Source organism: Microtus pennsylvanicus, chromosome 7 (genome assembly GCF_037038515.1).
Source record: "Microtus pennsylvanicus isolate mMicPen1 chromosome 7, mMicPen1.hap1, whole genome shotgun sequence".
NCBI lineage: Eukaryota > Metazoa > Chordata > Mammalia > Rodentia > Cricetidae > Microtus > Microtus pennsylvanicus.
Genome location: NC_134585.1, coordinates 89,475,196 through 89,583,931, shown reverse-complemented (window position 1 = coordinate 89,583,931; position 108,736 = coordinate 89,475,196). Strand labels below are relative to the sequence as shown.

Sequence of the window (108,736 nt, the reverse complement as noted above, 5' to 3'; positions counted from 1 at the left end):
TAGCAGCACCTTCGCCGCTGAGCCATCTCACCAGCCCTCAAAACCTTTACTTGTTGCTCTCCCACGTGAAGACCTTTGAGTTGTTTTGGGGTCATCACTACAGATTATAGACTAAGTAGAAAAATACATAAGGCAAATTGTCCATAAATGCATCAGTGCTCTAACTTAGATGTTTGCCTTTCAAATGTTTAGTTATTATTGTCGATATTGGTGTATGATATGTCAAAGTTTTAAATTCTTGACAGTATGATGGAGGGGAAATACCTGCTTTTAAATTTTCTTACAAAACTTTTTCCTACCCTGTGAACCTTCAGAGGTCCCTGAAATCCATCAGGATTAACTTTTATGAACTGCAAACACACAAAGAGCCAGAGCCCCAGTATTCCTCAATAGATATAAAGGTAATTTTCTTGCCATGAGAAAATGAGGAATTTCTATTGGCATGGGGGAGAATGCACACTCTTCATTTCCAAGGTACCTTACAAATAAATTTAATTTCTCTACAAAATGAATTAGTCTGGTTTTAGAACCTAGAAAATTTATAAGAAAATAAATAACAATAAGGACAACCCACTTGTCACACCAGGTGGTTATGTGTGCCGACTTCTAAATATTCATCACAACAAAATATTAAGATATTTAATTCCTGCTGTAGAAAGCTAATACCTTTTTTATTCTAAATCGTTACTTTTAAATGTGCTTAAAAGCTTTGTTTTAAGAGCAATGTCATATAAAGTAGGCAAAATACTGCTTTGAACATGGAGTGTGAATTTCAGTGCTTTGTACTTATTTTCATTCAAGGAGACTTATCTCATTATACTTTAAGAAAATAGAATTTAAAATACAAAGTAAATAGCTTTTATTTCTCCTACTGTCTTAGTAAGTTATTCACAATATGAAAATAATTCATTGTTAAAGGCTTGTAGAATATTTTTTAATATCCCTAGATGTGAATATTCAGGGTCTGATAAAAATTTAATTAATCTCTAATTTGTGTCAACTGCAGTCCCAATATATCTTAGTCATGACTTTTCCTTTAATGTTCTATTTATATTTTTAGTCATAGAATAAAAAATTGCAAATGGTACCATCAATGCAATAAAAAAATATACATCTCACTGGGCAGTGGTGGCATATGCCTTTAATACTAATGCATAAGCATTAGAAAGGTGGATCTCTAGGTTTGAGGCCAACCTGTTCCACAGTGTGAGTTCCAGGACAGCCAGGGAAACCCTGTGTCAAAAAGAAAGAAAGAGAGAGAAGGAGGGAGGGAGGGAGGGAGGAAGGGAGGAAGGAAGGGAAGGAAGGAAAAGAAAAGAAAAGAAAAGAAAAGAAAAGAAAAGAAAAGAAAAGAAAAGAAGAGAAAAGAAAAGAAAAGAAAAGAAAGAAAAAGATACATCTCCATAATTTGGAATATTATTTCAGAGACTTTGCTGTATTTTTTGTTTTGTTTTGTTTTTTATTATTTTATTTTTATTGAGCTCTATATTTTTCTCTGCTCCCCTCCCTGCCTCTCCTCTTCTCCCTTCAGCCCTCCCCCAAGGTCCCCATGCTCCCAATTTACTCAGGAGACCTTGTCTTTTTCTACTTTCTACGTCCCATGTAGATTAGATCTGTGTAAGTCTCTCTTAGTGTCCGCATTGTTGTCTAAGTTCTCTAGGATTGTGGTTTGTAGGCTGGTTTTCTTTGCTTTATGTTTAAAAACCACCTATGAGTAAGTACATGTGATAATTGTCTTTCTGTATCTGGGTTACCTCACTCAAAATGATGTTTTCTAGCTCCATCCATTTTCCTGCAAAATTCAAGATGTCATTATTTTTTTTTCTGCTGTGTAGTACTTCATTGTGTAAATGTACCACATCTCCTTTATCCATTCTTTGGTCGAGGGGCATTAAGGTTGTTTCCAGGTTTTGGCTATGACAAATAATGCTACTATGAATACAGCTGAGCACATGTCCTTGTGGTATGATTAAGCATCCTTTGGGCATATATATATAGACCCAAAGTGGTATTGCTGGTCTTGAGGTAGGTTGTTTCCTAATCTTCTTAGAAATTACCATACTGATATTCAAAGGGGCTGTACCAGTTTGCACTCCCACCAGCAATGGAGGAATGTTCCCTTTACCCCACATCCTCTCCAGCATAAGTTGTGATCAGTGTTTTTGATCTTGGCCATTCTTACAGGTATAAGATGAATCTCAGAGTTGTTTTGATTTGCATTTCTCTGATGACTAAGGATGTTGAACATTTCCTTAAATGTCTTTCAGCCATTTTAGATTCCTCTGTTGAGAGTTCTCTGTTTGAGTCTGTACTCCATTTTTTTTTTTTTTTTGGATTACTTGTTCTTTTGATGACCAATTTCTTGAGTTCTTTGTATATGTCAGAGGTCAGACCTCCGTCTGATGTTGGGTTGGTGAAGATCTTTTCCATTTTGTAGGCTGTCGTTTTGTCTTGTTGACCGCGTACATTGTTTTACAGAAGCTGTATTTTTAAATGTCATGAACGTCTGTGCCTTGCTCAGTACACAGAACTACAGGACTGCATAGTATTTCACAAGTAGTGCGAAAAGGAGAGAGACTTAACGTGGATGTGCTCATGCCGAAGAATAGCTCTGTCAGCAGCAATCCTCGTTCTTCATTCAGAAGAACAAGATCAAAAACATCACTGCATCTGCACAAGTACTCCGATTGTTTTCTTACCCCAACCCACCCCGTGTGTGTGTGTTGGGGGAGGTGCACCCCCATGTGTGTTTAAAAAAGTTTAGTAACTTGTATGTGGTCCATTCACATATAAATAACCACTAGAAAAACTGACTCAGAACCGACAGATGTGGCAATTCAAATTCTAAACAATGCCTCATGGGTTGGAAGACGAACATTTTCCTTAAATTCCCAGCCTCTGTGGCAGTGGTGGGGATCCAGAAGACAGACCTGCTCCTGAGTTGTTTTCCAGCTCCTTTCTCCTCAGAGGGCTGGAGAAAAACTTACAAGGATGCTGGGAGTCATAACACAACTACACCGAGCTCTCGCTCATGGATCCTGCACATCTGTATTCTCGAATGATCTAAAATGTCTAGTAGATCTATTTTAGGGTTAAAAAGCATCAGAGCTGACACCAGTTTGCTAGAAAGAATCACTGCCTCCAGTGATCTCCCAGCGCGGCTTCGCTTGCTGGCCTATCTGCGTGGAGTCAATTGAATATGTTATATAAATGATGAGGATGATTATGTTGATGATAGTGGTCTGGCCTGCTTTCGCAATATTAAGTTTTAATGTTTTCTGTGCTTGAATATAGAAAAGTTTCTCAATGATTGATTAGAGCTGCTCGCTGGCGACTTTGGAACATTACTTTAAAAAGCCCTGTGTTGACAAAATAATTTATTACTAAAACTCTGGAGATTACTTTTGAAACACAATCAGTACCATGTGATTTTTGAGAGCTGTAGTCAGTGGATGTTAGTGAAGGGAAGAGGGGGAATTAAGGCAATTGTCTTAATGTTTAAAGTCTGTTCCTGTCCAGGAGCCAGAAAGGCTATGTAACCAAGAGCCGTGGTAAAATATTTGAAATTCTCGGCAGTTTTCCTTTCATTTCTGCTATAATACCTGAGAAGCAGGGCTTCTACGAAGGGAAGAAAATGATTTCCCCTCACTTTCTTAGTGCAGACTGAAAAATTTATTTCAAATAAATGGAAAGATAACATGAAAATAATCTGTTTATATAATTGATTAAACACGACGATTATTGTAATAATAGAGAACAGGGAAATTAAATCAATCAAGAGACTTTCCTTCAAAATAGGTTCTCATATTTTTTTCTGGGAATTTGAATTACCTGGGTAATTATTACTGAATTCTACCATTCAGCCTAAATAGGCAAAGCCCATTTCCAAGAGTAAATTCAGTTAATGTAGCAGATGGCACAGGGCTACCAGGCCCATCAAGTTATTGTTTTCTTGTATCAATAATAATAGAGTAATTTCATCATGTTTCATGTTGTTTTTAGTTCCAGGTACTCAACAAATATTTATCATTACAGCTCTCCTACCGAAGTGGGAAAAATTTTCAATAAACAAGATATAACAAAAAAAGAGATTAATTTATTTGAGAGTATCCGTGTAGCGCATGCCGAGGAATTAAAACTATTACATGTTTATATTAATTATAAAAATTGTATTATAAAAAGATTAATTATAAAAATTTGTAAAGAACCGTGGCGCTGTTTTATTGTTCACTCTCTGTGGAACAGAAGGATTTATTCGAAGGGTTTCAGTGGGCGAGGAGGAGGGCGAAAGAGGGCCATGGAGGGTTGCCAAAATAACCAAAGTTCACTCTATAAGTGTGTGAAGTTGTCGAACAAAAAGTAGGCATAACCGGGAAACTTCCCTGAGGTTGGTCCTTTCAAAAGAGTGTCGATGTGGCAAACAGACATTTTCTCAATCCACGCGCCTGCCTTTCTCATTCCTTCAATCTATCACCTCAAACCATGGCTTCTCACCAATTAAAAAACTGAAAATGAAGGAATAAATAAAATGTTCTTTCTCATCCTTCCATCTGGGTTGCTCGTGAGCTACCTCGGGAAGCTTGAGGATCACCGTCCAGACATTTGTTTCCATAAAGGATGATGCTGTGGAGCTGGAACCACCCTAGAAGACAGCAAGGTGTCTCTGGATCCGTAGCACCCAGGGCTGCATCCTTGGGGAAGACATGCGCAGCCGCAGTCCTCCGCCTCCCTGTGGTGGCCCCGGGCGCACTCTGGTCCCCCTCCGGGGGCCGCAGAACGCGGGCGCAGCGCCATCCCGGGTGCATTCTTTCCTAACCGGGCGTCTTTCCCGGGCTTGGGCCTGTGCAGTGTCCGCCCAGAGAGAGCGATGCAACGGAACCCCGAAAGAAGGTAGAAGGGGCCCCCGGGAGCACCAGTGGGCACCCGGACCTGAAGAATCTCTCTCTGCTGCCGGTTACTCCACTAGAGAGAGGCACAGCAAATACACTGCTGGCCCCTTCTTCCCACAGTCCCTCCTACAATAATTCCAAGGATTAAAAAAAAGACACTGGAGAAAAAGGCTTCATGTTGAAGGTGGTCAAGCCCATCTGTCTTCGTGTAGTCTTTGTTCCTTAAAGTAAAACCCTCGTCCATCGTACCCAGCACGCTTTGGCTCAGAGACCACAGGGTCCCCCTCCATCTGCAACGCATTGGGAGCTTTGGCACTATGCGCACAAACCCAAACAGAAGTAAGTATTAAGGACAGTTGGATGTGTAACTCTGCCAAGGCTGATTAGCTATTTTGGCTCAGCGCTTGCTAAGTAGTAAAAGAAATAGAAGGCATCTCGGTTTGGCAAGGTCACTGTAAAGTCCTTAATCTGCCGCTAGAGGCTGCTCTGAAGTCTTCCTACGTGAGGGCTAAAGAAGCGAGAGACCTTCCCTCCCCCGCAATCGTGAACTGGCAAAGTCTGGAGGTGGTCCTGGTTTGCAATTCATATTGCAATGTTTCGTCCCCACGGAGAGCCTTTTGCTTTTTCCTTTCTTTCTTCCCCTCCCTCCCTCCCTCCCTCCCTCCCTCCCTGCTTCCCTCCCTCCCTCCCTCCCTCCCTCTCTTTCTCCCTCCCTTCCTGTCTTTTCTTTGCTTCATACCAGTGTTTGATTTTTGTGGGCATCCAAGTAGAAGATAAAAAAAAAATTCTTACTTTTGCTTTAATGCATTTGTATTTCAAAGTAGTGTAGTATACATACCTGGAATGCTTGCGGCCTCTACAATTATTTTTTTTTAATTTTGTTCTTAGAAAGAAACCTTTTGCATAAAAGGCAGAGTTCATGGCCAAAATGCACTGTCTGCTTCTGTTCTTACAGCCCACTACAGTGGGTTAAATGGTTATTCTCTTTTCCTCGGTCCCGTTTGAACAATATAAAGGATACTCAGAAAGGACTTCCGGAGAGGCATGATATAATTAGATCTCAAATGAGCAAACACTGGATGACTCAAGGTGAAGATTTATGAACAGTTCCAGTAGCTGATGGAGGCTTCCTCTTCTTATTAGAAGCATATTGCATTCAGTTCTGACACGTGAGACCCACCCCTCCGTGTCAGATGGCAAACTACTAATTTAACGTCCACGAGTCTCACATGCACATCAAAGGGTGCAGTACATTAGTATGCTGGATGTGTTGTTTTACTTCGGTTATTTTAGAGCTTTTTTGAGGGGGAGACTTATTTATTTTACGTGTATGAATGTTTGCCTGCATATGTCTTGTGTACCTAGTGCCTGCAGAGGTCAGAAGGAGGCATCAGATTTCATGGAACTGTTGTGAGGTGCCATGTGTGTGCTAGGAACCAAATTCAAGACGGCTCTTAACCATTGAGCTATCTCAGCAATCCTAGTCTCAATGTTTTCTGTGCCTGTAGTTAACATTTTTATAAATGGTAATGTCTGATGAAGTGGTCTGATGAAGCAGATATTATAATCTGCATTTTTTTAAAAAAAAATGTGTGTATGTGTGTGTAGGGGGGCAGGCAGGATGTGCATAAGTCTAAAGAATGTGTAGTTTAGCTAGGCACAATGGGGCACATCTTTATTCCTGGCACGTGGTAAACAGAGGCAGGTGGATCTCTGTGAGCCTAGTCTGGTCTACATAGCAAGTTCCAGGACAACCCAAGACTATAAAGAGAAAGTTCCAAGACAAAAAAAACTACAGAGTTTCATGGATCACTCCCAGTCTCTTTAGTGTCCCGACCTTCTGGGCTTGGGCCCTGGAACACTGACCCAATGATGAGGGAATAAAGAAAGGACAGAAACATAGATCCTGGTACAATGAAGCTGGCATCAGGTGGCATTCTCTATGTGCCACCACTACAACTCGGAACTTCAGTGTGCTTATTATGTACAGTGTAGGGGAATGAGTAAGGTGGTCTTTGTAGGAGAGCTCTGTAAGCAGCAGTTTTAGGCTGCAAACATCTGGGAGGAGGTGTGTATCTCTGCTTACATGTGTCTGTGTGTGCACAGGGCCTAGAAGAGGGCACTGGGTGGACTTTTCTATTTCTCTGCTTATTCCTTTGAGGAGGGTCTCTCCCTAAATCTGAGGCTCATGTTGGTTAGCCTAGAGGCCAGCAAGTCTCAGCAATGCTCCTGCCTCGACTCCCTCCGAGCTGGGGTTATTGGCATGGATGGAATGCCCTGCTTGTAACGTGGGTGCTTGGATCTGAACTCCCGTCCTCATGGCTTCACAGCAAGAGCTGTTGACCAATGAGCTGTCTCTCCAGATCCAGGAGCCTCCATTTTTAAGGACACGGTTGGAATTAGGAATTACCTCATTACTTATACTTGGGGAGGAAAAAAAAATGGAAGAAGGATTTCTTCCAGAGAAGCTCCTAGGTACTCACAGCATTTTCCTCAATATTCTAGAGAACTTGAGCAAAAATCCCAATTTACTGTCTCTAAAGTCTGCCTGAATATCAGCCCAGTGTTGAGTTTTCTTTGTGGCTAGCTGCATCCTGCACTCATATTTTATAATTTCCCTTTCCTCTTAGCATCAGGCTCGTAAAAGACTGGAAGTTGACAAAACAAATGTTGCCATTTTGATGTGAAGAGTTTTCCCCCAAAGGCCCAAGGGTAAATGCTTGGCAACCAGATAGTAAACACTGGGAATTCCTGAGGGTTCTATCTTCCTCAGTGGATTCATCCATTAATTGATTCTTTATTTGATTGCTTTATTGGGAGATGAGGCCTAGATAGAGGAAGTCGGTCACAGTGGGGAAGACCTTTGAAGAATATCTTGTCCCTCACCACCCCCCACCTCCTGTCCACTAAGAGGTAAGTCACTTAACCACAGGTTATGCACATATTCAATCTCAACATGGATGAAACCACGGCCTGAAACCATAAGTCAAAATAAATATTTTCTCCTTTTGAGTTCTTCTTTTCGAGTATTTTGTCGTAGCCACAAAAGTCTGGCTAGCACAGAAAACTCGTAACATAAAGCGGGAACGCTGCTGTGGCCACACGATCATCAAGGGTTCAAAGTCTTTGCTACCGGTGTGTGGGGGATTTGGGAAAGTTTGGAGATGCGGAGTTGCAGAGCCCTGGGATGCTCAGAAGTAGAGCTCAGAAGACAGTTTTGATCCGTTTTCAGAAGACCAGAATGCCAATACGAATGGAGACAGTAAAGACGGTCCTCATGAAGTTTTGATGAGAACAAAGACTCCGTTGGGAGTTAGGTTAGAAGCCAGGTATGTTGTGTTGTATCAAAGAATTTGTTTACATTGTTTTGATGCTCTAAGACTGAGCTTAAAGATGTTTTCAGCAGCTGGGTGGGATGGTACATGCCTTTAATCCCAGCACTTGAAAGGCAGAGGCAGTGGCCCCCACCAGTTGCAACACTTGTGGGGAGCAAGCCCTGCACCTCACCAGGGCAGCATAATAGGGCCAACCCTGTTAGCAGAGGTGTAGGTGAGCCAGCCCTGGGGCTGTGAGCACGGGAGAGCTGTCCCCACTACTCATCTGTCACGTGAGTGGGGGAGAGATGCCCTCCATACCCCTCATTCTTTAACACCCCCTTCCCCACTCCACAACAGATGAGAGAGCGGACCTTCCCCTTTATCAGCTGCAGCACTCAGGAAAGTCAGCCCTCCCTGCTCCTCACCTAGGCAGCATAGCCCAGCTGACTCTGTTGTTGGAGGTGTGAGTGACCCAGCCAAGATGCTGTGAGCAGGGGAGGCGTCCCCATTACTCACCTGACATGTGGCAGCATGGCCAGAGGAGAGACATCTCCCACACCCACCCATCAACACCTGGGACAGGTGGAGGAGCTGGCTCTGGGGTCCTGGGGATGGAAGGCTGTCCTTGCCTCGCCCCAGCTAGGGTGCTCAGGACAGTGGCCCCTGTACCCTGCCTCAGCAACACAGCAGAGCTGGCTGGTCCTAATGGTGTAGGTGTGGGAAAGCAAACACTGAGTTCTTGAAGGCAAGCGAACTGGCCCTACCCTCATTGCTGCAAAGGGTAAATTAGCAGGAGGGGGAAAGGGAGGTTGGTAGGAGTGGGGGCACTGATGGAGAGCTCACCCTGGTGCTAAGGACAGCGGAGAACTGGCAGACTGACCAACCCTGCAGCTGCCGCGATCCAGAACAAGGTTACAACTTGGCCCTCCCCAACATCCACCCCATCTACGATCTGCTAGAGAATGCAAAGGTGCCTGACTCACAGTCTTCATGATCTCCACAGTCCAGGGCAACAACAGGACATCAAAGGGGAGTCCCATTGAGGGCCCAGCATCTATAATGTAGTAGAAACCAGAAGCCTTGAACCGGACCAATGACACTTACAAGTAAAGATATATGGACAAAGGGGTTATCTGTGTGACTCACTGAGTCACAGTGCAGCTTCTATGATGAGATTTTTATTTTTTTCTCTTAAACTTTTTTATAAGGGGGGGTTAGGGATATAGGGTAGATGTGAAGGGACAGGGGAATGAATGGGATCAAGATGCATGATGTGAAAGACACAGAATAAATTTTAAAAAAGGTAAATTTAAAAAAAAGGAAAAGAAAAGGCAGAGGCAGAACTCTGACTTCATGACTAGTCTAGTTTACATGATAAACTCTAGGACCACCAGGGCTATATAGAGAGACCCTGTCTCAAAGAAAGAAAGAAATGGGAGAGGGGAGGGGGACACTATCACTTGATTCATCTATGGAAGATATTTTGAGGAAGCCCAACATTCAAGCTGTGGCATGAGTATAGTTGCTCTTATCCAGCTTTAAGATGAGAATTAGGAGCTCAAATCAGAGCAGAAAAGCTTGAAATCCTTGGTGTTTCACCAGAAAATCTTGAGTAAAGTAGGAGCAAAAGAAGACATAGTTTCTAATGACATCATCACAAAACAACAACAAAAACCCAGGTCTTTTGCACAGGGGCAGTAGAAAAGTTTCTTTGAAGGCAGCCCCTTCAAAACTGGCCAGCCCCGACCCATTTTTTCAGCTCAAGGGTATTAAGGAGTAAAGTCTCTGAAAGACTTTCCCTTGAGAACAGCGCGTCTCTTGGGTACTCCGCTTGAATAGTCTCACCTGAAAAGTTGTTTCTTCAGGATTCATTTCACCACGTACAGCTGTCTGGGCATTCAGAGGTTACTAAAGCCACGATCCATATGAATCTACTTATTGCTGAGCTGATGATAGATCCTGTCATTGTTCGTGAGGTACTGACTTTGTTGTTATGAAGAACTCAAGAGTTGTGGGGTCATGGAGGCTTCCACCTAGTTTTCAAAGGAAGACCTAGGAGGCCAGGCAATGTGTATCAAGGAGAAGATTCCTTTAGGTAACCCCAAAGACATAGGAAGTGATTAGAATGAAGACAGAGATGTAATGGAGACCCCAGGGAGATAGAAATGCTAGGGATGTGGACTATCTGCTGAAGCAAGCATAGCCAGGGAGGAGAGTAGCTTAAGAGAAAACCTGTTGTGGTAGAAGGGTCAAGCCCGTTGGAACATTCGCTATGCTATCCTGTGTGTACCTTAGGTGCTAGACTATGATTTAATGTTTGTCCTTCGGGTTTTAGCTTTGCTTTGATCTCTTCTTTCCTATAACCCAGTTGCTCCCTTTTAGATGAGAACATTTTCTCTGTGACATTGTACTTCTGGCATATATAAATTGTTTAATTTCCCAGAGACTCACAGCTTAAAATTTGACTTGAGTCTTGGAAGAGATCTTGTACTTGGACATTCAAGCAATGTCAGAATTGTTTAGGGTTGGGACTCTTGGAGAAAGAATAAAGACATTTCTGCATCAAAATAGACATGGACCTTTGAGAGGAATTTTATGATTTGGATATGAAATGTTCCCCCCAAAGGCCCAAGTGCTCCAGGCTTGCATGCCAGCTGATAGGATTTGGGCAAGCATTTGGACCACATAGGCACCACCTTCATCAGCGTTTATCACAGAAATCTTCTTTATTATATATAATCAACTAAGAAATTCTGCCTTGCCATGTTTGGGGCCAGAAGCAATGGGGCCAAGTGATTGTAGACTGAGACCTATGAAGCCATGAGTCAAAAGAAATCTTTCTTACTGTTACATTATTTCCCTCAGCAATGTGACAAAATTATTTTTGTCCCACCAATATAGAAGGAGTAAACCGAAAAGGTCAAGTGGCATGTGAATCCAAAGCATACACATAAGGTCTTGTTATATTAAGTTGTGCACCTTAATACCCCTAAATAAGACACCTCTTCTCTCTAATACCAACACACACACACACACACACACACACACACACGCACAAAGGAAGTTTCTATGTAAAACTCTTAGCTTGTAAATCAAAACCAAGATGTAGGATATATTTTAGGGTAGAGTAACTTGAAGCATGAATTTAGGGTAAGTTCAAAGAGTTGATTCCGGCTGAACCGTAGGTCTCAGCCATATAAACAAGGCTAACTCTTCTAAATGTTGTAGGTCTTCTGCTTCTCTGTTCTGCTTTAATTTCATGAGTGCACGTTTGATTCTAACGTTGGAGCCAAACTTTGATATTTTATGTGTAATTATTGACTAATCTTGGTTGGATTTAGAGCATAGTTTATCATCTGCTTTTAAAAGAAAGACCAAAATCACAGCCTTTTCTTTACCCCCCAATTATGGCCCTGTTAGTCTATTTGATGCTTTGCCTAAACTTTTATGGCTTCCTTCTCGATAAGCCTCAAGTTTGGATGTTTTGAAAAGTTGGAACATCATTTCTCATTAGATTGCAAGTAAATATTTTACAAAAGCATACATTTATTTGATCCTTTATTGATATTTAGATCTGGACCTTTAATTCCTTGGGTGAGAATCAGTCATTCTGACTGCTCAGGCATAATCATTATTACAATTTTAACACATGATCCTCCAATTAGAGTACATATTCAATTGATCTAGAAGTGTCAGTTGCAAAGATGTATTGATGAAAGTTATAGATTACATATTACTTTATCAAGAGCTGTTTCATTTCTCTCTTCCAAGGGGAAATGACCAAGAAGAAAGCTTAATCATGTTTTGTATAGCTTTTTAAAAAATTGGAGTCCTCCTCTGTGTCCTGTAATTTGGGAAACTTTACTAATTGTTCTATGCATTAGAGCAAATGGATGGAGAATTATTTATGTGGATCACCCTTACCTTGGCACAACTCTCAGACTGATTTCTATCTTGACGGCTGCATTTGAGCTTTCATAAGTATTTGCCAACATGGTCTCTAGTTGATCATGTTCTTAAATAACAAGGAAGAATATCTATATTCAAAGCCATTCTGGTTTGATAACACTTACAAGATTGCCACTAAAATAATATTGGAGTCGGAGTTTTCTGAAGCATATACGTCATTCATTTTAATATTCTGAGTTTGGCTTTATATTAGCCAGTTGTCAGTTAACACTCTACTCGTACATTATAACTTGGACTTTCTGCACAATTGTCTCAACAATTCACGACTGACGTTAGATGGCTTACCTCAGCAAATATAGTTTTAGCAGATCACTGAGATCAAAGCCCTCATAGAATGGGCTCGGTGAGATCTCAGGTGAGTGTCAACAACTCATTAGAGAAATTTTGTGGTAAAGATACATCAAGACCTGGTAAAGATGCTATGAAAACTTTGTTGTTTTGTTCTCCCTTTTGGAAGAACAATGGTACATTTCCCTACTGATAGAGAGAGAAGAAAATCAAATACTGATAACAGAAGAGAAAGAATGCCTTGTGGAGTGGAATAATGATAGAGCCCAGCACACAAGTAGAAAGCATTGCCCATGCGCTTAAGCAGGCACTGACCTGTCGCTGGTGTAGTATTTTGCCCCTGACTGCTACTGACCTCCTCCTTCAGTGACTTTGCTTTTGATAGAGTAAAGAAAGCGGTCAAGTGAGGAAAACTGAAAGAGGCCACTCTGGTTGAGGGGTCACCGGTTAGATGACACATGCTTGGAAAACAAGAGCCATAACTATTTCCAAAAATCTATGTTGAACACATCTTTACCCCTGGACTTTGTGCCAGCTAAGAGCCGTAGAAGACCATGTTTGTGAACTTGGATGATTATGTACATTCCAGAAAAGTGTGTGGATTCGGGGATATACAATCCGGCTTTGCAACTGACAGTCTTTCTCTTTCTCATCGAAAAGTAATGTACTGTAGATTTAGAGAAAAAAAAATGGTACCTGTCATGGAAATAAAAATTCTCCCTGGGCATTTCAAAATACTTGATTTAATACGACACATGGTTAAATGGATCAGCCAGTCCTTCAGGCTATGTGCTGTCTTGCTTCATTGTGTTTCTTGGTCCTTCCTGTGCTCTGTTTACTAGTTTGGGGGAGGGAAGTTCCTTCATTAGTTTTTCCATGGAATTTCAGTGATTGATAGACTGTGCTTTAATGATAACAAAATAGCATTGTGCTCAGCTACCATCCCACCATCTGTTATGGTGGGAACCTTAAAATGTCCCCCACAAACTCATGTGTTGAAAGTTTGTTTCCCTACTTTTGGGAGTTTGTGGGAGCTTCCGGAGGTGGAACCCAGTTGGAGGACACAACTCATTGGGACATACCCTTAAAGTGGATCTTGGGATTCTGGCCATCTTCCCTGACCTCAACTGTCCTGTCCACAAGGAGGTAAGTAGCCCTCTCCACCAAGTCTTTCTGCCTTGTTTTTCTGCCTTACCACAGGTCCCAAAACAACCTGGCCGGATAACCAGGCACAGGAAGCTGAGACAAACCTCCTTTAAGTAGATTTTTTTCAACTATGCTGTCAAGCAGTGGAAAACAGATCAACAAACTATTTCACTTGGTTTTAAAATAGAGGGAAAAACAAATGACTGTGTTTTCCCTAACAGGAAATAAATTATTGGAAAACAAATGAAATGAGTCATCATATCTACACATAAATATATGCTGATAATTATAACAATACTTTCAGCTTTTTTCCACTCTCTCCCTTCCCTGCCACTGCTATTTTTCCTCCCTTTCATGCTTATTGGACCTTTCTTTTAGCCTTCAGGATTTCTTTAACATAGCACTTGTCATATAAATATATATGCACATATATGTGATATAGATAGATAGATAGATAGATAGATAGATAGATAGATAGATAGATAGATAAATGCTTTGCAGGGTCTTTTTTCACTAAAATTGAAAAAAATAACTCAATGTATTAAATGAGCTTTAATGTAGAGATTAATAGGCCTACATATTTCAAAGATCAACGGTATATCCATATGGCATATGGGCAGCTAGATCTAGATGCAGAATAATATGCTTAAATTGTAGCCCACTTTACAGTTATGCTGTGTTTTATTAATGGATGAATATTTGAACTAATATTCACTTTTTGGCTATTTTGAATAAAACTTCTATGAATATCCATTTATAAAGATTTGTGTGGAGATTGAACATTACCACCACCCCCCCCGGAAACATTCCTATAAATAGACTTCCCTCCATTTGGTGACCCTATGTTTAAGAGCTGCAGAGCTGGGGCAGTCAGGGTTGGAGGCATCTCAGGCAGGAATGCCTATCAATAAACAGACATATCGTGTTCTAGAAGTCAGATATTGCTCTAGTTCTTTTCCCCTTTACCACAGGGAACAATCTTTCCACCATATTTTGTAAATGTTCCTGTCTTCATTTCTTTTCTTTTGCTCTGATGAAGCACCATGACCAAGGCAACTTATAAACGAAAGAGTTTATTTGGGTTTTACTCTAACTCCAGGTGGTTAGAGTCCTTGATGGTCGAACAGAGGCAGCAGGTGGCACTTGTGGTGGCTGGAGCAGCTGAGGGCTCACATCTCAGACCACAAGAATGAAACAGAGAAAGGAAACTGAAGATGGCCTGAGACTTTCAACTCTTAAAACCTTCCTCCAGTGATACACCTCCTTCAACAAGGCCACACCTCCCAAGCCTTCCTAGACAGTGCCACCAACTGGAGACCAAGTGCGAGTGGGAGTGAGGAAGAAATGGGGGGTTAAGGGAACTGGGGGTGGGTGAGAAGTCAGAGTTGAGGGAACTGGGGCTGGGAGTGGGGGTGGCAGTGGGGGAGAACAGGGAGGTTTAAGGGACTAGGGGTGGAGGTAAGGAGAAGTGGGGGGAGGGGAGGGGACCGGGGGTTGAGGGGATTGGAGGTGAGGGTGGAGGGGTCAGAGTTCAGAGACTACCAACTCATGTTTTTCCTTGACACCCCTATCTCCCCACTGCCATGAAAAGAATGACCCCTTTGATTACTATCTACCAAACTCCACGCAGGTACACATCAGCTGTGGCACCTGAGCTGTGTGAAGACTAAGAAGTACAAGCCCAGCATCTCATCCCAGCTGTGCAGAGAAGGATAAAGTACTGCAGCGTTTGAAGGGTGACCCTGTGCGAATGAACACTGTTTAACCAATCTTGAGATCATATCGCCACGAGGGAATAAATGTTTTAGATTTATCTGTGGCAATTTAATACGTAAAGATGTTCCAAAGAAGTGTCAGGACAAAACAAGGGTTCTGAAGTCCATCCGCATCCGTTCCGCCCTGCTTTTCTCGTCCCCACGGCTATGCCACTTGTGGATCACAGGTAGCTATCAGCACAGCACTGGAGTATGGGCTTGGGGTATGTTGTGTAAATAAAGTGAAAGCCAATATTTTTTATTGTGCACATGTGCCTCCATTGTCATCAAACTAATCTTGAATTTTTTTAAAGGGTCAGGGCTTCTATTTTTTAATTTTTTTATTTATTATGTATACAATATTCTGTCTATGTGTATGCCTACAGGCCAGAAGAAGGCACCAGACCTCATTATAGATGGTTGTGAGCCACCATGTGGTTGCTGGGAATTGAACTCAGGACCTTTGGAAGAGCAGGCAATGCTCTTAACCGCTGAGCCATCTTTCCAGCCCCACCAATCTTGAATTTTCCAAGTAAACGTAGACTTTGTCTGAATGGAACAGATGGAAAGGAAGAAATTCGGTCTGTTCTGCCTCTTGGACTGCCATTGTGAGCTACTGGGCATCAAGGGCCACAGTCAATAGACCATGGCCACCAGCTTCTATGAAACTGATGTCTTTCTTTCAGTCACGCACATAAATTAAAATTTTTATCTTTTAATTTAGTATGTGTATGTGTACGCATGCTCGTGAGCACACACACACGCCACAGCACATGTCTGAAGGCCAGGGCATAAGCTGCAGGAGTTCCTTTACCCCGTGTGGATGGAATGCGGGCTGGCAGGCTGAGCCATCTCATTGGCCTACATGTAGAGATGTTACATGTAGTGGTGTTATATATGGGTTTGGATTTAAAGGTGTCTGGGTAAAATTTCCGTATAAGAAGACATGCTCTTATACATGCATCTGTGCTGGAGACAATCTCAAGTTTCTCTGTTTTCACACTTTTGTTGCTCGGGAGGGCAAAGCTAGATTTTAAGCCCTTTTGCTTTGGTAGAATAATCGGCCTTCTCTCCCTCCTGAACAGCTTCCAACTACTTTCCTTTCTCCCTATCAAATCTGCAGAGCACAGTTAAGCTCCCCATTCCCGCTAATTTCATAGCGCATTTGACAGAGCTTTGTATGCATCAAGAGAGATGAAAGAGCATCATGCGTGACCAAGGCCAGGTTCTCGATGCATACTTATAATGTGCTAAACTATTTGGGGAATGCCGCCATTATGTATACTTCAGAGCAAGGGGACACTGGGAAACAATTTTTTTCAAGGCAATAATTTAACTTTATTTTTTTAAAAAAGAATACAGCATCGTCTGATTGATTTAGTAAGAGCAAAGGCAACAGTCAATCATTTCTTTGGCTTGTTCATTCAATCCTTGAGCAAAAATTAAGCCAAGGTTACTTTGGTAGGATTTAAGGCAGTGAGACATATGTGAATAAAATGATATTAGGTCTATGTAATTCTGAATAATAAAATAAAGATTAAGATGGCAATATGTCCCGCAAGTACTGGTATTTAAACTTTAAAAATCAATCAAGAGAGAAGATTAAGTGGTGTTTCTTTGGTACTAAAAATGTAAAGCTAGGACCAAATTGTTCTATTTTCACAGATTTAAGATACAAGGAATGATATTTAAAGATATTAATGTGACTATTAAACCCTTCAGTTTGTAAAGACATCCCTGTGAAGTACACTTAGGAGAAATCCCTGAGTATATGAAATACTCTATTAGTATCTTCCTTCGAAAAACAAAGAGGAATAATTTAACAGATTTGCGAGACATAAACACAGTTCTTAGCACAAGCAGAACCCGTTTCGAAGGCTCCCTCTGCAGTCTGTAGACCAGGCCACCTCGGGCTCCATGGCACGGCTGATTCACAAGATGAAGTACCTTAGCCGTCCTTCGGCAGGTTGTTAAACCACTGGCTTATGGACTGTCTGTTTTCTTTTACCCACTCAATATTGTTTTTCACCGTCTCCAGCACTTGCTCTCTCGGCTGTGCTCCAGCTCCAGCATTTGGGTATTTTGCGAAGAAGCTCTGCATCTAGAAGAGAGAAGGAAATTATCAGGAGACCCAGCGGAAGGCCGCCTCTTCAGGAATTCCATTTAGAAACTGGCTTTGTTTCTTCCTATGGGGAATGGAGCCTGCCAGACACGTGAGCAATCGCTCCTCTTGGCTTTGGGCCCTGAGAACCTGTTTAGCCAGAAGAGGCTAAGATAGGGAAGGAGGGCATCATGCTGTGGTTACCATGGCCACCTCTGGGGATTTCTCTGTTGTCCGTGCCTTTCCCAAAGTGTCCCATGGACAATGTGGCCTGTAGCATGATGGATTTTTCTCCAGGGGTCTGGAGAATTTCCTATACTTTCAGTTTATTTCCTAAATGAATGTAGGGAAAGTCTGTCTTCACCATAGTTCTATACTTTTGCCTACTCTCCAAGCTCCACCCCCCCAAAAAACTGAACCAGAGTATTATCTGCCATTTTCAAAACTAAGAATTATTTTGTTTCTTACCATATGCAAGAAGCTAAACATCTCCTCTAATGCACAGACATGGAGACTTCAGGACATCTCTTTTTGTCCTGTGTTAATGGACATACTTTTTTCTTCACTGAGATGTCAGCGATTTAAGATTCCTTTCAAAATTCCCAAACTATCAATTCTGAGTGGACTCAAATCTCAACCAACTTATTCCAGAGTCACCAGCAGCTACCTGAATAGGAAGACCCACTCCACGCCCTTCTGTCATCCTGTCCCAGCCTTCCCCATCCTGTCCCAGATGCCCCAGCCTTCTCCAGCCTGTCCCAGCCTGTCCCAGCTGTCCCAGCCTGCCCCAGCCTGTCCCAGCCTTCCCCAGCCTGTCCCAGCTTCCCCAGCCTGACCCAATCTGTCCCAGCCTGTCCCAGCCTGCCCCAGCCTTCCCGGGCCTTCCATTTCTCATATTTTTTGTTTGTTTTGTTTTGTTTTCCTGTCTATTTGTTTTTTAGTTTTTTGGAAACAGGGTTTTTCTGTAGCTTTGAAGCCTATCCTGGAACTCGCTCTGTACACCAGGCTGGCCTCGAACTCACAGAGATCTGTCTGTCTCTGCCTTCTGAGCACTGGGATTAAAGGCGTGTGCCACCACCGCTTGGCTCCATTTCTCAGTTTTTAAAGTTGTTTGTCATTTGGATCACTTTGCAGGTTAGTAAAAAAGTGGCATATAATTGGTTCGATATGAGGGGTTTCTCTTTCTTCTTGTGTCTGGGATTTGATTGGAGAAATTACCACATCCCTGTGGGAGAAAAGCTTAAGCTTGTTCCTTCCTAGACAAGCAGAAGGGGATCTGCCCCCATACCTGCCAGAGCTGCAGCTCTGTGTTGAAGGGCTCAGCAATGGTGACGATCCGGCCAAGGTATCTGTCATTGATTGTGAATCTGTAGAAGAAACAGAATATTAGTGTCTGAGCCTGAAATCTCTTTTTTCTATATGAAAAAGGTTTAGGTGTGGGTGTGAAGTAGTTAAACACATTAATAAAATATGATAATGGCTCAGAGAAGAAAAGTGCCTGCCATGCGAGTCTGAGACCTGAGTTCAATCCTCAAATTTCACACTGGAAAGAAAAAAAAAAAACAACTCCTAAAAGACATCTTTTGACCAATGCACATATACAATCTATAAACATTTAAAAGCCAACACTTTTATAATCATATTCACGAGTGCTGTCCATAAAGTCCATACTTCGTCTTGCATATAGATTTCATACCATTTCTCAGACATGGTAGACTGCTTGTTGTATCCCCCAAATATTTTCATTCCTCCTGGATACGCAGATAACGACAGTGCTTCTCAGCCTACCTCAGAACTCGGTACAGATGTGCAACCTAATGCTTAGTAATAAAACGCAAACTAAGCGAGATGTCAAACTAGATCATAAAGTGACACTGTCTGCCTTCTTCACAAACACTTCCGCCCTTGGCAGGAAGTACAGCCTCTGGCTTCCGGAGTGCTTGCTTTCCAAACCTTTTCTCTGCCCCCACTCTATACATCTCTTCTCCTCCCGCTTACTTGCTTCCCTGTAAGGCACACAATGGCACCGATGTCTCTGCTAGTCTTTCTCTCTACTCCAAGCTGTGCCACCATGCTGAGTCATCCCCACATGATCCCTGCAATGTTATCTCCTTAGTGTTCTGAGCATATTTGCACTGATGGTTTCTAGGTTCCGCTTTAGGCATCCAATTCTCATAATGCCTTGAAGTCACTTTAAACCCACATCCGAAGTATCGATTCGTGTGCTGTCTACAACAAAATAGGCTTTTCAGTTTTCACCCTGACAATTCTAAGCCTAGCCTAGACTTCTGGTCCATTGACTCTCCAATGCCAGTTTCTACTGGACCACAAGACCTTCCTTTTACTCTCCAGGTATTTATTTATGTAGTTGAGATGTAATGGTTTCATGCTCAATCACATTTTTTAAATATTTATATTATTTATTTATTATGTATACAATATTCTGTCTGTGTGTATGCCTGCAGGCCGGAAGAGGGCACCAGACCGCTTTACAGATGGTTGTAAGCCACCATGTGGTTGCTAGGAATTGAACTCAGGACCTTTGGAAGAGCAGGCAATGCTCTTAACCTCTGAGCCATCTCTCCAGCCCCCTCAATCACATTTTTAATTAAACCCTAAGTTGCCTTGTATTGTAATAATTCTTGTCTAGCAAAACCATAACTTGGGATGAAATCAGCTGTTCATCTTCTCAGTTTCTCTCAGTTGGTCAGGTTCTGGCTTGAGGAGTCACCAGACTCGCCCAGTATTGTCTCGTTGAACATTCACGGATTTAAATTCAAACGGTAATCTCTTCATTAATAGTCCTTTTCCATTTCCCCAGGCACCACATTCATTGTCCATCAGTCTGCTCTTTCAAACACTCTCTCACTTCCAACCTCTAAACCTTGTTCCTCCCTTTCCCCTCCCCTAGAGATGTCTTTGCCTTCCACTGTAGAGACAAAACACAAAGTAACTCCTACATGCTCCCGTGTCCCTGAGCTTTGATTCTGGTTTTCCTACTTAAAAAACAACTCTACAAAAAAAAAAAAAAAAACCTAACAACTTTGTTTTCTTTCACATACCGGGACTTTTTCATCAGTATTTAAATATATTAGGTACACGAAAATACCGTCAATATACAAAAGAAGAAAGGGGGGCAGGAGAGATGGCTCAGCAGTGAAGAGCACTGGCTGCTCTTCCAGAGGACCGGGGTTTGTTTCCCAGCACCCACATGGCAGCTCACAACTGTCTGTGGCTCCAGTTACAGGGATCTTGACACCCTGACACAGACATACATGCAGGCAAAACACCAATACATGTAAAATAATAGCTAATAATAATAATAATAAAATTTTTAAAAAAGAAGAGAAGGAAGGCTCCTCCCTTTTAATCTGGCATTTCTCTGATTTGTCGCTCCTTCTGTATTTGTCAAACTTTTCCATCACATTTTGCTACAGACTCTTGTGGGCTCTGTTCACTTGGAGTCACCCCTCATCACTTCTCTAGAATACTCATTTTAATAAAGCTCCATTTTTACTATTGTTAATGATGTGTACATTGGGGGTGGTATTGCATGAGTGTAGGTGCCTATGGGGACCAGCCATTAGCTCCCTCTGGAGCTGGAATTATGGGTAATTGTGAGCTTCTTGAAGCGAGAGCTAGGAACTGAATTCAGCTCTTTGGCAAGAAGAGTTAAGTACTCTTAACTGCTGGACAGTTTCTCTAGCCCTAAACACTGCTTTCCGAGATCACTAATTTTATGTAAGTACATTGTTTTTATCAGTAAAACTAACTGACTTTTTATCTTCAATTTAGTTAAATTCTTTTTTTAAAAAATATTTATTTATTATGTATACAATATTCTGTCTGTGTGTATGCCTGCAGGCCAGAAGAGGGCACAAGATCTCATTACAGATGGTTGTGAGCCACCATGTGGTTGCTGGGAATTGAACTCAGGACCTTTGGAAGAGCAGTCAATGCTCTTAACCTCTGAGCCATCTCTCCAGCCCCCAATTTACTTGAATTCTAAGTGGCATCTGACAAGATACCTGTCTTGGAAAAAAAAAAAAAAACCTCCCCTCTTGCCCTTAAGAGAAAACCATAAACACATACATAGCAAGCTGAATCTTGCCAGAAACGGAAGCATCACCCTTATTCCCTCACTTCCTCTTTTGTTTTCCAACTCCCCGTATTCTGTGAGTCCTTCACCACCATCACTTTACGGGCCAGTTTATCACTGTCTTTTGCTGCCAGCTGACCACTGTCTTTGCTGGGACTGCTGCAGAAGTTAAGTGTGTTTCTCAACTCCACTCTGATCTCACCAGTGCCCATGCTTCCCCGTCACGGGTGGAAGCACTCAATCTCAACATGAAACCATTGTTTGACTTTCTTACAAACGTCTTGTCGTTGCTCTTAGAATAAAAGTCAGATTTTAACATGACTCTACTCCTTTTAATGGTTATCCCTTTCTTTCCTGGTAGTCTCAGCCAAGATACTTCTGCTTCTGTTTACCTAACTCATTCCTGCCCTTCCTTCAATTCAGTTAGTACTTCCTTAGGCAGACCTCACTTCCAACTTCTTTCAAGCTGGTTAGTTTCCTCTTTGCACTATTTTAGTGTACTCCGAATTTCTTTTCTGGGTAGTTGTGTGCATGTATTTGCGAAATTCTTGATCTAATCTTGCTAGTTTTAATAATTCTTGACTTAATATTGCTCTCACCAAAGACTGAGGTTCTGCGAGGTCCATTTCTTATTGCAGCCCAAATGCCAGTTATCGAATCTAACACAAAGCATGTGTGTTACATGACTTACTAACCAAAGAATTTAACTTAAAATGATATTTTAGGGGGCTGGATACATAGTTCAGTGGTTAAAAGCACTGGTTGCTCTTCCAGAAAGCCCCGTTCAATTCCCACTACTCACATGACAGCTCACAACTGTCTGGGGTTCCAATTCCAGGGAATCAGACAGCCTTACATAGACATTCAGGCAGGCAAAACATCAACACATATAAAATATAAATAAATAAATAAAATGATGTTTTAGGGGTGAGAGAAATGGTTCAGCAATTAAGAACACTTGCTGTTCTTCTAGAAGACCAAGGTATAATTCCTAACACCCTCATAGAGGTTCCATTTCCAGGGGCTCTGACACCACCTTCTGACCTTCCCAGGCACCAGACATTGCATGTGGTGCACATACATACACACAGTCAAAACACCAGTAAACATAAAATAGGAAAAAAATTTAAATTAAAAACATAGAAACAAAATGAGGTATTAATGAGGATATTTAAGAACAACACAGTATAGGAACATACGGGGAAAATGGGCAGTTACTCTAAAATGTCAGTTATCAGAAATCGCAATGTCCTTTCTTTCAGTAGCAATATATTATAAGAAGAATGAATCATAAAATCCTGTGGACGGCGTGACTCTGTGTATCAAGCCAGCAGCCATGGAGAAATGACTCAGGAGTGAACCCTGACGTGACAGCAGAAATTACTTATGGCTGATTCTATTATAGATTACTTATATATTCTTATTATTGCCTGCAGCTTCTGAAGAACCACACCTATCAGTTTTGTAAGGGGAAGACAGGAAGCAAAAAGAAGGAAATATGTGTTGTTGCAAAGAGGCTACGAATCCCAAGAACAGATGCTAACTGCAAGTCATTGTTCTTTGAATGGCCTCTACTTCCTGAATTATTGTTGTTTTACTCTTAGTAATTAAAAATTAGAAGAAATATTTGTGAAATAGCAACACATACATCAAATAAAAACTCCAAATACTTGTGTAAACACTACCTGCATAATGTGTTTATCTCAGGGGCCCAATGTAATATAAAGTGCAGAAAATAGGTGAAAACATACTGTGTCTTCATCAAAGTGGCTAAAACTATAAGAATTTAAAAAGTTACATGAGGTCATCTTCTTTGACTTCATTTTTATATACCCTAATATTACATCATACAGAAATTACTTTGATGTATTCAAAACTTATAATTGAGTTCTTATTAAGTTATTTTGAGATAATATTTAAATGTTTAAATCATCTTCATTATTTCAAAATTATTGATTTTTTTTCAATTGTAGCAAACTCAAATCAAATTTGGACAAACCCCACTACAGACCCATTGAGCTCATGGAGCTTCACAGTTTTCAGCTAAGGGTTTAGAAGACACCGGAACAAAGAGTCATCTCTCACAGATATTGGGCTTTGGGGTTAAGGCTAAAGCTGGAGGGCACAGTAGTGGTCTGGCAAACAGCAGTTATAAAGGTCACATGGAAAAAGCTCAATAGAAAAACAGATTATTTATTTGAGGGAAACAATAAATTTTTCAGAAATAGAGGCAGTAACACCACACAACTGAAAATTTGGAAATGATTCAAAAGTTTGGAAATATTTGAATAAAGCTTGGCTCATTTCAATTTGCTTGTCTTATTAATCTTTCACAGGAAAATTCTATTTCTTCAAACCAAACATAATTAATATTGCCTTTTGTGTAAAAGACATGTGGTTATTGTATGATCTGTGTGCTGGAGCCATCTGCAATAATATCTCATGAAAGTTAGAGCATCAGAAAATGAAGAAATATTAAAAGCCTTTTGGCAAGGCTTGTGAGTCTAGCTCTGACAATGGTTAATCAATTCATTGTCTTTGGAAAACAGTTTAGTTTATAAAATCTAATATGCTTATTTTAAAGTCAGATGTAGATGGTCTCCATAGCAAGGCAAAACCTATTTTTCTACTTATTAATTACTAAGACATATAATAAGCAAAAGCTATTTTTATCTTTTCACAAGAATTTAGAAGCAAACATTGCACTTCATTTATATAAATTTCATGCAGCATACATAGACATGTGGTCTTTCAGCTAACAAAAAATACACAATAGGTATTATTAGGCATCCATCTTTCTAAATGGAAAGTACTCCTTACACAAGAGGAATTGTATGCCCAGATAGCACGTTCTTGTTGAATAGATTTACTCAGTCCAAACCAAGCCTTTCACTGAAACAATTATAAACTGATAAACAACGGATATGAACTTCTATGTGCATATGTCCTCAGACTAGTATGTAGAAATGGATGAACATTGCTAGGCAGTGATGACACACATCTTTAACCCCAACACTTGGGAGGCAGAAGAAGCAGGCAGATCTCTGAGTTCAAGGCCAGCCTGGACAACATAGTGAGTTCCAGAACAACCAAGGCAGTTACACAGAGAAATTCTGTTTCGATAAAAGCAAAACAAAACAAGAAATGGAAGAACAGTTACTCTCACCAGTTACAAGAATAGAAACAGCAAAAATCTATCAGCAACAGACAAAAGCAATGTAGAAAACTTTAGTTGAGAGGGAGAGATACGCTGTGCATCTCAGAAAGAAAGGAAATATAGACACAAAGGCAGTGGGGAATTGCAGAAGAAAGAAGAGGGGGTTAAAAGTCATCCCTGTGGCTATGTTTCTCAGAGGACAGCAATTACCAACCACTGTTGACAGGAAAGATTAATACAGACAACAAAGAGATTTCCTAACATGAGGCTTACAGGTAGAATGATCTTTCGTTAATGTGTACACATTTATTAGGGAAATATATTTAGTCTCTCTTCGATTTTATATTCAGCCAAAGAAATGTCTTTTTAACAGAAATTGAGCAATGCGTTTAGAGGACCAGAGCCAAGAACGGCAGCACATCCTCTGCATGGGGGCCAAAGAAATAAGAAGCTTGGGGAAACATCTCTCGTCTGTTCTACTGTTTTCTTGTCATCCGTAGTTCCCATTTTCCAAGCTGCTATTACTAGGCATGAGGGTAGGTCAGTCATAGAGTGTGTGCTTTATGCTTTGCAGAGAGAAGGCACTGGATCCTCCAGTCCTCAGTACCAACAAACCACACACACACACACACACACACACACACACGAGAGAGAGAGAGAGAGAGAGAGAGAGAGAGAGGTGCACACGCAAAAATCTCCACTCACCCACCCCCAAAGTGCTATTGCCTAAGAAATGCGTTCTCTTTTAATACGCATTTGGAATATTTAGCTTATTATCTGGTTAATGGAGAAAATGGAGAAATGGAAAGTTGCTGTATGTATGAGTTCTGGAGACACAGGGTTCTCTTTGGAGCCCAGCTCCAGGATGTCTCTCCCTGTTCTCAGTGAACAGTACCTGAGAACTAAACATGTGTCTGACATTTTGCTGTGTATCCATCAGTACAGTGGGCAGAAATATGTCAAACAAAACCTAGCGCAGTTTAGTTCTCTCTCCAGATCTCAGAATCTTGCTGATAGCTAGGAACAGCAACTTTCATCAAAAAAAGAATGCTGCTTAAAATCAACAGACCTGGAAGGACAGTGCTCTGGTCCTTTACCTCTGACAATATGCCTTTTGGGTATGGTACAGAAGTCAAAGAAAGTACACGGAAGAGAAAAAGAAGGCACCTGCAGAGAGTGTCAAACAAAGAGAACAAGAAGCCATCATCCGCTTGTCCCACCTGTCGACCAGATAGTCCCAGTTGAGTTGTATCCAGTTCCAGGCCATGCTCTTCCCATAGGTGTTGTAGGAGATGTAGCGGATGACAGTAAACACATCCTGGGTTTTGATGATATCGGGGTCTTTGAGCATTTCCAGATACCTAAGTGAAGACAAGAAGAAAACTGCTTCAAAACGAACTTTGACTGTTAACCATCATGTAAGTTTCAGGACCACACTGCTTTCATCCCAGCAGCTCAATTCTCGAAGGATCTCCTGACAGAGTGAATTAAATATGACAAATGGGGGAACAGGCTTTTTAGAAAAAAAATTAGTGTATTCAGCTGTTTTTAAAGACTAACCTCTAATTTTGAGGAGCGCTAAAATATAAGCATTTAAATCTAATAATTTTAGCTAATTAACATTAAATATTACAGCTATTATTGAAAATTAAACTAATATGAAATGTGTATGGACATGCTTGCATGTGTGTCTGTGCATCACTTGAGGGCCTGGTGCCCATAGAAGCCAGAAGAGGGCATCAGTTCCCCTGAGACTCGAATTAGCAGGCAGTTGTGAGTCACTCTGTGGTTTCTGGGAATGGACTAGGGTCCCCTGAAAGAGCAGTCAGTGCCTCTAACTGCTGTGCCATCTCTCCAGTCCCCAAAATTGATTTTAAATTACACATTAAACATGGCAGTCCTGGTGGGAAGTAGAGGCAGTGAGATTGCCTCAATGTTAATCTACAGTGAGACCTTGCCTGAAAAACAAAATTAAAAAAGAGAAAATTAAAAATAAATTACACCTAGCCTGGGGAGTGGTGGCACACACCTTTAATCCCAGCACTCAAGAGGAAGAGGCAGCTGGATCTCATGAGTTTGAGACCAGCCTGGTCTACAGAGTGAGTTCCAGCACAGTCAAAGTTATACAGAGAAACCTTGTCTCAAAAATCAAACAAAAAAGGAATGATAAAATAAATTATACCTAAGTATACATGGTAACACTAGAAGACTTGCCTGGCATGGACAACGCTTTGGTTGGATTTAATCCCGAACACCACAAAGCAAGCAGAAGAACTTACCTTGCCAAAAGAGTAACATCCTTGACGGAAGCTAACCCATAGAGCAATTTTTCTTTTTCTTGGGCTAGGGAGGTTTTCTGGTATTGCTCTAGAGTATAGTTCCATGATCTCTCATTGCCAGAGTCCTGCATCCCGTAGCGGTACACCAGAAGCCGAAGATTTACAGGAATGCTACCAGAAGAAACAATGTTTCAGGAATTTCATGTGTTTACTCCCAACTCTATGGAAATCTTCTAGACAAGCAAACAACATGAGTAGTCACCTTTTTCCCTCTTGTACCCAGTCCTCAAATAACTTGGAGGCGTTGGCCAAGGCATCTCCGTCTCCCATCTTGCATGCAAATCCTAATACAGAGGAACGGAGTAACCTTAAAAAACAAACAAGCACAGAGCCAGGGCCTTAGCACATTTTCATCATAATTTAAAACACAAATACACAAATGTTAAGTAAAAATTAGTTTGTAAAAGGTAAGGAATAACTTTTGGATGTGGCTTCCAGTATCCTCCCATCCCAGAGAATCCGCAATGGGCTTCACTTGACTTTGGAAGTACGTCTGAAATAGAAGCAGAATATACCATGAGTAAGAACCTGCTTCCTATCTGCATTTTGTGTCACTTAGAATTCCCCACTGCAATCTCTGTCCTACTAGTTTTGAGAAGCTTGGGCCAGCACATAGAGAAAGAAGGTGTTCACATTTTACAGCGCTAAACTTTCCTTCTGTCCTAAACATAGACATCATCTCAATTTGTTCTAAAAATATTGACTGGGACTGCCTTTGATGCTTGATTGTCAACTTGACACAACCTCGAATCACCTGAGAAGGGAGATTCAGTGGGGGACTGTCTAGATCTGGTAAGTCTATGCGGATTTGTCTTGGTTCTATTATTTGATGTGGGAAGACCCAGCCCACCGTGCATGGCACCATTTTCTAGGAAGGGTATTCTAGGTTAAGAGTGGAGAAAGTAAACTGAGCAGTCACAAGCACGCGTTAGTTCTTTGCTCTCTGCTCTTAACTGTGGATGTAAAAGCTGCTTCAAGTCCCTGCCACCCTGACTTCCTGGCAATGGAGTGTGTGGCAGTTTAAACGTAGTTGCCCCCCATAATCTCATAAGGAATGGCATTAGTAGGAGGTGTGGCCTTGTTGGAGGAAATATTTCACTGTGGAGGCAGGGTTTGAGGTCTCATATATCCTCAAGATATCACCCAGTGCCACAGTCCACTTCCTGTTGCCTTCTGATCGAGATGTAGCCAGCACCATGTCTGCCTTACTCCCCACCATGATGATAATGAACTGAACCTCGAAACCAGGTGGCCACCTCAAGTAAATGTTTTCCTTTATAAGAGTTACCATGGTCATGGTGTCTCTTCACAGCAATAGAGACCCTATCTAAGACATACAGTAACCTGGAATTGGGAACCAAATAAACCCTCTCCCTTAAATTGATTTTATTGGGGTATTTTTCACAGCAACAGAAATAAAAACCCCAACTATTTCTTTATTATAGTAATAAGTAGAAACCACCTCACATGCTTTTGATACTAAGATGACTGTTTAAGCATTGATGAAATATTAAAAAGTGATTGCTATTTAGATTTACAAAGATAATTTAGGAGTCCTCACTATCCCATTACCACAGGCAGGCAAGTACTAATGGTTCCTAGTACACAAATGAAACCAATCCTCACAAATATCAAATCATTTTTTCAAAGATCTTTCATTTAATACACAAAATAGCCAGATTTGGATCCAGAATTTGTTTAAAATTGCAAGCAGCCTGCTGACGTGCTATTGAAATTAGAAAGAAAAGACAAACAGAAATGACAAACTTAAAATAAAATCCCAACGTGGAGATGAGAGTAAGAAAATACGATTTTCTTATTTTGTTAAATTTTGTCAAGAATACTAATTTAGCAGATAAGTCCATCTGAAAGTAGTTTTAGTTTATAGTTTAAAATGCTATAAATTTAAATAAAATAGTCATACATTTTGATACTAAAATGTATACTCTTCTGAGGTATACTGAAATACAAATATGAAACACTTCAAAGTGGAAAAGATCAGACCATCTGTCCACTTTGATTAGACAAGTCCTCGCACATCTTGTTATTTCATGAGTTGGAGAGATGGCCTGCAAGAGTCCCTTTCCTTAGAAGCCACCCCAGTCTACTGAACATTTACATTTGTGGTATTCTCAGAGCATCGATGTTACCTCTATCATGGGGTACAGCTCCGTGTCAGCTTCAAACATGCTAATGATGTAGGTTACGGCTGAAATGGCTCTCTGCCATGGCAAGAAATCCTCTTCTAATCTGAGATACTGAGTCAAACTCAGCGCTTTCCCATAGTCTAGAAGTTTAGCTCTGAGAAAGAAAACACATAGAACAAATAACTGAAACCCGGACTTAAAGTGGAAAGGACCAGTATGGCGAGTCTAGCAGTTCATGCTACTTACAATCCTACCAAACAATTAAAAAACTGCACTTACCAGCTGGAGAGATGGCTTAGTGATTATGAGTACTTCTTGTTTTTGCAGAGAACCTAAGTTCTCCGCATCCCTGTCAGGAGGCTCACAATCTGCTTGCAATTCTAGCTCTAGGGTTTCAGATGCTCTCTTCTCTCCTCTGCAGACTCCCACACATATGTGTGAACACATACACACACACAAACACACACACGTACATAGCTAAAATATGTCTTTATAAAAATTGCACTTATTGTTAAGACTCAGCTGAAAAGTTTGGGCCAAAGCTGAGTGATGGGGCACTTGCCTGGTACCCTGGTAGTCAGAACCACAGAAAACTATGAAAACATATTTCTGAAAGTTCAGTTCAGATATATTTGAACAGAACGTTAGCTAGAAAACTTGTCCATAACATTGTGAATGTTGATACACACAGAAAATGCTACTTGCAGTCTTGACTAGAGACGTCTCTCTAGGTGGTAAGCAAAGGTGAATGAAGAAGATGCATGACTGTACTAGGAACTGAGATTAAGAGATGATTGAACATGCAGTTCTAAGTTGGACATCTCTATGTTTCCCTGTAAGGTTCAGGGAACACTGCAGAAGAGGTCCAACTCAGGAGAGCTTTGGAAACACATCTTCGCTGTTAAGAAGCTGAGGTGTATGCTTGGTCAAGTAATAGACGAGAACTTGTAAGGAGGATCATCTTTTACATCCCATCTACCTATTTTCTCATTTATTACTTACAATGTGTAGTCACCTCTAGTTTTCTATAAGGATATTGATCCAGACAGAGGTTAAAAGGTGACTCCAATTTCTACTGAACCAGGATTTTAGTCAGGCTCAAAAGTCTATTGTTAGCCGGGTGGTGGTGGCACACGCCTTTAATCCCAGCACTTGAGAGGCAGAGGCAGGCGGATCTCTGAGTTCGAGGCCAGCCTGGTCTACAAGAGATAATTCCAGGACAGGAACCAAAAACCACGGAGAAACCCTATCTCGAAAATCAAAAATAAATAAACAAACAAACAAAAGTCTATTGTTTAACCCTTTGGAAAAGGTCAACATTTTTGGACTTCTGATGTTATTAAGGAGTCCATGTCAAATGTTTCTGCTTAAAATAGGAGCCATCAATCTGATTGGCTAGTAAGTATTGAACAATAACTCCAACAGTCACATATTGCAATGAGTTGGGTCTGGATGCCCATTCTCATAAGAGGATTTCTTGGACACTAATAAGCAATGATTATACAGTACAATGGTTTTAAAAAAAGTGGGCACCTCAGAATAATGCCCAATTCAGGCAGAGGAGCCAGAAGCGGTTTCCTAAGGAATCCTCATCTACCCTCATGCTTAGACAAAGCTACTGAAAAGCAAAGAAATCAAATCAGCTGTGTTTCTAGCTACTGCAGAGAGTGAGAAACTTCATAAAAAATTATTAGGGTTAGGTGATCTGAAAAACGTCAAGAGGTTGCTTCTCTCTCTAAGTTCAGATCACTCTCAGATCATTGAAGAAAAGTCAACTCTCCAAAACAGTTCCAAAATGCTCACCAGTGCAAGAGCACTGTGGCTTGTTCTTCTTGTCCCAGTGACTTAGACAAAAATTCATAATTCTAGACCAAAATATCTAACAGTAAGCGTGGGCTCACAAAACTAAAACACTGTATGTCTATTAAATCAAGTTATGAAGGTATATTTTAAAACAGTGTCATTTATATTTGAGGGGGATGGGCCTGCCACTGTATGCATGTGGCGGTCAGAGGGCAGTATTTTGGAATTACTTCTCTCCTATCATGTGGGTCCTGGGACTCGAACTCAGGTCATCAGGTTTGGCAAAAGCCACCTTTACCCTCTGAGCCATATCATCAGTTTAAGATGCACTTTTGGTCATTTTAAAATATCACTAAGCAAGCCAGAGACCCTGATAGGGAATATATCACACCTCATGCCAGCAAATAGGAAGGGGAAGCTTGGGTGTCTGTGAATAGCTAATATTAGTATTTGCTATAAGGTTCAGGTGAAGTTTTTTAAAAAGAGGCCCATAAATAACAATAATGTTTAAAACACAGACTGTGGATGTTTTCAATTTTTAAAAAATTTCATACTTAAGTGCAGTTGTAATTAATTTTGAAGTTGTATGGGAAAACTCACGGTATTGTAAGTGGCCCAACCACATCGTGAGACATACCTTGCCAAAGCAAAAGCATCGTCAATAAAACTTGCACGGTCAGCAGCGGAGAAGCTCTGGAAGAGGAAGGAAAAAAGCAAAAGCCATGATTCTCAAAAGCAAAGAGCATAGAAAAAAAGAAAGAGCATCTTTAAAATGCTGTTCACTGGAACAAAACGACAACACTTCCTAGCCACGCTGTCTCTTACCAAGTGGTTTGAGGAGAGAGTCCTGGCTATCTCGTCCCAAGTTACTTCTTCATAATTTACACGGTAAAATCCAATGTGATCTGGGTTTATTTTGAGAAAATCTTCTGCACCAAGACTAGAAGTCAAATTGATTTCTGTGGTAGCAAATAAACACTAATGAGAAACATGTTTGCATACACTGTAAACACAGAGAAATTAGACCCAGAGGGCAAAAAGGAAAAAAAAAGGAAAGAAAAGCAATATTAGCTCAAAGAGTAGAGTTTGATTTGGACCCAAAGCCCCTAAGCCTAATTCTTATTTAGTTGCCTAACTTTAGAATGTCACCGGAGTGAGAGAGATGAACAAGAAATAAGTAATGTCAACAAGCATCCTGCCATTTGTAACTTACACTCCTCCCTGGCAGAAACTTGCCACATGAATGCAATAACTCTAAGTTGGTCAGTCCTGCAGTAAAGAAAACGATGCCCAAGCACAAAGAAATCCATGCTTCCTAGGAGGAGTCCACACATTCCCAAGTGTAATGGATTAAATGTGTAAAGGCTGTGTCATTAGGACGACCTGGAGAAGGAAGGGCTGAGATGCAAACCTTTAAAGAACACCTTTTCAAAATCATCTCGGAAGCGGGACCTACTTGGTCTATATGTTTAGACTGGGGTGGATTATACATTTGCCACGTGAGTTCAAAAGCCAGCCTGGGCAACCTAGTGAGACCTTGCCTCAAAATCAAATTGAAACCGATTTGGAGATGTGGACCAGTGGTGGAGTACTTGCCCTGCAGGGGGGAACCCCAAGATCTAATCCCCAGAACAAAATGGACCCAGATTGTTGCTCTGCGGAGTACTAATGGGAATATCACGACGTGATTAAGGAGTCAGAATGCGCTGCAAATGACTTGGTTCCCAAAGACAACGCTCTTACTTGGCAACCCACTTCCCACAAGTGCTTTCAATTTTCTTGGTCTTTGCAAGGTCGTCTAAGTCCTTACTTCAGTTCACGGTGATAGTGCTTTTTTATCAGTCGAGTTAGCAAATTAACTTTCTTCCCAAAGTGCCACCCAACACACACATAGGGCTCCAGCGTCAAGCTTTTAGAAGCCCAATGCTGAAGGGACAGAGACTTAAGTTTAGGTCGAATAAACACCTTAAAAACAATAGCTGTGCTCAGATACCACGAGGATTTGTCAGTACTGCGTCTATTAATTATATGTTCTGTCTGCATGGAAAGTGGACGATCCAAATAATCGCGTGGCGACTTAGCATGTGTGCGAGATCTCAAGGAGTTTCCTGTGGTGACAATGTAGGGAATCGCGCTGGAAATAGCCGATGGGGCTGGCAAAGAAGACTAGAGTTCCTGGCACATACCAGGTGAAAGAAACCATTCTTCGAGAGGGAAAAACACAGAGAAGATGGTCAAACAAGGGAACAACATGCCTGAGTCTGTTTGCTAGAAAAATAATTTTGACAGTACTATGGAAGATCTTCTAAGACCAATTTGGAGCCCAGCTGTAATAATCTAGGACAAGAAAGGGGGAGAACTTGGGCCCATGTGGCCACAATGAGAATAGAGCAGAGAGACGCGGTAGAGGGAAAGCCGGCATAGCCCTCCTTCTGCCTGGAGGGGGCGGGGGAGGGCAGGGCGAAGGCTTGCACCGTGGGATGAGTGATGGTCTTGCCGCCAGAGAATAGAGGAAGGCAAGTTTGGGAGGAAAGATGATTTAAATTTTGGAAGCATTTGTAAGGTCTGGAAGATATCCAGGACACGGTAGTTTTTCATAATACATAAGTAAGTTCTTCAACAAGACAATCGGTTTCCTTAGGAGCCTTCGGAGCAGGTACTTGACAAATTACAAACCCTTACCTCACTCCCGCAGTGTTCATCGTTCTTTGTCATTTGGCCACGAAGAAGTTGTTGAAAGGAAACTAATCTTTTGGCAACCTCACCCTTTGACTGTTTGTACTGGGAGGAGAGTTTCTTGGTAAGGGTAAAGCCATATGTTACTGAAGATAGAACAGGAACTTCTAAGTTTGACAGACCTGGGATAAAATCCTTTCTACGAGACTGGCAAGCTGTGTAACACCGGCCAAATCACTTGACCTCTCTGTGTTCCAGATTGCCAGGAGGAAAACGGGGATCAAAATCCCTCTCGGGGCTGTTGTGAAGATTAAGTGAGATAACGCAGATAAAACGGGGTCACATCGTTAGGTGTTATGTGACCAACAGGTGGTAGCTATCCCCATTATTATGAAATGGGATAGGCTGCCAGTTCTAGAAATAGCCAAGCAAATATAAATAACATTGAGAAGTTCCTGGCAATCCATCTAAATACTGCGGTAATTTACTGTGCTTTCTATGTGCCGAGTTAAGCCTGTCTAACGTTACTGTGATTTTTCTCACTTTATGGATGAGGAAGCTGAGACCCAGGAAGTCGGTAGTTAAGGACTTTCCAAGTTCATGCTTCTTTGAGAACAGTTGGCAACAGCAAACTGTAGGGTTGCTCCATGATGCAAGGAAGCAGGTCGAACTGAAGAACCGATGCCCACTTATGGGTAAGAGTGTGCATCTGTTTGTATTCCTTTTAACGATTGTAACACTAGCATGCGTTCTTCACGGGATACCCAGGAAATAAAGTATAAAGAATGCCAGGCGGGGTGGCACATGCCTAAACTGCATGAAATTCCAGTACTCATGAGGCCGAGGCAGGAGGATGGCTGCAAGTTCGAGGCCAATCTGTGCTGCAGAATTGATCCTGTTTCAAACAGAACCAAACCCAAAAACAGTATACATACTAATATAAAAGTTAGTCGTCAAGCTGACTTCTTTAAAATTGCTTTATGTGTACATGTGGGAGACCCTTCCACACATGTAAACAAGCAAACACAAACAAGCATAATGGTGCTCCACCTACTCTTTCCATGATTAATAATCTTTGGTCATTTGAAGTTATACTCCAAAGTCTTATATTTTGAAAATGGATTTGCAAGGACCACAGGGACTCTTATCACCCACTTTCTAAATGCTTTTGTTCTCTTTTCACTAGTTCAGTGCAGCAAATGCTGAATAAATTATCCCTGGCTGAGGGCTCTTCTAAGGAATTTCACTCTCAGGGCTGGTGATCCAGTGAGTGAAGGACTGGCCACACAAATGGAAGACTCGAGCTGTGATCCCCAAAATCGCCTAGCAGGCACACACCTGTAACCCCAGTGTTGAGAGGGAAAACAGGGGTGGATCCCCAGGGAGTTTGGCCAGCCAATCAACCCAAAACGGTGAGGTCCATGTTGAAAAAGAGATCTTTCCTCAAAGACTAAGGGTGGAGAGTGCCTGAACTCAAATCTCCATATTCAGACACATAGTTGAGGGTGTGTGTACCAGTGCACACCCATGCCTACAGCATGCACATATATACACAATAAAATTTTTTTAATTAATTTAAATTTTCCACTCTCTAAAATTAAGTATGACCCTTTGTAAAATGGACTTTTCCCATCCACTTGCGGTAATGTTTTCAACAAAAATTGTGCCGCGTGTGTAATTCCAGCTATTAGAGAGACTGGTGTAGAAGGATCATGAATCAGGAGTTGAAGGCTAGCTTGGGAAACTTACTGAGATCCCAGAGTGGCGCAAGGGAGAAGAGAAGAGAAATGGGGGAGGAAGAGGGAAGCGAGGAACTGAGCCATGATTGTGTGAGTTAAAATTACAGGGTTTTCCCCCAGAGTTTAGCAATCGACACAGAGCATTTGCCTGCCAAGAGTCGCTTGCATTTGTTTGTTCTTTGGCTTTTGAGACTAGATCGTGCTACATGGCCCAGGCTAGCCTGGAACTTGCTGTATACCCAAGGCTGACCTTGAATAAACGACCCTCCATCCTCAGCCTCCAGCTACAATTTTAATACATAATATGCAATTCAAGAAAGTCCGAAAAAAATGCAAGCAGACTAATCACAAGGAAGGGTTTTCCTTAATGGTCATTTGGGTGATTCGGAAGGATACCTACAAAGAAGAGCTGGAGGGTGAAGACGTCCTGGTGTGTCTCCCACCTGCCCCAGGACACAGGTGCCCGTCTGAGCCTGCACGGGAATTCTCACTTTTCTTAACCTCTGAGAAGTCTGGTTCTACAGGCAATAGCATTCATGGAAGAAACTGCTAGCTGTCCCCTTTGCTAGATAAGAGCTAGACTGTATATACTAGTCTCCTTCACTGCTAAGTAGCATCATACTGTTGAAGATGAGATGGGAAACGCAGACAGAAGTGGTCAATGCTTTAGTAGCCCTGGTCTCCCTGGCATCTTTCTGGGCATCCTGGTTGGAAAAGACTAGTGAAGGATTCCAACATTCAGGTTGCACTGGGATTACACGATGGAAAAAAACAGAATTTCCCAGCTGTTATTTGCTCAACAGTCACCTGAAGACGTGGCAATCAGAAACACTTCCTCTCGCTTTTGTGCAAACAAGGAGTTTTCATGGCAACAAGGCACAGTTGACAGTTTCTAAACACAATAATTGGGCTCTCCTGGACAATTCACTGTGTCAGTATCACAGTTTGATGACATCTTTAAAGTGATGGCTTTATCCTGTGATCCCCTAACTTACTTAGTATATTCTCACTGGAAAGAGATATCTGATTAGCCTACACGGGTACAATGGCTCACTAGTATTCCAGCATACCTGATTAATACATACAACAGTCAACATTCTTGCTTAATCTCCCCTGTTTGGTTGAAGTGAATAAATCTTCAAAGACTTGACCAGAGCTGAGCTGACAAACTTGAGTTCTGAACCAGCACATCGGATTCCATGTTTTTACATTACACAGACTCAGTGTGAAAATGGGAAGACAGTCCTTCCCTCTTTGACACATATAAAGATACATGATTGGTGCTTATTTGGTAATGAGTATTTAAACATACCCATTTGAAACATTTTAGTAAACTCTATTTCTATGATACTGGGATTTGCTCATGTAAATTCTTACAGTCCAGACATGAAAGTCATAAACGTCACCATTCCCAAATCTATACATGCCTAGGTCTTAGACCCTCCTCTAGATCCTACATCTGGAATAACAACTTAGGCCCCTCCAAAACCTCACTCCTGGAATAATGTCTTAGACTCTCTCCTACTTCTTAGGCCATCTCCTATAGTAATGTCTTAGGTCGTCTCCCATAGTAATGTCTTAGGTCTTCCCCTATAGTAATGTCTTAGGCTGTCTCTTAGACTCCACGCCTAAGGTAATATTTTAGCCCCTTTCCTAGCCTTCAGTCCTGGAGTAATGCCTACAGAAACAGTGTTCAAGCAAGACTGATAACTCCTTTGTGCTGTGACAAATGTCATCTAAGTAATAGAATACAACAAATCAAAGCATAAAGATGGTATCCTGCTAGATGTAGAACACAGCTAACATCAAGGGAGAACAGGCAGGGCAAGCAGCCCTCTGCTAAGCAAGTGCTTGCCAAAGTCTTACCATGTGCCAACAACCTAGCAGCTGTTGATAATCGATGGGGGACAAGAGATACAGGAAGTAAGCACCTTGCATCTTCCAGAGCTTATAATTTAGTTGAAAAAGAAAAGAGAGCAAATGGAGTTTGAATAACTATGATTTCCATTCAAATACCAACCACTAACACTAAGAATAAAAGGACCAACAACGCTGCCAGCATCAGCTATATAAGAAAAAAGTACTTAGGATGATTATCTTCTAATAAAACGCCAGTGACCACAAATCCCAGCAGTAAAGGCAATATATGTTGATAAAAATAAATTCAATTTAACGGGATTAAGACAATTTAAATGAGGGTGTTTTTTTTTTTTTGGTCTGGGTTAGAATAGACAGAATTTTTTTTTTTGGCGTGATGTACTTCTCTTGTTAAATACCACATATCCTCCCTCCCCATTGATTAAAACATCATGTACAATACTTGTGTAAATAAAACACCCCGGAAGTCCTGTTTTTGCTCGGGGCATTTATAACTGATGAGTCATCAGAGTGGTCAAGTGCAGGGATGTGAGACAGGTAACATGAGCTGGTTGCCCATCCAGTCCACTCAGGACATATTTGTCATCTGTGCCCTGGGCTGAAGACATTCTCAAACAGGAAACAGGAACTTGTGGCACAGCCTAAAAATGGAGCAGGCCCTTTGAAGTAAGAAGAGGTGTCTAGTGTTTTTCTGACCAAGAGACTAGTCGTGATTCTGAAGTTTCAGATAAAGGGAGGTCTGTTATCACAGCTCCTTAGACACCTGAGCCCTGCATGCATTTATTCATTTATCCATTTATGCATACAATAAATAATCACTCAGTGTCTGCTGAGGCAACAGAGCAGCAGCAGCAACCAGAAAATCATTCACTTCCTCTAAAGAACATTCTATAAGGAAGAGAGACACAGATACACCAATAGAGACACAAACGCCGCGTTGGACTTGTCTGAGAGATGGGAGGGAGCAGGCGAGTTCCCTCTCCTCTCGCTGTCTGAGGCACAGACCCCCTCTGGACTTCATCAGTCTGTACCCTCAAACTCTAGTGAGGTGTAAGTAATGAGACATAACTGAGTTTTGACCTAGGTATTTTGTCCACAACAACCTTTCCTCTACCAGTCCTTGTCCTGTGAGTGTCCTTTATCACCTGCGTCATGGTCACAGTTATAACAGACCTCTCTGTTGACCTGCCCTAGGCAGGAGTCTACAAGATAGGAATGGTTGAACTTCGCTCTCCCGATGTTCATTCCCAAACTGCATTCCAAACTATTTTTTAAAAAATATTTATTTGAGCTAGCAACATAGCTAACTTGATTACTACAGGCACAAAATCTTAGATTTTATCCCCAGCATGGTATAAAGAAGGTGTATAAGCTCATGCTTGTAATCCTAGCACTCAGGTGGAGCAGGAGAGTCAGGAGTTTAAGGTCATCCTTGACTACATAACAAGTAGGAAACCAGCCTGACTCACATGAGACTCTGTCTCAAAAACAAAACAAAAAGTTACCTGAAAGAATGAACTAATGAATTAAGGACTGAGTATCCAAAAAATTCTTTCTAATAAATATATAACAAATATTAGAAAAAAAATGTTTATTCTGAACTCTTGACACTTGTTTTCTGAGGAGCTTTCACTATCTGGAACATTCTCTTAGATGAAATCCTCGTTCCAGGAAAACACTGGAAAAATTATGTTAGAATGGATGAATTATTCATGTTTTTAAATTTGCAAACAGCGAATCAAGCTGCTGCCGAGACAGTCTTCCTACCCTCAGTTAAACACAGCGACCAAAGGGGAACATATGTGGTGATGATTCAGTTGAAGGCATTGAAACCCTAACCATCTTATTGTGCCGTTTATGAGTGCTGCGGGACATTTTTACTGTCTTTTATTTCTCTTTCTGTCCTTTTCATTTTCCATTGGCAAACCTGCCTGTAAGTAGGAAAATGGTCAGCAGACAGACCGCAAGACATTCAGCTACGAACTCAAGCACAGCATAAATATGTGGACTCTTGAGACAAAAAGGCATTGATCTGGAATTTCTGGTACAATTCAGAGCCATTGGCCACAATGTCATAGCAATCATTAGCATAAACAATGAAGGGGAAATTTTCTGACGATCATATTTCCTGTCAGTAGCAGCCCACAGATGAGTCTTACCTTCATAATATCCAGGACAGAAGAGTTGTCAATAGAACTAAAAACGTAGGAGAGTTTATGATAAAAGGAAAAAAAGAAAAAAGGAACCACAAGTGACATTCATAACATATGAATATAGGATGATATACATCTACTATGGAAGGGAATAAATCATTGATCCTTGCCACAATATGGATGAACCCTGGAAAACATGCCTTAATTGAAATGAGACGGTAGAAAAACACTATTATCATTTCATAAAACAGATCTCCAGAACAAGCTAAGTCCTCATTGGCACAAGTCCAGCAATTGCTTAAGACCTGGGCATGTGGGGGATGGAGGGGAAGTCACTAAGGGTCTCTCTCTCTTTTTAATTTTTTTAACTTTTCTTTTTTTATTGATATTTATTGAGCTCTACATTTTTCTCTGCTCCCCTCCCTGCCTCTCCCCTCCCCACTTCAACCTTCTCCCAAGGTCCCCATACTCCCAATTTACTCAGGAGATCTTGTCTTTTTCTACATCCCAAGTAGATTAGATCCATATATGTCTCTCTTAGGGTCCTCATTGTTGTCTAGGTTCTCTGGGATTTCGGTTTGTAGGCTGGCTTTTATTTTTGCTTTATGTTTAAAAACTACATATGAGTAAGTACATGTGATAATTGTCTTTCTGTGTCTGGGTTACCTCACTCAAAATAATGTTTTCTAGCTCCATCCATTTTCTTGCAAAATTCAAGATGTTATTTTTTTTCTGCTGTGAAGTACTCCATTGTGTAAATGTACCACATTTTCCTTATCCATTCTTTATTTGAGGGGCAATTTAGGTTGTTTCCAGGTTCTGGCTATGACAAACAAAGCTGCTATGAACATAGTTGAGCACATGTCCTTGTGGCACAATTGCGCATTTTTTGGATATATACCCAAAAGTGGTATTACTGTGTCTCGAGGAAGGTTGTTTCCTAATTTTCTGAGAAATCGCCATACTGACATTCAAAGGGGTTGTACCAGCTTGCATTCCCTAAGGGTCTCTTTCTGAGGTGAGGATATCAAATAGTTATAACCTTAACCAAAAAGATTGGATAATACACTTTATTTAAAAAAAAATTTCAAGACAGGGCTTCATGTAGTTCAAGCTGTCCTGGACTGCAGACTGACCTTGAACTCTCTAGGTAGCTGATGCTACCCCTGAGCTTATGATCCTCTTGCATCTTGGTCCTGAATGCTGGGATTCCAGCTGCTCACTACCAAGTCTGGTTATATGTGCTGCCAACAACTGAACCCAGGGCTTTGTGAATTCTACCAATTGAGCTCTAACCCCAGCTCAGGTGACCCACTTTAGACTGGTGAATTTGGGGACAAGTAACCAGGTGCAGATAAAGGAATGTCCGTTGCTTTTAGCTCCAAGAACCCCCAGGGAAAGGCTACAGGATATGCTGTTCTAAGACCACATTTTCATGGGGCAGAATGAAGAAATCCAGTCTGTCTTAGATGAGAAATGTTTTGCAACTCAAAACAACTACAATGATCACATCATAAAAGTCAAGATTTTCCATGGTTTGGTTCCTGTGATACAAGGTGTATTAATGTGGTCTTTACTCTCAAGTGACTTGAAATCCAGCAAAGTGCACAAATAAAGTATCTCCTAAAAAAAGGAAAATAAAAAAATTCTCCTGGGATCGATGCTAAAACCTCCCTCACTTATTGGTTTCTCTTTTTTTTTTCCAGGAATTTTGAAGTTTGTGATAAGACCTTGTTTCCAAAGAATCCTATATTTTTATTCAAATACGGATAAGAAAAACCAATGGAGAGAGAACAAGAAACGTGTCACAAGCTGATTGTTCTAACTGAAAGAGAACATCTGAAAATCAGGTCATTATATGACATTTTAAGAAATCCAATGTCTTCTTTGATTTAAGAGCAGAAGAAGAGAGTGGAGGAAAGGAAGAAGGAACAGAGGGATGAATTGGAGAGGAAGAGGAGGAAGGTAGGAAAGGCAGGAATCTTACAACTTGGTTTACCAAAGATTGGCAGGTCAGGAAGATTCCTTTAGCTTTGGCTATGTATTCCTGTTTGCCATGATAAATTACTCAGAAGATCATGGAGGAGGCTACGTTCCCGTTGTAGATGATTTTAAGCTGAAATTTATAAGTTTGGGCTTAATTGCTGCTTCAGTGTATTCATATTCATTTACTGAGATGCATCAATTCAAAGAAGAAATGAATGTGTTAAATAATATAATAATATTTACCTTCTCTTGAACTGTTGAAAACTGTGACATTTGGCTGGTTATTTTCGATCCATTTAATTGGAATATTCCATCTGTACCTAAAATTTTTAAGAAAGGAACACTTAATCATGAAGGGCTTAAATGTCAAAATCAACAGACAGCATTTTTCCTTAAATGTGATTGGCCCATGTGTAGTATCCAACAGATAGAGTTTATAAAATGAACTTCAGGGAGGAAGATGGGTCATGGCACTGACAGTTCTCGGTCTCTATATACCCACGAAATGCAGAAATTTGCATAAAAATTAGATAAGGGTGAAGAAAAGTGTTTGGTAAAAAATAATTTGTTTTGAAACAACTATCTTGCATTACTTGCACAAATGTAGCATTTTATGTCACAACACAGAACCTCTGCATTCAAGTCTGCATAGGTTCTGGCATGTTGTGCTTCCTGCCCAATTATATTGGAATTCTACTCTCCTACCCACTCAGCATCGCAGAATGTGCCCTAGAAATCACTTAAAAATCCCAACCATGAGAATCAAGGCTGTAAAGGAAAACCACCAGGTGAGCTTGTTTCTGGGGTGCCCAAGTGTTCTGCTTGTCTCTTTTACGGAACTGGACGATTCATTTAGAGCCTCCTGCATGCCAAGGAAGCCGCTTAACAGTGAGCTACGTTTTAACTTCATTTGGTGACAAGGCCCCTCTCAACTGCTCAGGCTGCCTTTGAATTCACTCTACAGCCCAGGAAGGTCTTGAATGTGCCATTCTCTCGTCTCCAGAAGAATGTCAGGCTGCATGTTTCAGAAGACTAGCGTATAAATGGTTTTCTAGGTCCTCCAGTGGATGTCATAGGTGCTTCAGGCTTGTCCAATGCCACCTCCTCGCAGTTTTTCTTTCCCCCTCCCTACTCAAGTATGCTTTCCTGCCTGGCTAACTGGGAACCCCCCTCAGGCTGCTGGAGCCCTAAGGCCCAAAGTTCCAGGAAATGTATTCCTCTGGATGTGGCGCTTTGCCATGGTAGGATGGTAGACAACCCATCTTATCTAATCTCTCAGGTACATCTGTGTGGGCTACAGAGCTTCCCTGAAGCTGGCAGCCAGTTCCTCTCTACTGATGCTGCTTCTTGCAGCACCCTGCTGGGCACCCCCTCTTTCCAGCTCCCCACTTTTGCTGGCATGGTCATCTCCAAGTCTGTTTTTAGTGAGCCCTAGAGCTCTTCAGAAGAGGGACAAAGAAGTAAAGAGCACCATTCGATGTTCTTGCCGTGCAGTTAGTGCAGCGCCCACCGGAAGACAGTAGACCACACTTTCTTCTACTCCATCTTGCACAGTGTCAGCCTGGCCCAACACGGACAGACGGGGGCTTCATGATCTGTGTGCACAGTCTTTACATACGGTAGTATCCTCTCTGGAACTATACCATACCAACGGCTGGCAAAAGTTGTGCTATTTACTATAAACAGGTATAAAGCATATTCTCCTGGGGTGTCTAAGAGTGTCTTAAGTCGACATGACAGAAGGCAGGGCACTACTGCCTTCCGATTTTAGCATCATGGTATCACACCTGATCTCGGGTGAATAAAGGAAAAGATTTAGGAGCATAAAGCGACGAAGAGTGGAAATCACATCAAGGAAGCGATAAAGGGTGTTACCTGTTATCTAAATCAGGGGTACCAGGAACTGTTCCTGAAGCTATAATTAGAGCCCTGGCCTTCTTACAGGCTCCATCAGTGTCAAAAATGGGCACTCGAATTTTCTTCACTGCCACTGACTTAGTCATCCAGAAAGGCAAACCCGCTCCCATTCTTCTGCCTCTCAATGTGGGTATGGGCACCCAAGGCCCCCATAGGAAGAAACCCCACAGACAGAGATGAGAAATAGTCCATTTGAAGAGATGGTGACATCCACAGTGTGACCCACCTAGGGCTCGTTTGAATGATAACACTTTCTGTTCACTAAGCTTCCCCTCATCTTGAATTAAACAGAGAGAAACACTCTCAGAAGACATGGCTCTGCTCCCAGCGCAACTGTGAGTGCACTGTCTACTAAATAAGAGCAGCTCTGAACAAATGGAAGCGGGCCTTAATGGAGGAGAAGAACCGCTTTATAGTTTCTGATTTTGGATGAAGGTACTTTTCAGACTTGTTTATTAGTGCATGTTAATTGTACAAGATAATAATCTGCCTGGAAGTATTTATTGTAATCTAATTTTGCTATTTTTTTCCCAATACCGAATTTCTCTGTGTAGTCCTGGCTGTCCTGGAGCTCACTCTGTATACCAGGCTGGCCTCGAATTCACAGAGATCCGCCTGCCTCTGCCTCCCGAATGCTGGGATTAAAGGCGTGCGCCACCACTGCCTCCCATAATCTACCACTTCAATATAATGAAACAAGGAAAGCTTGCTTCTGGTTTAAGGCCTCTTGCCTTCTTGTTCAGTTACGATTGACTTTTAACAAATGTGCTCACTTGGGAGGAGACTATTTTCTGTTTCTTTTCCTGTGACTATATAATTTTATTTTATAAACATGAGACAAATAAATCAATTATATGATAAATGATCTCTAAAATTCATGCCTCTAGGAATTAAAATAAAATGTGTGACAGTATCTGGTTAAAACCTCAAAAAATATAGACATAAATGCTTAGTTTACTTGATTATAATTTTTTTGGGGGGTGGGGGATCTGCATAGAGAGGACTTGATAGCCAAGTAGTTGTTTTTCTAAAACAAAACAAAACAGAAAACTACAATTCTGCCAGCTCAAACAAAGCCAGGGATGACTGGCTTTGCTTTAATAAATCAGTGGGTACACATGACTGGAGGAAACAATTACTGGGAAACTTGCCTAGTGCGAGCCTGTTTTGCAAGACAGAAGTATGCTGCTGTTTTACACATTTTAACATTCCCACATAGGCAAAATTATATACGGTCAATGTAGTTTGCTGAAACAAAAACAGCAACTACAAGAGAAACAGCTTAAAACTGTTAATGGAACCAAGCACAGAACAATTAAGTTGACTTTTATAATTGAATTATCACCTGAAGACAAGTCAATCTATGCTTTAATCCAGGTGTAATTAAATAAAGAGTGAAAAGCAGCTAGTCTTTTTCCATCATAGCCGTCTCTAAAGTAAAAAGAGAAGAAGAGCATAGGCCCCGGGGACTCACACAAACGTAGGTCTGGGGAAGCGAATGACCTTCCTCAATGCCTGGTGTTGCTTTCAAACTTTGAGACCTTCATGCATGTTATACTCACTCCCTCTGCACCCATTTTCTCCCCTTAAATACTAACCCGTGGGGAAACCAAGTGTTCTGAGACACCTGTACATTCCCCACGCCCCTCCAAATCAGCGCACAAATATGACTAGAGAGAACAACTGTTGTGAAACTTCCCAAACGGGTACTTGGTCCACATTTGAGAAATACTTTGGAAATAAAAGGATCTAGCAGTATTAAAGTTGGCCAGTCAGCTTTACTGAGACAAAAGAAATCAATTTATGGCTGTTAAAGCCCTTCAAAATGTCTTCTTCATATCCTGTCATTCTCCTCCCTCATATTGTAGGAATTCCTCCCAAATAATTGACTTGTGAACATTTACATGTGACATACAATGGCACAAATATAAGAAGTTACATACAATATTGTTGCGGGAGGTCCTCCCACTCCTCCAGCCTATCGCCGCTGAGATACCAGCCCCTTGGGGCGTGGTCTCTCTCCCTTTAAAAAAGCGGCCACTTCCCTCTCCTCTCTCTCTTCACTTCCTGCTCCGCCGGTGACTTGACTTCCTTCCTGGTTACGCAGAGGGCTGAAAGTGATCTGTAAGTTTTTCCCCTTTAAATAAATATCACCCTATTAATCATAATCCCAAATTGGCATTGTTTGTGACTTACGCCTTCATTTGGCGCCCAACGTTTGGTTTTAGAACCTCTCCCGGCTCGCAGCCGCGAGTTCGGCTTGGCGGCCGGAAGTTCGGCTTGGCGGCCGCAAGTTCGGCTTGGCGGGCGCTTGTTCAGCTTGGCGGGAGCAGTTGCTTCCTCAGCCGCTGCCTGTGGATTTAAACTCCACAGGCCCGCGAAGTCTCTGCCCGCGTGATTTGCTCTTTTCTGAGTCGTTTTCAGATCTCCCTTGCAAGCACAGCTCTTAAGTGGCGCGAACCAGAGCACGTGGTTGCTGAAAGCTGCAACCCCTCAGGGTGACTCTGTCACGTGGAGGCATAAGCGGCTTCCAGGTTGCTCTTCCCTACCCCTGGATTCTGGTTTCTGGTTCCATCTCTGGAATTGATTTAATTACATTTACTTTGTTGAGCAACTTACATTTTCCAGTTTTTAACAAATACTAGGCGGACTCTGAAACAGGACCGTGTTTTCGTCGAGACTTGGCAACAGCGCCACCTGCTGGATAATAGGTAATATGGCAGTTCTCGTTTCCAACGCGAATTTTACTGTTCTGGTTACCAATACAATGGGTTATATCATGCAAGGTTTATATGACTATGGGGATAACTTAATTTACTGGTTACTAGGTTTCAGTATTTTTTTGCATATTCTATCATTTAGGAAGATCATGGCACTCCTAAGAACCATACAATCTTTACTAGAAACTCATGCAGGTCAGGAGATTAAGGATTCAAAAGAGACAATAATAAAAAGACTTGAAATGATTGAAGAAATGATTGGAGCTGGTGAACAGAGTAATAAGGCACAAGGACAGAATACAATGCCAATACCAGCTATTAGAACTGGCTTACCAAAGGTTTTAGCAGCATACCCTATACTTAATTCTGACAAAGCGTCAACTTCTAAAGGCTCAAAGGGAGTCAGAGAAGCTAGATGGACGCCAATAGCAATGAATGATCTAAAAGAAATTAAGCAAGCTATTGTTAATTTTGGCTTGCACTCTGCATACGTAAAGGAAATGATAAGGACTTGGGCTTCTAATGCTAGAGCTACCCCCCATGATTTCCATCAGTTAGTGTCTGCAGTTTTAGATAATGGACCTTCCTTGATGTTTGGAATTTATTTCAGAGAAGAATCCAAACATATGGAACAGCAAGGAAGAGCAAAAGGTATTGAGGTTTCCCAAGATCAAATTCTTGGTGCAGGAGAATATGCTGATCCACAGGTCCAAGCTCTTTATGATGATGAAGTACTGTGTCTATGTCACCAAGCAGCTTTAAATGCTTGGAATAGGATACAAGATCCAGCAAAAAGGGTTGAATCATATACCAGAATTAGGCAGGGACAGAGAGAACCCTTTATTGACTTTTTGCAAAGATTAATTAAGGCTCTGGACATAGGGGTAACAGACCCAGAAGCTAGACGAATACTTCTTGAATCTCTAGCTTTTGAGAATGCAAACATAGAATGCAAAAAGATAATTGGGCCTTTAAAGTCTAGATCAGCACCTATGGATGAATGGATTCAGCATACGATGAATGTTGAGACGTTTAGCTATAACGATGAATCTTGGGTAGGAGAAGCGATTTCCACAGCAATGAGGAGACATCAAACTGCCAGGTGTTTTAATTGTGGTAAATTAGGACATCTGAAAAGGGATTGCAGGCACAGAATTTCTAGGAATATTATCTCCTCTGGGAATGACAAAGATAGGAGACCTAGGCCTTCAGGTATATGTAGGAGATGCGGTAAAGGCCGACATTGGTCCAATGAATGCAGGTCAACAACAGATAAACAAGGCAACCCGATACCGTCGGGAAACTCCTTGAGGGGCCTCTCGCAGGCCCCCAAGCCAACAGTGGCCCAGTCATTCCCAGTCACAGTGGAGAACGTGCCTCACCAAGAAAATTAAAAGCTCCAATTTCTGCTGTAAAAAGTAATACTGGTCTAAATGATGAAATCCATGTGGAGGATGAGTCAAAAAACCCAGTTGGACAGAGTAAACGTATATTTTGGCAGACTTCTATTAATGATCAAAGACCAAAGCTAAAAGTCTGTATAAATGGCACTTTTATTGAAGGCTTATTAGACACAGGTGCGGATGTAAGTATCATTACCCCAGAATCTTGGCATCCGAATTGGCCTCTTCAAGAGGTAGATGTTCAGTTCCTGGGAATTGGAACCCTATCTCGTGTAAAACAAAGCACAAGATGGGTTGAATGCATAGGGCCCGAAGGGCAAATAGGAAGACTAAGGCCATATATAGCCAATATTGCCATAAATTTATGGGGCCGTGACCTGCTACAGCAATGGAATACCCAGATTAACATTCCTGTAGTTCCAGGAACTCATAATTCTGGGAAGTATATGATGAGGTATTATGGAAAAAGGTCACTAGCCATTCAGGCTGTACAAGAACATACAGCAAATACCAAACCTTTAGAGGTACCAACAGCCCTACCTTTAAAATGGCTAACTGAGAAGCCAATATGGATCAAACAGTGGCCTCTAGCTGAAGATAAACTACAGGCATTGGAACAGCTGGTGCAGGAGCAACTAGATGCTCACCACATTGAAGAATCAACCAGCCCTTGGAATTCTCCTGTGTTTGTTGTAAAAAAGAAATCTGGTAAATGGAGAATGGTGACAGATCTAAGAGCTGTCAACAAAGTAATTCAACCTATGGGCTCACTACAATCTGGAATTCCTTTGCCTTCTCTGTTACCAAAAGGATGGCCTCTTATAGTTATTGATTTGAAAGATTGTTTTTTCACTATACCGTTACAAGAAAAGGATAGAGAAAAATTTGCCTTTACAGTGCCTACTTATAATAATTCTCAGCCCAATAGGAGATATCAATGGACTGTCCTCCCACAGGGTATGCTCAATAGTCCTACACTGTGCCAATATTTTGTAAGTAAGCCATTGGAAATAATTCGTAAACAATTCCCCAAGTCCATTATTTATCATTACATGGATGACATCTTGTTATCTGATTCAAATAAAGATACTTTAGAAAGGATGTTTGAAGAAGTAAAGAAAGTCTTGCCTAGGTGGGGATTACAAATTGCCCCTGAAAAGATTCAAAGAGGAAACTCTATTAATTACCTAGGTTACAGAATAGGGTTAGAGAAAATTAAAACGCAAAAGGCACAAATTAGGAGAGACCGCTTAAAGACTCTTAATGACTTCCAAAGATTGTTAGGAGACATTTCCAGTCTACGACCAGCTGTTGGGATAACACCTGATCTAATAGTTCATTTAAACAAAACCTTAGATGGTGATAAAGATTTGAATAGTCCAAGAGAACTGACAGCTGAAGCAGAAAAGGAACTGACAATGATTGAGGAAAAATTACAGGAGGCACATGTGGATAGGGTGAACCCAAATCTTAGCTGCATCCTAGTCATATTGCCTTCCAGAATTTCTCCTACAGGGATTCTAATGCAGAGGGAAGATATTATTTTAGAGTGGATATTTATACCTAATAAACCAAGTAAAAAATTAAAAACTTATGTGGAAAAAGTCTCTGAATTAATTATAAAAGGTAAGCTGAGACTTCGTCAACTAGCAGGTATAGACCCAGCAGAAATTATAGTGCCTTTTACTACTGAAGAAATAAAAAAGTTATGGGAAGACAATGAACCGTGGCAAAGAGCTTGTGCTAATTTTTTGGGAGAAATTAATAGCAACTATCCCAAAAGTGGTAGACTTAACCTCATAAAAAGAACTTCTTGGATTCTTCCTAGAATTGTACGTGATGCTCCAATAACTGGAGCCCGTACGTTCTATACTGATGCAAATAAATCAGGGAAAGCAGGTTACAAGTCAGATGAATTGAGTAAGGTGGAACAAAGCCCTTATAATTCTGTCCAGAAGGCAGAATTATATGCCATTCTTATGGTGCTAAGGGATTTTAAAGAACCTCTTAATATAGTTACAGATTCACAATATGCAGAAAGAGTTATCTTGCATATTGAAACCGCTGAATTTATACCAGATGACACAGAGTTGACTTCATTGTTTATCCAGGTACAAGACATAATCAGGAACAGGCTTTGTCCGATGTACATAACACACATCCGGTCCCATACAGGTCTGCCTGGTCCTCTAGCCCAAGGCAATGCTGAGATTGATCAATTATTGATTGGAAGTGTGTTGCAGGCCTCAGAATTTCATAAGAAGCATCATGTCAATAGTAAAGGCCTAAAGAAAGAATTTTCCATTACTTGGCAACAAGCTAAGGACATTATAAAGAGATGTCCTACTTGTTCTTTCTATAATCAAACACCGTTGCCTGCAGGGAGTAACCCAAAGGGCACTAAGAGAAATGAAATCTGGCAGATGGATGTGTTCCACTTTATGGAATTTGGTAAATTAAAATATGTACACCACACCATAGACACGTATTCAGGTTTTCAATGGGCTACTGCCCTGAGCTCAGAAAAGGCTGATTCAGTAATCACACATTTATTGGAAGTTATGGCCATCATGGGTATACCCGCACAAATAAAGACAGACAATGGTCCAGCATATGTATCTAAGAAAATGAAACGCTTTTTTGATTATTATAATATAAAACACATTACAGGTATACCAAATAATCCTACAGGTCAGGCAGTTATAGAAAGATCAAATCGTACTATAAAGGATATGCTGAACAAACAGAAAGGGACCGAAAATACCCCCAGAAATAGATTACATAATGCTTTATTAACCTTGAATTTTCTTAACGCTAATGAGAAAGGAACGACAGCAGCAGAAAGACATTGGATAATGGAAAAGTCTGCTGAACTAAATCAACCGATTTATTTCAAAGATGTGCTGACCTCTCAGTGGAAGCCAGGAGATGTGCTACGTTGGGGAAGGGGTTTTGCTCTTGTTTCCACAGGAGAAGAAAAATTGTGGATACCATCAAAATTAATAAAGTTTCGATTTGAAGAGGAGAAACCTCTTGGAAAGGAGAAATGACAACTTATCCACAATGATGATATTCATACAGGTGGTAAGAAAAACATATAGAATGGGGGCAGGGTTCTGTTCTTATCTCCACAGGAAAACACTCATCTTTGAGAAATTCAAGGGAACCTGGATGTTTGGATACTGACAGATGGAAAAATACCTGCCCGATAGGAAATATCAAGAAAACTGAATGGGTTGTGTAAGTAATATTAAACCATATTTCTAAATTTATAAAGCTGGTTTTGAAGTTGGACTCTGGCTCAGTCCCTCTCCAATTCCAAGCCTGTTAGTAAGAGAAAAACCCAGAGTTTCTGGAGTTTCTGTCTCATGTCAAGAGCCATGATGTGGGACAGAAAGAAATATGAGTTTAGAAAACATCTTTGCTTTTCTTCATATCTATCATACTTTTCATTGAATATATCTATCATGCCTTTCATTGAATATATATATGTATGTCTATATATGTCTATATGATTAATGTTTAAGTTTTTCACAATGAACAATGAGTTTTTCCTGAAGTGACATTTGAAGTTTCCAGGAAGAAGATGGGGCCCCACAACAACAACTCTACTTGGTTGATATGACGTCAGATACTGATAGCGCTACAACAAGACCTGCTTTGGGTACCAGCTGCACAAGACAGTTCCAACTTGGTTAGCTGAAATGGTGCACATCTTGTACAACATTCTGGCCAGACCTCCACAAAATACTCAGAGACTATTTGCAATTTTAAAAGACATTGATCTTGAAATTTAACCATCATTTTACTTTCACAGGATCCCCCAGAAAGAACGTCGCCCCTATGACAGCTGGAAGTAATTTTAGAGGACGACGTCCCCTCTCCCAGTAAAGTTTGCCCTTGGGTTTAGGGACATCATTTAGGGGTTGATTATAATTAGTATACGATTGAGGGTTGGGGGAGGAATTTTATAAGCTCAGGGATCATTTTGAAAAAAAAAAAAAAAGGAATGATGGGATAATAGATTTATAATTGTGAGTTACTGCTTTTAGACAAATATATTGGTATCGATTCTTGTATATTGATACAAAGTTAAATTATATTGACTATTGTATGCATGCATGTTTCTATCTCTGTTTAAAACATTTTTTATGTATTGACATATATTGTATTGATAAATATATATTGTATATATTTACCATATTGCAGTGTACATTTCTACCTCTGATTAAGATACTTATATAATGTTTGTGTATTGATATATATTTACCATATTGCAATGTATATTTGTACAGTGTTTATATTTGGAGGTCATTATCCTTATTTGTTACACAGTTGTTTATTGTCTTAGTCTTTAAGTTAGATAGATATTGAGAATTATATAGATAAATAGTCATCTAAGTTTGTCATTTATAATTAGACTAATCAGGTTCTCTAGATATATAGAGATTATACTCAGTATAGATAGATAATCTTCGACCTCTTCAAAGAACTGTAGAAAATGGCCTTTAATCTAACTCAGAGTTTCGTGATAGTGAGACACAATTGCTCCTGGCAACACCACTCTATTCCCGAGAGAATGTTGAGCACCAAAGACACTCCACCTGGAGCATTTCTTTTTGGCAGAACTGGCCTTGGGGCAAAGAAATGCCCATACCTCAACCACTGACAAAGATACAGAGCATGCATCAATGGATAAAACAGGGCTGTCTTATCCTGCCAAGACAGGGTAAGATAGTTTTGAAAGTTGCTTGCCTTTGAAAATGGTGTGTCAGTTATGTTAGGCCTTAGCCAAAGTTGGTTGCTTCAACGCTGCTAATGTGACTTTGGGTGATTGCCTAGGTAGCTAGTTGTCTCTGTGATTTGTTGCATGTTTTGGAAGTTGTTTTACTGAACTTCCTAATTACCCAGGTAACATTATTTCCCTTCTCAGATCTTTGATGGGGTTGAAGACTATATAAATGTAGTTACTTTCTCTCATGACTTGGCCAAGTTATTTATTATACAAGACCTAAGCTAGTTAGAATAGCGTATTTGTACTTATTGTATATAATTTCATAGTAGGTTTAGAACTCTCTTATTTAAACAGAAGGGGGAGGTGTTGCGGGAGGTCCTCCCACTCCTCCAGCCTATCGCCGCTGAGATACCAGCCCCTTGGGGCGTGGTCTCTCTCCCTTTAAAAAAGCGGCCACTTCCCTCTCCTCTCTCTCTTCACTTCCTGCTCCGCCGGTGACTTGACTTCCTTCCTGGTTACGCAGAGGGCTGAAAGTGATCTGTAAGTTTTTCCCCTTTAAATAAATATCACCCTATTAATCATAATCCCAAATTGGCATTGTTTGTGACTTACGCCTTCACAATATCATCAAAGTTATCACTAAAGAGACGCAAGGGCCTTTCCAGTAAGAATCAAGCCGTGGAGACTGCAAGGTGCCTGGGAAGTGGGTAGGTGCGAAAGTCTCTCCACTCAAACTGAATATTAAAAACATAAAGAAAGGTCATAAAAAAAATTGGGTGTGGGTGGGACTGGTGCGATGCCCAGGGATTGGTGATGTATTATCACACTCCAGGTAACCCAAAGTGCATGCTGGGAAGGTTGAGTTGGACTAGAATGATATCCTTGGGATGGTTACTGCAGCCAGAATCCCGAGGCTGGTCCTAGGCTTTGGTGTCCTGATATCCTTCCCTTCAGTGAGGGGGCTGTGGGCTGGTCCTCAGAAATGTGTGCAAAATAACTCCGTAACTGTGCACATGTCTGCAGACTGAGGTAGAGCATTGGCGACTTAAGACTCAACTGTAATAAGTTAGGAGATAACACGCTTTAACCGACTTCGTGTTCTTTTAAAACATTTTCTAAAAATTGAGCAAATTAAAGAGAATAACATATTGGCTTCTCATTTTAGTTGAAATTCTTAAAACATCTGACCTTAATAACTATGTTTAATATTGCGGGGGGAGGATCTTGTTTGGTAAAATTGTGGGTTTTATTTTTAACGGGATGAAATGTCTTTGGATATACTCTGTATGTGGGTTTAATGTTTCCTGCATGTATTTACTTATTTATTCAGTGGGGGGGGCACACATGTACAGGTCAGAAGACAACTTGCTGGAGTTGACAACTCTCTTCTTTTGCTCTTTGACTTCCAGAGCGTGAACTTAGGTTGTCAGGTTTGGCTTCAAGTCCCCTCCCCAATTAGGTCCTCTCACTGGCCCTGGATTTGTGCTTTAATTAGATTTATAAAAATACATAAGAAATAAAAATGTAGATGATATAAAGCTATAGAACTTAATTGGGTGTTCATACTTTGAAATTACTGGTTTTTGGTTTTCTGAGACAGGGTTTCTGAGGCCCTGGTTGTTCTGGAATGCAATCTGTAGACCAGGTTGGCCTAGAACTCAGAGGTCTGCCTGCCTCTGCCTCTCAAGTGTTGGGATTAAAGGCGTGCGTCACCACTATCTGGTTTAGGATTGGCCTAAATTAATAAAGTTTTAATTAGTAGTGTTTGGATGAACTAAATTTTATTTATAAGTTTCTACGCCATATGCAAGAGAATTTGATTAAATTTCTAAGCGCAGTGCTGCTTGGATGATCAGGGGACTTTGACTTATGCAATTTGCTCATAAATTCATCATTAATCAACAATGCGAAGAGCTGGTGATGAAAACCTCAGGCCCCCACAACCCTCCCTCAGGCAAGGGCTTCTGGTTTTAACTGCGGTTTAATTTTACTAATTTATTCAGCCAATATGTTCTAATTTATCCATGAGAGGGCATGGGTTAGTTCCCTTATGTTACTTGTCCTTCTACCCCTTTAACAAAAATACTGAATAAAATAAATGCTTTTTCAGGCTTCTCTACACGTTACAGGTGGACCTCCGAGAGGGAGCTCCACCCCACCATTCTTGCCTTGTGGATTTTGACGTCACTGCTGTTCTGTAAATTGAGACCGGCCACTGAGTTGATGCTTCACAACCAGTTCTCAGAGGGTATTTCATAGTGTTTGCTCGTTTCCACAAGATATGCCCATGGTGCCCAGGGACAAGCTACAAACAGTATCCCTGACACTGGAAAGAGAGATGGCTCCCGCCAGCCCTGGATCAGCTCCTAACCCTTTCTTATAGACGATGCCACTATGCCTCGCTGCTTCTTTGAGGGTCACCTCCTACTCTGGCACAAGGCTTTCCCATTTTTCTCCTTCATTTTGCCCATCACATTGTGTCTGTTTTACATTTTTGGAGACTCTCTCCCAAAGTTACTTCGACTAAAATTTTAGTCTGCCTTCTGTGTTCTCAATTTGCCTTTCTTAGACATTCTTTCTCAGATGATGAGCAAAATAGCTTTTCAAAAAAAAAAAATCTCTGAATACATTTCAAGTTTTTTTTTCTTTTCTATGTTTTTTGTTTTGTTTTGTTATTTGCTTCCTAAATTATGTCCACAAAGTCAGGAATTTTTCATTCGTCTCTCCACAGAGGATTTAAGTTTTTATATTTAGAGATTTTATGTGCTCTGACTTTCTATTGTCTATGCATATTTTAAAAGGGCATTGAGCTGATTATTGTTTTGTGTCTGCATGTATGCTGCATGTACCTGTCTGTGTGTAGACACGCACGCCGTGGCACTTGAGTGGAGGTCAGAGGATGACGCCAAGTGCTGGTCCTCACTTCCCACCTTATTTGAGACGAGGCCTCTCTATTATCCACTTCTGTGTATGCAGACTAGCTGAGGATCCCAGGATTCTTCTGCATCTATCCCGCATTTTACCACAGAAGAATCGGGGTTACAGATGCACGCATGGCCACACATGGGCCCTAGGGATTCTAACTCAGGCCTTCATGCTTACATGGCAAGTCCGTTACCAGCTGAATCATCTCTCAAGCAAAAACTGATTATTCTTGGGAGCTATGATGCCATCTCTACTGTAGGCTTTGGAAACAAGCATCCCCTGTGAGCAGGTCTTGGGGAGCCAGCCCACCTGCCCTGCATGTGCCGTAGCAAGGAAGGCTTTGCACTGGGGCCTCCACTGTGGAAGTCCTCGGCTGATCTCTTACTGTTTTAGTCTATTTGGGGGGAAACAAGCCATCTGGATTGCTGCCTGCTGTCACTGCCAGACTTCTGAGAGTTCTCTACAGCGAGGCAATGGCGATGAATGGGAACAAAGTAGAGGGTGGAGGTCCAGCTGGCACAGTCTGGACTCATGACTCAATCTATTCTCAGCTTCCTTTCTCATTGCTCTCTGCGCTCATCATGTACATCATGAGTGCAGGGCCTGTCTAGGGACGGGGAGACCCTTGTCATTATCCGACAGCATCTTTCCCTGTTCCTCTTGGGCCACTATTTCTCCTTTATTTCACCTTCCTCCCAGCATTCCACGCTGCCTACAGCTCTCCCCATGCAAGTTCATCCCCATCACCGCTTCGTTTCTTCTACTGTTTCTGTTCTTCTACCGACAGCGTCTAAGGAGAAGGGATACAGCTGTGGATACGCAGCCTGTCGCTTAGCTAGCTCTGGACTCTCTGTCGCCCAAAGGCCGTGCCTTTAGACTGTCACATGTCAACCATACAATGAGAGCGGGACCTGAGATTGCTAGCAGTATCTCTGCTGAATAATTTCTACTATTCTTTGAAGTGTTTTGTCATAAAGCCTTACTTAAGTGCTGATGTTGGCTGGGAAGGATCAGCTTTGGAGTCCAGCAGAAAGCGTGCCTGCTTTAACTTCTGCCTTCCAGACACAGTGACCACAGGGTAGCCCATCTGGTTAGTCCAGGTCTCCATAACTTCTTTCACTGGTTGGTTACTTGCCTGTTGTTGGAAACCAATGGAGAGCCATTAATTTAGACATAAGGGGGGAGTTAAAGATTAGTGATATTAAAATGTAAATCACTTTTAAGTTGAACAAGGAAAATTTTGAGGGGATTGCCTTCCTTACCTCTTCCAGTGACTGCCAAAAGTCTGAAGTTTTTGCATTCTTGAACTGGAATTTTTTCAGATACTCCTGTAAAAGATGAGTGCTTTAGATCCCAGCCTTGTACCTCCACAGCCTTGTCTGGACCTCCCCTCAACTGCTCGTCCTGCGTCCCTGGTATGAGATGAGACACAAGAAACCACACATTGTGGCTTTCTTGTAGGAAAACGTCATCAACAGACACTGCTATTTCAGTGTTGTGTGATTTCCTTATTATCAACTGTTCCTTCCATTTCTCAGCCGTGTATAAGCTAGACACATCTTTAGCGCTTCAACTTTAGAAATGGCAGAGGCTAAATTTGTTGCACTAAGGAAATGAATATGCATGTAGTCTTCTGAATAGCGATAAAGATGGTTATAAGTGAGTGGGAGAAATTACTGTGGAGAGTAAGTCTTTAATCTTCAAATACCTTTAAAATATAAATCTTTTAAATGAAAGGCTGCCCCTTGTCAGTTCTATCCATAAGACCCTTCTGCGTGAGAAGACATGGGATAGGCCCCCAGAGAACATTCCGTCTTTTCTCAATCCCATAATCGGTCATTCCTGGGGTGTGGTCTTCCAGAGATCTGCCAGTGTTTGCGTTCTCTGTCCCCGTGACTTTCCAGCTCTGTGCTATCTAACACGTGGGAATCTTACCTAGAAAGCAAATTTTGACTAGTGCTCCCAGCGCTTAACTTTGTATGTAACATTTTATCTCTAAATTGCTCTAATGTTCCAGGAGGGCCTATATCTAGGACATATTATCTTCAGGATTCTTCTTTATTTTCGGGCACGTAAGGATAAAATAAACTTAGAATCCCAGAAGGACTCCAGCATCCCTGATATCGGTTTGGAATTCTGCCCCCATGTTAATTCTTTTGGTTAATTCACTTCTCAACACTACCACCAGAGGGCAGGCGAAGGAAGGCAGAAGTGTGCCTGTGTCTGGTCTTTCTTCCAGACTCAGAAACTTAATATAATACCAGCTATAACTATAGCTAGAGGTTCATGCAGAATAGTGCCCTTCGAAAACCATCTTGGAGGACCTCATTTGTTCAGTGGATGTTTTGTTATTGTTTTTCCATTTATTTTAGAGACAGGATTTCCCTGTGGAGTAGAGGCTGGCCTTGACCTTGTGTCTAACCCTCCTGCTAAACGCATTTTTTGGATACTTACAAGATATTGAGCTGAGAAACAGGCAAGCCATCTTGGAACTGGATATGAACTTAAATATGTTTACTACAATGCTCCTGTTTTTAGAGGTGAAAGAAATGGCCCTGACCGAATGTCTGTGTCCTTGGAGGAAGAGAGACGCCCCTGAGACTCGTGGGCAAGAGTCTGAGTGCTGGATCACTGTGGGTGGATTCATCGGGTTGTTAGGGTTTTTTCTTTACTTCAGTTTATTGTTTTTCATGAAGTAGAAGCCGAACTGAAATTTACAGAAACACTGCTAAAAGGTACCGCTTTTGTTTTGTCTAGGTCAGAGTGCCCTAATAGTCTATACTAAGAATTTCTCTCCTTTCCATTATCACAGTCTCATCATCTTTCTGGTCTAAATCACATGACAACCTGGGCCTTGGTCCCCTTGCTAGTTGGTTGGTACTAGTGAGCACAAAAGAAAACTAAATGCCGTATGTTGTTAGTGTCCTAGGGGAAAAAAAGGCCTCCCCAGCTCAGCCGATCTTCTTTTCCAGGGATAATACTAATTCATTATAGTAGAACAAGAAAAGATGGATACATGTCTCATGACGATATTTTGCTGCTGATGTCCAACCATGAATTGTACCTTTAAAATGCGTAATTGCAGCCACAGGTCTCTCAGTTAACGGCAGCATCATGTTGCTGTGTGACATTGTACTTGGTGGAGAGAACACACACACACACACACACACACACACACACACACAAATAGACAACTAGTCCACTCAGATGCTGCACTGGCCACTTTTTCTAGTGAACAACCAGTCTTGGCAGAAAACTAGATCTGAAAAGAAAGTCCCTGAACTCCAGTTTCCCCAGACCATGGGATGTTGGGGCAACAGCCACAGTGTGAGGACGAGCAGCTCAAGAGGGATTCTGGTGAGAGCTTCAATGTCCCGGATAATCTGAGAGCTTCGCTGATATCTGAAAATATCAGTTTGGGTTTGGGGTTTCTTTTTCCTATAAATTCACTCCACGGCACTATAACTGTACGAAACGTGTTGCCTATTATCCATTGTTCTGGGATAAATCTTTAGGATCATCATGATTAGAGGCTGTTATAACTTGAGCTATATTAGTCCCAGGTGAGACTTTTAAAACTAGCAACTACAGGTCAGGCAGGTTACAGAGGAGTGAGCATTTATTGAATGATTGGCACAGCTGTTTATTTTAAGGGCTTTTTTTGATAGTTCTCTACAAAACTTTACACAAACGACCATTTAATTTTAAGTATCAAGAATGTGTTAGTTTAAGTGGCAAATTAAAATGAAATCTTTGCAAATAAAATTGTAAAAGTCTTTGAAAGCAAGTTTTCTTTCTTTTTTTTTCTTTCTTTAAAAAAAAAGATTTTTGTTGTTGTTTATGTTGAGGGTCGCACTCCATAGCCCTGGATAGCCTATGTAGATCAGGCTGTCCTCGAACTCACAGATACACTTGTCTTTGCCTACCAAATACGGGGATTAAAGGTGGACCCCACCGCACCTGGCTTCTTTTAAATTTCTAGTGCAACACTATATATTATAGGTATTAACAAACTGCATACTATAGATATCCACTCAGCAAAATCTCCTGGATCACCGAATACGTGAAGAATCCTATAGGCCTGAGGATAAGAGACAGGCCGCCATGAAGAGGGTCACAGTAGGGACGTGGTGACCATGGAGTTGGAAGCTCAAGGAAAGTTATACAAGCACACAGCCCCTCCCTTTGTGCCATTTGTCCTCACGGGATGTTTTTTTAATGATCAAATTGTCCTTATGTGCACCCTAAATACTTCCTAAATCCTACTCTCTTCTTGTTTTGGTAGGCACAGAGGCATTTTATGACTGCTCCCCAAAGAGACTTCCTTTTGGGATATCATAGAGACAGATAAATGCCATTCACAGAGACAAAGTCACACAGGGAGCTACTGGGGTAGTGGTGGCATTGTCCTGTAGTGGCATGATCCTGGGAAACAAATGACAAAGAACTGATAGTCAGTGTGGAAATTGTCTCTCTTGTGTTCTGTGGGCCGCAATCCACCAGCAACAGCTGCATCAAGTTCCCAGGTTAGCACAACAGGAGGCTGGAGGTTTCGTTTCTAGGTTGAAATAGACCCAACCAGACGATAGGGCAGTTAGAAGGATGCATTGTAGTGACTTCAATAAAGGTCAGGAGACACTAACCCTGAGATAATTGGCATAGGGTCTTCTAGAAGAACGAAAATGAACCGGAATGTCCAGTGCTAACACACGATGTGTGCAGAACATCAGAAAAAATTCTTGTTTATCTTCCCAAAGGGAGCAAGATCTCCTTATTCACTGACTTCATGAGAATATGACTATTCATATCAATAATTTCCCAAATCAATATTAAGGAAAAGACCTTATATTTTCTTCATAGGAAGACTAGTAGAGACAGATTTAAGTGTCCATGCCATGATTCCATGAAGCAAATTATGCCTCTATTCCCCAAATTCATACATGATGGCCTCAGAGCATCTGCAGGGCATCTGGTTGGTATGAGGTAATGAGGGTTTGACCTCACAGTAAGATTCATGTTCTTACAGAAGACACAGGACTGCTTGTTCCCTGTGACATATGAGGCCACGGTGGGGGGGGGGGCTGTCTACAGAACAAAAACACCCTCACCAGCAACCGAAATGGCAGCACCGTGACCCTGGACTTCATTACCTCCAAGGCTGTGGGAAAGTACATGACAGTTGTTTAAAGCACCTGGTTTACCCTGTCTTTCCATGGCAGCCCACTTGCAGACCGCGTGTGTAAAGAGTAAAGTCTCTCTAAGCAGTGCACTTGACCCGCTCCATGACACTTCTGGTCAATGATCATTACCGAGCCCTAACGTGATGTGAAGTCACCGTTATCTCTTACTTATCTGTCCAAGTGAGGGAAGGAAAGAAAGCAGCTAACCCTAATTACCCGCGATTGCCAGCTGCGTATCAGTATGGTTTTACTTCTGCTACCACTGAGAAATCGTACCTGACACCCTTTTTGAAATTTCTCCGGGGTGATCCAGTCTTCGAGCATTCTCAGAATAGAAGCTCCCTAGGATGAGAAAAGGGGACCGATTAAAGTTGGCACACTTCGTGATTATATCCGAGGGTTTCTTGAAGAGCATTCTGATGAATTACATAATTATAGTACTATAATTTCGGGCAAACAAACAAAAACCCCAACACTTGGCACCCTTCTGTGTGCGTGCTTCTAAATAACCAAGTGATAAAGAGATCAAATAGGCCTTGATACCGGTGACTCAAGACCCAAATGGTTATTGCACTTCTTCAAATGGGCCAACAGGTGGCGCTTTGTTAATGAGAGAAAAGAAATGGTCCCCACCGCAATTCTTAGGAGAAGCACTAATTTCAAGGTAAAATTATGGCAAATTATTAAATCTACCCCCACATAGGAGACAATAAGTATATTTAACAGAAGGAAGTACAGAGTGAACGTACTGTATTAAATAGTATGGATAGATATAAAATGTAGCCACAAAACCTTTCTCATCAAAAGCAGTTTGCTTCATTTGGTTTTATAGATATCAGGAATTTGAGGAATGTCCTGATTTCCAGATTCTTCCATGTGGGTTAATACGAAGGCACACTACGTCTAAGATTTTAAGTTAAGTTTTCAAATAATGTACTCGAAAAATATTACTTCCCACTTAACTTGCTAGTGGGAACTTAACTACATTTCCCAATTATTTTAAACTGCATTTGGACACAGCAAGAATAAGGTTTGGAAACATATTTATTTCTGACAATATTTTAGCCTCTAGAGTACCCAGGACTTAGAGAACTGAGCCCGAGTCTTCGTTTGTGAGTTACCGCGACAGAGAATCATTTAAAAGAAGACTAGAAAGACATTGTGGGAACAATATGTGCGAAAAGTTGAAAAAATTATGGCACCAACATCAAATAATAACTGTTTCTCACTTAAGCTGGTTTGATACATATTCATTTTAATAATTATAAATAAACACAACTCTGTCAGGGTCCATCCAAGATAACAGCAGTACATGGATATAGGCCGATCCAGGAAGAAACGAGCTAGGAAGTTACCCAAATAAAGATATCAATTATATTTTTACAAGTCTGGTATATGTGTGGAGGAGACACTTTGGGCGATATTGTGAGAAAATGTCACAAAAGGCTTGGACAGCCCGTTCTCAGCTAGAGCTCCTCAAGATTCACTGGCTAAAAACTGACTTGTCTAGCAGACACAAACACAGTTATCTTCAATTCTCTCCCTCCCTTCCTCCCTCTCCCTCTCCCTCCGTCCCTCTCCCTCTCCCTCTCTCTCTCTCTCTCTCTCTCTCTCTCTCTCTCTCTCTCTCTCTCTCTCTCACACACACACACACACACACACACACACACACACGCATGAATATCTGTTTTGAACATTAAAGTGCTCTCCTGTTGAAAGTGCCCATGTAGCTGGGTTTCCTCACAGACCACACAGCAAAAAAGTAAGATCTATCATCTTTCAGAAAAATCAAGAACGGGCTGGTGGGATGGCTGAGTGGGGAAGGGTGCTTGCGGCCAAGCCTGACAACCTGAGTTCAATTCTCCATATCCCCAAGATGAAAAGAGAGAAGCTGCCCTGCTCTCCACGTTTGCATATATGGCCCCTCCACCACAGAATAAATTTTAAAAATTAAAGAAAGCAATTAAATTGGATGTTTAAGAGATAATTGCTTATTTATCAGAATGAAAGTCATTTTAAACAAAAATAGGGAAAAGGACAGAAATTAGTTTCTGTGTCATCAATTCCTTTGCCTGCAAAATATCAACTATTTACTATTCAGTTTTGACTCTGTTCTCCACTCTTTTCCAGAGCTCACAGCAGAATCAAACCATTTCTTAAAAACAAGTTGTTGGACATGTACTGAACGTCAGTAAATAGGGAGATGTTCAAAAGCAACGCCGCGCACCTCCTACCTTGCTGTAGGAGATTCCATCAAACACAGATGTTATTTCAGCGGGAGTTGACACTGTGACAACCACTGGATGCGAGGACATCAAGGAGTCGTCTTCCTGCACTGGTAACACGTCCTCAATAAGCACCTGACTGAGCTGGAATGACAGAAAGCAAAGGAGGGCAGCTCGTCCTTCAGATCACTTCCCATTTACACCATCGCGTGTCATCAATGTGGGGGAAAGAAAAGAAAATGACCCTAATCGTGCAATGTGGTCTCTGGGTTTTCAGATGAATCCCCTCCCAGCAGCTGCTCCACGCTGGTTCGGTCGTCTAGCTAGAATGCTTTTGACAGACCCAGCAATATCTATGCCTCCTGCTGCTACGCTGCCCTTGAAACTGGACCACAGTCTCCGAGTTTCCCGTCTGTGTAACGGGAATGATGTCAACGCACAGGGTGGTTGTGAAAATTCAGAGGCGGAGAGTTGACTGGCCACAGTTGCTTTCTCTTACTTGTCATTGGAATATGGAAAACTCCTAACTAACCACAGGAAACCCTAACTCTTTCTAAGGTTCCAGTGATCAGTATGATTTAGTCTTGGTTTTTTTCTCAGCCAAGTCGAGTGGGTATGGCCCTGCAGTAAGGTTACCCTTCCAGGTTGAGAACACAGCTTCTCTATCTTCTTGATACATCACTTAAACAAGCTCCCTGACTCACTAGCAGTCCGAGCTCCTTCTCTCTGGACTCCTGCACAGGATTCAGACTCCAGTTCAAGGGCAGCAGCGCCTGACATAGTGCCTGGAACTCAGGGGAAGCCAACAAAGTGGTTATCATTGCTATTTTGATTAATATGGAGTAAGATTCTGAAAAACCACTCCATTAAACTAGTACTAATTTTTTAAAGATCAAAAGTTTTATTCCTTCTATTAATTTAAAATATTTCTGAAAGGGGAACTTGTGTATAAAATTATGATATTTGAGTGTTAGTATGTTATAATTTCATACAAGTGTTTGATATAGGTAGGACGCCAAGGTATTTTAGAAGGAAAAAATAAAAGACAAGACTAGAGGAGAAGGGGCGGAGCAAGAAATATTCCAGACCAGAAATGCCTAAAGCACACTCCCTAATTTACTTTGAAAAATAGAAAAACTGATTTGCAAAAATTGTTTCTTTCAGCAATTTAGTCTTGAAAAAACTATATATATATATAGTTATATATATATATATATATATATATATATATATATATATATATATATATATATATATATATAGTGATGACTGCTGTGGACCGCAGGAGTCAGTTTCTCCCAGGAATGTGGCCACGGAAAGCTACCCAAGCTCCAGCAGCTCGTCCTACACCACCGTGTTGCTTTGTTTAATTTACTTTAGTTTCATTTTGTTTCTTAAAGGTTATAAAATTGTGAAGGGGAAGTGGGGGTAGGGGGTAGAGGAGGAGATGGAAGGCAGAGAACCCAGGTAGAAAAATTACTTTTTAAAGATGAAAAGAAAAACAGTTACAGACTGTTGAGCCCCAAGATAGTTAAACTTCTGTTGGATGATGTTTTTCTTAATTTTAAAATTTGCCTTTAGTAGACTTTTACGCTGCTTAGGGGATACACTAAAGTTTAGGAGTCATTTAAAAATACATTCAGAAGTCAGAAAAAGATTTTAAAAAGCCTCCAAGTTAAGTCGTCCGGTTTATTCTTTATCAAATTCACATGGAAGGCTAACCCCCTTTGAATACACTTTATTGTTTATCTTTACAACAACCCACCAAGGTCGTTCTTTCTGTCCTCTCTTTACAAATGATACAGACAAGGTAAATAATTAAACGTTACTCACTGTTAAGAACAGTTGTTCCAGTAGAGGGCAGTATTCTACACACTTTACAGCTATCTACCTCTATACAGAGCTAGGTATACACATCTCCAGCGTGTACATGCATGCATATATGCATACAGTCACAGAGGAATGCTCACACGATCTAAAGACAGACAAGAAAGCCTAGCTTTCCTAAAGAAAATTCTGTAGTATTTCTGGAAACTTTTATCCCAGGTCCCTCGCGGCCTCACTGTGTGACTATTCAGTAAGCAAGCACACAGTGTGGGAACTAGGAAGCTTACTTGACACAGAACAACACTCTCATTGGATGTTAAAGGGAGGCCTGACTCAGAGGTGTCACCTTGTTCATGACCACGTGTCCTGCTGTGCATCTAAGAGATGATGCGTTAGGATTTGATCTGGTATCTGACCGCTAAGTAGATCCTTCATCTCTCTACCATGTTCCAGCAACCTGCTTGGGTCAAGTAGCTAATGGAATAAGATCACTTCTGAGGGCAGCACTATATTCGCTGAATGAAAGGCGGGCATTTTCTACTCTTCCTTCTCCCACATCCCTCCCTTCCCGACAGGTGTCTGTCTATGACTCCCAACTGGCGACAGGTGTCTGTCTATGACTCCCAACTGGCTCAATGACTGGATAAAGGCTCCTGGCAAAGAACAGCTCAGGGGAAGCCACCGGCCCCACCCTATCCTCTCCGCGGACACCCGTGACTGCCATCATCCTTGACCCTGACCCAAGACCGCCGCCAAAGGCTTCAGTCCAGTTTCCACTAAGAAAATATATTCAAGAGAGTTTGTGTTTAAGACTCACCATTTCCCAGTCTTTCTCTGCATGGTTCACTCCCAAGAACTCGAAGAAAGAAGCAAACCCTTCATTTAGCCACAGGTCATCCCACCAGTCCATGGTCACAATGTTTCCAAACCACTGAAATGAGAAGCCAGGAGGAAGTAGTCAGATGTTTATCCTCGTGGTAGAAAGGAGTAGGAAGCTTTGTAGCATGGATTTGTAGCTGATGTAGAAGTGGCCAACGCTGAACCTAACATATGCTTCACACTTTATCTTGATCTGAGAATGTTAAACTCTCCAGTTTATTCCCATATTTTAAGGAATATAAAATGTTATAAGATAGTCTCTTGTGTGTTGATTAAAGGCAAAACAGTCTAAAGCAGTGGTTCTCAACCTTCCTAATGCTGTGACCCTTTAATACAGTTCCTCACGTGGTGGTGATGCCCAACTGTGAAATTGTTTTCATAATTTCATAATTATGAAATTGCAATTTTTCATCTGTTATGAATTCTGATGTAAATGTCTGTGTTTTCTGATGGTCTTAGGTGACCCCTGAAAAAGGGTCATTTGGTGCCCCCTCCCAAGGGTCGCAAGCCACAGGTTGAGAAACACTAGAAAGTTTCTGTCCAGATCAAGGTTAGTGAAGGCTGATTGGTTTCCAGACAACATTTTTCTGAGCTGCCCCTTCCCACTTCTCTATTCAACCACACTTTGTATTACTGCTATGTAATACAAAGGACAGTTTTAAAAGACAGAAGACTTGCTTCAGACCGCTACCTGGTGTACAAGTTCATGGGCAATCACACTGGCCACTCTTTGTTGGTTGGATGAGGCTGATTCGTTGGGGTCAAACAGCAGGTTTGTTTCCCGGTAAGTGATCAGTCCCCAGTTTTCCATGGCACCGGTGCCAAAATCTGGAATAGCGATTTTATCTATGGAAAAAAGACAACCCAGTGAGAAACGGATTCTTTCCATGTGTTCATAGCGTTTCTTACCAAATTAAGTTATTTGGATGACTTTTTTGAAGCTAAAAATAATTTCTCAGAGTGAGAAACAGGAATCATTTGCGCAAACATTTTGGTCCTAATTCACTTGGCATTCCCACGCAGCAGTTCCTCTAGGCTCCAGACTTCAATGGGTCATCCCCTCCCCCCTTTTTTGCTTAATGGCTAGATGACTTTTTCCCCCCAAAGCCCTTATAATTTTATGTCTTTCTTCTCTGCACAGTGCTTCATTTTTATTAGGTGTCCCCATCCCCCATTTATGACCTCGGTTATAAACAGCACCTGTTTGGGAGGTGTACTGTTAGGAAGAACGAAGTCTTTCCCATGAGGACTGAGAAAGACAGATCTTGTGAGTTCATGAAAACAGCTCACATGTCAAGGCCATAGACTTAGAAACCCCACTACCTCCAATGCTGTACAATTTGAGGACAGTGACTCTTCACCCTTCCCCTTGCCATCCCTAAATTTTCCTCCAGTTCTAAAATGTTGCATGCTACATGAATTTTTATCTTTTGTTTTCTCTGGATTTTAGACACAGCCATCCAAAAAGAGGATGCAGTGTTGGGTACTTCTACATTAAATTGAAAAATTAAATAGAAAAATGGGAAATAGAGCTTCTCTAGATAATGAACTATAATCTGAATGCATTTTTTAATTACTACTATAATTTAAGTGACGAGCAAAATCCAAAAAAGTTAAATTACTTTCTAGCATGTGAGAAAAGGGCCTTAAAGATTTTTATAAAAGAATAAAAAGTATATATCTTCAGTAGATAGAAATCAACTTAATAGCGATTTTCTTGCTGTGCTGTGATTATGGCATAAGAATATCACTAAAGATTGAGAAGGTATTTTTTTCACATGTTGGAAAGTATAATTTACACAAATCCTTGTGCAAATGAAAGTAATCTCGTCTCTGGTGAATATAGACATTATAATTAATTGACATCAACTTGATTACCCTTTCATATAAACGAGGACATCATTTCCAAAGACCTCTATTACCCAGCTAATTCTGAAAGTGTTGAAGATGCAGAGAAAAATATATGATGAGAAAAGAAAAGAGGAGGAGAAAGGAGGAAATTGGTGTGGGTTCTGCGTCTCAGGTCATCCTGATCACTACAAGTGAGGAGAAGATGAGGAGACCCATGGATTTGGGCTCCCCGCTCTTTCAAAATTTCCCTTCTGACTATGAAATAAATAAATAAATAAATAACTTACTTATATTTCTGTCTCCTCTAATAATTGCTAAGCAACACAAACGGCCATTGAAGAGAAACTGAGGCATGCACACACACAGGGCAATAGAACCTTTCTTTTGCCTTCCACAGGATTTATTATGGCGGTAGGAGCTGGATGGGGAAGTGGGTTCTTGGTTGGTTCAAGTAACGCCTTCCTTACAAGTTCTTCAAGGGACTTAGAGTTTTACTCAAAGCAGCCACTTAAGCTTGTTAATAAAGTGCTTCTGCTCCATCATTTGGACTACAGTCCTTCCGTGCTTCACAGAAAACACGCCTCTCTCCGTATTAGAGGGAAGAACACTCTGGAAATGGAACACTGATGCTTCTTCCAGAATTTTCTTCCCTCTAATACAGAGGTTGCAAATCAAAGATGGTATCTTCATCATATGAGAGTAGAGAAGGCCTAGAAATTTTAGAGGAACCCAGAATGGATCTTTGGGCTTGTGGTAAACGTCAGACATGTAGCACCTGTAAAAAGACTCAGGAATGATCAGTAATCAATAGTAATCTAATTAGACAGCCTAGGTTAACTCGGGTAAAATAAACAACAAAAACAAAGGCAGCTTGAAATAAGGAGATAAAAGCATTTTCTCACCCAGTTTAGGAAGAGAATAGTTCATATCAAAGTATTCTTCGAAATAATCAAACACAATTTTAGTTATGTTCGCAGCATACTCCGCCGTTTGAGCTTGCTCCGGCTGGACATAAATACTGAGCTGGCAAACAAAAGACAAACATTCAGGGAGGTAAGTCTTCATTGATAAAACACATATGCACAAAGTGAAACATGATACCATAGGAAGAAGGAGGCCTTTGGATCAGAGCTTGAATACCAAGCCTCCTTCACAGTAGGCTCATCCCCAGCAGCCTTGTGCAGCCTTGGTCAGATGACCTCGCTGCTCTCAGACTTGGGTAAAAGGTCACTAAGATATAACTGTGTGCCATTAGTAACTAGAAATAAGTAAATAAATAGGAACAGTGCCCCCAGACATTAAAAGATATTATCACTTTTTTTTTTGTATTTAAAATGTGTGTTATCTGGGGTGGGAGAGATGGCTCAGCAATTAAGAACACTGACTGCTCCTTCGCAGAACCTGGGTTCAAGTCTCAGCACCCACAGGGTAACTCACAACTGCCTATGATTTCAGTGCCAGGAGATCTGACATCCTCACACAGACACACCTGCAGTCAAAACACTAATGCTCATAAAATCAAATTAAATAAATCATCTTTAAAAAGACTAAAAAACAAAACACACAGGCCTACGTGTCCGTTTACCTTTTCCAGTACCCTCTGATTTGTCTTGTGTATGCGGTTCCTTAAAAGGAAACAAATTTTTCTCATCTAAGGTGCATTTGACTACATATTTCCCCTTTGGGATAGTCCACTGTTTTTCTAAATGGCTGTAGCCATGTTTCTATTTTATTTCCTGAGCTTTAAATATGATGACCTAAACCTTTCCCAAGACGGAGTGAGTAAGCTTCGTCAATTTTCTGAGTTGTAAGGATATTGTTTTATGCCTCTATGACCTAATTTACAAATTAAACTGAGTACTGAGTGCAGACATTTTTTTTTCCAATTCTAATCATGCACGACTTTATTAAGAAAGGTTAAGTAAGAATCCTAAGCAGACGAACAGAAGCTCAGGAACCTCCTAGCTGCTTAGTAGTTTTCCGTGAGTGACAGAGAAACAGCACTTCAGCTGGCAGTCTGTCTGCTCCCTTAGCAAGAAAGTCTAATGAAAGGCGCGCACTAACCCGGAGTCGTGACCCAAAGCCCTCGGGCAAAGACCGATGCCGTCTTTGTAGTAAGTTCAAGACCATTGACCCAGCGAGACCAGATGATTCAAGATTAGAAAAACACAAGAGAGGGAGATGAAACCTACTCATTTCCTGTTCCCACTGCGTTACTGTAAGTGATGTTCATTTGGACACACTCATCCGAGCCCATTTCTTAGAAGAGAGCTCTGGAGGGCTCCCACAACCTAAAGGACAAATGATGAGAGAGCGTCCCTTACGTGGAGTTCTCACCTCTTATGCATAAATAGAAATGAACTCCCACCACAGTCAGTGACTCCCTCCGATTCTTTAAGGCTTTTAGTTTTTACTTGTCAGAGAGAAGCATAATCCATTCCTACTACCCTCTCCTGTCCTCTTGGTAAGCTATGGCATGCCTGCTCCAAGCAATGACTGAACCTAAGAATCCAGCTGGTAGCCACTGGACAGAACAACAGAACCTGGTCATGAAAAATCAAACCACCAAACCGGTTGGTGGTGGTGCACGCCTTTAATCCCAGCACTCAGGAGGCAACATTCATTCACTGGGAATTGGAGCAGTTTTTTTCTCACGTGTTTCTAAGAGAACCTCCCTCGCCCATCCCCACACAGAAGAGTGCACTGTCTGCACCCAGCCAGACACGGATTTCCTGTCACCTAGGACCTTTACAGACAACCACTGAAGGTCATATTTAAAACACAGATAAGCTTTAATCCCAGCACTCAGGAGGCAAAGGCAGGATTTCTGTGGGTTTGAGGCCAGCCTGGTCTACAAGAGCTAATTCCAGGACAGGCACCAAAGCTACAGAGAAACGCTCTCTCGGGGGGGGGGGGGGGGGGGGGGGGGGGGGAACACACACAGATTCAATCAATGAGCTAAGGAACCATAGGACAGCATGCTGGTCGTCTGTCACAATCCTTGTACTGGTTCCACAATCCCTTATCTATAATCATAACATCTGAAGAATTCTGAAGATTTTGCATTTAGCCAAAGCATACTCATGAGTGTATCCTCTCTGCCGTGTGATAGGAACATATTTCGACATGGAAGATTTCGTGAACATGACGACTCGGTCTGTCATTTGAAGCCTGTGCGTGATGTATGCGGCACCCATTCAGTTGCAGACCACCTGTGCTGGTTTGATTGAGGACTTAGAACCACACCTTCCCTTCTGCAGACATCCTCACCCCTGCTCCCTGACGGTGGTATCATCATGCCCCATTCCTATACCTTCTCCTTCCTCTGGGCTTCAACAGACATTACCCTTTCTCTGGCTTCTTAGCACGTCTATCCAGAACAAAGTGTCCCTAAATCTCCATCACTTTTACTAAATGATTGTCCTCTTTCCAGTTCACACGCTTGCTCTCAGGGGACTTTTTAATGGTTAAATATAAAGTTTATAAATTTTATCGGTAAATGGAAGGATTCAAGAGCCTAACTGTTATGTACCTATTTATTTTCTAAAGTAGAGTATCTTCTCAGAGGAAATTAAATTCCTGATACATACCACTACTTCGGAGGACTAGCCCTACCTCAAAATACACAGTATGGACTTTCAAAAATTTTAAATTGATTCTTTGGCTCTGCCATTATTCTAGTTGCTTTTTCTTATCATACTGGACCCTCTTATAAAGCAGGCTTAATATTTTAATGCCTCGTCTGTTTGATTTTCTGTGTATGAGTGTTTTGATTGCACGAACGGGAGGTTTGGCATGGCCTGTGTACTATGCGTATGCCACGTGTACCCGAGGAGGCCAGAAGGAAATGTCAGATTCCCTAAAGACAGGAGGTGGTGCTGAGCAGCCACGTGGTGCTGAGCAGCGACTGTGAGTCCTCCTCAGGAGCAACAAGTGCAGTCAGGCAGTGGTGGCGCACACCTTTAATCCCAGCACTTGGAAGGCAGCGGCAGGTGGATCTCTGTCAACTCAAGGCCAGCCTGGTCTACAGAGTGAGTTTCAGGACAGCCAGATCTGCACAAAGAAACCCTGTCTTGGAAAGAGAGAAAAACAAGTGCTCATAACCACTGAGCCAGCTCTCAGCCCCATAAGTAGGTGTTTAGATGATGTCTTTCCAGTGTCTCCAGCAACTTGAGGGGTGAGACCTAAGCTCCGGAGGGTTGCTATCTAGTTGATCGCTGTCTCTCACTTCACGTGTCTCTTTGTTAGACTTGATCATCATGACTGACCAACTTTTCCTAGAACAGCTTAATGGATCTTTATACCATTTTCTCCCTCAGTGCCTATTTATGTCTCCAAACCTTCAGCTTTGCACAAACCTCATCAGTGTTTGCCTACGAGCGTCACTGCAGGAGATGCTCTCGGGCCTTCTGCAAGGAGCTTGTCATGCTACATGTCAGTCCTGTGAAGTTTGCACTACTGCTAATAGAATGTCATATTTTATGTAACTGCTGAGTATTTTACTGAGAGTCTTACACAGATCATGTTCCCACAACCTCTTAACCACAATTAGAAAATCCACAGAGCTCTAAAAAATCAAAATATCATCTGTCTGAGCTAATTTGGTACGATCATCTGACCTGAACTGATAACTGACAGATGGATTTTCATATCTTCTCTTTTCCCCATTTATATTATAAATGTATATATATGGAAAATATATCTATCTTTATATATATATATAGCACATGTATAGGTAGAGATAATTAAACTATGCACACACACATATGCACACACATATGCACACACACACACACACACACTTAATTATCAAGTCCCACAAAATGTATCAGTATTTGAAAATCAAGCCTTCATGCACACCCTAACACACATGATTTCTAGCATAAACCAGCCCCAGAGATGTAGACATTTCCTTAAAATCCGAGAGTTCAAAGGAGATTTACAAGTAAAAATGTAAACGCTGGCAAGTGAAGAGAAGCATGCGGTGGCTCTAGTGAGAATAGCTTCCCCAAGCTCACATTTGAATACGTGGTCCTCTGCGGAACCGTTTGGAAACAATAAGGCGTGTGGCCTTATTGGAGGGCTTGTATCACTGGGGATGGGCTTTTTCACACGCCTCCTGCCGCCCCCACTGTTCTCTCTGCCTCGCACTTATGGCTGGAGATACGAGATTTCAGCTGCTCCACCCACTCGGCTTCATTAGGAAGACAATGAAATGTACAGGCTGTATGCATTAAACACACACACACACACACATATACATGAATTACTAACACAAGCACAAAACAGGTCATAAAATAAGAATGAGAGCTGCTGAAATCCTAAGAAAAGGCTGTGGATTAGTCAATAGTGTTGTATAAATATTCATTTCTTAGTTTTAATGAAGAAATGATAAATAGTTATAGACGGTATTGACACAGCATAGCAAAGTCTGTGAATTATTTCAAAATACAGTGTTAAAATATACTCCATTATTAAAATAGCATTTTCTAGTGAGATAATTCTTATGAAGTGAAATGCAAAAGTTAAGATCCCAGGCCCAGTTAAAACCTAGGGCTGGAGAGATGACTCAGCAGTTAAGATCCCAGCCCAGTTAAAACCTAGGGCTGGAGAGAGGACTCAGCAGTTAGGAGCGCCTGCTGTTCCTTCAGAGGACCCAGTTTCAATGCCTTGCACACACATGGTGGCTCACAGTCAGATGTAATTCAAGTTCTGGGAACCCAACGCCCTCTTCTGGCCTCCGTGGATACCAGGCCCCCACATGGTACCAAACAAAACACTCGTCTGCATAAAATAAAATAATAATTAAAAGAACTTAAAGCCTTCCTAAATATAGTCTATTTCTTTGAAACAGACAGACAAAAAACAGCAGCCTACATAGTCTTTGACAAAACATTTTCATTTAGAAACCAGTGAACTAAGATGGGAGTGACAGAGAAAGCTAGCGCAGTTAGCCCAGCTTCATCCCCAGGTGGAATTCGGGGCACACTGATTCGGGAACTGTCCCTCCATACTTCGGGGAAGAAAACTCAGTACAGTCTCTCTGAGTTACTGGAGTTGCCAGGACTGCAGTGTATATCTAGCTGATAGATACTCCGATTTGCTCCTTCACTTAGGAAAGCCAAGGCACTCCCCAACAAGGTAGGTACTCCTTTTTACATATGCTTCTTTACAAAAGGCCAGAGCCAACTGCCCCAAAGACATTTAACTTGGCCTGGACTTGATTCCTTGGAGCTTGGTGCAAGGACAATACATTCTGGAAAAGCTATTGTACATCAGCTATGTCAGAGAAAGCACCACAAACCTACTAACAGGAAATTATTTTATTTGTGACAATTTGAAAATTTTTTTATTTATTTATCATGTATACAATGTTCTGTCTTTGTGTATGTCTGCAGGCCAGAAGAGGGCACCAGACCTCATTACAGATGGTTGTGAGCCACCATGTGGTTGCTGGGAATTGAACTCAGGACCTTTGGAAGAGCAGGCAATGCTTTTAACAGCTGAGCCATCTCTCCAGCACAATTTGAAATTTTAAATTTGTCTCAGTTCCTGTTTTCTTCTAAACTATCTCTTAAATTGGTGCTTAAGGAAAAAATAAAACAATATATTTAAATCCAAATTGTTTCTAGATTTGAAAATGAGTTGCAAATATATCTAAGTGAAACTCTGAAGCAGAAATATTTCTAATAATATCATTAGTAATACAGCTAATATATGTAATTATGATGTGACTTCTAGAGGGACGATGGCAGTTTTTACACCCATAGCTGAACAGTTATTCCACACAGCTAAAACGTCATATACTTTCTCTGTACTGTGCCAGGTTCAGGGTCAGTAGGTTGGTCTGTTTTCCTAAGGTGATATCATTTGCTACAAACCCTTAACCAATCAACTAAATGCCAAAAAGCCTTAGGAGGGGGTTGTTTGCCAAGAGCTAGAAAAGCAAAAAGGAAACAAGAAAGGATGGATGGAAGGAAGGAAGGAGGGAGGGAGGGAAGACATCTTTCTATTTGTGCCTCGTCAATAGTTACAAAACTACTGTAAGTAATCCTTCAAATTTCTCCCTTTATTCTTTTTTTTAACATTCAGTTGATTGAATAAAAACACAACTACTCTTCCAAAAGAAAAAAAGAAAGTACAGAAAATCAAAAGTTTTCTGAGCTATCCTGAAACTCCATATAATTTTTCTTACACATAGGGAAACACTTTATTTTCAACCAACAGCGCCACTATTGATGCTCACGGTCTCCTTTCTTCTGGTTACAGTAAATTACAGACCTCAAGTTGCTGATAGTGGATGGGAAGGAACTCCTGTCAGAGGGTCGACTGTCTACAGCTCACCCGGTTTAATGAGTGTCCCAGATTCACGTGTTATATAGTAGAAACCCATTGAATGGTTGACAGCGGGTTAATGTACCGGAGCTGTATTGTCAGAAACCGTGTAGATAAGAATGGCGATCGCTTCACTCAGTTTCTATGAGAATGCCGTGTGCACGGTAATGATCTAGTTCTGTCCTTAAAGGATTTACTGAAAAAGTAACAGGACTTCGGGGCCAGATGGTGCTCTGCCGCACTTTCAGAGATCCCAGCATGCAGCAGTGGTGGCTAAAACACAAAGTGGGAAGCCCGTTCCATGGAGCAGGCTTTAGCTGATGCATCTCTGCGGAAATTGTGATGAGAAGCAGTAGGTGGAGTTGAAGCAATAGCTTCCCAAGTGGGTACAGGACACCACCCCTAACCAAGAAGCTATCTGTAATTGACACCCACTGGCTAAGGAAAACCAGGTTTTCTTCAATGGTTTATAACTGTGTCTATCAGCCACACTCCAGGGCAGGCCCCATGCCAGGAGTAGCCAAGCCGGTCAACATAAAATAGGTTCCATTTTTCTCTCCCGCCCCCCGGTTTTGTTTAGTTTTTCTGTGTGTGTGTGTGTGTGTGTGTACTTTTGGTTCCACTTTTGGATTTGTTTTTTATCATTTTACCTTATTAGTCTTTGATTTGTTTATTTTGATTTTCATTTCTGTGTTTTGTTTTTGAAAGTGAGAGAGAGTGGGGAAGTGAGAGGGAGATGATAGTTATAAGATGATAGATAGATAAATAGATAGATAGATAATAGATAGGTACATAATAGATGGATAATAGATGATAGATAGATAAGAGATAGATGATTGATAGATAGATAATAGATAGATGATAGATAATAGATGGATAATAGATAGATGATAGATAGATTGATAGATAATAGGTAAATAGATAATAGATTGATAGATATAGATAGATAATAGATAGGTACATAATAGATGGATAATAGATGATAGATAGATAAGAGATAGATGATAGATAGATAATAGATGGATAATAGATAGATGATAGATAGACAATAGGTAAATAGATAATAGATTGATAGATATAGATAGATAATAGACAGACAGATAATAGATAGATAGGTAGATATATGATAGATAGATAATGGATGGATAGATAGATAGATAGATAGATAGATAGATAGATAGATAGATGCAGTTGGGTGGGGAGATGTGGAAGACATTGAAGAGGGTAGGGGAGGGGAAAACATGATCAAAATACATTATATAAAAAAGAATTTTAAAAATATTTATTAGCCTTGAATTTAAAAGGGAGTTAGAGGGACTATGGAAGGGCTTGAAGGGAGAGGACATAGTAAGGGTTGGAGGGTGGAAACAAACGGAGAAAATGACATAATTACATTCAATTAAAAATGTAAAGTTATTTTTAAAAAATTGAAGCACGTGTAAAATGCTCTAAGAATGTATAATATCGTAAAAAAGCAAATCTTTGTAATAGAGAGCACTACTACATAAGGGGCAATAAGTTTTAAGTGGAGAATTGTTTTCCTCTCTTTTTAAAATATATTTAGGTAAAATAATCTAGAGAAATTCCAAATGACAAATATTTGTGCCCATGATCCAGGAAAATCCATATATGGAAGAGTCCATAAATGTAATACAGGAGAACCAGTATGGGGGAAGAACCTATCAATGGGGTGAAGGGTTATTCACCTCCTTTATTCACCTCTGTCTGAGAATCACTTAAGAGGACAGGAAGAGAGTCAGAGAAATGCAGGATAGAAACCGCCAGAGCAAGGTGTCATCCATGAAGCTAGACTGACAGCCTAACTGACTGGCCGACTGCCTAAGTCATTCATGATGCTGAACTGCCCGATGGCCTAGCTGTGATGTCTTACCTCATTCATGATGCTGAACTGCCTGATTGCCTAACTTCAATGTCTTGCCTTACTAGGTAATTTTTGCAACAAATTGATTATAACACATTTTTAAAGGATTATAAGACTTAGGTGGGTTTTCTCTCTGTCACATTTCCGTGGACCTATGGAGGCTGCTTTCCTAGCGCTTCTCTCTGGAGTTACGCACCGAGAGAGCTTTCTTCTGGGGTGCCGACATTAGCCTTCCATTCAGAGAACAGGAGGGAGCTTCGTGAAGCATTAGCATCAACATGAAGTGCTTCAGGTCCTCAGAAAAAGTTCTGCTCAATTTTTAGGGGAGACCACCTCACTGTGTAGCAGAAGATGAGGGTAAGGTGCCACCTGGCTCCAGCTCCGGGTCACTTTGTTGAATTCTGTCTAGAGGATCTGGGGAATTTCAGAAGGCAGTTGAGGTCTGTCGTGACCTAGGTGGTCAAAAAGGAATGCCACAACAGGAGACCCTTGCTCCCCTTCCAAAGTTTGGAAAGTGCTGCCTGTTTTAGAAAGAACATTCTGCTGCCAGCTCTCTCAGGGGAGCCATTTAAGAAGTATTTACCACTGCTGAGAATCTTCGGCAAAACTGTATTTTCCACTACGCTGCTCCATCTCTTTACTTGAAATCCATCTTGAGAATCTAGCCGAAAGCTGCTACACACCGCAATGACTCACCCAGCCAGCAGAACTGAACAGGGAACAGCGGAGGGAGTCATCCAGAAACTCAAACTCATAGTTGCTATTAGAAAAGTCACTAAGAGAGTAATGTCCTCTGCTGGCTGCCTGGCTGCAGTCTTACTCGTAAAACTATACGAGCAGAGAGGAATTGCTCAGCCTTTTTGCCTTGTCTTGATGTTCTCCTTAAAAAAAAAATGCTCAGAATGTAATCATATTGTAAAAATTAATGTGAAAAACACCTGTATGTGGCTGAGTGTGGTTCTAAAGAAAGCACACAATAAATAGTCCACACGAGCTATGACAGTGGAAGAAAAACATGAACTTCACTAAAGGACTCAACTTTACATCAAACCAGAGATAGCTATGCTATCGACTATGTGAAGGGGAGGAGTCTAGAAAAGCAGCATCCTCTATCAATGCTATTTCCCCGATACCCAGTATTATCTTTAGGAAACGATGGTGCCCTTGATCAAAGCAACATAAGCGACAGGAGAAAGAGTCGAGGTGGAGTCCCATGTGAAAGGTTGCTGTGTCCCCCACTCACTATGGAAACCCAATTTTAGCATGTCTCAATAGCAACTCCATCAATACCTAAATGGAGGCAGGTTTTTTTCCAGGAATAAGTTTCACAGGAAGTAAAAGCATCTGGCCCTTCCCCTGCAGTGATTGATGAGGAGGTGATGAGATTTTCAGAGCATCCATTTCCCAGAAACCTTAGCAAAACATGGTGATTCAGAAAGAACACAGAACAGGAGTCCCTACCACCCCTCAGATGGCTCTTCAGCAAAGCATTTGACCTCCCTTGGCTTCAAGTTTCTCTTCTGTAAAATGTAACTTCTTCCTTATAAATGCATACTGTGAAGAGTATATATGGTCATATATATATGTATATATATATGCATATATGGTCATATATATGTTATAAAGGTAAATTGACTTGTAAGCAAAACAAGAATTTAAATAATAACAAAATGGGGGCTCCTAAAACAAGACAAAAAATTTGAATATTTATTTTATTATTATTTTATGTGTATGAGTGTTTTGCCTGCATGTATGTCTGTGCATCATGCATGTGCCTGGTACCTGAGGTAGCCTGAAAGGGCCATCACATTTCCTAGAACTAGAGTTACAGATGGTTTTGAGCCATATGGGCATATGGGTGCTGGTAATCAAATCCGGGAACTCTGGAAAATCCAGTGATTTTAACCTCTGAGCCACCTCTCTAGTCCCTAAACCAAAAAAAAAATGTAGGTAAAAATGATTTTGGGTTTTCCAAAGGAAATCACTGGGACAGCAAGATAAATTGTCAAGTAAAGGGACTTGGTGACACTCTGAAGACCCAAGTTCAATCCCAAGAGCATACTTGGTAGGAGAGAAGAAACTCCCACAAGGTGTCCTCTGGCCACCACAGTATGCTATAGCGCACACATGCGTGCACACACACACATACACACACTCATACATGCACACACATGCACACAGTAAATAAATAAGCAATCATAAAAATAATTTTAAAGGAAGTTATTGAAGCTGTCATCTAAAAACATATGCTCATACTTTCAAAATACTTCTGATATTTTGTTGACTTTATGTTTCTGTATCAATTTGTTGATTTAAAATTTACATAATCTGAAATATATTCTTGTTTCTCCTGAGTCAGGATCTCAGGAATCTGCTGCCTGATTTTAATTATATAGAGAGTCAGGTGGTGGTGGCACACACCTTTATTCCCAGCAGTTGGGAGGCAGAAGCAGGTGGATCCCTGAGTTCAAGGCCAGCCTGGTCTACAGAGACTGTCAGGGCTACACAAAGAAACTATCTCTCAAAAAAACAAACAACAAACAAACACATAGAAATGGCACTGTAGGGCTGGAGAGATGGCTCAGTGGTTAAGAGCGCTGTCTGCTCTTCCAGAGGTCCTGAGTTCAATTCCCAGCAACCACATGGTGGTTCACAACCATCTGTAGTGAGATCTGGCGCCCTCCTCTGGTGTGTGGGCATACATGGAGGCAGAATGTTGTATACATAATAAATAAATAAATCTTTAAAAAAAAAAAAAAGAAATGGCACTGTAAATGGTCCAGCTCCTGTTGCTGGCAGAATATTCGCCTGCCCTCACCCTCTCTACCTAAAAGGTCCTTCTAACACATATGCCTCGCCTTGTAATGCAGTTGGGTTGGGCCACGTCATCTGACATATTTATGTCGGTCTAAATAGGAACTAGTTTTTAATTTTTAGTGAATTTTCCCTTTAAATTATTTCAAGGGTGTGCATATGCCTGCCATCTTTGTTTATCCCCCATGTCCTTGTGGCTGGTACTTTTCTATATTGTTTAATATATTACTAAGCTCCCCAGACCTGGTGGCTAACTAGGGTTTATTAATAAATAAGCAATTATTTTTTAGAAGCCAGAAATTTAACAACAAATGCATTGGTGGTGAGTTTTTGAAATCCAGTAAGACTCACTGGTTTGCCACTGTTGGATGTCCTCTCTATCCGGGTGAACTGATGTACAGCAAAGCACACCAGGTAGGTGCTCATCGGGACCGACTTCATAAAAACTGTTCTTTTCCAGTTGTTATCCACTGTCTCTTCTCTCTATGGAAAGCAAAAGATCGTCTTTATTTATCATCAGATCAACCCTGAATAAGACAAGCAAATGACTACCCCAAGCCCCACTCCCTACTCAAAAGTTCATTTTCAAAGTTCCTGGGTCAGATGATAAAGAGGCTGTAGGAAAAGTCACCTTATTTTCAAGACTGGGGAATGACTGAATTGCACACTGTTTCAGATTTCTCAGGAGAAAATAAGTTTAAGTGGCATATCAAGTGGGCAGGAGTTTATTTAACTCTCTGCAAACACACGCACACAATGCTGGCCATTTTTAAAGGGAAATTTGACCCCTTAATGAAGAGCAGGCTGAAAGTCTTGAAGAAGGAAGAATTAATTGGACAGCAGCTGGTTTACTGTGTGTAAAGGGTTAACTACTGTGTGAACAACCAGTGTTGGCTTCTCTCTTGCAACCGCATTTGTCCATCTATATGGAAGACCCGTGCTGTGGGCACTAAAGTCAATGCCCTGGTGACCACCATCAGAGCAGTGTCCATTGTTTGACACAACTACTAATTCATCTGGTTTTTTTCATCCACACCAGTTCTGACACCTCCCCGTCTCCCATGTCAATCAACGGCCAGCCCTAAACATCTGCCAAGTTCTTGCTACCATAGCTTAAACGTCTGCACGTCTCCATATATCTACCATCCTTGCCATTTGTGGCTAAGTGCATGCTCCCGACAGAAAAGTTTCATCACAATAAAAGTCTACTGGTATCAGTTTAGGTCTATCTCTTAATGACCCAGAGAACCAGTCTTCTCCCAGCCAGTATCTGAATCAAGCAGTATTAATGATGCATAGCCTTCTGAGATGACTAGGTCATGAGGAGAGATGGACCGGGATGCCTTCTTTCTCCTCCCACCTTCATCTCCCCTCATCTGCTCCAAGGCATTCTGGTGCCTCCTGTACACTGAGCATATATTTTTAATTGATGTATCCAACTTGAATTTTAGCCTTTACTTTTTCTTCTCTTATCCAAACTTCACTTCTCAGGAGCCCAAAGAAAACAAATCTGATAAACAGATTTGTTCTGGAGCTGGGGACATTTTTACATTTTAATCTTCATACATTTGCTCCTTTTGTTTGGTTTGTGCTTTTCCAGGGTCAATTTACTGATAGAAGGATGAGTTTAAGTAATAGCTCAGCTAGTGAATCAGAAAGATGGAAAGTAAAGAACAATTAATACTGTAGAATAAGCCTGGTTCTCTTATGCATCAAATATGTGATGTGTATGATAAGCCTTAACTTCAAGGTTATGATTTTTAGCTAACTATGCCACCTATTATGAAGAGGAAAGATTCATGTGCTAACAAGTATCCAGGCAGAATTCAATGTTTGTCAGATTCTTTTAGGAGGAAAATCTATGGGCATGGTATTTTTTTGGAGTTGGTTTGTAGAATCAAGAATTGAAGTAATGTTTTTTTAAAATAGCTTTAACAAAACAACAACAACAAAAAAAGAAGGTTGTATTAAACTGAAAAGTCTAAATTGTGAGTATGGCCACTTTAAGTGCATCATGGATTTTGTGTGTGTGTGTGTGTGTGTGTGTGTGTGTGTGTGTGTGTGTTTAGTTAAACAGAGCCCCCAGTCAGTCTATATGTATAGTATATATTCTTTCTTTCTTAAAAATTTCAAGGTGACTTTATTACTGGATTGTGATGCTATAAAACTGACAATTTCCTTGAGTCAAAGAAAAAAAGATTGCTAGAAGTCTTTAATAGCTATAGTTCATTTAGTTTTAGGATTCAGAGTTCCCTTCCATAGTGAATCAGGCAGGTCAAGTAGTGTTGCAAACAATGTATGTGCAGAAATGAACAAATACTCACCAATACTGGCATATTTGAAAGTGCTGAGTATTCTTTGCGGTGAATGATGGATATATTGTAAGTTGCCTTCTTGTTGGGTTCATCAAAACAAGGGAAGGACTTCCTGGCATCCGTCGGTTCATGGTCAGTGGCTGCTATGCTCCTTAGGAATAAACACAGACACAATGCATGCTGCTGCTGCCGACAATCCCTGTGTTTCTATTGCTCTAGGAGATATGAGCCACGTTATTATAACAGCTACCATTTCTGTTCACGAGAGCCGTCTGAAAGACTATCAAATATCTGTCAAAGGGCTTTTAGAATTTTGGGGGTACTCTATCCAAAGCCACTGATCCACAAGGAGGCAAACACATGCACACCCAGTTGCCTGCTTCTGCGTGGGGAGCTGCGAGCAGGTGTGTCCTTTCACAGAATGGAGGAGTATCTCCTCACACCCCTCCTTCCGTCCCACTGGCACATTCTTCCATGTTTACACTACAGCAAGGACAAAAGTGCTATTCATCTTCAGACAAAATGGATGCTAAGCCTTCTCCCTAGTGAGGGAAATGTCAGCCTGGTCTAAAGCCCCGTTTTGAGGGCTGAGGAAAGAGCTCAGTGGTAAACCATCCACTTGAGACGTGCAAGGTCCTGGGTGCAATCTTCTGCATGGTTTTATAAATTTAAAAAAAAAAGCCCACATTTGAAAAGACAGCAGTATTCCTGAGGGCTGCTAGTAGGCACGTGTATTCTCTAAACTGTTAATGTTTAACATTTCTAGACTTTCAACGTGAAAATACTATTTTCAAACTTTATATGCATATATGTACACACACATATATAAGCATATGTACATGCACACACACATATAAGCATATATACATGCACACAAACACATATATAAGCATATTACAGGAAGGCAATATGATCATATATTTGCTCATTGAACAGAACAGCAAATAAAAGCAATAGAAGCAAAATAACATTGATCGACATCACCAATAATCTGAACAAAGGTAACGTGTTCTCATGAACTAAAGAAGCTATATCACAATTCTAAGCTAAGGAGACAGGAGGGGAGTTTCACCTCTGTAATCTCAACACTGGGGAGGCTGAAAATGGAAGGTTATGTTGAGTTTCAAGCTAGTCTGGGGTACACAGCAGACCCTGTCTCAACAACAACAAAAAAGCTACACATACACACACACACACATTAAAAAAGAACAACAAAAAGAAAAAAATCATCACCACAACAAAAAAGCTAAATTATTAAAACTTTTCATTTATTCTGAAAGCACTATTATGCCCTATCCTTACAGACAGACAGACAGACACACACACACACACACACACACACACCATACTCATAATAATAATACACATTACAAACATTATTCTGCTCCCAGATGACGAGTGCCAAATGCAATTCTCTCCTAACAGGAGCCAGGGCTCCTTAGAGAAGGAGTTGCTTCTAGGCTAGGTAAGAAGCCCATGACCACCCAGATCATCTTGTCACACCAAGAAAGTAAGAAATACTCAAAGAATCATGGGAATAAGTCAAAAGGACACAGGTGTCTGCTTGACACGATTACTACTTGCCAAATCTGTGGGAACTGAAGCACCAAAATAAACAGAATGGGAATCCAACCCATTGGATAAACTAAGAACCCATGCACCCTTTCTTTTTTTAAAACTACTTTTGAACACTTTATTTATGGTATGAGTGATGGGGTGGGAACCCTATGGCAGAGTGTGAAGAACAGAGGACAGCCACGGGAGCCAGCTCTCTTCTTCCACCATGTAAATTCTAGGGATCAAACTCAGGCCATCAGACTTGCCAAACAGGACCTTTGGGTAAACTGAGCCAGTGTTCTGGTTAGTTTTTTCCTAAATTAACAAACTAGAGACATGTGGGAAGAGGTAATTCCTTGAGTGGGGAATCACCTCCATCATACTAGCCTATGGGTGTGTCTGTGGGGCATTTTCTTGAGGGCCCAGCCAATTAGGGGTGGTGCTGCATCAGCTGTGGAGATGAAGTCACTCAGTATCATTCCCCCATGGTTTCTGTCTCAGCTTCTACTTCAGATTCCCACCTTGAGTTTCTCCCTTGATATCTGACTTTGACAGTCTATGACACGGAAGTATGAGCTGAACCATTCTTCTTCAAGTTGTTTTTGGTCAGTATTTATCCCAGCAACAGAGCAGCTGATTAGGATAGCCCATGAACTCTTTGTTTGATTGCGAGTTTGATTTAAATTCTTCTTTAAGTAGATTATAGACATTTTCTCTTGCAATGCTAGAGACTGACCTCAGGGTTTTATGCACGCTAAGCACGCACCCTACCAATGAGACCCATCCCAAGCCCTTAGAGAGCAATACTTTCAGAAGGACTACCAGATTCAGAAAATTCTTTACCCAAAAGAATTGGGTGGAGATGTGTTTCATGTTTCAAATATTGTCTGGGAAAATGACCTGTAAACCCCGTCACTCCCACTCCGGAGAAAACCGTTGGAAATGACCAGAAGGGCACGCTTTAAAGGTAACATCAGCAACAATAACTGACTTACAAGCAATTGTACCACCTCCCGAGCAGGTCACAGCCTCCCTTCCCTGACACTCCTGATCTAAACGGTTCTCTGGCATTATAAGGAGCCACATAAATGGAAACCTAGGGGGCATTCTCCAATAACTGGCCGTCCCCCTTCAGAACTGCTGACATGGAGAAAGATGAAGAAGAAAGGTTGGGGAGAAACCTGGGTTTGAAGGAACTTATAGTGCTGTACACACTTCCAAGATGGGATACTGGGACCAGGAAAGAATTGAAAGGCCATTACTGGGTTAAGTGAAGAAGACTGCTTTTGAACCCTGGGTTACATAATTGGATTGATGCTACATTCTTTGATTTTTTTAAGCTGCTGTATAGTTGTTAGACAATGCCTTGTACTTGAGAAATATATCCTGTTGTCAACATGTAAATGAGTTTTCAGAGAGAGAGAGAGAGAGAAGAGAGGGTCCAAAGGGGAAAAAATATAAATAATTGATGAATCTGGTAAATTATTTTTAGATGTTCCAAATACCATTCTTGTAGCGTTTCTGTAAGTTTGAAGTGGTTTTCTTCTTGTTATTCTTGCTTGTTTTTCTTTTTTAAAATCAAGTTATCTCAGAAAAGCCTTAGCTAGGAGTCTGTTCTTCAACAGACTGATTATTGGTTAGGGTGGTGGTAACAATTCAGTAAGGAAATTTTGCTGCACTTTTTTGTTTTGTTTTGTTTTTTGAAACAGGGTTTCATTGTGTAACCCTGGCAGCCCAAGAACTCACTGTGTAGACCAGGTTGTCCTTGAACTCACAGAGATTCACCTGCTTCTGCCTCTATAGGGATTAAAGGCATGTGCCACTATGTCCTGCAATAAATCTAAATTTTATACCTTTGGTAGATTATTCTGGATTGTAAATACATCAGTCTATGAAGAATGCCTCAAAGGCCTCATGACAAGAAGCAGGTAGGGACAACCCATGCTTGCCCAGATTCCTTTTCCTTTTGGAGTTGTTTTGACTTCTGAGTCCCCACCCTCCCGTTCCCACCCAGGAGGGGGCGGGGGGAGGGACAATTTTGTTGCAGTTAGTCCTCCTCAGAAATAAGCCAGAAAAGTGATAGACTCTGTATGTGTGTGGTGTGTGTGTGTGTGTGTGTGTGCATGTGTGTGTGCACGCACGCGCATGCATGTGCACGTGCAAGCACATCACAAAAACCCAGAACAAGCAGGGAGTGGAGCTGCCCTTCCGGGCAACAGTCATTCATTTTGTGTAGGTTTTACAAACATCAACCCTCTGCAAGATGCTAGAGTCTAAAGTCCTGAGAAGCCAAGTGGGAGAAGAAGGTTGGTTTAATCCTGTCACACTCCTCTTTAAAAGGGTCTCTGACCAGTTGTTCTCCTAATTTAGACGGCTCTTGCTCTTGCTTGTGCACAGAGAGCGGCAGGTGTCCCTGCGCAGTGGGTCTGCTTGGCCTCGGTGGCCTTTTCAACCTTCACGCTGAGTCTGACACAATGGTGGAGACCTGGCTGTGTAGGAGAAGTGAATGATATTACTCGCCTTCAGGCAGGCAAAATATGAACTGGGTTTTCTTCCCCTTCCCTCTCCTCTTCCAAGTTCAAGAGCCCTGTGATTTCAGAGGAAAAACTCTCTATGAGGAAAGATTCTATTCTTATCTTAAATAGTTCTCATCTTAATTCTAATCTTCCCACATGTGACCTTCAGCAAGTCACACCTGATTTAGTGTCTTCACGTGGTGTGACCTGCCCTTGCCAGAGTAATTCTTTTCCGGCACACCTTAGGGATCATCCCAGGAGGTGACGCCTTTGAAATGGGTATAGTAGTGCCAAGACACCCCTGCTATTCCCAGTAAATGTTGTGGGTAAACTATGCTTTCCTTGTCTTTCTGAGGTAGGGCTGTGCTGGGTGGTCCAGGTGAACCTTGAACTCCTCACCCTCCTGCCTCAGCTGCCCCAGAGTTGGGATTACAAAAATGAGATGAAACAGCCTGCCTCCATTTTTGGCTTAAAAGGATATTACAGTAAAGATAAAATGGGTTCAGCGGGGCGATGGTGGCGCACGCCTTTAATCCCAGCACCCAGGAGGCAGAGGCAGGTGGAGCTCAGAGAGTTCGAGGCCAGCCTGGTCTATAGACTGAGTTCCAAGACAGGCAGGACTGTTACCTGTTTTCAAGAAACCCTGTCTCAAAAAAAAAAAGATAAATTACATTCATTCATGTTTATGATTAATTTCTGTTTCTGTTTCTCAGTCATAGCTTTCTTTCACATGTTTGTTATGAATAATTTATTAAATGCATGTTCTGCTCCTGTAACCCCACTAACCTGCCATATCCTCCACTTGGAAACCCCTTATCCCTAAAATACAAAAACATTGTCTTCCTCACTTCCAATGCTGATCTCTTGAACCCCACCTTTAGAGGGAGACAGACCCTGTACACAAATAAAAAAAAGCTTGCTTTAATTAATTTGGCCATGATGATTTGGGTTGGTGGTCTTTTTCTTTGAATCCTTGGGATTAACACATGGACTACCACACCAGTCCCAGACTTCCTGACACAGTGCTTTCTACAATCTAAAATATTTAAAATCCGTGTATTAGCTGGACTATGCACTGGAAAAAATATGTTGTGTGTAAGTCCTAATAGTAATACAATCATAAAATGGTAACTTGTGCCAAGCATGGTGGGTATGCGTTTAATTCCATCACTTGGGAAGCAGAGGCAGGCAGATTTCTGTGTGTTTGAGGCCAGCCTGGTCTACATTGTGAGTTTCAGGAGAGCCAGAGCTACACAGTGAGACCCTGTCTCAAAAAAAAAAACAAAAAAAAACAAAAACAAACAAAAACAAAACAACAACAACAAGAAAGGCTAACTTATTTCTTGTTTCTTTGGAGGTCTACTGAAGAACTCAGAAAACTGTTGATAGATGGCCAGCTCTTTGAATTGACACCAGTTTCCTAAATGCTAAGCAAATCTGAAAATAAGATATATAAGACAGCAATATAAAGAGATTTTAAATCACAATCTTTATCTCACAATTAAAAGTCCTTTTAAAAATCTGAGTCAGACTGCAAATGGATGAGGAGAACCGCAGCAGATACTCGTCAGTGACTCTGCAATGTTCTGAATAAGTAATTACACCAGGCAAATGTGCTGAGCAAACCACTTCTCTAGGGGGCCTCCCTGGGCCATGCTAATAAGCCGCTCACTGGACTTTAAATCTTACTCCTAGTAGCTTATTAACTTGCCATCAGGGAGAGTCTCTGTCTGCCTTCCTTGACTGCATCAAACCAGCATGCTTTCGAGAAAGTTATAGAAGGAGATGCAGTGCCTGCTGTAACTCTCAGTCCTGGCTACTCTGAATCAACTTTAGAAAGCAAAACCCCAAACGACTGTGTTATCTCATCAATCACGGGCACTGTGCTCCCAAGAATGTCTTCCAAGCTATGTTCAGCAACTTAATAAGGTGAGCCAGCAAGACACACAGCATAATCTGGCTAAAATCCTCGGGGGGGGGGGCTTCTGCGGTAGGGGTAGTAACTACCAGCGCTGTATCTACAGGCTCTTAAGGGTTCCCACGTCATGCACATGAGCTGCTCGGTTGATTCAGGGTGGTCCCTCACATGGAGTTGCATGTTGGATTGAATAAACCAGTCCATTATTTAGTTCCAAACTGTGTTACTTTTTATGCAGAAGATATTCAAGGCCAGGTGAAATTTCCTCACTTCCAAAGTAAAGAAGAACCAGGAGCCCCGCAACACACATACAAGACCTCCTCCTAAATCTCACTGTGTACTGATAACTCTCCACAAGCTGAGAATCGTCTGACTAGAGCTAACATTTCAAGATCCAAACCTCACGACGCAGGATACACATTTGTGAGCGATAATATATTTTCCCACATATACACTGTTTTCACACAGCTACTAAATCATACCGTAAATGTTAGCTTTTGGCTTCAGAGGTGTTTCCCCAGATTCCTGCTAGCTGTGTCTAACACGCTTCAACAGGTCCCACACTGACCTTCGACACCGACCTCTTCTTCCTTCAACACCAACTCCTTGTGTTTCCAGCATCCACTAAAAGGATGCCAGTCACCCAGATGCTACATCTTGAGCATCCTGGGCGCATAACTGCTGCCCTCCCTTCCTCATCAGTCAACAGGCAGGCCTGAGCTGTTTTCCCTCCAAGCTGTTTTTCCCCCATGGGTCCTCTTGATGTCATCTGGGTTGCCTTCCTCTCCACCCTGATCTGCAATATCTCCTCTGCGTGGATGGAGCTTTCTGTCTTTTGCCATCCATGACACCTGTGTCACCCTCACTAATTCTTCCCTTGTCCCCAAAGTGACCCTTTTTCTCCAAAGTTATCTCCGTGTCCTCCCACAAGTTAGCTCTTAGTCTGCTTCTGTATATACACCCCACCAACAAAATCGCTTTCTTCTTCCCATCATGATTTCTCTGGCCTTCTATCTTCTCATTTGCTGCTACGTAAACCCCACCGTAATATCAAAAATTCAGTTTTCACCCTATCAGTGCTATGGAAATCACCAGAAAGCTCAAACTGGAGAGAGTCATAAGCGATTGTTTATAAGGTTGTTCCTTACATTGTGTGTGAGCAACTTAAATAGCTGCGCGTAATGGAAAAGCTGGGAGAATTACATTATGTCTATCGTACCCAAGTGTGTGTCCAGCATGTCATTTAGTGGAAGAATACCAAATCACAAGTCAACTCCTTGGTGAATGTTTCCTTTTTAAACTTTCACCATTTTGTCTTTTAGGTTCACTGCAATGACTGTATTATTCATGCATAAAGAAACTTAAGTGTTAATTTTTTTTTTATATACTTGTACCCTTGACCTAGTAATTCAACTTTTAGGATAATAGCCAACCTAGGGAAATAAGCAGATGGGCATATAAAAGTGTATTTACAGCGATGTCCTTCTCTGATGTATTAATAATAAATAACAATATACTAGAAGCAGCACCCATGTCCAACAATAGGAACTGAGAGAATCAGTGCATTTATAAGATGAAATACTGCACAGTCTGTAATATCAGCTTGTAAATATTTAAAGATAAAAGAAAAGGTTTATTATGTATTAAATTTTAAAATCCACATGGATAGATAAAAGTATATAAATGTAACAGTTTCCACTTTGATTGTCTAGGGAAGTATTAAAGTACAGTTTAACACCTTAGTGGGTGATACCACTGGGCCCTGAAACTGTTTCTAGAGCTTGCTATGCTGTCATTTTTAAAAATAGGGAAAAAAAATCAATGAGTTTGCTAGCATGGTAGATCTATGTGATCCCCCTGATGTTTTCTTTCAATTAGTCTTTCTCTACAGTTAATCCATGTGCCACACAATAATGCAAAGTTGATTCAACGTTTTTACTCCTTGAGTCCCTCTGGTTAAACAATTGGAAGAAATCTGACCGAGAGATTTTGCTTTGTTCTGAAAGATGCTTCAGACAACAGAGGAAAGGGATTCACAGAGGACTGGCCCCAGTTCCCATTTTTGATTGGTGACACCTAGTTTTTTTCAGTCATTTAACTCTCTAGAATCTGTGCAGGCAAATGTCCACGCAGGGTCAAGTTCAGTGACAGCTCAGATGTAGTGTAGCCTGGATCCCTGGCCCTGTGATGGCTTTGAAGTTCAAGGAAGGCCTTTATGCCTTTTACCGAGATCTGATAATTCACCATTTATGAGAATATCAGATAGAAAGATAATAGATTAGATTAGATAGAATGAATATGTATTAGTCTTCTAATTATAACTATTTGATGTGTATTATAAACACTTCTGCTTGGAGTGATGCAGGGGAAAAAACATTTGTGACTGTCTTTTATGTTGTAAAGGTTTAGTGTTACTATCGCAGGCTTAATGATAGCTGGCAGCTCCAAGACTTATCCATACCCCATCACGGGTATGTCTTTCCAGAATTCCCTGCGAACCTGGTTCTGAGCACAGACAACCACAAGACACAGCTAGGCTTTTCTTCTTGGATGAGCACCTAAGAACATGTCAGATTTTGTCTAATATTCATTAAGAGTCTTTGCCGGGAAATCGCAAGAAATAACAATTGACATTTAATGCAATTGTCATTTCAAATGAAATTATTGCTTCTTGTAAAATTGTTGTGATATGTCCCCAAAATATCAGCAGTGAAAATTTCCAAATAGATACCTCCATAAAAATCCGAGGTAGTTTGTGTGGATGTTAAATGTAGGATACGGTGAGTGGGACTCTATACTGCTGCAGTTAGGAAAAGACTTCTAAAAGTACAAGGCTTCTCTACACCGGTCATTCCACTTACGACTTTCAAGCTTGGTGATAGAATTTCAAAACACAGTAAGGCAAGACATTTTGCTTCTCTGATGAACAAGCAAAATTGAAACCAAGGGCAGACAGGGGTCAGACCAACAAAATAAGAGATGGAAAGCAAAGAGGAAAGGAAAACAGATGCTGCAGAAGCTGAGGTCAGAGAAGCACAGCACCTACTTGACTTGCCCATTCTCGGTGTAGGTGGTTCTGTAGAATCCCACGAGGGAGCCGTTCAACCAGCCGGCAAACTCCATGGTCAGCAGGTAGACACTGTCGCCACTTGTAGCAGCAAGCTCTTCTTGAGCCTCGACCACCACATACTCCTGCTGCTTGTACTCAAAGCACTGTTGAATTGATACCTTCTGCCCAGAGGGATTCACAAGCTCCGGCAGCTTGGTGATCTTGGTCTCCCTGATGTGTAGCCATAGGTAACGTGTGGGCGTGCTCAAGCTGATGGAGATGGTCACTGTGCCGGTGTACCTGTCTTCATCCATCAAGGGCTTCACCTCCAGGTCGTAGTGGACTGGTGTGATGAAGTCTGGCAGCCTGAAGTTTGTCCACTCTCCATTCTCATCTTCACGGGCAGGGCAGATGTCCTGGTCCAGGGGAGGAGTGCTGGTGGTGGAAGAAGCTTGAGTGCTGGTGGTGGAAGAAGCTTGGCTCGGAGCCGTGGTTGTGTCCTGCCCAGTGTCTCCAGAGGAGTCACACGACCTGGTCAAGCCCACCGAAAGCCCCACTATTAGTCCGACCGCCACCACCACCCCGCAGATGATGGCCACATGTTTGCCTCGAATGCAGTATCTCTTAGAGGGCTCTTCCTCCGCAAAGTTCATCTTCCTGCCGAAGTCAGAAGTCACACATGAAAGGATGTTAAATTTAACTAACTATCATCAGCTGGCTTTCCTTTTCAATCGGAAGGAGTCCCCTGGTTTGGCAGCCTGATTTTGTTTTCCCACACCTCTCTGTCTGGCGTCCAGTGTCCCTTTCTAGTCCCGCAAGTTCCCACCGGCCACTCCGGGATGAATGCGGAAACCAGGGAATGGGATGGAGACTCCCGGAGGGAAGCTGACTTGAAGGAGGAGTTCGGATGAGAACGCTGGCCAGCTCTCTATAAACAGTGGCTCCCCAGGCCGGCCCCGCCTGCACCGGAGCGAGTTAAATATAAAACAGGGCTTGCGCCTATCGGCCAACAGGAGGAAGAGGTTTTGCCAAACCTCTGTCAGCAGCCTTGAGGGAGAAAGCTTTTGGCTAAGAGGCATGCTTACGATAAAAAACACAACCTTTGCCACCAGATCCGGGGCTTCTTCCTGTTGTGTGCGCAGTCCGGCTCTCTCAGCCAAAGGGCTTCTTGAATTTCACTATTTTATTAGGTCGCTTGCCAAAGAAGCTAAGTGTTTTGTTTCTTCTCTTTTCCCTCAAATTATGTAAACATTCAAATTCTGCCCTCTGTTGAAATCATATCCTGGAGTTGCATACTTGGAGGGATTCTTAAATTTAAGGATCACTCAGCTATTCAGTGACAGATTGGTTGGACCAGGTAGCCCAAGGAAGGCAGACGGAAGACAAAAGGGAAACGCAAAGAAACTGGCTGGTCAGGGAGACTGCAGAAGGTAAAAAAGTGAGCGAAAGGATGGAAAGTTTGAGAAAACAGAAAGTCAAGGAAGGGTCTCTGCTTGTCTCGGAGTTTGCCTCCTCCACGGGAGAGTACGTTCTAGAGACTTTGATATAGGAAGTCAGGTATGGAGCAGAAAACAGGTGCCCACACTGGCCTGTGCTACCTACCCATTAGCAATGATCCATTGGCCGTGAGTGAGGTATGTGTGGGGGCTTCCAGCTTGTGCGCTTGAAAGCAGCTGAGTGGCAAACACTAGCCGCCTCTGACTAAAGCATAGCAAACATAATTACAGGGGTTTCAGTAATTGTTTACACCCCGTGCGCTGTGGAAGGTACTTTAGAGAAACTGGCATTTAAATCTTTCCCACAGCCCCAGGCAAATGGATCTATTTTGATGCCCATTTTAGAGAAGGCGAGACTGACATTTAGATGTCGGTGATGAGAGGCACCTGACTGGTGAGAGCAGAATTGGTGTCCGAAGACGGGTTATTTGAGTTGAAGGTCCATATATTTACAGCGTTGTATAGATTTTCTTATCTAAAGAGGAGGAATGTTCAAGGTGAGATGATTACAAGAAGCTTAGCATTTTCAAAAGAGCAGTCGGGTAAGATAACATTAAATCTCTGGCTGGGGAGATGGCTCAGTCAGTAAACACTTGCCTAATAAGTCCAAAGACCAGAGTTTGGTTCCTAGAACCCACATTAAGAGAAAGAAAGAGCCGGGCGGTGGTGGCGCATGCCTTTAATCCCAGCACTCGGGATGCAGAGGCAGGCGGATCTCTGTGAGTTCGAGACCAGCCTGGTCTACAAGAGCTAGTGCCAGGACAGGCTCCAAAGCCACAGAGAAACCCTGTCTCGAAAAACAAAACAAAAAAAAAAAAAGAGAGAAAGAAAGAAAAAAGAGAGCCAAGTGTGGTGATATAAGCCTTGGAATTCCAGTGTTGGGGAGGTGTACACAAGCGTATCCCTGGGGCTTGCTTACCCAGCTTAGCCTTTTCAATGAGTTAAGGCCAGCAAAAGACTCTGTATCAGATGTAAACAATGTGTTCAGCTGCCTGAGGAATAGCAGCCAAGTATGTCCTCCTCTGGCCCCAACATACATGCATCTCTACATACACACACACACACACACACACACACACACTTAGAGTCTTCTCTATTGTCCTCCTTTTTTTCTTTCCGGAGTCTTCAAACCCTGACAATGTGAGCTTCCAAGAGAGAACGAACACACTATGAAAAAAGGTCCCACTTTAGCTGCTGTGACCATTTGCTCCCCATGCCCATCTTGATCTTCTAGTTTTTGGTGAGTTTTCTGTCCTAATCTACTTTTCTGTGTAGGAGTGTTTTGCCTTCCTGCATGTCTGGGCACCATGTGTGTACTTGGTGACCAAAGAGGCAGAAGAGGAGTCAGATCCCCTAAGACTGGAATTCCAGACAGTTGTGACTGACATGTCGGGGCACAGAACTGAAGGGTCTTCTGCTGAGCTGTCTCTGGCTTTTGAATAATTTATTTATTTATTTTTTTAGGGAACTTGTGTTCTTCCATGGAACACATTCTGAGAAAAGCTACTTTAAACTATTCTAAATCTCAAATTTAGAATAGTTTTAAGTTTCAAATTTAAACAAGCACTAGAAAGAGATGAAACCCTTTAATGTCAAAATAGAACACTAATCTCTAACATTTGTGGAATTTTCTCATGAAATAATGTTAAGACAAAGAACGGAAGAGTTATGTTTTCTAAATTCTAGATCCATCTTGTAACTGTTAATTTCATATTCTGAAGCATCTTTTTTGTTTGCTTGCTTTGTGTTTCCGATGGTAAATCAACATTTTAGCTTGTGAATTCCCCTTTTCCATTTCATTATAAAAATCATTTGAGATTTCACTAAATGCTTGATGGGTCAATCATTTTGAAGTATGTCTCCTAAAGCAAAAGGTAAGATGAGTATCAAATTTTCTTAAACATATTAGAAAAATGAAGAGGAATACTATTTGAAAGAATGTACACATAATTACATTAATCTGGAAGCATTATTTTTATTTCAGGCCAGCTGACATGTTTATTTCCATAAATTCTGCCCTGTCTGGATACACAGTGTCTCATCTCAGGTCTGAGTCTGTGCTCTCACCTGCCAGAGATCATAGACCTTGAGGTGGAAGATCACCGCAAGAGGCCTGAGAACGGCCATGCTGCTTGAAACGCCAAAAGGAATTCATTACGTAAATGTATTTTTTTTTCTAGAAGAAATGAAACCTTCCTCAGGTCCAGTTAAAGCCCAAATGTCTTTATTCAGTCAAGATCAGCATATCAGGGTTGCCTAACTGACAGAGGTAAAACCCAGACCAATGAGGGGGCCAGCTGAGCAAGCAAGGGCACTAGACACTTCTATCGTCACCGACAGGGTTGCTTCCTTAACTCTACACTTCTTCCGACTGCAACAATTCCTTCCTCTCCTTCCCTTCACTGACAATGGAGGACTGGGTCTACAGCCAGAGGTTCTTGACTAGGAAAATCCTCAGCCCATATCCCACTCACAGTGAGGATCAAGGCAGCCACTGGTGCAAGGATTTCTTCCTGCAGGGAGACCAGTGAATCATCCCCCACCTCAATTAAATCATCTGTAGTGGATAGCCTTGTCATAAATAATGGGGATAATAAGGAAGAGTCACCCTGACCCGTTGGTTCCCACTTATTAGGTTATGGCCAATGGACTAAGTAAACAGCCATTTACTGTGGGTCCTCAACCCATATTTCCAGGACCTTTTAACCATACAGATAATCTTCTATTTGGAGTACAAAGTTGAGGCTCTGTTCTCCAGCTGACAATAAATGCTTGCCGATTGCATAATGACTCAATAAGCTAAAAAGAGGAAGAGAGAACCAAGAACTCACACAGGGAAGAGTTTGCAGCTATCGTATCCCGGAAGTGTTGAAATAAAATAAAGATAAGATAAAAAAAAAATCAGTTCAAATTCCAGGGAAGACTAGAATGACTATGCCAGAGCTGGGAATCTTATCTAGGCTTGAGCAGGAGAAAAGCTTCTGGATCATTCCTCCTCACAGCAGTGGCCTGAGGCCAGACTCTCACCATGCCGTGGGACACCTAGCTAGTGTGCACCTCTCTTTTTCAGTGGGAGCCTAGGTAAACACTTTTCTTTTAGGGTCAAGAATTTCATATTCTGGCCAGGCAGTGGTGGTGCACGCCTTTAATCCCAGCACTAGGGAGGCAGAAACAGGCACATCTCTGTGAGTTCGAGGTCAGCCTGGTCTACAAGAGCTAGTTCCAGGACAGGCACCAAAGTTACACAGAGAAACCCTGCCTCGGAAAAACAACAACAACAAAAGAATTTCATATTCTACAGAGGTTTACGAGATCATTTCTGTGAAGGTGCTGCCTCCTTACCTGATACTAGGACCACACCAAAACCTCCTAGCAACAAGGAACACTGGTGTAGCTACTCAGCTGGCCCTTGACATCTGTCAGTTAATCTCAGCCCGATTAATCTCAATCTGAGTAATAACAACAACAATTAAAGAAAAAGAGGCTATGAATTTGAGAAAAAGCAAAGGGGTACATATGAAAGGCTAGAGAGAAGAAAGGAAGTGAATAAATGATGTAATTATATTTTAATTTCAAAAATTAAAAAACGTAAACATAAAAGAAAGCAAAATGGTCCACAAGATTGCCAATTTGATCAGGGCATTTTTTCAATTGAAGTTCCCTCTTTTAGATATCTCTATTTTTTTTTGCCAGCTTGACATAAAAAAGCAAACAGGATAGTGTGTGTATGTGGTGTGTGAGAGACAGAGAGAGAGAGAGAGAGAGACAGACAGACAGACAGACAGACAGACAGAGAAAGATGTGTGTTTTAAAGTAAGCTTATAAAATAATAGATGTGTAGTAATAAGGGGAGCGGCGGCGTGGCTGGTCCCAACATCCCAGCCACCTGCTCCGGCTAGCTTATGCCCCGAAATAATTACACGGACACTGTATTCTTTAAAACACTGCTCTGGCCCATTTCTAATCATCTGTGTAGCGCCCCTAGGTGCGCTTACCGGGAAGATTCTAGCCTAAGTCCATCCTGGGTCGGAGCTGGGGCATGGTGTGCGTCTTCCCTGGAGCAGGTAGCATGGCGTCTCTCTCTCAGGTGTCTGCTCCGGAGAAGAGAGCTGTCGAGTCTGACCTCACTTCCTCTTCCTCCCGGCATTCTGTTCTGTTTACTCCACCCACCTAAGGGTGGGCCTATCCAATGGGCCTAGCAGTTTCTTTATTGCTTAACCAAGGAAATCAACAGATTGATATATGACACTCCCCCATCACTTCCCCTTTTTCTGTTTAAACAAAAAAAGGAAGGCTTTAACCTTAACATAGCAAAATTACATATAACAAAACAGTTATCAAGTAAAAGTTACATCAGAAACATTTATACATATAACAAAATTGACCGTAAATCTCTATCAATAAAGCAAAATCTATACTAATACAAATTATTCATATCTATATCATATCCCCCTTTAAATGTAAAAGAACGTTTATAAACCATATTTGGGAACATGGGCGCAGTTTTTTCTCTCCAAACTGCTTCCTGCTGAATGGGGGCGTCGTTAATCAGATTATTTAGGGTGTAACCTGTGTGCCAGGTTTATCTCAGTTGGCAGTTGAGCAAAGCAATTTTCTGAAGATGTTCACAGCAACCCTTCAGGAGGACGTGGTCCATCATACCAAATCGGAATAGAAGAAATGAACAGGGTCTCATCCTCTGTGAAAACAAAAGAAGACTCTCTCCAAAGCATCATATCCTTAGACCCAAATTCTGAAGTCATACCCTCATGATATCCGTTCTGGTTCCACTTGGCAGCCCATATAATGAAATGTCTCTCTGTACTTAGCTCCTTCGCAGTCAAAAATTTTAAAGAAAACACAATGTACATAATCCAGACTCTCTGTGAATTTTCCATCTTTACGCGGCTTATTTTTATTTATATCTATAACTATCTGTACTCTGTCTCTTTAAAGACTTTACTTTTACTTTTTTCTTTTTAAACCATTAACTTTATTCTCTATATTCTTTTTCTTCTCTCTCCCAAGCCTACGTACATTCATCCAACAGTGTGACTCATTCAGTGGTCTGAATCTGTCCTATTGTGAATCTGCAATTTTTTACTATCCAGGAGCACTTTTGATTTGCGCCTTTAAATCATTAGGCGCTTAAGAATCTAAGCTGAGACATTCCTAAGTTAACTTTTTGCTTTTTGAGCGTATATCTGTGGACCAGGCTGTCTTTGAACTCTCAGAGATCCGCCTGTCTCTGCCTCCCAGGCATTGGGATTAAAGGTGTTTGCTACTACACCTTGAACTCACAGAGATCTGTTCGTCTCTGCCTTCTAGGCACTGGGATTAAAGGCGTGTGCTACCACACCTTGAAGTCACAGAGGTCTATCTCCCTCTGCCTCCCAAGTGCTGGGATTAAAGGTGTGTACTAGGACACAAAACAACTCTCTTCCTTTTTTGTTTTTTGCTTTAAGAACTTCAACTTTCAGCTTGCATATATTTTAACACACTTTAAACCATTCAGAAATTTTCTCTGTCTTTGACGCTCTCTTTACTGTATCTCTCTCTGTTTTTCTGACCATATGAGTCTTTAATTTACCAAGCAATCTCAGTAGGACTAAAGGCGTGGCTTTGCCAGCTAGATCCAGTCCATTCCTTAGCTTTCCAGCCTCATGGCGGATATACAGGCTGCAGCCATATTTATAGCCACAACTGGCATTTCAAGGTACCTGCCAGCCAGAGAGCTACAACAGACAACACTCAAGTCCTCTCTCAGTAGCCGGCCCTCCTGCCTCAAACAGTCAGAGTTTGCCCTGGCAAGATGGCCCAGAAAGCCGGCATTTTAAAACAACACAGGTTTGTTCCTGCTGCTGAGTCAGGAAAATTTCAAAATGGAGGACGTACCATTTTGTGCTAGCTCTGGGGCCGCCAGGTAGGAGCGGCACTCAGCACTTTAATTCTGAGACTGAGCATGCAGCACAGAAATTCTTTTCATCCAAGTTACATCCAAATCTGACACGCAGAGCACTACGCAGTCTGAAAACACGTCTCTGTATGGCAACAGGAATCCGCCATGCTCTTCCGCCTGCCTAAGCCTGATTCTGCCTTCTGCCCAGGAGCAGGCGGGGAGCTCTGAGTCATCGTCACGATCTCAGAGCACTCTCCTTCCGATCCCAAGAGGGAACACAAACATAAAGCCAGAGTTTGCACTGGCGGCACAGCCCCAGGAAGCCATGCTTTGAAATGACACAGTGTTTTTTCTGCTGCTGTTGCCGAATCAGGAAATCTCTCTACAGCACGCCACCAACAAACAGCAAAAATCTGTGTTAAACTCTCTCTCCCTTATTTTTAAGCCTTCTCCGGTTTTTTAAGTGGGTTTAGTCCATCACGTGGGGCGCCATTTGTAGTAATAAGGGGAGCGGCGGCGTGGCTGGTCCCAACATCCCAGCCACCTGCTCCGGCTAGCTTATGCCCCGAAATAATTACACGGACACTGTATTCTTTAAAACACTGCTCTGGCCCATTTCTAATCATCTGTGTAGCGCCCCTAGGTGCGCTTACCGGGAAGATTCTAGCCTAAGTCCATCCTGGGTCGGAGCTGGGGCATGGTGTGCGTCTTCCCTGGAGCAGGTAGCATGGCGTCTCTCTCTCAGGTGTCTGCTCCGGAGAGGAGAGCTGTCGAGTCTGACCTCACTTCCTCTTCCTCCCGGCATTCTGTTCTGTTTACTCCACCCACCTAAGGGTGGGCCTATCCAATGGGCCTAGCAGTTTCTTTATTGCTTAACCAAGGAAATCAACAGATTGATATATGACACTCCCCCATCATAGATGTCTGTGGCTTTTCATATATCCTTGGTGCTCCTTATCCTTCCTCATTCACAGTCTCTCTGATTACCCTCTCTCCCCTCTGCCTAGTTAAGTACCCTCTTTTCCTTCTTGCCCCTTCATAGCACCTGCGTCTGCTGCCCCTCTCTCTAGAGTTCCTTCCCCCAGCACCCCCTGTATCTTAATCTCGGGAAACAGAGGTAGAAAGGGCAGAGACTGTGAGAACCCAAGGACCAGGAAGACTGCCCTGACTCAGCATCTTTCTAAGTATGGAAGCACAATCTGCTCAGCCTGTGTAATATTTCCTGTTTAATATTTCAGGTCTGACCATTTGGTATCGGATAACTCGAGGAGGTCCACCCTGGGGAAGGCTACTTCTCTTGCTCTCAGCATCTCTTAGTTGCCTTTAGTTCTTTGTTTAGGGTTGAGACACCATAAGATTGTCCCCTTCGGTGTTAACACGTCTATTAGTGTACTTGTTCAGGTCTTGTTAAGGCAGAAACGTTGTTGAGACTTCATGGATGTAACTTCGCTCACAGTAGATTTTCTGCTCCTCTGGCTCCTGCCCCATCTCCACCCATGGTTCCCGAGCTTTAGGGCAGGAGTTGTAGTATTCACGCATCTGCTGGGACGGAGCACCAGTTACTTGTTCTCTGCACGTGGACCAGTTGTGGTTTTTCATCGTAATCTCTGTTGCAAAGAGAAGTTTCTTTGATAAGGGATGAAATCTACCCTGTGGGCACAAGAATAAATATTTACAATGAAGCTCAGAGCAATACTGGCTTAAATAAGCGGAAGTACTAGATTCTCACCTAAAACTTGTGATCCCAGTTGCCTGGTGCAGATGGCAAGGTTTCCAATGCTGTGCATGATCTCCCTCTGTTGAGCCTTGTCCAATGGAAAAGCTGTGGGTTATTGCTGGGATACGAATGCCACTGTTGCACTTTAAGCGTGACCTTGCCATGCTGATCATTGCTGCGGGTCACGGACATCCCAGCAGCTAGAGCTATTGCTTGTTTCCCTCCCATGAAAATTTGCACCGGGGCCTCCTAGTACTAGGAAATCTAGTCCTCTAGGAGGAGGTTTTTAGGTCAGAACCAACTTAATCCAGTTCATTTTCTACAAGTCCTACATCTGAAGGGTGTGGTGTCTTCAAGAACAGCGACTTACCGTCAGTTTCTGGGCAACAAGAGCAACCAACTTGGGGAAAGTCTCCTGGACTCCCCTGAGCAACAACTCAAAAGAAGGCTTCTCGTGCCTGGTATTAGGGTATTTGATAGACAGTCTATGACTCTCGGTAGGTAGAACTACCATCGGGCAGTCCAATTGTTGCTGTGGTTCATGTGCTTTAAAGCTGGGTAGGACTGCTGATAGCTTCTTTCTGTTGGCAGCTTGCACAGCACCTTCTGACATTACAGGAGCTAGCCTTCAGGGAGGGTGCTTCCAGGTCAACACCAGCTTAATTTTTCCAAGTCCTATGACTGGTATCTTCCGCCGTCGATCAAGATCAATGGCAGTAGCCATTGTTTGGAAGATCCTCCTAACCAGGAACTCAAAGAGAAATGTTTTTGCCTGACACTGGGGTTTCTGTTAGATAGACGATGGCTCTTGGAGGAAGCATTATTTTATCATAGGCATAACACCATTAAAACTGTGTGTGTGTGTGTGTGTGTGTGTGTGTGTGTGTGTGTGTACATAAGTATGGCCACTTACATGTATTATTTGTAATTTTAAGTAAATAAATAACAATATGATTCCTTATGGCCTTTGGACATGCTTACTGTTGTTTTACCCTCCTTCCTTCCTCTCCTTCTATGTTGGCCTCTCTCTCTCTCCTCCTTAATTAAGCTCCCCTTTATTTTTCCCATTTCCCCAGTTGTATCCCACTATTCCGTCTCTATCCCCCCACCATGCACATCCAGGGATTCCTTTTTACTTCTCTACTTCAGTTACTCCAGGTAATCTGCTCACAGCTGAAGATTTGGAGGTAAGAACCATAGACGACAGAGAACACGTGGCATCCGTCTTTCAATGGCTGGGTTACCTCACCCAGTTTAATATGTTCTAGTTCTATCCATTTACCTGCAGATGTCATGATTTATTTTCTTTACAGCTGGATAATATTCTATGCTGCATTGTACCACATTTCCATCATCCATTTATTAGTTGAAATGGAAATCACTGTAGAAAACTCTCAAAAAGCTAAAAATCAATCTACTGTGTTACCATCCCCATGGCACAGGCTCAGAGGATTTGGCACACTATAGCACAGATATTTGCTCAGCCATATTTATTGCTGCTCTATTCATAATTGCCTGGAAATGAAAACAACCCATATGTCCTTCAATAGATAAACGTAGGGCATTTTCTTGATTGACAATTGAAGTGGAAAGGCCCATTGAGCTAGGAGCAAGCAGGCCATTAAACAGTGCTTCTCCATTGCTTCTGATTCAGTTCCTACCTCTAAATCCATCCCTTTAGTTCCTACCTCGGCTTCCTTGTATGGACTGTGACTCTGGGTAGGCAAGCCAAATAAAACCCTTTACTCCCCAGGTTGTTTTGGCCATGGTCTTTATTATAACAATGGAAATCTAGCAAACACACACACAATTTTAATGGTGTTATGCCTATGATGAAATAATGCTCCTTCCAAGAGCCATCGTCTATCTAACAGAAACCCCAGTGCCAAGCAAAAAACATTTCTCTTTGAGTTCCTGGTTAGGAAGGTCCAAGTGAGTCTCAAACAATTGGCTACTGCCATTGATCTTGATTGACAGCCAGAATACAAGGTAAGGCCCAGTTGCTAAAGATACCAAGATAGGACTTGGAAAAATCAAGCTGGTATTGACCTGTGCATCTTCCCTGATGGCTAGCTCCTATAATGTCAGAAGGTGCTATGCAAGCTGCCAAGAGAAAGAAGCTATCAGCAGTCCTACCCAGCTTTAAAGAACATGAACCACACGAACCACAGCAACAACTGGTTCCTGAGATATCTCCAATGGTGCAAGAGTGGCTCTTGATCTTGAAGTAACCAACAGCTTTCTAACTAGACCTAAAGTCCATTCAAATGGAAAGAACTCATACCTGGTGCTGGAAACATATACAAATCCATGGCTGGAGAGGTCACATACCTTAGAGGAGAGCCTGATGCTACCCTGTAATTGTTGATATAGTTTCCAGCCACCTTCTTTTTTTTTTATTTTTTTTATGGTTTATTTAATGTGCATTGGTGTAAAGGTGTCAGATCCCCTGGATCTGGATCTTCAGACAGTTGTGAGCTGCCATGTGGGTGCTGGGAATTGAACCCAGGTCCTTTGGAAGAGCAGTCAGTGCTCTTAACTACTGAGCCATCTCTCCAGCCCCTTCCAGCCACCTTCTAAATGCTTGTCCTTATTATCCCCATAGATAAGTATAGCTCTCTCCCCTTATCAAATAAGCTTCTTTTTGAACAGATGGAGGCAATTACAGAGATCCACAACTAGTCAAAGCACACAGAGTAAGTCACCATGGTGCTCATACCCAGTGGGGAAACTATGACCCGTGCAGCTTTTCATCTGCCTCCAGCAGCTCTGGGAAAGACTCTATCTGCTTGAAGACTAAAAGTACCAGATAAACACTTTCTAAAGCCTGAAACTGTTGCGTGTTCTGTCTGTTGCATCTAAGTTTTGTAAGTTGGCAAACAGTGAGTCTGTCTGGTAACCAGCGCTGTTGTTCTTTCTGCGGGGTTGGATGCCGGGTTGGAGAAAAAACACGAGACACACGGCGGTCCCACGTGGGTGAACTTTAATGGGGGGGTGGCGACAGGTGAGGGACGGGGGTGAAGAGACGAAAGGGAAAGAGGGGCGAGTTATGGCTTACCCCCGTTTTTAAAGGGGAGACACAGAAGGAGGACGGTGAGGAAGAAAACAAGAAGGGAGGTTACCAGGAAGAGGAAGGGGAAAGAACAGGAAAGATGATTTTCAGGGGCATGAAGGAAGTGATCCCCCAAACTATCTACTGAACCATGACCACCACTGAAACGGTAGGGTTCGGCCACCTTTGTTCCTTGTTTTTAGGATTGTTCTCTGGCAGGATTTTCTGGGATGTACCGTCAACCATAATACCACCATACCCACACTCCAGAGCTGCAACGACTTCTCACTCCACAGGTTCCTGCTCCTCACTCGGGTGACTCTGAAGAATTCTAACTGCTTTTCTGTTGAGCTCTGTAATGTATGCAACTACTCTGGAAGCACACAGCTGGATGAGATGAGGAGTAGGAGAGGAAAAAATAAAGACAAGATAGTCCAGATTTCTATTTTTCCAAGAACTGCAGAATTATCTTTATGTTCCAAGGGCACTCCAGAAATACTTCGTCCACTCCACACTTCCTCCAGCCTTTGTAGTGTCAGACTTCTTGGCAAGGGTTTCCCCCTCTCTGCTCTGTATCTGCAGAAGCCTGCAAAAATAATAATGGTGTTACCAAACTCTCTGTCACTCCATAGAGAAGCCAAGTGAACTGCAGGAGTCATGACAGAATTCCCCACACAAACAATAATGGACTCTTTATAATTCCCTCCTGGGGAAAGATCTGGACTTTTTCAATGACTGCTTATCAAGGTTAGTTATTTGATTTGAGTTCTTTTATTATCACATTAGTTTTAGTACATGACGATGTCTCCGACTTTTGTTTCCCTTGGATATAAAGATTTGAGCTGCACTGAAAAGATCAAAGTCACCCAGACGTCTAAGAGGGACATCCTTTTACTGTTGGGGACTCTTTGGGGCATCTCCTTTGTTTTCAGTTTATTATTTGTGTGGTTTGACAATGGAATGACTCTCACAGGCCCTCATGTGACTGCCTTCTTCCTAACCGGAGAGAGGCATTGTTTAGGAAGACTGGGAAACCTTTAGGAGCTCGAGCCTGTCTGGAGAAGTCTTTGAAATGCATGTATGGCCTTGGGCTATGTCTCTCCCTCTAGGTACCCTATCAGCCCTGAGGCCAGCCTCCCACTTCTTGACTTGTTCCTGCCGACACAATATTCTGCTCAGGTGTATAGGGTGAGGGATGATGGATTGAACGCTCTGAAAGTTACCCAAAATAAATATATAAATCCATATGAATCATGTTGTTTGCTATTTCCATTACAAGTATGGAAAGACAAGTAAAACCCTATTCAAATGCTTTGTTTTAACCCCTCCCATCCTAAAACCTGGAATAACTTTATGTGCTATAAAAACAGTGTTGGGTAGATAGGATTTGCCTGAGGATATTGAGGTGAGAGTTGGTTCTGTATTACCAGCATCGGAACTAAATAAAACTTGACCCATCCTTCCAAGAGGGAGACCAAGAGATTTTGTGCACAGATAGAGGCAAGGTGAAGACAGCAGAGAAGGTTCTGAAGATGCAAGTCCTATAGATGGGAGTGAAGCAGCCACAAGCCAAAAATTGCAGCCAGTCACCGGAATTTGGAAGGCACAGGGAATGGACTCTTCTCTATGGCTTCCATGGAAAGTGTGGCCCTGCTGACATACCGATTTAAAATTGCTAGTACTCACTTTAGACCTCTATCCTTCCTCACACGTTATAGAAAAAAATTTCTGTTTCTGATTTTTTTAAAGATTTATTTTTAATTTATGTGTATGAATGTATGCCTACATGTCTGTATATGTACTATGTATATGTACTATATTCAAGACTGGTGCCCATGAAGGGCAGAAGAGGGAGTTGGATCTCCTGGAAGTGGAGTTACAACTGCTTGTGAGTTGCCATGTGGGTGCTGGGAACTGAGTCCAGGTATTCTGAAAGAGGAACAGGAACCCTTACCCATGAAGCCATCTCTCCAGCCCCAAATTTTGGTTATTTTAAGCCATTACATTATTGGAAATTTTTTCTACTAGTTTTGTTGGTTACATTTTCTTGTTGTTATAAAACACTATGATCAAGACAACTTATAAAAGAAAGCATTTAATTTGGCTTACAGTTTTGGAGAAGGGTTAGAGTGCATGGTGGTGGAGCAAAGAAAACAGCCGAGCACTCACATCTTAATACACAACCACAAGGCAGAGAGAGAGAGAGAGAGAGAGAGAGAGAGAGAGAGAGAGAGAGAGAGAGAGAGAGAGAGAGAGAGAGAGAGCACACTAGGGCTCACATCTTAATACACAACCAAAAGGGAGAGAGAGAGAGAGAGAGAGAGAGAGAGAGAGAGAGAACACATCACATGAGTATTTTGAAACTCCAAAGCCTGCTCCCAGTGACACATCTTCTCCAACAAGACCACATCTCCTAAAATATTCAAACACCTGAGTCTATGGGGGTCAGTTTCACTCAAACCACAATACCAGCTAAGGAAAGCAATATCACAGATTTTATATATTTATTCAACAAACATATTTAGAACCATGATGTTTTAGGTACTTAAATTGATGTAAAAACAGTAACGCAAACACTAATGAAACTCTGAAGACAGAATTCCTTAAGTTAAACCCATGGTTAGGGTGAACTTTGTCTTATTACTGAAGAAGTGTGCCTTTTCTTTCATCCAGATTTTCTGAAGGTGCCCTTCAGAATTTTGTTTTGTTCTTGGTGACAGGTCACCAATTATGGAGCTACGAGCTTTCCAGTCGCCTTCATCATGTTTGATAACAGAGCTGAGACATTATTTGATCAATAAATAGAATCTCTGTGATTTTTTTTATATTTTTCCATTCAAAAGTTTCTACTTCCTCCCTTTCCCCTATTCCCTTCCCCCCTTTCCCTCCCACTCCCCCACTCACCCTCCTCCCTCTGGTCCTAAGAGAGGGCAGGGTGCCCTGCCCTGTGGGAAATCCAAGGCCCTCCCCCCTCCATCCAGGTCTAGGAAGGTGTGCATCTAAACAGACGAAGGTCCCAAAAAGCCAGTATATGCAGTAGAAACAAGTCCCAGTGCCATTATCAAGGGCTTCTCAGTCAGCCCCCATTGTCAGCCACATTCAGAGAGTCCTGTTTGATCGCATGCTCGTTCAGTCCCCATCCAGCTGGATTTGGTGATCTCCCATTATATCAGGCACACTGTCTCAGTGGGTGGACCAACCCCTCGCAGTCCTGACTTCCTTGCTCATCTTCTCCCTCCTTCTGCTTTTCAACTGAACCTTGGGAGCTCAATCCAGTGCTCCGATGTGGGTCTCTGTGTCTATCTCCATCTATCACTGGATGAAGTTTCTATGGTGATATGCAAGATATTCATAAGTGTGACAAGGCCAGTTCAGGCAATGTCTCCTCTGCTGCCTAAGGACCTAGCTGGGAACATCCCCTTAGACACCTGGGATCCCCTCTACAGCCAAGTCTCTTGCCAACCCTAAAATGGCACCCTTAATTATGATATCTTCTTCCCTGCTCCTATATCCGCCCTTCCTCCATCTCAACCCTCCCACTCCCCCAAGCTCTCCCCAATCCTTCCCTTCTCCCTTCTCCCTCCCCCTCTCCCCTTCCTCTACCCCACCTCTGCCCCTACCCCATTGCTTCCAACTTTTGCCTGGCTTCCAATTTCCAGAAGGGTCAATATATGTTTTTCTTTGGGTTCACCTTACTATTTGGCTTCTCTAGGCTTGTGAACTATAGGCTCAATATCCTTTGTTTATGTCTAGAGTCAACTAATGGGTGAGTACATACCATATTCATCTTTTTGGGTCTGGGTTATCTCTCTCAGGATAGTGTTTTCTATTTCCATCCATTTGCATGCAAAATTCAATATGGCATTGTTTTTTACCTCTGAGTTGTACTCTAATGTGTACCACACTTTCTTTATCCATTCTTCCATTGAGGGGCATCTAGGTTGTTTCCAGGTTCTGGCTATTACAAATAATGCTACTATGAAAATTGTTGAACAAATGCTTTTGTAGTATGATTGGGCATCTCTTGGGTATATTCCAAAGAGTGGTATTGCTGGATCCTAGGTAGGTTGACTCCCAATTTCCTGAGAACCACCACACTGATTTCCAAAGTGGTTGCACAAGTTTGTATTTTATTATAATTTAGGTATGATCCTAATATTCCTAATTTCTCCAAGACCTTTATCATAAAGGGGTGTTGAATTTTGTCAAATGCTTTTTCAGCATCTAATGAAATGATCATATGTTTTTTTTCTTTCAGTTTATTTATATGATGGATTACATTGATAGATTTTCATATGCTGAACCAGCCATGCATCTCTGGGATGAAGCCTACTTGACCAAAATGGATAACTTTTTTGATGTGCTCTTGGATTCAGTTTGCCAGTATTTTATTGAGAATTTTGCATTGATGCTCTTTCTTGGTTGAGTCTTTGTGTGGTTTTGGTATTAGGGTAACTGTAGCTCCATAAAAAGAGTTTGACAATGACTCTTCTGTTTCTATTATGTAAAACACATTAAGGAGTATAGGTATCAGCTCTTCTTAGAAGATCTGGTAGAATTCTACATTAAAACCATCTGATCCTAGGCTTTTGGAGGGGGGGCTTTTGATGACAGTTTCTTTTTCCTCATGTCTTATAGGTCTATTTAAATTGTTAACCTGGTCTTGATTTAATTTTGGTATATGGTACTTATCTAAAAAAAATGTCCATTTCTTTTACATTTTCCAATTTTGTGGCATACAGGTATTTGTAGTAAGACCTAATGATTCTCTGAATTTCCTCAGTGTCTGTTGTTATGTCCCCCTTTTCATTTCTGATCTTGTTAATTTGCATATTCTCTCTCTGCCTTTTGATTAGTTTGGATAGGGGTTTGTCAATCTTGTTGATTTTCTCAAAGAGCCAGCTCTTTGTTTCATTGATTCTTTGGAATGTTTTCTGTGTTTCTATTTTGTTGATTTCATCCTTCAGTTTGATTATTTCCAGTCATCTACACCTCCTGGGTGAGTCTGCTTCTTTTTTTCTAGAGCTTTCAGCTGTGCTGTTAAGTCTCTAATGTGAGCTTTCTCTGTTTTTTTTTTTTAAATGTGGGCACGTAGTGCTATGAACTTTCCTTTTACACTGCTTTCATAGTGTCCCATAGGTTTGTGTATGTTGTGTCTTTATTTTCGTTGAATTCTAGGAAGACTTTAATTTTTTTCTTATTTCTTCCTCGACCCAGGGTGGCTCAGTAGTTGACTATTCAGTTTCCATGAGTTTGTAGGCTTTCTGAGGGTAGAATTGTTGCTGAATTCTAACTTAATTCCATGGTGATCTGATAAGACACAGGTGGTTACTAAAATTTTTTTGTGTCTGTGGACGTTTGCTTTGTTACTGAGTATGTGATCAATTTTTGGGAAGGTTCCATGAGATGCTGAGATGCTGGTTATATTTTTTTCCTATTTGGGTGGAATGTTCTATAAATGTCTGTTAAGTCCATTTGATTCATTACCTCTGTTAGTTCTCTTATTTCTCTGTTAAGTTTCTGTCTGGTTCACCTGTCCATTGGTGAAAGAGGAGTGTTGAAATCTCCTACTATTATTGTGTGTGTTTGATGTGTGCTTTGAGTTCTAGTAATGTTTCTTTTACATATGTGGGTGCTTTTATATTAGGGGCATAGGTATTCAGGATTGAGACTTCATCCTGATGAATTGTTCCTGTTATGAGTATAAAGTGTCCTTCTCCATCTCTTCCGACTGATTTTAGTTTGAAGTCAATTTTGTTAGTTATCAGTATAGCCACACCCAGTTGTTTCTTAGGTCTGTTTGATTGAAAAACCTTTCCCCAGCCCTTTACTCTGAGGTAATGTCTGTTTTTGTGGTTGAGAAAAACCTTTTCCCAGCCCTACACTCTGAGGTAATGTCTGTCTTTGTGGTTGAGGTGTGTTTCTTATAAACAGCAAAATTTTGGATCCTGTTTTCATACCCATTCTCTTAACCTGTGCCTTTTTATAGGTGAATTGAGTCCATTAATATTAAGTGATATTAATGACCAGTGGTTGTTAACTCTGGTTATTTTTTTTTGGTGGTAGTGTTTGTGTGTTTCCCT

At 41.6% G+C, this 108,736-nt stretch overlaps 1 protein-coding gene across 1 annotated transcript; it reads right to left on the bottom strand.

Annotated features, from left to right (window-relative positions):
* Positions 1 to 16,676: 16,676 nt before the first annotated feature.
* Enpep (glutamyl aminopeptidase) lies at positions 16,677 to 91,394 on the bottom strand. Its single transcript, XM_075981355.1, has 20 exons — positions 90,487 to 91,394; positions 81,459 to 81,600; positions 79,486 to 79,617; positions 68,006 to 68,126; positions 65,944 to 66,098; positions 65,191 to 65,304; positions 62,556 to 62,690; positions 60,598 to 60,663; positions 56,404 to 56,469; positions 56,125 to 56,276; positions 41,685 to 41,761; positions 31,835 to 31,968; positions 31,647 to 31,702; positions 29,210 to 29,360; positions 27,479 to 27,552; positions 27,262 to 27,366; positions 27,000 to 27,170; positions 25,941 to 26,081; positions 18,753 to 18,831; positions 16,677 to 17,464 (listed from the first exon to the last, which is right to left on the bottom strand). The coding sequence occupies exons 1-20, from the start codon at positions 91,140 to 91,142 to the stop codon at positions 17,312 to 17,314; spliced, it is 2,880 nt and encodes a 959-aa protein (XP_075837470.1). The 5' UTR covers positions 91,143 to 91,394; the 3' UTR covers positions 16,677 to 17,311.
* Positions 91,395 to 108,736: the final 17,342 nt, after the last annotated feature.

Excerpts from the sequence above, each read along its gene's own strand:
- Enpep (XM_075981355.1), bottom strand. The coding sequence starts at position 91,142 with ATGAACTTTGCGGAGGAAGAGCCCTCTAAGAGATACTGCATTCGAGGC. Across the intron at positions 65,305-65,943 it reads CCCATGAACTTGTACACCAG|TGGTTTGGAAACATTGTGAC; the intron begins GTAGCGGTCTGA and ends TTCTCATTTCAG. Across the intron at positions 56,277-56,403 it reads TTTGGCAGTCACTGGAAGAG|GCAAGTAACCAACCAGTGAA; the intron begins GTAAGGAAGGCA and ends TTCCAACAACAG.